Source organism: Culex quinquefasciatus, chromosome 2 (assembly GCF_015732765.1).
Source record: "Culex quinquefasciatus strain JHB chromosome 2, VPISU_Cqui_1.0_pri_paternal, whole genome shotgun sequence".
NCBI classification, from domain to species: Eukaryota; Metazoa; Arthropoda; class Insecta; order Diptera; family Culicidae; genus Culex; species Culex quinquefasciatus.
In genome coordinates this window covers 121,205,023-121,326,918 of record NC_051862.1, presented here as the reverse complement: position 1 = coordinate 121,326,918, position 121,896 = coordinate 121,205,023, and the positions used below count along the sequence as shown (strand labels likewise).

At 39.1% G+C, this 121,896-nt stretch overlaps 9 protein-coding genes, 3 long non-coding RNA genes and 1 pseudogene across 22 annotated transcripts; 7 read left to right on the top strand and 6 right to left on the bottom strand.

The window, feature by feature from the left end:
• The first annotated feature begins 936 nt into the window (after nucleotides 1–936).
• Nucleotides 937–4,124, top strand: LOC6034121 (protein croquemort). Its single transcript, XM_038256829.1, has 6 exons — nucleotides 937–1,081; nucleotides 2,200–2,419; nucleotides 2,482–2,787; nucleotides 2,844–3,691; nucleotides 3,749–3,839; nucleotides 3,904–4,124. Exons 2-6 carry the CDS (start codon nucleotides 2,288–2,290, stop codon nucleotides 4,015–4,017), a joined length of 1,491 nt encoding a protein of 496 aa, XP_038112757.1. The 5' UTR covers nucleotides 937–1,081; nucleotides 2,200–2,287; the 3' UTR covers nucleotides 4,018–4,124.
• A 4,735-nt stretch (nucleotides 4,125–8,859) lies between these two features.
• Nucleotides 8,860–18,202, top strand: LOC6034120 (protein croquemort). The gene is made up of 6 exons (XM_001844436.2): nucleotides 8,860–8,976; nucleotides 15,961–16,274; nucleotides 16,336–16,641; nucleotides 16,710–17,506; nucleotides 17,566–17,656; nucleotides 17,720–18,202. Exons 2-6 carry the CDS (start codon nucleotides 16,149–16,151, stop codon nucleotides 17,858–17,860), a joined length of 1,461 nt encoding a protein of 486 aa, XP_001844488.2. The 5' UTR covers nucleotides 8,860–8,976; nucleotides 15,961–16,148; the 3' UTR covers nucleotides 17,861–18,202.
• LOC119767145 lies at nucleotides 9,467–9,888 on the bottom strand. The gene is made up of 2 exons (XR_005277355.1): nucleotides 9,749–9,888; nucleotides 9,467–9,686 (listed from the first exon to the last, which is right to left on the bottom strand). It is a non-coding gene; the product is annotated as an uncharacterized LOC119767145 (long non-coding RNA).
• Nucleotides 11,762–12,568, top strand: LOC119767144 (annotated as a pseudogene).
• Nucleotides 18,203–19,558: 1,356 nt separating the features above from the next.
• LOC119766295 lies at nucleotides 19,559–24,559 on the bottom strand. The gene is made up of 3 exons (XM_038250755.1): nucleotides 23,636–24,559; nucleotides 20,026–23,520; nucleotides 19,559–19,969 (listed from the first exon to the last, which is right to left on the bottom strand). The coding sequence occupies exons 1-3, from the start codon at nucleotides 24,557–24,559 to the stop codon at nucleotides 19,559–19,561; spliced, it is 4,830 nt and encodes a 1,609-aa protein (XP_038106683.1).
• Nucleotides 24,560–45,633: 21,074 nt separating this feature from the next.
• On the top strand, nucleotides 45,634–50,670 carry LOC6034119 (arrestin homolog). Its single transcript, XM_038255199.1, has 4 exons — nucleotides 45,634–45,931; nucleotides 49,226–50,036; nucleotides 50,094–50,223; nucleotides 50,289–50,670. Exons 1-4 carry the CDS (start codon nucleotides 45,823–45,825, stop codon nucleotides 50,391–50,393), a joined length of 1,155 nt encoding a protein of 384 aa, XP_038111127.1. The 5' UTR covers nucleotides 45,634–45,822; the 3' UTR covers nucleotides 50,394–50,670.
• Nucleotides 50,671–51,055: 385 nt separating this feature from the next.
• Nucleotides 51,056–51,492, top strand: LOC119767417. The gene is made up of 2 exons (XR_005277504.1): nucleotides 51,056–51,393; nucleotides 51,463–51,492. It is a non-coding gene; the product is annotated as an uncharacterized LOC119767417 (long non-coding RNA).
• Nucleotides 51,493–58,950: 7,458 nt separating this feature from the next.
• Nucleotides 58,951–72,547, bottom strand: LOC6034118 (cytoplasmic protein NCK1). 5 transcript variants are annotated; one of them, XM_038257475.1, is made up of 7 exons: nucleotides 72,054–72,547; nucleotides 62,576–62,859; nucleotides 62,188–62,511; nucleotides 61,779–62,115; nucleotides 61,384–61,714; nucleotides 59,632–59,855; nucleotides 58,951–59,425 (listed from the first exon to the last, which is right to left on the bottom strand). In XM_038257475.1, the coding sequence occupies exons 2-6, from the start codon at nucleotides 62,595–62,597 to the stop codon at nucleotides 59,646–59,648; spliced, it is 1,224 nt and encodes a 407-aa protein (XP_038113403.1). In that variant the 5' UTR covers nucleotides 62,598–62,859; nucleotides 72,054–72,547; the 3' UTR covers nucleotides 58,951–59,425; nucleotides 59,632–59,645. The 5 variants fall into 5 exon arrangements, with proteins under 5 accessions (XP_038113403.1, XP_038113399.1, XP_038113400.1 ...); XM_038257471.1 differs by having other exon boundaries at nucleotides 58,951–59,855; XM_038257472.1 differs by having other exon boundaries at nucleotides 58,951–59,855; nucleotides 72,156–72,547.
• A 7,662-nt stretch (nucleotides 72,548–80,209) lies between these two features.
• On the bottom strand, nucleotides 80,210–83,572 carry LOC6034117 (ubiquitin-40S ribosomal protein S27a). Its single transcript, XM_001844433.2, has 3 exons — nucleotides 83,484–83,572; nucleotides 80,561–80,890; nucleotides 80,210–80,494 (listed from the first exon to the last, which is right to left on the bottom strand). Exons 2-3 carry the CDS (start codon nucleotides 80,879–80,881, stop codon nucleotides 80,345–80,347), a joined length of 471 nt encoding a protein of 156 aa, XP_001844485.1. The 5' UTR covers nucleotides 80,882–80,890; nucleotides 83,484–83,572; the 3' UTR covers nucleotides 80,210–80,344.
• LOC6034116 (ribosome biogenesis protein NSA2 homolog) lies at nucleotides 81,024–83,556 on the bottom strand. 4 transcript variants are annotated; one of them, XM_038257467.1, is made up of 2 exons: nucleotides 83,484–83,556; nucleotides 81,024–81,938 (listed from the first exon to the last, which is right to left on the bottom strand). In XM_038257467.1, the coding sequence occupies exon 2, from the start codon at nucleotides 81,903–81,905 to the stop codon at nucleotides 81,126–81,128; it is 780 nt and encodes a 259-aa protein (XP_038113395.1). In that variant the 5' UTR covers nucleotides 81,906–81,938; nucleotides 83,484–83,556; the 3' UTR covers nucleotides 81,024–81,125. The 4 variants fall into 4 exon arrangements, with proteins under 4 accessions (XP_038113395.1, XP_001844484.1, XP_038113396.1 ...); XM_001844432.2 differs by having other exon boundaries at nucleotides 83,070–83,494; XM_038257468.1 differs by lacking the exon at nucleotides 83,484–83,556 and adding an exon at nucleotides 83,383–83,406.
• Nucleotides 83,573–85,711: 2,139 nt separating the features above from the next.
• LOC119766687 lies at nucleotides 85,712–86,113 on the bottom strand. Its single transcript, XR_005277062.1, has 3 exons — nucleotides 86,092–86,113; nucleotides 85,953–86,001; nucleotides 85,712–85,834 (listed from the first exon to the last, which is right to left on the bottom strand). It is a non-coding gene; the product is annotated as an uncharacterized LOC119766687 (long non-coding RNA).
• A 1,547-nt stretch (nucleotides 86,114–87,660) lies between these two features.
• Nucleotides 87,661–89,018, top strand: LOC6034115 (cyclin-K). Its single transcript, XM_001844431.2, has 2 exons — nucleotides 87,661–88,589; nucleotides 88,649–89,018. Exons 1-2 carry the CDS (start codon nucleotides 87,735–87,737, stop codon nucleotides 88,928–88,930), a joined length of 1,137 nt encoding a protein of 378 aa, XP_001844483.1. The 5' UTR covers nucleotides 87,661–87,734; the 3' UTR covers nucleotides 88,931–89,018.
• A 3,304-nt stretch (nucleotides 89,019–92,322) lies between these two features.
• LOC6034113 (WD repeat-containing protein 7) lies at nucleotides 92,323–108,662 on the top strand. 4 transcript variants are annotated; one of them, XM_038252701.1, is made up of 15 exons: nucleotides 92,323–92,428; nucleotides 92,590–92,835; nucleotides 92,916–93,892; nucleotides 93,946–94,191; nucleotides 94,256–94,476; nucleotides 94,534–94,753; nucleotides 94,822–95,097; nucleotides 96,875–96,969; nucleotides 97,032–97,098; nucleotides 97,343–97,411; nucleotides 97,992–98,084; nucleotides 98,386–98,540; nucleotides 98,626–100,017; nucleotides 106,977–107,103; nucleotides 107,170–108,662. In XM_038252701.1, exons 2-15 carry the CDS (start codon nucleotides 92,699–92,701, stop codon nucleotides 107,511–107,513), a joined length of 4,419 nt encoding a protein of 1,472 aa, XP_038108629.1. In that variant the 5' UTR covers nucleotides 92,323–92,428; nucleotides 92,590–92,698; the 3' UTR covers nucleotides 107,514–108,662. The 4 variants fall into 4 exon arrangements, with proteins under 4 accessions (XP_038108629.1, XP_038108628.1, XP_038108630.1 ...); XM_038252700.1 differs by having other exon boundaries at nucleotides 97,992–98,090; XM_038252702.1 differs by lacking the exon at nucleotides 97,992–98,084.
• The last annotated feature ends 13,234 nt before the right edge of the window (nucleotides 108,663–121,896 follow it).

The window sequence follows — 121,896 nt, the reverse complement described above, 5'->3', positions numbered from 1 at the left end:
AAAGTAACACAAAGATGAGGAGCATTGAGGAATACCACATGACATGTAAAAAGAAATCTGGATTTCTTTTTTAAAAAGGTTTAATAAACCAAATTTTCAGTTTTTGCTTTTTGGGTGTTTTTAATTTCCTCTTGACTCAAGGCGGTTTCAAAAACACCCAAAAAGCAAAAAAAAAAAAAACTGGAGATTTCGTTATTCGACCTTTAAAAAAATCCAGAAATGTAATTATTATGAGTAAGTTCAATAAAGATATACAGTCAAACCCCGATGGTTTGACACCAACTGTTCTCAAACGAACGGGGTCACTTTTTAGTTTAACACCCCTTTTACACGGAGTTCACACACGCTACCAAACGTTTGTTTTGATAGAGTGCGTGAGCGCCGCGTAAAAAGTGACAGTTCGTCACTTTTGAGTTTGACTTTGACCAACCAACGGGGTACAAACTAAAAAAAGTGTCAAACGAAAAAGTGACCAACCAATTGTGCCAAATTGAGTTGAGAACATTATTTTGTGCAGCTGAGCCTCAACTTTTGACCTTCTAAGATACCCAAAATTTGATTTCAATCAAATATGTCGAGATGAAAATTGTTGTTTTATTTAGTACACAATTTTGAAAACTATGTGGTTATGCGAGATAATAATAAATTTCTAATTCAGAAACATTAGCCAACTGCAGTACATTCGATGAGATACTGGTTCAGTTAGACTACTTAACTGCTATTACACATTGATGGAACGAGGCCAGGAAAATGCCACAACGCTGCCGTCTGATCTACAAAAATAAATATTTTCTACGCGGGGGCCTGAGTTCGTGATAACTTATCACAAGACGATCTAAATGCCTCCTGTTCTATCGATACCCGATAGATAAGATCTGATATGGGATTTTGTTTTATTGTATTTACCCCTGGACAACGGAGACGCGGGAGTTAAAAGCGATTACCACTGGTCAAAGCTAATTCAGTGCTAAAACGCCCATGCGTGTCAGCAGCCGTGTCCACTCCAAGTTTTCGGACTATAGCATTATTCGACTAAACGAATGGAACGGATTTCTTCAACGAACCCCCAACGGTGATACAGGTATGACGTGACAATTTCGATAATTATTTAGAATGTATCCAGGTGAAGATCATTGCACCCTAAGTATCTCATTTTTTTATATTTGTGGTGTTGAAATTGTGCTAACTACGGACCTTAAGGAGGTAGGGGAACGGCATGCATTTTCATCGTGCACCTAATGTTGGCATATCAGTACTTTGGCGTTCGATTATAGCTTCTAAACATATTTTTTCAAAACATGTTTTTTTTTTAAATAATCAGATTTGGTGGCATTCACTCTTCGATAAATTATGGCTCGAAATACAGAATAGAAAATTATATTTATGAAAAATCGACCTTCGTCATGCACACAGGACTGGTTTAACGAGTCTTCACCAATATTTTGAGATATCGTAGCACCCGTTTTTTTTTTGAAACTGCTAACTTAAAATAAATATATCTCGGCAATGGTACACCCAAATGTCTTCATATTTATTTTGCTAATAGATGAAATTGTATATTTTATTGTCCTGCAAAAAGATTTAAAAAAGTTTAAATGTGCGCTCACAGCAACATGATTTACATGTATGTAACCCCTTAAAGAACCGATCAAGGGAAATGTTGATAGACATGAAAACAAAGTGCAGAGTGGTGTACATATCTAAATCACCTAATTTACGATTTGAAGAACAATGGTTCTGTATTTAGATTACCACAATATTTTTTATGCCAACCAAAAAATCTTATCAGTTTGGTTATTTCCAAATAATCCAGCTTCCCGCGATATGTACTCGCTACGTTAGCTAACACGGGCTAGGTACAGGTTCACAGTTCAAGGCTTACGGTCTTAAGCAATCACCAATTTCACAAATGCATCATCTCTGTATACAGAATCTTAATTGATTTATAGTCAATCGGTAAAACGCGCTATAAATGTACCAGCAGTTTGATTAGCAACCTCTGTGGGGCCCCAACCGAGATAAGCTCCACCCAGATTACGGTCTGAGTTACCCCCCCTTCATCGATAACCGCAATTTCCCGCCATATCTCTGTACGGCCATTGTAAGGAGACGACGGTTGGTGACCGAAGCAAGAAAAATTTGACTGCCGTATCTCGGCTGGATTTCGGCACGGGATTAACCTTCGAATTGGTATTTCAGGAAAAAGTGCGACTCGTCGTTTCGACTTGACTCACTTAAGGTCAGACGTCTGAGGCGTGTTGACGACGGACTACAAACAATCAACAGGATGTGCTGCTGCTGTAACTGTTCCAACACCGCGAAGAAAGTATGGTCCTGGGTGGGTGTGGTCGGAATCTTCGCCTTGGCCGCATTCTTCGGGTTCGGATGGCCGGCGATTGTGAATTCGGTGGCGAGAAGTGTAATATGAGAACTGAGGTACTTGACTGTTCATGGTCATGCTTAAGCCGTTGTTTCTTGCAGGAATTTGTGATGCAGCCTGGTTCAGAAGTGTACGAAAACTGGCGAAAGCCCGAAGTGCCAATGTATTTCGACATTTACTTTTGGGATTGGACAAACCCGGAGGCTATTACGGATCCCAACGATCGGCCAAACTTTGTCCAGCGTGGCCCGTACGTCTTCCTGGAGACTCACGACAGGGCTAACGTCAACTTCAACACCGATGACACGATAACCTTCCAGCAGAAGCGCACTTGGCACTACATTGCGGAGCAGTCAACTGGAGATTTCTACACCGACAGGGTGACCACTCCTCATACGATTCTCATGGTAATGATCTAAGAAGGGTTTAATAGAATAGTAACTAATAGCTCAATTTCTTACAGACGGTCGGCAAGTTGGTAAAAGAGATGAACGACCCAATGTTGACAGGACTGCTCGACATTATAATCAATGCCAACAACTTGGTTGATGGCATTGCTTATCAGAACGTTCTCGTGAAGGACATTCTCTTTGACGGTGTCGAAGATAGGCTTTTGGCGGCACTTCAAGCACTCCTCGCTGAGGTGCCCGATTTGGCCGGAGAGATTGAGCTTCCCGATTGGGACGGTTTCGGATACTTTATCGAGCGAAACACCAGCGTAGAGTACGACGGAATCTTCCGAATGCGAACCGGAACGGACTCGTGGACAGCTACCGGCCAAATGGTCACCTGGAACAACGCACCTACGGTTCCACACTACCGTGGAGTCTGCGGCCAAGTCCGTGGCTCAACCGGCCAGGTGAACCCTCCAATGACCAGCTCCCAAATCAACAACCCCGGAGACTTTATCCTCTTCATTACCGATCTGTGCAGCGCCATCACCCTGAAGTACGACGGCGATTTCGTGCTGAACGATCTGGAAGGCAAGGTTTGGGTCGGCGATAACCGTGTCTTCGACAACGGACACACCTTCCCGGAAACGGAGTGCCAATGCACGGCCCCGGTGGACCAGTGTCCGGCCCTTAAACCCGGCATGTTCGACGTATCCGGATGTAACTTCGGAGCTCCGCTGTTGGTCAGCTTCCCACACTTCTATCTGGCCGACCCGAGCTACCTGAACCGAGTATCCGGATTGAGCCCGATGCGCAATGCCCACGAGTTCCGCTACGCACTGCATCCGTTCTCTGGAATCCCAATGACCGTCAACGGCCGCCTGCAGTACAACGTTGACGTTAAGGATTACGGCCTAGCGTAAGTGTTCAGCTTCATTTCTCTTTAAAAAGCAGCCCTAAAACTACATCCTTTCAGGGTAACGAACGGAGTTCCGGACGTTGTGATGCCGGCGTTCTGGGTTGAGCAACGGGTCGTACTCACGCAAGATGTCATTGACGACTTAGTGGTAAGCCAAACAAAAATATCAAATTATAAGCAATCAATTAATAAATTTTTTGCTCTCGCAACAGCAAATCGATACCCTGCGGAATGCTGGAATTTATACCGCGTATGCGTTGCTCGGTGTGGGAGTTCTAGCCTTTGCCGTGGCACTCTACTTTACGCTGGCCGTATGGAAGGACTGAATGGTGTAACAGCGGGACCGATCAACACTAATTTATAGATTTTATGCTGTTTTTTTGCTAAGTGAATAAAGTTTTGTTTTAAGAATTACACAACAGTTTCCGATTTATCTCCCTTTTTAATTTGTTTTACTTTTGCAACCCATCGAAATGCCATCTAAGCTACAATGCTAAGCAGAAAGTGGTAAACAAACAAACATTTTCCATATCTCACCTTCTATCATTGCTCATAGTGTAATGAAATTCCGATTTATTAGATGGCATTCACAAATGACGGAAATTTTTCTGGCACTTTTGAAATTGTTAACTTTTTCCTCACATTTTTATTGCTACAAGATATGAGCATATATAATATTGAAGAGCCTCGATCCCTGGGTTGTTTCTCGTTAGTTAGGTTCTGACTTGTGCTAAAACTCAAAAATTTACAAAAATACAAAAAGACGATCAAATCCTCACTCTCGTTTGCTTATTTTGTCTAGAATATAGGGGAGAGTGGGGAGACTTGATCCACGGGGAAACCCCTCTCTTTAGCAAGTGAGTAAAAAAATTAGCTCTTTTCTAGAAAGTTAAATAAAAAAATGTTTGGATTGAGTTTCACAAATTTTTCTCATAAGTGTTGCAAAAAACCTCTAAGAGATCCTTTTTCTTTTCGATATGTATAGAAAACACTTTAAAAAAATCTAAAAAATATTTTTTTTGCATCAATTATTTAATAAACTTATCAACTACAAAACTTTCGCATAAATGTATCGTCATATTATTTTTACAATCAACCTCAAGCTTAATTAATTGGTTTAGTTATTCGTACATAGATTCCTTTAAAGTTACTAATTAGTATAGTTGTACATGACTTACTGCAGTTTGAAATATTTTTGAAATGTTTTGTAAACATAAATTACCAGCTTATGTAAACATGCTCAATTTTTGTCTCAAAAAAAAAAAAATAAAATATTGATCCTTGCACTGTAACTTGGATTTGATCCGCACATTTATCTCGCAGTTTTGACAACAAAATGTCCAAAAACTAGGCAACCGGCAGTTGTTTATTTACATTTCCAGTCGCAGTTTCCACCAAACTGGACATTCGCACTTTAAAATTGCGATTGACAGGTGAGCAACACTGGCTCGCTTTGATCATTTTTTGAGAAAATTAAAATTTCCCAAGCCATCTTGACAAGTCGCAATAGTGCGATCAATAGCAATAATTTAATGCGAAGTCCAAGTTAGTGAGAATTGCGCAATATTTTAGGTTTTTAAATATTTTACATACTGAACTTGTTCTATTTTGAACACAAACGTACAGGTATTATGTGAAATTGCTGTAACCTATAGCAAATCAAAAGTTTGTATGAATAAGAAACATTTTGTTTAAGATTCCTTCAAAATGTTTAAAGAGGGATCAAGTTACGCCTAACATTTTGAAAATTCCGATTTTTTTTATTCTTTGTCCTCTATCTTAACCTATACCCTAACTGGCTCAATCGGCCTTGCCATCACGGAGCCGTGCGTCTATTTATAGATCTCGAGATCTATTGTTCTTGTTCATGATGGATGATGATGATCTCCAGGGGGTCTTCTTGGAAGAGTCTTCCTTCCTTCCTTCACGCGTTGTGGTGTGGTTGGTTGGTCATCTTCCCGTCCTGTTTGCACTCAACCACCACTATCTGGTTCTAGCGGGGGGAGCGGCGTGCGTGTGTGTTTTGGTAATTAATTACCGGGGTTCTGGTGCTCCCAGAGGGAGCAAGGGGGTCTAGTTGCCACCGAAAAATCGGTGACGAGGTGACCGGGCGGGATTCGATCCCTGCTCGTCTGCTTGGAAGGCAGATCGCTTAACCATCAGGCTAAGTACCCGGACTGAAAATTCCGATATAAAATATTGTTTTCAAACGCTTGACATGATTCGAAGAATTTATCTGATTAAATACTCCTAACATAGTTGAATGTTTAAGCTTTCATTTCATGCAAAACGTTCATAGTTTTGTGAGAAACAAAGAAAAAACAAAAAAAGGGATCAACTCCCCCCACTCTCCCCTAAATATGCACAAAAAAATCAAAAGACTAAAGTTTACTAAGTAAAGGACATTTTTGCTGCTCAAGATGGTGCACAACCTGGATCCGTGGTACCCGACCGACGATCTACACGAGCTGGCCGGCGTCGACACCATCGACGCAAGCATCGAAAAGGCAACGAGAACCTTCAGGACTTCCTGTGGGATGTCAACGAATCCGCTCATCGAAGCACTCCTCCGTCAACAACTGTGATATTAGTCTTAAGCCAAACATAGATCTAGGGTTTTTTCTCAAAATTTATTTTCCCGACAAGAGCACGCAGCTAGCAAAATCTAAACTTAGAAACATGTACCCTTCCTGTAAAGGCTTATGAATTGATCTCAGTTGAAAGGTTCTCCAAATCTCTGAATTGCAAATGTAACATCCTGGAGCAGAACTGCTAAATTCTAATAAACACCAATTGAATTGAATTGAATTGGGTACTAAAACCCTATGTAAATTTTTATGTACAACGGTAAAAAACACGATTAAAAACTATTTCTGATCACTTTTTTTTTTATTTTTATGCAAAAAAAGTTATTGACAAGACAACATTTTTTCGATGGATTAACTATGGTCCCCTTGGAACGAACTGTCAAGTAGGACCTTTTCTGTCAAGAAGGACCGCGAGGTTAATTTTTCAAAATTGATTTAAAAATCCATTTTAAACTCTTTGTAGTCGTACAAAGGGTTATTTTACTCAGAAAAATAAGCTTTATCGTTGTAAAGAATAATATCAGCAATCTAAGCTTCATTTTAGGACCCAATTGAAAAGGACATTTGCTTTAAAAAAATAAACAAAAAAATCAAATCGCACAATGATAATCATTCCAGTACTATCGTAGATGATTTAAAATCGAGAATGAATAGTTCAAATAAAAGTGAGTAGGGGAAAGTGGGGCAAGACGACCATATGGGGCAAGAGGAACAATCGCTCGTATGGCTTTAATTTTTACACTTTTGATTATTTCCAGCATGAGGAATTGTAACTAGCAATGCAATTAGCTGATTTTACTACCACATAACCGCCAAAACGACGTAAACGCCACGGGGCATATGATTAAATGAAGTTTTTGTCAAAACTTTAGTTTTCTTATAACATTTGGAAAGTACAAAATAAGGCTTAGGGTTCGTTTTAAGGCTCATTTTATCAAAATGCTATTTTTCCTAGATTAGTAGTGTCCTTATCAATAACTTGCACCTTTTATAAAGTATGATTTAACTTTTGGATATTTTTGTTGAGAGCTTTTAAAAAATCTTGTTCAGGTGGTGGCAAGTGATTTTTAGTATGGAAAAAAATACGAATTGCTGTAACAACATATTTTATTGAGGAACAAATACATAAAGTACTTAAAAACTGATAAACAGTTGGTAAAAAAATTGTCCACACAAAATATAGTGATATTATGAAAATTTACTATTTATTATCTAAGTAATTATATTTTTCGTAAAAACGATCAAATTTATAGTAAAATATTTTTTTTAATCTAAAAATGAAAGAAACATTTCAAATACATTCCAATCTGATGTATCTAAGTGATAACAGTTCAATTGTTAGCAAATTAACATGTTGTTTCATGCATTGTTCCTCTTGCCCCAAACGGGTTGTTCGTCTTGTCCCAGGGCCCCGGCGATGGCCTGATATGAGCTACCGAACAACATTGGCAATATGGCGTCGTTTGTTTACAAACATGGGATTGTTTGTGGACGAACCGAAAAATTTACTTTTTTGTAAAAAATATCAATAACCATTGTGCAATAACATTAAGTCTTCCAAAACAGACAAAATTTCGTGAAATTCCAGACCAGAATGTGTTTTATCATTATTTTTCAATTTAAACCTCTTTTATCGTGATCCTGATTAAGATTGCACATCAAATCATCGTGCCTTTAATGTATCTTTAGTTTTCACATCGATTCGCTGTAGATTCGTGTTTAAATTTTGAAATTTAGCATAAATTAAAATAAGTTGCAAAATTCCCAACTTCAACCATGTGCAACAATTTCCACGTCACCCATGTGGGAAACCGATAATGGGGTAATTCATGCGTTCCAAACTGTTAAAATTCCAAAACGTCATTGCCAATTTTCGGTTCGCTGCTTTTGTTCGTGTTTGAAGTTTCGAGCCGAGACTCTGTCTTGTCCCACTAATTGAGTAGGACGCACGGAAAATCAAAAAATTTAAAATCATTTTTTTACATTTAAAAACAGGATTTTTTTCAAAACTTGTTCTATCAAAGTCTCAGTCAAGACCTGGAATAAGATGATTATAAAAAAATCCGACTGATTTTTTAACGTTTTTAATGGGTAATAACGAGCATTTCCTTAGCTTGTTACACTTGCTCCACTTTCCCCTAAGCCACTTTTCATTATGAATTTAAAAAAAAAACCAGCAAAAGTGTATAATGTCACTAAGCTTAATAACTGATAAATTGTTTTGAAGTTGTGTTTATCTGAATTTCAAAAGTCTTCTTTCGACTTTTTGAGGAATCATTATGTTGCTTTCTGCAATCGGGAGAGTTTCACATACATTTGTATAATTCTATTTGCGTAGGGTATTTATAAGATTTCAGGTATTGGAACCTGATGGTTCAAAAAAAAAAAAAAAAACAAATTATGAAATTCAAATCAAACGATGAAAATCAGCCATTTCAAATCACTAAAAAGAAACAGCGCCACTCCTTGGTGGGTTATTGCAATACACTTTCGACGAGGAACAAAAAATGATTATCATGACAGTCTTCGAACTAAAGGAGGTACTAGAATAAGAAAATAAAGCAAAACCTGCGTTGATGTTTCGAACCCAGACTTCATTCAGTGCCAGTGAGCAGAGTGCAACAGACGAGTTTTTGCGTGCAATCGTTTATGGTTGTGGCAACATCATTTAAAGCAAGATTAGCAATAACAAAATAGGTAAATTGCCTAATAGAACAAGTGCATTATTTTGGTTGTGATACATCCTACAGCTTTAGTGAAGTAGTGAATTGTTCGAAGACTGAAATTTAAGGTTTTAGAGCTGTGCGTAAATTGCAAAACATCATTGTGTATGAAACCGAGACGACTGCGAAATCGTTGTGTATACAGAGTAACTGATGCGATAAATGAAATTCGATGTTGTTGAGATTTCGTTGGTCATCTCGTGGAGAACAGCTCATAATGCTGCAAAGAATGAGAAGGAGGAAAATCTTTTCATTCGAGTCGAAGGTCACTTAGAACTCATTATAGCTGAGCTTATACACCCTTGGACGATGCATTGAACTTGATTTGTTGTGTTCTGGATGGTAACTTTTATGAACAAGTACGCAAACAGAATACAAACGCATATATCAATATTGAATGTAAACACAACAGTTCAGTCTGTCTTATCCTTGGATCAGTAGAGTAAAGTGATAAGATAGACAAATCTATTTTGGATCGAAAGTTTATTATTTTTAAAGGTTACTGCACAATGCACATACTGATGCTAAGTGTTTTCACTTCTCTCTTGCAAATGTTGTTATCACCAGTGAACGTCGCAGTATGAAACCCTATCCGATGCATATCCCAAAAAAAAAGAACTTGAAAGTCCCGTCACATGTCGTTGCAGGTCGCCTCCAGGCAGGTATCTTTCACAGCGACGAAACCTGTAAAATGAAACTGGACGTACTGTAGTTACGAAAAACAACCGCGACGTAACACCAATTACAGCGTAAAGTGTACATTGTGCTCAGGTTAGCGTTGTATCGTGCAGTATTGTGACCTGCCTAGCTGCTTCATCGGCCAAGGTCGCGATTAGCAATTTCACTAAAGGAGAACTGGAAACTAACTGTCATTGCTGGGTTTCTTGTTCGTATTGATCTGACTCAGTGTTCAAACACAAACGATGAGACATCTCACTCTGCGTTACAGCAGCAAGTAACGAATCATCTATTATAATGGATTATCTTGTCTACATTGAGTAGCAAACTGATACATTCTCTTGTTTCATATTTTGGAAAGCAGTTTACCTTTGGGCTGTTTGTCTGTTTCAATAATCGATAAGGCGCGGTAATTACCATTACAAGATAATCGTTTGTTGTGTTTTATTTGGACAAGCAAAACAAAACATTTGCCAGCCCAACGCATCGCGTGACGACAAGCGAGCAGGAGTGGTGACTGTTAACTTGTAACAGATTATTGATTACGTTACGTGTCAACGTACAAAATGATCGAATGAATCTCAACTTGAGGGTGACGATTTTCGAAAGTTCCAATTTCCTGGGAATCGAGAGTTGAATTTTGTTAATTTTCAATGCAAATATTTTGATATACATTCCACACTCGATTACACAACTCGACATTTTTGAAGTTCGACGGCAACATTTCAATAGACGTCATGTACATTTTGACACATTTTGGGTTCTGAAGTACTCCTAATAAGCTACCTCCCACTAAAAATCAGCAAAAGTTACTTCAGCAAAGTCTGTTTAATCATGATTTTCAATAAAGTAACATAAACAAAATCTCTAGCATCAGCAGTGCCTGTCAACCTGCCAAATAAAAAACTACATGAACCTCGTAACGAAAAAAAGCATCATGAAAAAGACGCCATGTACGTTTGCCGACGAAAAACGAATCATAACAGCAGGGTGATATAGACGTTTGTGATTTCAAATGAAGTTATGTTTGTTTTTCTTAAATATAATGATGGAAATAATGTTATATTGAATATGAAGTCTTCTTTTGCTTAATACAAATTGAATTGAAAAATGATGCTCAACATTCAAATGCGTTTTTCTCAAAACGCACGGTTTGTACATGATGCTTTTTGAAATGTTGGCGTTGAGTTGATGTCAGTTCGGTTTCAATTAAATTTTACAAATTTTCGAATGCTGAACAATTCAGTAAATAATGGAATATAATATTCGTTATAAAGCTTCCTAGTTAAAAATTAACCAACACATTAAGGTGTAACGTGCCATCATCAAATATGGCGAAAAAACATGGTTGAAAATCTATCCCGTTCCACCTTATAAATGATGTTTTTTTTGTTCCACATTAAACAGTAGAAATTTACAACGTTTTCGTAATATTGTAAATTCTTTCCTCAAAAGACACGCAGCATGCAACACAAAATAATCACTATGCACATTACATTTCCGAGAATCCAAACAGATAATTTAACAGGCCAACAAATTCAAATTTTCCATAAATTTAGCCTCTTTTCCTGCACTTTGTTTTCACCATACCAATATTTCACCACCGAAAATCAGCTCCAAAATGCTGTTTAATTGGCCTTACCTCAAAAAAAGGTAATCCCTATACGTGCTGCAGCCAGGAGAATCTGCTGATTACCACCAATGTCACAACACCCGCGAAATTCGCGAAACTCGTCGTTCAAAACTTGCGAATCGAGCATTTCCGCGAGAAAATTTTCGTTTTATTTTACACGAATTAACACCAGCATCAGTGACATTAGTATTGGTAATCATCAAGATTCGATTCGTGGGTGTTGCCAGAAATTTAGTTCATGCACTTAGGCATTTCTTATTTTAATGTGAGCATTTTCGTCCTAAATATCGTAAAAAAGTATTTAAAAACGTTCAACAGTTGTTATTATTTATCAAAAATACTATAAACAGGAATAAAACTATGATAATAATTAATTATCGATTGAAAAAAACTCATAACAAAAGTTTTTTCTCAAAATTCCAACGTTCTTGGCCACACTTTTCTTTGACACACCACGCAAAGCATCTGACAGTTCGATTTGTTTTCATTCTGTCAGCCGGCGTGCAAAAAAAAATCCATCACGATGAATTTACGGTTCACGACGGATTACCACCGGAAGAAACCCGGCCAGAGCGGATTCCTGGCAAAATGCACGAACGGGACTGCACCCGGGACGCGTTCCGGCTGCTGACAAGTAGGTAGCCGACGATCTATACGGGAAGGCGGGCGAATCTCCGCCCAAGGAACAACCTGCTGAAGAAGGCGCGGAAGAGAAGGAGGAGGACATTTCGGTTTAGGTGCAAAAGCAGGCCGAAACGGAGAAGAAAAAGTTCAGTTCCGGTTCGAATCGGTGGACACCGGCGCGAAGAACATCTGCTACATCACGACGGTGCTGCAAGATCCGACCGAACTGGCGCTCAAGATCCTGCGGGACGCGGCCGAAACCAAGGATCAAAAAAGCCGCTACATTATGAAGACAGTGCCGATCGAAGTGGTCAACAAGGCCAACCTAAAGGACATCATGGACGGCGCCGGCAAGCTGTTCGATCGGGACTTTCTGAAGGAACCGAAAATGTTCGCGATAATCTACAACCGGCGGTTCAAGCATCCGGAGCTAGCGGTGATCGTCGAAGTAATCAAAGGGCTGACGCTGATAAGCGTCGTGCCAGAGTATTCCGAGCTGCGAAAGTACAACCAGATGTAGATTTGCACCCGGAAAGACGAGGACGCCAAGGTGCTGGAATCGTCCGAGTCGGCAGTAACACAGATAAGTATTCCAGGACACTTCGAAACTGGTCAAATGATGTCAGATTAAAATATTTACAAAATAAAATCTAGGTGGCCACTTTAGTCGCCAAATTGGACGGTGAAAGCGATTCTTTTCATGAATTATGCTACAATTTTATATTTTTTTTATCTATTTTAGAACAAAGTTTATATTTAGCAAACAGTTTAATGCCCTCAATACAGATTAAAAAAAAAAATTTGAGTGTGGCAACCTCTGGCATTTTTGCCGGTTTACAAGTATGTGACCCCTTAATTTTAGACACGAATTAAGTTCATAAAAACTACCTTTTGATTGTTTTCGTCTGAGGTAAAATCATTTTGCATTGCGATTGGCTTAAATTATTTTTGGGGATGATGCACTCACTAGGGAAAAAATCTCATTGGCATGGCGTTTTTCATTTGAACAAAAAAAACGAAGTTGACTTTATAGCTGTCGGCCACCATTGCTAGTACCAACCACTAGTGTCTTCCTTTTATCTACAAGGACTTCGCCGCCCTGGGCTCCTAAGTGTATGAAAGTATGGCACGGAGCGACGGCGCCGAATACCCATATTTACACAAAGAATTTTAGAGCGCCCGCCGCGGGATTCGAACCGGCGACCTCTGGATTGTGAGTCCAGTGCGCGGTCCGATTGATCCACACGGGCGGGACAGATTTAAGACACAAATGTCCACAGACATTTGAACAGATTTAAGAAAAATAAAGAAATTAAAATATTGAAGTGATATTTTGTTTTCAAATGATAATTAAGGATTAGATAGGCATTTTTCAAATGTTTTGCAAGGATGGCTGTCAATACCACCACTACTACACGGTGTCACTAATACATGTACATCGATGACGTCAACAATGATGGTCATCAAACCAACACCACTGCATCGCACTAATACATTAGCACTCAGATTGCCTTCACGTTTCACCTTAAAACCTTTGAGTGCCACAGAAGTTGGTTTGTTTGCATCAGATTTGCTTTCTCTTTATAGCAAATGTTTTTTAGCCATGCGACTTATAGCTGGTTTTTAAAGGCCTACCCGATGACAGCTAAAAGGGACAGTGACAGCTCGTGCTCGATCTTTACATCAGGACACGGTTCGAGGAGTTAAATTAAATATTTTTTGGATTGAAAACCACGTTGTATGGGCAAAATAATGTTCTTGGCAAAATTGGTTAAAATTTGCCTATAGTCCTGCCCATAATTATCGAAATAAAACATTAAAACACTGCAGTTTTCGATTTTTTATGAAAGTTTACACACCTAGTTTACACACCTAGTTACACACTTAATTTTTTTTACCGAATTCAGTAGTTAAAAAATCGATATATGTAGTTTAGATCGGCAAACCATCTGTCAAAATGAACAAAATTTTACCAAATTTTGGTTGTGCAATGAACAATATCGAACTTCATTACTGAATTTCGGTAGGTTTTACAGTTGATTATGACCAAAATAATGTTCTTGCCAAAGTTGGTCTAAATTTTTCCATAATTCTAGCCAAGTTTATCGAAAGAAAAAATAATAACAAAGCGGGTTATCAACAATTAGGCAATTTAGTAAAATTCCGAAAATAAGAAATTATAACATATTTGGTTATGACTGATGATAATTATTTTTTAACTACCAAGCGCGCGTAAATCTCGTTTTTTATGGAACCAACCTTCTTTTCCACGCAATAATTATGATAACGCGATCAATGATTGAATGATTTTACCATGATTTAATGGTAAAAATTGGATTGGATGGATTTTAAATTTTCTCATATGATGACATGATTTTCTAAAAATTGTATCGGATATTTCTGCAGATTTTATTTTTTTGATTTTTTTAAATGAACTCCGTTTTGTTAATCCCACCTCACACACCCTTACCAAAAATCATGATTTTTTGAGTTCCAATCCCACTTTTCATACGATTTTTTGAGTTCAGGTACTAAAACCATAAAAATGGTTATATGAGTTGAACTGAAAAAAATCGTATGAAAAGTGGGATTTGGAACTCAAAAAATCATGATTTTTGGTAAGGGTGCAAAAAAGAATCAATTCTCGTAATCGTGAATTAAGTTCACGAATGTGAGAACCACGAAGGAATTTATTCATGAGTATGGTGCATTTGCACTATAAACATGCATATATTCCTTCTTGGTTCTCGCATTCGTAAATTTAATTCACGATTTCGAGAATTTATTTTTTTCCGTGCTGCCCGGGTTTTAACCTTCGGATGATCAAAATAAAAAAGTTTGATGGGGGACAATTGCAAAATTTAAAGGCAAAACTATCACATAACACGGAAAAAATCAATTCTCAAAATCGTGAATTAAATTCAAAAATACGAGAACCACGAAGGAACTAATGAATAAATTCCTTCGTGGTTCTCACATTTGTGAACTTAATTCACGATTACGAGAATAGATTTTTTTTTTTTTTTTTTTTGATTAGTGCGCTGACCACGCGGGCGCGCTGTCTTGTTTTTGCATGCTTATTTTCATTTCTTTTGTGTCGCTGTTTGTGTGCTTGGGTGAGTGGTTATTATAACTTATTGGACATCATAAGTGCAGTGCTTCTGGGGACGCGCAGTCCTGTTTTTTCGCGATAATTGTCATCGTTAATGATCGTAAAAATTTATTCTAACTGGCATCGATCGATTTTATGAAGAGTAAAGCGTCATTTATTTACTGTTTTTGAAATTTGCTCGCGTTATCTAAATTGAAAATAGTAAAAATATACTTATAAGTCCAGCCCATAGCACTACTGCTCGGCTGGCACGCGTTCGATAAAAAAAAAACTTTTTAAATGATCAATTATTTATCTTTCCGCAGCCGGCTGCCTAAGATTTAAAATTTTCAACCGATAAACAAAATGCTCATGGTCACATCACTGCCACTCGTGAATCCTGACCTCATACCCATCTACTAACCCCTCAAAACTCATGTGATACTTTGTCGGAGATGCAGTCGATTGGGCGGTCTCTATCACTCAAGTATCGGACTAACATTCCCATCCACTTCCCCGTGACCCTACCACTGGTCGTGGCCGGCGCCGGTATTGATCAGCATGATAGGGGCCTTTGAGAAGTTGCGAAGCGAGGAAAGATAGCTCCCACTTATCTTCCACGGCTCGTGGATGTAACTTCTGGAGGTCCTGGTCAATAACGGAGTAGCAACTGCGGGTGGGCACCTATGCTTATGCTTATGCTTATGCCTGTGAATGCTTCATACATGACCGTTGTAAACCGGCTTGTAAAGCTTTTTTTACTCTTTTATTATAAGATTTTGAAGCAACATTAAACGAATATGAAAAAGGTTTTTTGCAAAAGTTTTTGCATTTACTAACAATTTTCACCTTATTAAGTCTGTACTAGAATGATGATCATAAAAAGATATTATACAACTTCGCATAACTTCAATTTTAATTATACATTCCAGCTTTCGGCATTACAGAATGGCATAACAAAGACAAACCCTACAAACTGCTAATGTGATAACAAGAACAACGCTTGACCCAGGTTCTGGCTGCGATAAAACTCAGCAGCTGCGAGGCAAGAGTCATTCATCCCTGAGACTTTAGTCATTTTCAACCGAGTACCGAATAGGAAAAAACAAATCAGGTCAAAATGTGTTCCTGCTGTACGGATTTCCAAAAGAAGATGGTATCGTTTGGCTGCTCAGCCTTTCTGGTGCTGTTTGCGATTGTTTTGGGCACGCTGTGGCCAACCATGTCCTCCAAGCTGTTGCACGATGTGAGTGTTACGGACTTTCGATTTTTGAATTTTGACTAAAGTTGAGGTTTCACTTTTTCAGAAATTAGTGCTCAAAAATGGCTCCGTCAACTATCAGAACTGGATCAAGACGCCAATCCCGATGTTTTTGGAGGTGTATCTGTTCAACTGGACCAATGCGGACGATTTGCATAAATTTCCCACGGTCAAGCCCCACTTCCAGGAGTTGGGACCGTACGTGTTCCACGAAGTTCACGAGCGGAAGAATTTGGTGTGGAACGATAACAACACGGTGACGTTCAACCAGCGACGAACCTGGCACTTTGACCCAGATCGATCGAACGGCACGATGGACGACCAAGTGACTAATCTGAACGTTATCTCGCTGGTGTGTGATTCATTTTGTGTGGCGGATGTTGAACAGATTTATTTATTGATTTGTTGTTTTATTTGCAGAATGTGGCGTACTTTATGCGGGATTCTAATTATTTTTTGAAAAAGGCAGCAGATATGGTTGTCGAAGTGGACGGTACCTTTTTGTGGCGCGGGAAAACAGTTCGAGAGTTGCTGTTTGACGGTTTTGAAGATCCTCTGCTGGACTTGTTGAAGACCCTCAACGACACCATCAAGGTTCCGTTCAATAAGTTTGGTTGGTTCGTGGATCGTAATGAAAGTGACACCTACGATGGAACATTCACCATGAAGACGGGTGCGGACTCGTTGGAGAATACGGGCATGCTTACGCTGTGGAATGGCGCCAGTGACACCGGAATGTATCGAGGCAAGTGTGGACAGGTTCAGGGAACATCCGGAGAACTATGGCCTGTAAGTCACAGCAACAAAACCAATGTGACAATCTTCCCATCGGACGTTTGTCGCACTTTGACTCTTCAGTATGGAGAAAAAATTTCGATCCACGACGTCGAGGGTACCAAATACGTCGGAGATGAACAGGTCTTTGACAATGGCGTCAAGTATCCGGAAGCTGCCTGTTGGTGCAACGGTGCTCACTGTCCCGACGTTAAACCAGGAGTGTTCAATGCCTCAGCTTGTAAGTTTGGTTCACCCACTTTCATTTCATATCCACATTTCTACCTCGCTGACAAATCATACCGAGAAGACATTGATGGAATGAGTCCGAACAGGTCGAAGCACGAGTTCTACATTGCTATGGAACCGCACACGGGAATTCCGTTGGATGTCCGTGCTCAGCTGCAAATCAACATGCTACTCCAGCCAATTAGTGGATTCTCGTAAGATTTAAATTCATTTTCATAACATTCCCCGCGACTTACATCACCCTACCCCACAGAATGTTCGAAAAAGTTCCTAAGCTGATGGTTCCAATGCTGTGGTTCACCCAAAGGGCAACACTAACCCCAGAACTGGCCAACCAAGCCAAGGTAAGGCAGCTTTATCCCCATTTCAACCATGCCCTAATCCTACCCTCTTTTTCATATACGCAGTTGGCACTGATGCTACCCGGGCTCGGAATTTACATTGCGATCTTCTTAGGCACGATCGGCATCATCCTGACTGGCGCGTTTGGGTACATTTACGTGCGCAAGTGGAGCAGCCAGGTGCCGTACGAGGAGCTGTTGCGGTGAGATTTGGACGAAGTCGACGCGACAGAAGCCGAGTAAAGTGCCTTCCCGTGACGATAACCAAGTATCGAAGCGCGGAGATAATTGGAAGGAAATTATTATTTTTTGCTCACGATGTAGATAGTCAGTTTTACTTGAAAACTTGTTGATATTTGTTTAAGCGAAATCATTTCCACGCAGTGACGAAAACGGGATAATCTAAATAGCTTATAGCGGTAAAGTGCCAACTAAAAAAAAATGAATCAATAGTTGTAATTCAATCCTAGATAGTCGAAACTTGCCACATGATGTGTAACTATTTTTAATGAAATAAAAAGATTCTATAAATTTCAAATTGCCCACAAATAGCATTGGGATTTTTTAATTTCCATATCACATAACAAAGTCGGTACTGATGCAATTCGATAGAAAGCGATTTTGCATCATTAGGTCACCCAAACAATTTTAAAAAATAAATAAATTTAAAATGGATTTCCTCATCGATTTGGTTTGCAACTGAGTAATTCTCTACGTTTTCTTTGTATTTTTATTTATTTGACTGTCCATTCATTTTCTTTGGCAATAAAAAAAATGCCATTTTGCTTCATTAGTTTTTTTTTTCATACAAGTCTCGATACATTTTTTTTTGTATCTTGAGAAGGGATTGATCGACTTGGTGTCTTCGGCAAAGTCATGCTTAAGACTTTAGAATAGTATAACATAGCAATAATTTCTACCTGTAATTGCTACTTCGTTATTGATCAGGACCTCCAAAATTGCTCAATGGACCAAAGATGAAGTAAGAACCAATCATAACCACTTCACATTACTCTTCAAGGCCCCTATCATGCTGATCAATCACGGCGCCGGCCACGACCGGTGGTAAGATCACGGGAAAGTGGATGGGAATGTTAGTCCGATACTCGCATGGTAGAGACCGCTGAATTGACTGAATCTCTGGCAAAGTATCGCGTGGTTTTGAGGGGTTAGTAAGATGGGTATGAGGTCAGAATTCATCATGGTAATGCGACCATAAGCAATGTGCTGTAGATTGATTTTTTAGGCAACCGATTGCTATAAGATACAATGCTTATTATTTAAAAAGTCTAGTTGTTTGCGGTCGAAACGAAAATAAAAGAAAGTCGCGACGAACTCTAAAAAACGTGTTTCTCTTTATTTGGCTTGTTCGAGAATGATCGCTCCTAACGGAAGTTTTTGGGGATTTGACGTTTACTGGGCCTTTTTCTGTGTCAGTGTGTGTGTGTGTGTGTGTGTGATGTTGTGTTGGGAAGTGGACTGTACACGGTTAAGGGGTTTAAGTCAAATTCTACACACTGCGTTGGTTCTACCCAAACATCCTCCCCACCTTGAGGCAGTAGCCTCAATCAGTCGGTAGTGGAACCAACTTCTGGATCGGTCTCTGGTACTCCGTTGTTCCTCTGCGCAGCGTGACGGTCCGCACGATGCCATTGCGATCCGGGTGTGTCGCAACTACTCTGGCCAACTCCCACTGGGCCGGCGGGGTGTTCTCGTTCTTGACCAGCACCAAGCGGTTGACCTGCAAGTTGTCGATCTCCGATTGCCACTTGCTGCGCGGTTGCAGCGACGTCACGTACTCGTTGCGCCAACGCGTCCAGATTTCTTCCACCTTCTGCTGGACGAGCTGCCAGTTGTCCAGTCGGTTACGCGGTACGTCCGAAACGCTGGGTTCCGGCAGGAGGTTCATCGGCTGTTGGATGATGAAGTGTCCGGGGTGAGAGCCTCGCAGCTATCGGGAGAGTTGGAGAGGGCGCAAAGTGGGCGCGAGTTGAGGCAGGCCTCGATTTGCGTCAGGATGGTGTAGAGCTCTTCGTAGGTGGCCGACTCGTTTCCCAGGACCTTGCGCAGGTGGGTCTTCGCACTTTTGACCGCTGCTTCCCACAATCCTCCCATGTGGGGTGCGGAAGGCGGAATGAAGGTCCACTTGATCCCAATGTTGGCAGCGAAGTGGGCGGCTTGTTGCTTGAACTCGTCGGTTTCAAAAAACTCCTGCATCTGCCGATCGGCTCCGACGAAGTTCGTCCCGTTGTCGGACCATATCTCGGTGCACAGTCCCCTTCTGGCGATGAACCGTTTGAGTGCACCGAAGAAGGCCTTCGTAGACAGGTCACCGGCGACTTCAAGTGCACAGCTTTCGTACAGAGACATACGAACACTGCGATGTAGCCCTTTGTCACGTGTGGTTTCCTTGGGTTGCCGCTCTTGACGAGGATTGGCCCTGCGTAGTCGACTCCGACGTGGACGAATGCTCTGGCCGGTGTTGTTCGTACCGCCGGAAGACTTCCCATCAGCTGCTGAGCGGTTCTGGCTTTCATTCGGCAGCAGCGAACGCACTTTTGCAGTTGCTGTCGCACGACCGTTTGGCATCCCATCACCCAAAAGCGCTGGTTGAGGGTTGAGATCACCAAGGTAGGCCCTGCGTGTAGGTTGTCCAGGTGAAGGTCTTGAATGACAAGTGTTGTCAGTCGGTGCTGCTGCGGCAGAATGGGCGGGTGTCTCATGTCGTAGGGGATGTCGGCGTTCTGCAGCCTTCCTCCGACACGAAGTGTTCCGTCTCGGTCGATGAACGGAAAGAGCGGGCGCAGCTTGCTCTTGTTGGAAACCTCGGTCGATTTGCGCAGGCAGGCAATCTCCTTCGCAAATGCTTCGTGTTGTGCTAGTCGCACGAGTTGTAGACCAGCTACCTTGAGTTCCGCCGGTGTCAGCGGTCCGGTTAAGCGTTCCACCTTCGGTCGCGCCAGGTTGAACAGGAACCGTCGGATCGTCGCCAGCGTCCGAGTGCAGCGGCGTAGCGAGGAGAACCGATCGAGAAGGTAGCGCTCCAGGGTGAAGTTGCTACGCGGGAGCCAATCTCCAGACAGAATGTGCGAATTTGTCGTTCTTCGAGGGGTGGTGCCTTCGGTGCTGGTGCTGCGCAGTGTTCCAAGAACGACTGCTCGCTGTGAGCCCAGTAGGGGAGTCCCACCACAGCGGATGGTTGAGCAGCTCGAGCGGCGAGATCCTCGCGACGCACAGTCGGCCGGGTTGTCCTTCGATGACACGTGGTGCCACATGCTCCTGGGCAGGAAGTCCAGGATCGCTGACGTTCGATTGGCGACGAAAGTCTTCCACTTGCGAGGGTGTGCCGACAACCATTCCAGTACGATTGCCGAGTCCGTGAAGGCAAAGTGTTGCAGCTCGAGGTGGCACAAAGCGAGGGAGACTCGCTTCATCAGGGCGGCCAGCAGCCAGGAACCGTTGAGTTCGAGCTTTGGGACGCAGATCTGCTGAATTGGCGCAACCTTGGTTTTAGCGCAAATCAGCACGATGTGGATTTTCCCGTTGCGGTCCGCAGACCGACCGTAGACGACTGCTGAGTACGCCGACTCCGAGGCGTCCGAGAATCCGAGCAGCTGCAACTTGCCGTTGAAGGCTGGAATTCGGCGAGGCACGCGAATCTGCTCCAGCAGGTGAAGCGTTTGCTTGATGGTGTTCCAATCTGCTTCGGGAAGGGGTGGCAGCGGGTCGTCCCACAGCAAGTCGTACAGCCACAGCAGTTGGAAGATGATTTTGATCTTGACGATCACTGGAGCGAGCCATCCGAACGGGTCGAATAGCCTGGATGCGTCGGAGAGGAGTTGACGCTTCGTGTTCGGGCTATTGATGTCCAGGTTGACTTTGAACTCGAACCAGTCACTAGTTGGAGACCAGTGAATCCCAAGTGCCTTGACCGACGCTGTCACGTTCGTGAACTCAACAGGGACTGGTCCCTGTCGGCTGTCTGCGATGTTCTCCAGCAGCTCGGGTGCGTTGGAGGACCACTTTCGGAGGACGAATCCAGCTTCGCCCAGGATGGTTGTGATCTGGCCAGCTAGCTCTTGAGCTTCTTCGACCGTGTCGGCACCGGACATCAGGTCGTCCACGTAGAACCCTTTGAGGATCCTGTCAGCTGCTGCGGGGTGCTTCTCAGCGTTGTCTCGGGCCGCTTGTCGAAGAGACTCGGTCGCTAAGTAGGCTGCGCTTGAAGTACCGTACGTCACCGTCGTCAGACGATAGTGTTGCACCGGTTGGTCGGGATCATCGCGCCAGACGATCCGCTGGAAGTCCGTGTCCTGCTTGTTCACCCGTACTTGCCTGTACATATTCTCGATGTCGCTCACGAAGACCACGGGGTAGGTGCGGAAGCGGCAGTAGACGTCGTACAGGTCTTCGTTGTTGTTTGGACCAATCAGCAATCGGTCGTTCAACGACACGCCAGAACTGGTTCTGCACGAGCCATCGAAGACGACACGCAACTTCGTTGTTGAACTGTCCTCCTTCTGGACTGCGTGGTGAGGCAAATAGAAGCACTCGCTGGGGTGCTTGTCGACTTCGGATTGCGGGATGAGCTCCATGTGTCCCAGTTGCTGGTACTCGGACATGAAGTTGCGGTAGGCTTGCTTGAACGGCGGATTCGAGAGGAACTTCCGCTCCATCGCATGCAGCCTTCTGAGTGCCGCACCGAGCGAGTCGCCCAATGCCGGCTTGGAGTCGTCGAAGGGGAGCCGAACCACGAATCGGCCCTCGTCGTTGCGCCTGGTGGTCATGTTGAAGATGTCAACAGCGCTCTTCTCGTCGGCAGTGAGTATCTTGACCGCAGGCACTTCTTCGGTTTCCCAAAACTTGCGCAGCGTCTGGTCGATGTTGACATCCAGCTGCACCGTGAAGGACACCAGATTTGTTTGCAGCACTGTTTCACCGCCGAACTTGCCGGCGACGAGCCAGCCGAGCGATGACTTCTGGGCCACGGGTAGACCGTGCTCGTCTGTAACCTGGCCCGCTTGTAGAATCGGCAGGAACAGCTCGGCGCCTAGGATGACGTCTACCGGTCCCGCTTTGTAGTACTCCGGATCGGCTAGCTGGAGCCCACGGAGTAGTTCCAATTGCTTGGGCTTGAAGCTTTGGCACGGTGTGGGGGGAGCCAACACTTCGAGCACGTACGCCTGCGTCTTCATCACCACTTCGTCGCTGAAACGGGGTGCAATCTCCAGCAGCGCCATTCCCCGGGTGGTTCCTGCTTGTGTCCCGGCAACTCCGGTTACAGGAAACCGCGCGTTGCTCCGGCTGATCCCGAGTCGCGTCATGCAGGCCTCGCTTATCAGCGACGCGCCAGAGCACGAGTCTATCATCGCCCTAGCAGTGTGGAAGACACCATTCTTACCGCGCAGCTTGACGAGCGCAGTGGGTAGAACGGTGATCTTGACAGCTGGATCACTGGTGACCTCCGCCTTGAAACTCGGAACCGTGGGTTGAGCTTCCATGGCCGGTTGCTGGACCGGCATCGCTGCTATCTGTTGACCCGGAAGCCCTGCGGTAGCTGCCTGTCTGCCGCCGTGTTGACAGAGGAGCGTATGATGACGCTGGTTGCATCCATCAGTCTTGCAGGTGTGCTTCGAGGAACAGGTTTTTGCCGTGTGCGACGTCCTCAGGCAGTTGAAGCAAAGTCTGGACTTCTGCACCAACTCCCGACGGTCGGCGACGCTGGACGCCTTGAACGCTTCGCACAGGAACAGCAAGTGCTCTTTGGAACACTTTGGGCAGGGCTGCGGTGTTGCGACGTAGCTCTGCACCTTCTTCTCAGCTGGCTTGGCCGGCTGCTTTCGTATCTCCTTCTTCGCCCCGCTCCACTCAAGGTGCACTTTCGTGTGAATGATGAGCAGGTTTCGATGGCGTCGCACCGGTCCTCAAGGAACTTCAGGAAGTCCGTGAGGCTCGGGTTCTCCAAGGTGACGAGTTTTGCGCCCAGAGCGCCTGCGTCTCCTCGTCAATCTTCTCCAGGAGCAGCTGGATCAGCCAGGGGTCCCGTGACTGGTACTGCTCGCCCAAGACGTCGAGCTGCCGAACTACCTCGTCCGAGGTCGTGACCAGCTTCTGGAGGTTGCCAGCGGTTGCGTCTGACACGACAGGTTGGTCCAGGAACTCCTTCACAAGCGCGAACACGGTGTACTTCTTCTGGTCGTACTTCCTCAGCAGCTTGTCCCACGCCAGCGGGTAGTTGTCATCCGAGATGCCGAATGAGCTGATTTGGGATGCTGCGTCTCCCTCCAGCAGCGACTTCAAGTACTGCAGCTTCTGTGATGGCCGCAGCGACTCCTTGCTGTGGATGGTGCTGACGAACAAGTCCTTGAACGAAAGCCATTCTTTCCGGACTCCCGCGTACTTCGGGATGTTGATTGGAGGAAGCCGGACGTTGATGAAGGGATCCGGTTGTGCTTGAGCTGGTTGTCCTGCTGGAGGTTGGTTTCCCTGCTGAATCTGGTTCAGCTGGGCTGCGTGGGCCGCTTGGTTGGACAGGAGCGCTCGTTGCGTTTCCAACAGCGCCGCTACCGCAGTCTTTAGGTTGTTCGCCGGCTCAGCGAACGATCGATCGCTGGCGCCGGAACCTTCGTCGAGGGCAGCGTAGATCGCCTTCGCTGCATAGTACCGATCTTCAAACTCCTTCCGGTAGTCGAAGACCGAGACTAGGTTTTCCAAGGTGGTCGCTGAGGTTCCGTCCTCGAACTGGTCCTGGACGTCGAAGAAACTGTTCCCCAGCGCCTCGAGGCGCACCAGACGCTCCCGGACCTCAGAGAGTGAGGGGTTTTGCGTCTTCACTCGTTCCGCGGTTTCGAGTTCGCGTTTCACTTTCGCAAAGAGAGAATTCCGTTTCGCGGTAATCGATTCCATCGGGAAATCGCACGGTTCTACTATTCGGTTCGCGAAGGACCATAAATGTTTGCGGTCGAAACGAAAATAAAAGAAAGTCGCGACGAACTCTAAAAAACGTGTTTCTCTTTATTTGGCTTGTTCGAGAATGATCGCTCCTAACGGAAGTTTTTGACAAACACTAGTTGTTTAATCGAACACGTGCCAACCGAGCAGTAGTGCAATGGGAAGGACTTAAAAGTATGTTTTTACATTTTTGGATCACACGAAATCGGGAAAAGTTGCCCCGAAAAAAAAGTTTTGAAAATGTTGGTCGTCGTTGATCATGGTCTTTCATGGTCACCCGCGACAGACACGGACGACGAAACAAAGAGAAACGCAAAAAGTAACCTTTTCAAAACTATTTTTCAAAAAACCGCGATAACTCGTGATGTTTATATATCAAAATTTTTGTAGTTGTCTGCTCTACAACTTTGTTGAACATTGTTACGATCTAAAAAATGACCCTGCAAAGTAAGAAAAAAAACACGAAATTTTAAAATGAAAAGTTTTGTTCTAAATCAAAAAATTACCCTTCTGGGTCAATGTAGATTCGAAAAGTACATTAAATTTCCCATCAAATGACATATTCTAAAAAAATAATACAGTCAAGTAACGGAAAATGGCAGAGTTCAAAAAAAATTTATGTTTTTTCGATGAAAAATATGTTTTTTCGGAATTCTGAGCACACCATCAAATCGGGCATCTAATTTTACATAAAAGTCTCTTTGACACCAAATTTCTATCTCATCACCGTTTCAGGCTGCAAATTATTGAAAAACACCTCTTTTTTCGCATGTTCAAAAATGGAAGGGGTCGTACCGCCCCTCCGTCACGAGATATCAAAAAACGGACCTCGGATTTGTGATCAGGGACAAAAGTTACCCCTAAGGACAAAGTTTCACGCAAATCAAAGAGGGGTCGGGGCAACTGCTGTGTGAGTTGGCGGAGAATTACCCATAGCATAGCATAGCATAGCATTACGGGTCTGCACCACGCTGTAGGGGTTGCCACAATGGTCAATTCAATATTCTTAGACAATTTGATTGCTGCCCGGTACAACCAAAAATATCTAAGAACGTTCCACACTGTGCTCCAAGGCTACGCCCATACAGTCCCGAATTTTTTTGTGGGGATGAGTTGGCGGAGAACTACCCATATGCTGAAATAAACAAATAACATAGACGAACTAAAGCGGCGGCGTGCTTTCCGATCAACGATGATAAAAGAAGGACTCATTTTATCACTGCTATCAAGACAAAAAAGAACGCCGAAAAAACACGATCGAAATCGCAGAGCAACCCCGCGGCCCCGTTGCCCGCAATCGACTCCGAATAGCGATACAAATGAATAGTGCGTCCATCCCGGGAATTCCCGGGACAAAAATCCCGGGATTTTTCCAGAACCGGGAATTCCCGAATCCCGGGATTATTTATAATTTGTCCCGGGAATTCCCGAAATTGAAAAAAAAAACAAATTTTGGTCCGGAATTATATTTTTTTGTAGAAATACATAAATAGTTGAGTATATAATAATCGATAAGAATTTAATAGCATTAAAATTTGTATTCGGCATATATCAGCAATAATTTGGCTTATTAGTGAAAATTGTTAAATTTGAGTTTACAATATTGTTTTGATCACCGGAAGTCAATTGTAATTATTTGCTTATATTGGCAATTTGCGGCGAGAAATATTAAGCTAACCTAGGACAGAAAGAGGAGAGACAGAATTGAAGATCGCGACAACAGTTTTTTCAAACCTTTTGTCACATGGAGGATAGATCCAGACAGGGCGCTGGCAGTTATAAGGGGAAAGGAGGTGAAGAAGCTAAGGGCCATTCATTCTAAGTGTAATATTTGGTTGAACTAGCTTTTAGGGTCTTCCATTAACCGACACAGAAGGTGTCGGAGAATGTCCCACATAGTTGACACACGATAATTTCTTTTCGTGTTTCGTCATCTATGGGACGACCCCTAAAAAGCTAGCTCAACCAAATTCGCTATATACTCTTAGTGGCGCACTTCGATTCTACCGATGGATTTCTTTTTTCAGATATTATCTACCGAAATGTTGCTGCTAGAGAGCACTCTGTACCGATAGTTCAACCAAATATTACACTTAGAATGAATGGCCCTTAGCTTCTTCCAGTGTTGCGTTCCTCACGCGCTCATGCGCTCGTGAGCGCTCACTTTTCGCTCATTCGTGAGGAGGAGCGCTGCGCGAGCTAGCTCACGTTTGCCCGCGCTCACGTTTGCTCCGATTTTTTCAGCTCGCGTTTGCTCCACGCTCGCGCTCGCGCTCATATTTCGCTCACGGAGCGCTCATTTTGGACGTGTCGCTAATCAATTAACGCTTTTGAGAAAGTTTTTTTTTTCAATTCTTGATGGATTTTTTGCTTAAGGTGCAGTAGGACTGTGAAAATATGCCTTTGTGAACAAATTTTTATGATATATGAATTGAAATAGCTTATTTTCATCAACCATGTTTTTAAATAAAAGGTTGGATTCGCAAGGGTTAAATAATTTTTTATACATGCAGTTGAATGTATAAATATTTTAGAATTTAAAGGCCTAATTGTATTAGAGAGGTGCGGGCGGAGGGGTATAGACGGCTAAGTAAAAAGGCCTGTAAACCTTAGAAAAAAAAACGAAAAAAACCATGAAATAATTCAAGAATATTTGTGCTGGGATAAGTTCGATTCAATGTTAAATGCTTGGTTGATAAAAATATAACATTAAACTGTTTTATGTACCTAAACAGTGTTTTGATTACATTTCCAGATTGATGGTCAGAATTAGCTACCATTAAAAAAAATCCGTTTATTAAATCTTTCAATGATTCAGTGATTAGAAACGGCTGATCATTTCTATAAGGTTAGTCTCCATTTGGCAAACATTTTAGAAAATAAGGTAACATTTTTGAAACGGTTTTATTTTTAAATATAAGCCTCAAAATTCCTAAGGGTTGAAATAACTCTTTTGACTCAAGTCAAATAAATTGTCAATATTTTTCACCACGATAAGGGCGGCTCTTCTTCCAACAAGTGGATTTTATTCAACACTTTCGCAACCAAACCTCTGAAAATATTCAATTACAAGTTATTTTTGATTTTTTGAACATGGATGATTGTAATTGTTTAAAAGAGTTCAATTTGTTGGGTGGTGACGCGCGGTCAATTATGTGGCATTGTGTGTGAAAAGAAAGGATTTTATTTCGTGTTTCATCCTGATTGGCATGCTCAAGTCCTTCCTACATCATCGTTGATCGGGAGGCACGACGTCGTGTGAATTGTTGCATTAAAATAAGTTTAAGTATTACTGTAAATGACTGTAAAAAAGTCCTTCCTATATCATCAATGTCGTTTGGGTAATCGTGATGAAAAATTACATTTATTCAGTATTTAAATACCTGTGCGTGAGTGTTTTGGTGTGCTAATTAGAAAGACCTTCCCATAGCATCGTTGCTCCGAAGGGCTCGTCGACGGGTTTGTTATGAAAGTCCTCCCCATAGCATCGTAGCTCGGGAGGCATCGAAAAGCCAATACCTTATCCTACTAACCCAAAAAAATAATCACGTGATGCTTGAAGGAGATGCTGTGGATTCAACGGTCTCAAGCGGTATCAACAAGTATATAGCGAAAAACTATGTGCTTGATGAGTCTGCAACTTCAACTATCGGACTAACATTCCTCCTTTTGTTGAACTGCAGGCTTCTTGGGAGGGCGCCGGTATTGTCTAATAAAGTCGGGGTCTTCAGGGGTTAAACAGTGAACGGATGGTTGGCTCCCACTGATCATTTTTGATTCATTGTTTAACTTCAGCTGATCTGTCAATAACGGAGTAGCAGCTCATTGGCAGTCAACCATGCTCATGCTCATGGATGATTGTTACTGTTTAAAAGATTATTTAAAAATCAATAAAATATACATAAATTGTCATTTTTTTTTGTTGTACATAACAACAATACAATATGGATTTGATTTGTGAACAAACAATGCATCTCTTCACGTCAATGAATTTTTACATTATGAATTTAGTTTTTTGTTCCTTGTTCGAAAAAAGTCTAGATTTTAAATAGAACATAGATTTCGGTTCGCTGACCAAATCCATTTCATTGCTTTGCTTTGTTTGTTCGACCACTTTCTTGTTTGTTTTTGCTGCCTGTGCTGAGATAGTTCTGGAAACTTCGTTCCAAACAGACAGATGCTTCAACAGAAAAAAACAACTACCTACTTTGGCTCACCAGCTCACGTGAGCGCAAAACGCTCCGGTGAGCGTGAGCGAGCACGAGCTACCTGATAAAAACTCACGCTCCCGCTGGAGCGAGCAAGCTTTCCGTGAGCGCTCGCTCATTCGCAACCCTGGCTTCTTCACCTCCTTTCCCTTATAACTGCCAGCGCCCTGTCTGGATCTATCCTCCATGTGACAAAAGGTTTGAAAAACTGTTGTCGCGATCTTCAATTCTGTCTCTCCTCTTTCTGTCCTAGGTTAGCTTAATATTTCTCGCCGCAAATTGCCAATATAAGCAAATAATTACAATTGACTTCCGGTGATCAAAACAATATTGTAAAGCAAAAATAAGTTGGTTAAAAGAAAAACAATAAACTCATCTATCGGTATTTGTTCGAAAGTAGGAACTATCGGTACAGAGTGCTCTCTAGCAGCAACATTTCGGTAGATAATATCTGAAAAAAGAAATCCATCAGTAGAATCGAAGTGCGCCACTAAGAGTATATAGCGAGTTTGGTTGAGCTAGCTTTTTAGGGGTCGTCCCATAGATGACGAAACACGAAAAGAAATTATCGTGTGTCAACTATGTGGGACATTCTCCGACACCTTCTGTGTCGGTTAATGGAAGACCCCTAAAAAGCTAGTTCAACCAAATATTACACTTAGAATGAATGGCCCTTAGCTTCTTCACCTCCTTTCCCCTTATAACTGCCAGCGCCCTGTCTGGATCTATCCTCCATGTGACAAAAGGTTTGAAAAAACTGTTGTCGCGATCTTCAATTCTGTCTCTCCTCTTTCTGTCCTAGGTTAGCTTAATATTTCTCGCCGCAAATTGCCAATATAAGCAAATAATTTAAATTTGAGTTTACAGATTCACAAAATTCCTAGTGATTTAAATATTTTTTATTTATTTCTCTATATTTTTAAAGGACTGGTTATTACATTAATGAAAATTAGTTTTTAAAACAAATGGAAAAAATAGATTAAACTATTCAGACTTTAGTCCCGGTTTTCCCCAGTTGGCCAAAGCAAAATAATTTACAGAAAATTTATTAAATCCACTTGAAAGGTGATAAAAAAAATAATTTCTAAGATTTTCAAAATTTTAATGAAAAAAGAAGTCAAATCAACTTAAAACAATCTTAAACGTATTTTTCTGCATTTATTATCATTTCTAGCATGTTTAGGCTTGATTAAAAGTATTTTGATTTTTTATAAAATTTCAATGTACAGCACCGCAAAAACTTTTTTTTGCTAAAAAAATAAATTTTCGTCAATACTTAGATATTGTGGAAACTAATGATTACAAAACACCTGGGCAGGTGTATAATGCATTTTTGAACACTTTGTTCATTCAAATGTTTATACCATGGCTCGTAAATTCAATGTTTAAACTTTGTTATTTTTTTGCCCCCCCTTCGACTTTGGTCAGATTCAAGGGACATAAACTTCAAAAAATATTTAAAAATAAACTTTTTTGAATATCGGCCTTCGTCAGGCACACGAAACCAGTTTAACGAGTGTTCACCAAAATTATGAGCCGATTTGGTCAAAGCAGTGTTGAGATATCGTAGCTCCCATTTTTTAAACTGCCAACTTCAAATTGTTTTGTCTCGGCAATGGTACAACCAAAAGTTTTTATTTTTTTTGTTGATGGATGAAAATATATATTTAAATGTCTGGAAAATAGATTTAAAAAAGTTTAAATGTCTGACCTCTGACATTTATGCCAATTAACATTTATGTAACCCCTTAAGCTATTTATAAGCTGTCGTCTATGTTTAGATAGAAGTGTTGATTATCAACAATTAATATAATTGAACTGTTTGTTTGATTTTAAGCTTGAAAACATAACGAATATAATGAAAATATAGAATTTATGACTGTTTAAAAAAATCCCGGGATCCCGGGAATTCCCGGGATTTCAAAAATATTTTTCCCGTTTCCCGGGAAATTCAAAACCCGGGAAAATTGGACGCCCTACAAATGAAATAAAAAAAAAACCTGGAAAAACAAGACTGCGCGTAGGGCGTCCGATTTTCCCGGGTTTTGAATTTCCCGGGAAACGGGAAAAATATTTTTTGAATCCCGGGAATTCCCGGGATCCCGGGAAATTTTTGCAGCAGTCATAAAATCTATGTTTTCATTATATTTGTTACGTTTTTCTAGCTTAAATCATAGAATTAGCTCAAAACTGTTAATGGTGATAAGCTACACTTCAATCTGAACATGGACAGCAGTCTTTAGATAGTGTAAAACACAATTTAAAAAGTGTGTTCTTTGATGTGCTTTGGAATTTAATTGAACCAGAATTTTGAATATATTTCTTTTATTTTTTATTTATATAATATAACTACAAAAGCTTATACAATTTCATTGAAAGTGTCTAAAACAACAAGAAATAAAATCACTCCCTTGTGGAACACCGATCAGTGAGGTACTCCTGGATATTAGCTCCTGAAAAGTGCTTTAAAAGTGCAAAAAATGCCTCACGGCAAGAAAAAGAGGCGGTCCTCACCAGCAGGATCGGCAGATTTGAAGAAGCTAAAGAATGCCGAAGCGCTACCTGCAAAGCCAGGCAGTTTGAGCAAGGACGCTCAAAATTCGTCTGGAAACCAGTTCGCTACCCTCCCTGTGGACGTGAGCGAGAAGGAAGAATTTGAACGACGGGAAAAGTTGCCACCCATTTTTGTGAAAACATCGTCATCGGATTCAGTGTCTTGCGAACCTTCGTGGTGAACGGACACTAGAGCTGCGGTATTTTTTACTACCTAAGCTCAGAGTTATTTCAAAACAAAATTCACAGTCTTTTTAAAGACTACCTGAGTTATTTTCCAAAATTCTAAACAGTCTTTTCAAGACTAACACCACCTGAAATTTTGTTGTATTTTACAAACGAAGCCATCTTTTAAGAGAACTTTGCTTGCAAAATGCGTCAAAACAAAGGTAAACGCAAATCTTCTGAAGATTTGGTCGTTACGTCGGTGAAGCGTTTGAACGCTAAACCGGCTAACGGAAACAGAAAAAGAAAACAGCCTCTTCTGAGGTCTGATTCTGATTCTGAATGTGAGGTCAATCCTCCAATTCCATTGACAAACAGTTTCGGTGTTTTATCCGAAACTGATGACAAGGAACCTTCTCCTCGTACTGAGCTTTCTGCCGTCGAGAAACGAGTAAAGGCTCCGCCAATTGTAGTGACTTCCGTCTCCGATTTGGCCAGCTTTCGAACGCAACTGAAGAATTGCAAGGAAACTTGCAATTTGAAAGTTTCGTTCCAGCTTAGTCGAAGAGGAGAATGTCGCTTGTTGACGGAATCTTTACAAGATCACCAAACTTTTGTTGGTTATTTAAAAAACCACAAACACAATTTCTACACGTATGAGACCAAGAATGCTCGTCCATTCAAGGCGGTCCTGAAAGGTCTCTCCAACGACTTGTCGGTGGATGAGATCAAAAACGAACTTAAGGTGTTGCTTGGCTTTGCCCCATCCCAAGTAATACCGATGAAGAAAAATCAAACGGGAATATTTCTCGCTTTGGTTTGACTTCACAATTTTATCTGATTCATTTCAACAGAAATGAAATCAACAATTTGAAACTTTTGGACAAAGTTCAGTTTTTGTTCCATGTACGGGTAAAGTGGGAGCATTTTAAGAAACATGGCGGTAATGGCCAGAATCTGACCCAGTGCCGGCGTTGCCAGGCATTCGGTCACGGTACTGATCATTGCGCCATGGTTCCAAAATGCATGGTTTGCGGGGATTCTTCTCACGACAAGGACAATTGTCCCGTGAAAGAAGTCACCCAATTTAAATGTGCAAATTGTGGTGGAAATCACAAATCAAATTTCTGGGATTGCCCCATCAGAAAAAGGTTTTGGATTCTCGTGCTAAGCATCAGCCGAAATCCAAACCGAAATTTTCTCAAAGTCAGGTTGTACCTGCATCTTTAAATCAAACGTTCGTGCTGTCTCACTCGAACAATTCTAGAAATTCCCTACCGTGGAAAAGTTAGGTAACAACAATGGCATTTCTTATGCTAACGTCGTTTCGGGTTCATCCACGAATTTTAAATCCTCTACCAATCTTTCTGAAATTGGGCAGGTACCTCAAATCTCATTTGAAAATTTTCTGCTGGCAACGCTTTGGGATCTTCTGATCTCGGCGATGTTACGTTTGAAAAATGACTTTTTGCAAAACTCACTGTTTGGTTTGATTCAAACAATGAGTAATGCTACATCCATGATGGAAGCAATCCAGATTGGATTAAAATTTGCGAATGATGTTGTTCTTACCCTGAAGTTTAATCATGGATCTAAGTAATTCCATCAATATTATGAATTTTAATGCTCGCTCTTTAAAAGCGAAAGAAAATGATTTTTCAACTTTTACGAGTTCATAACGTGCATGTTGCTGTTATAACCGAAACATTTTTAAAAACTGGCACTTATTTGAAAAGTGATCCAGATTATAAAGTTATAACTAATAACCGAATTAATCGAAATGGCGGTGGAGTTGCAATAGTTATCCACCGTAGTATGACTTATAGCACGTTACGTGACTTTAAGTTAAAAGTTATTGAAAGTTTGGGCATTGAACTTGAAACTTCTTTTGGGAAAATTATGATTGCAGCTGCATATTTGCCATTTCAATGCACTGGGGAAAATAAAAATTATTTCAAAGGGGATTTGAATAAACTTACTCGGCATAGATCTCGATTTTTGATTATCGGTGATTTTAATGCCAAACACCAATCTTGGAATAATTCAAAAGTAAATTCCAATGGTAAAATTCTGTTCAGAGATTGCACTTCTGGTCTTTATTCGGTTTTATACCCGAATGGGCCAACTTGCTTTTCTTCTGTTAGAAATCCATCAACAATTGATTTGGTTTTGACAAATCAAAGTCAGTATTGTGGTCCTTTAGTGACTCATGCTGATTTTGATTCTGATCACCTTCCAGTAACTTTTTCACTTTCTCATGAAGCAGTTACCAGACCCAATAGTTCTGTGTTTAATTACCACAAAGCTAATTGGGACAGGTATCAGCATCATATTGAGAATAATTTAAATCATGATTTTGTTTTAGAAACCAAAGCTGATATTGATTCAGCCTTGGAATCTTTAACTAATGCAATTTTGGATGCTAGGAATATTGCTATTCCTAAAGTCCAAGTCAAATTTGATTCTCCCATTATTGATGACGATCTTCAGCTTCTGATTCGTCTGAAAAATGTTCGCCGAAGACAGTATCAACGTTCTCGTGATCCTGCACTGAAGCGAATTCAAAAAGATTTGCAAAAGGTTATTGACCACAGATTCACTCTCCTGCGAAATGAAAAGTTCGCAAGAGATGTCGAACAAATTAAACCTTATTCCAAACCTTTTAGGAAACCTTCAAAGGTTCTTAAGAAACCTCAAAAACCCATCCCTTCTTTAAAAGATGGTGATAATATTCTATTAACTAATGGGGAAAAAGCTCAAAAACTTGCTCAGCAGTTTGAGAGTGCTCATAATTTCAACTTGAATGTTTTGAGTCCTATTGAAAATCAAATTTCAATAGAATTTCAGAATATTGTTGAACAAGAATTTTCATCAGATGAAGTTTTTAATACGGATCTGAATGAAATAAAATCTATTATCAAAAATTTAAAAATATGAAAGCCCCTGGTGAGGATGGCATTTTTACATTTTAATTAAAAATTACCAGAAGCAACTTTAAGTTGCTTGGTCAAAATTTTCAACAAATGTTTTGATTTGGCATATTTTCCCAGTAGTTGGAAAAATGCCAAAGTAATTCCGATTTTGAAACCGGATAAAAATCCTGCTGAAGCCTCAAGCTATCGGCCCATTAGTTTGCTTTCATCTATTAGTAAATTATTCGAAAGAATAATTCTTAATAGAATGATGACGCACATTAATGAAAATTCAATTTTCGCTGATGAGCAGTTTGGATTTCGCCTTGGGCATTCAACTACTCATCAGTTGTTGAGAGTTTCAAATTTAATTCGAAGCAACAAATCTGAGGGCTATTCTACTGGCGCTGCTCTTCTAGACATAGAAAAAGCATTTGACAGTGTTTGGCATAAAGGTTTGATTGCGAAATTGAAAAGGTTTAATTTTCCGATTTATATCGTGAAAATTATTCAAAATTATTTGACGGATCGTACTCTGCAGGTATGTTATCAGAATAGCAAATCTGATCAACTACCTGTACGTGCTGGCGTCCCTCAAGGAAGTATTTTGGGTCCAATTTTATACAATATTTTTACTTCTGACTTGCCTGATTTGCCCCCAGGATGTCAGAAACCACTTTTTGCTGATGACACAAGCATCTCCGCCAAAGGCAGAAGCCTTCGTGTCATCACAAGAAGATTACAAAAAAGCTTGGATATTTTCAATTCTTATTTGAAAGAATGGAAAATTACTCCAAATGCTGCAAAACTCAACTTATTATTTTCCCTCACAAACCAAGGGCTGATTTTCTTAAACCAAAAGTCATCACATTATAAAGATGAATGAGGTAAATTTAAAGTGGGAGGATCAAGTGAAATATCTTGGACTTGGTTTTGACAAAAACCTTACTTACAAGGATCACATTGAAAGTATCCAGGTTAAATGTAACAAATATATTAAATGTTTGTATCCACTTATAAACAGGAATTCTAGACTTTGTCTCAAGAATAAACTGTTAATTTATAAACAAATTTTCAGACCTGCCATGCTTTATGCTGTGCCGATCTGGACAAGCTGTTGCTTAACCAGGAAGAAAAACTTCAGAGGATTCAGAACAAAATTTTGAAAATGATTCTGAAACTTCCTCCCTGGTTCAGCACCAGTGAACTTCATCAATTAGCCGAAGTTGACACTTTGGATGTTATGTCCAATAAGATAATTGATGCATTTCGACAAAAATCATTGCAGTCTTCAGCTGCATTGATCCGCTCTTTATATAGTTTATAAGTTAGTTTTAAGGTATCCCTTTTCCCTTTTGTACATGTAGGACCTCCTACATTTGAAATCACTGAATAGCGAAAGCTACAATATTTCATGAATAAATGAAAGTTGCTAGTATTTAAAATTGAGGTGAAAAGTCATCGTTTGTGATTGGACACTCAATAATATTTTAACTGAATGAATGTACATTAGGGTGGTCCAAATCCGGACTTTTTTGGGGCTACTCCCTGAAATCAAAGATTGACCCATCACTAGGCTAAATTCCAAATTTGAGCTCATTCTGACCACGGGAACCCCTCCCTCCAATCGCTTAAAGTTTGTATGGGAAAAATCGTCAAAATGTATGGAGAAAAGCAACTGTTTTACTTTTTTACCTGTGGAAGGCGACATAATTATCCGATTCTTACCATTTCTCAAATGTAGAACCTTCATTAAATTTAGAACAACTTTCCCGAAGACACCATATTTTTAGGATTTTTTCCCGCGAAGTTATTAGCGCCCAAAACTGACCCTTTTTGCGCGGCCAGCTGTAAGGGGCTACCTAACAACGATGTTTATTTCCAATTCGTACACGCACGTGCTCTCTCTCAGGTTCAAACTCTCTCACGAGCTTGCTCGCCTGCCTGCCTGCCTGCCCGCCCTACCAACAAGCGCGCGCTGTTTATCTGCTTGGACTTTTGTCGTCGTCGTCGTTTTCGTTTGCTATTCGCTGCGATGTGTTCTTGACATGTTTATTATGATTTTGAACTAAAATACCAGGTTTGTTTTGAGATATATTTAGCATATAATTTCTTAAATTATGTCAAAAATAAAAAACTGCGCTGAAAAAAATAGTTTAAAGAAAAGACAGCTTAAGCTCAATTAAAAAATACAAATGTCATGAGAACAGGGTTTGTTTGTTTTTCCAAGCACTACACGCAGTTTTTCGTATATGCTAAAGAAACATGATAATGATTCAATTATTTGAAAAAAAAAAAAATCTTCAGGTATTACAAATGTTGTTCCTTTAGGTAGTTTACTTTAACAAAAATATACTTTAGTACAAATCAGAACAAATCAAGGCAATTTTACAATTATTGCTGCAAATTTTCATTCATACTCTCTAAAATTATTGTTTTATTCTTTCTGGAAATTTCTTTCTGTGTTCCTAGACCACCTGCAACAAATATTGCAACTGTTTATAATTTTTTGTCAGTTTACCTGTAAATTTTTCGTTTCAGGAAACATCTCTTTCTGCACAATCGTTAACAACCTTCAGATCTTGCAGTTGCGGCCTTCCTTTAAGATACTCTTTTGGATTCAGTTTTTAAAAAATCTAAAGAAAATTCCTTCCTTTTTTATCTAAAAAACTGCATGGTATTTCTTGTAAAAAAAGCAAAGCAATCCACTTTAACGACCCCCGGGTCTTTTGTGGGCTCTGTTGCTAGTTTCTGCTCATTTCTAGGCGTCCGAGCGTGATTGCCTCTCATCCAGTCGGCCTGGGTTCGATCCCAGAAGGTCCCGGAGGCAAATTTTGAGACGAGATTTGTCTGATCACGCCTTCCGTCGGATGGGGAAGTAAATGTTGGCCCCGGTCTAACCAGGAGGTTAGGTCGATAGCTCAGTCCAGGTGTAGGAGTCGTCTCCCTGGGTCCTGTCCCGGTGGAGTCGCTGGTAGGCAGTTGGACTCACAATCCAAAGGTCGTCAGTTCGAATCCCGGGGTGGATGGAAGCTTAGGTGTAAAAAGAGGTTTGCAATTGCCTCAACAATCAAGCCTTCGGACACCTAGTTTCGAGTAGGAATCCCGTAATCGGGAACGCCAAGGCAATGCTGTAGAGCGAATAATTTGATTTTTTGATGCCAGGAACGCAGCGTAGCGGATATCAAACGAAAACGACGACGACGACAAAAGTCCAAGCAGATAAACAGCGCGCGCTTGTTGGTAGGGCGGGCAGGCAGGCAGGCAGGCGAGCAAGCTCGTGAGAGAGTTTGAACCTGAGAGAGAGCACGTGCGTGTACGAATTGGAAATAAACATCGTTGTTAGGTAGCCCCTTACAGCTGGCCGCGCAAAAAGGGTCAGTTTTGGGCGCTAATAACTTCGCGGGAAAAAATCCTAAAAATATTGTGTCTTCGGGAAAGTTGTTCTAAATTTAATGAAGGTTCTACATTTGAGAAATGGTAAGAATCGGATAATTATGGCGCCTTCCATAGGTAAAAAAGTAAAACAGTTGCTTTTCTCCATACATTTTGACGATTTTTCCCATACAAACTTTAAGCGATTGGAGGGAGGGGTTCCCGTGGTCAGAATGAGCTCAAATTTGGAATTTAGCCTAGTGATGGGTCAATCTTTGATTGCAGGGGGTAGCCCCAAAAAAGTCCGGATTTGGACCACCCTAATGTACATGGAAAAGAAAATTTGAATAAATATAAATTAAAAAAAAAAAAAAAATCGTCATCGGATTCAGTGCGAAAGTGGCTGACCGGATTTATCAAATCTGGTGCTTTACGAGCTTCCATTCGCTTGTGTGCTGATGGACTCAAAATTCTGCTACCTACCAGAAAGGATTACAACTACGTTCGGGAATTCCTGAACAACACCAAGATTGAATACTACAGCCATGACGATCCAGGTAAACGCCCCATGAAACAGGTCCTCCGTGGCCTGTACGATATGGATGTGAGTGTGCTGAAAGAAGAGCTCAAAACTCTGAAGTTGAACGTAATCGAAGTCTTCAAGATGACGAGACACAACAAGGACATCAAGTATCGTGATCAACTGTACCTGGTTCATCTCGAGAAAGGATCGACATCGCCGTCTGAGCTGAAGGCAGTTCGGGCAATTTTCAACATCATCGTGACTTGGGAACGTTATCGTCCAGTGCACCGTGACGTGATACAGTGTTTGAACTGCTTGCAGTTTGGACATGGTGGAAGGAACTGTTTCATCAAGAGTCGTTGTGCAACCTGCGGAGGTGAGCACAAAACTCAAGCATGCGAAACAATCAACGAGAACATCGAAGCTAAATGCTTCAATTGCGGCGGCGACCATTCTACCAAGAATCGAAGCTGCCCAAAACGAGCTGAGTTTGTAAAAATTCGGCAGCAAGCGACGACGAGGCACCAACCAAATCGTCGCAAAACACCACCAGCATACACGGACGTGGATTTTCCTGCTTTGGCGTTACCTGGAGCAGGATCTGTTCGAGTTGTTCCAAATCTGCAGCCATTGCCGTTGAATCAGCGGCAAAGAGTTGCAGAGAATACAACACCTCCAGGCTTCAGTCAGCAACTGGGGGAAAACCAACCAGCATCAACGGGTGAAGGCAGTAGTGACCTGTTTTCACCACAAGAACTTCTGAACATTTTCATCGAGATGACAACAACACTGCGTGGTTGCAAAACTCGCCAGGAACAAGTAAGAACGCTTGGAGCATTCATCTTAAAATACAGTTTACAGTTTACTCGTTCTAATGATTTTAAATATTTCAATGAATTTATTTTTTTAGTTTTAAGTTAGGATTAGTTGTTCAAGTGATTTTTTTCCTTTTTACCCAAATGTATTCGATTAAATGCAATAATGTAAAACAATTTGAAGTAAATAAAATAAATGTTATCAGTTAATAATAAAACGAAAAATACAACAAAGATGAAGAGCATTAGGCCATACCACTTAGCATGTAAAAGAAATGTAATTATTATAAGAAAGTTCAATAAAGACATATTTAACTTCAAAAAAAAAAAAAAAAAAAAAAAAGAAATAAAATTATACCAGACAATGCAACACTTTGGATACGTTTCGAATTTTATGTTTTATATTTAAAAACATATTTTAAAAATTATCTTTAAGTCACTACCAATCAACTACCAACTGGGGATAATCGGGACTACAGTCTGAATAGGTACAGGAGATTTTAGAGCAATAAATTTGGAAATTTGTGTACTAATTGTTTTGATCTGTTCCTGTTGTAATCGAAATCAATCAAAACAATCAGAACATTATTCAAAAACAAATAAGCTTAAACAGCTGTCTTAATTCGTTACTTTTTCCTGATTTGCTCCAGATGCCGGTTTATGATGAAAAGTTAAATAATTTTTAAAATATTATGCTTTTTTCAAGTTTAAAGTCATAAATGAACGTGAATATCATAATAAGTCTTTTTTTAAATAAATAAAATTTAGTAGAAAATATCTAAGGCGCAAAGCATTTTGCGGATCTGTAAACAAAAATTTTAACAATTTTCCCTGCCAAATTAATGTTGTCATATGCCGAATAAAAATTTTAATGCTTTAAAATGCTTATCGATTACTAATTTCCACAACCTAATCTGAATTTCTAGACCAAAATTTGATATGTTTTCAATTTCGGGAATTCCCGGGACAAAATATGAAAAATCCCGGGATTCGGGAATTCCCGGTTTTGGAAAAATCCCGGGATTTTTGTCCCGGGAATTCCCGGGATGGACGCACTAACTGCGCGTTCTCACTGCAAGCGCACTAACGATGTTGACTTTATAGCTGTCTGCCACTATTGTTAGTACCAACCACAAGTATCTTCATTTCAACTAAAAGGAATTCGCCGCCCTGGGCTCTGTACAAGAGTATGTCACGGAGCGACGGCACCGAATAATTTAAACTTAGAATTTTAGGGCGCCCACCGCGGGAGTCGAACCAGCAACCTCTGGGTTGTGAGTACAGTGCACGGTCCGATTGATCCGAGTGGGACAAATTATCAAAATAAGTTTTTTTTATTTCATTTTTTTGTGTTTAAAGGGACTGAAAAGGCATCTTTTGCGTCAGAGTTAGGATAGTGTAAAATCTGGTACCGAAGATATTATTTATACTTATTTTTTGACATTAAAATTTAAACCAACATCTGCAAAAAAAAATCTAGTTAACTTTAATTCTATCAAATCGATAGTTTCCGTAATTTTGAGGATACTAAAATGTCTGTAACAAAAATCTTGGTGCAAAAGCTCTAGTTGATGTGTACCGTTAAAGCAAATTTAATATGCTTTTTAGTGGGCGTCCTAATAGAATAGTACTACCGTAATCATAAAGAGAAGAGTTGTTCCTTTAAATTCGCGACTTTATTGATATCTTGACAGTTACGGATTTCGTCTACGGCTTGCAGACTTCATTAAGTAGAAATTAAGTAGCACAACGATGATTGAAGAGATCTGGACGTATACGATCAAATACTTTTAGATCTTAACTTCAAGCCGTCCTTAAATTTGCATAAAGAAAAGTTATATTTCACCTACTGGGTGTTTAACCCAATTTGATGACCGCGACGTGAAACAACGGAATATGTTCTGGAATTTGCACCATGATAAATAGTCACGTGGATCAAAATGCAACAGTAAAATGCGTCATAGAAAGATAGTTTCTGCTTGTATCATTCTTTTTTCTGCAGTTACGAAACAGAATTTACAAAAAAGTTTAAAGTTTAAGCATTTCAAATATGACGAATGCATTGTCAACAAGTGTCAGAGAAAATTACATGATTGATCGCTGGTTGGGTTGGTCTGGCGTTGAAGGTAGATGCACCTTATTTTAATCTTGATTAAATTTAAACTGAATTTGTTGGAAAGCAGTAAATTTTTACATTCAAGAATATATTTTTCAAACTTATTAGACTTTTTTTTTCTAAAAAAAAGGCAAAACCACTTTTACATACACAGAAAAAAAAGTGTAAAATTACTCGTCATGTAAACCTTGTTTCCGATGTAAATATGATTCATGTAATAATGAAATCTGATGTATAAGACTGAATTTCATGTAATTAGCGCTTGTGTAAATTCTAATATGATGTAAACGATGAATTTGATGTAAATGTTTTAGTTTTTGTGAAAGTTTGACAAAACGAAATCATGTAAAGATTGAAACTGATGTAAATTAAGCAATACGTAAATTATGAAAACATGTAAAATTCAATAACGTTTTCTGTTTTGGTGACAGCTGACCAAAACAAAACAGTCAAGTTTGGTAGTACGAAGCTGCGTTGCGCGGAGTTCTCGTCAAATTGGAGATAAAAATGGGTTCAAAAACAGTAATTTCAAGATGTTTACAACTGCACTCGATGTGTGTACGAGCAGTGCATCAAATTGAAGGACGCTTAACTGTATTGTCATTTTTCCTCTTGCTGGGAAAAAGGACAGGACAACGAATCATGACGTTTTTTCTGTTTACAGGCAAAATTGGACCCCTGAGACTGAAAATGTGCAACCACAGCAGAACGGCAGAAATGCGTAAAATCATGAATACCCAAGATTAAGTCCTACAGTGTTCTGCAGCTGCTTGAATAAAAAACAATTTATAAATTTTAGCTATGGAGCTCCAGCATTCCCAGTCACGATGTTCTAGTAGAGTTCTAATAGAGCTGGATACTCTTACAGCATTTTAGCACAAATGTTGCACCTTTCAGCAGGATTCTGGCAGAACCAACTCTGCTAGAATATTTCGTGACTGGGTTGCATGTTGCATCGTTCAAATTAGCGCTCAAATAACCCCTCGTCGTTGGTCACACCGTCAAAGGCGGCGCTGCCGGCACCGCCGCAGTTTAAATTGAAAAAATGTCAATAATCAAAACAAATTCACAGTCACAACAAAACAATTTTTATTTTCCTTTGGGCTGAAAGGCTAAGACCGCGGTTGGTCCATCTCGCCCAAAACAATTCAGTAACAACATTTCAAAAGGGCGAAACCTACGATCCTGCCGTTTCGAGAAAATCAACATTCAAAATTTTGCAACTCCGATCAATTCCTATTTTCACAAAAAAGCATGAAAACCATAATTTTTTTCAAAACGTAATAGAAAATAGCAATAATTTCATCACAGAGAGCAATTTGAAATTAATTAAGGTGTTTTTGCTATTAAAAATTGAGAAAAACAAATTACGCCTTTTTGAAGAGCGTGCCTCCATTTTCGCCCCACCGTATTCGCCACCCACTCAACCAAAACAACGGTTTAGCCCGTCAGGTTACGCCACAAAGCAAAAGTAAACAACAGATTCGCCCTTTTGTTTTTTGTTCATTTTTCGGGTTTTTAAAGAAAAAAGTGGTGAAACAACTATTTTATCATTGTGAAACGTTACAGTCAGTGATAATACAGTGATATTTGCAACCTCAGTGATAAAAAATTGGACTAGAAAGCCTTCATAAGGAGTCCGATTCAGGCCAAGACTCGTTGAGCTAGGATACACCGTAAGTAGCAAGTTGGTTTGACGATGTGGTCTATATTGAAGTGACGTTCCTTGGGGTGTCCCCGCCGGAAGTGGGAGACACCATCCGGCCTTCTCAATCTTTGCATAGCTTCGATGGTTACGGAGGCGATGATTTTGTACGGCATTCCTCCTTAACCTCCCTACACTAACTTTTTGTCCTGCAACTGCTCGACCTAGAATCCCCGGATGTCCCAAGAACCGGTAAATTATGGACCTTCACATCTAGATTGTGAATCCAGACCAGATCCGATACTACAATAATTGAAATTAAAAGTTATGTATTTAGGATCATACAAATCTGTGTTTTTGTGGAATTGTGGTCAGAGACATCAAAAACATACATTTTGATCCATTTTGAGGATTGTCAGGTTAAAATTCACTAAATTATAACGAAAAATTAGTGTTTCTAAATATACGTCGGAACTTGCAGAAAACACTACATTCGCCCTCGTGATTGGATGAAAACACAAGGGCGGAAACTCAATTTGGTTTGTTTTGATTGATGTTGTTGATTAGCCCTTTTGTTTTTTGCTTGTAAAACTACGTATTTTCGGAATTTTGTGATGATGGAGGGTGTTTTAGAATCAGTTTTGTTCGCTTTATATGATTCTGACAAAAACTCAGTTTGTTTACATCTGAGGGTTTCGCCCTATTGAAAAGTTGTTACAGAATTTTGTGTGAGGATGGATTTTGGAGGCATTTTTTCATGTAAGTAGGTAAGTTTGTTTTCTAATTTATGTTAAATTGTGAATCTAAATGTTAATTATTTAATAAAAAAAATAAATTTTAGGACATTCCAGCCTTGTGGCGCAAATTCGGCAAATCTGGGCGTGATTTTTCGTTGCTTGTTTAGGATTCGCGCAGATTGTCAAACCTGCTGTGAACTTTTCTGAGGTTTGTGATCATGTAGTGCCCTAGTCAGAGCTCTTCCCGAAACAGACGTTCCTAGGCCGTGACTGAGAAGAAAAATAATGAGGCGTAGAAGGCCAACGAAGACCACGGAGTACCGGTTGAGCTGCTGACCAAGTCGAAGGATTGAAACCGTTTACCAAGTTTGCTGCCGCTACTCTCGTCAATTTTGGGACCTTACCGTAAGTATTTTTGATTTATTCCTCATGTTTACAATGACTTTGTAACAATATTCCCGGAAAATACGCTTTTCAATGTAGACATCATCGGAACAATCGGATTCTGCAAGTTCGTTTCCTGAAACTGCTCGTGGATGACTTGAATCCGCGCACCGGCCAGGTCAAGCTTTTTCTTCAGAGCTCGTTTAACCTGAAAGTTAGGTGGTCAGTGCCTCTCGAACTAAGTCATCGGGGCCATCAATGTATTGAAAAGAGATTTGCAGCCGGTTGAGGTCAGATTTTCAACTCAAACTATTTTACATGCTGTTATTAGATCATGTTTCTTTACAGCTGCAATCGAATGTGGCCAAGAAAGCTCCTTAACATTGTACAACATGCTCAGCCAAAAGTGAGAGTGTCGTTGGGACTCGACGTGTTTATCTTGGCACTTCCTCATGATCACCTGCATCAGTGAGTATACTGAAACGACATGATTTTCACAGTTGAATCTGAAACATTTTCTTATTTTTTTAGATTGCGACAGGTCAAAGGTCTACTTCTGTCTCGAATGATCATTCTCTTCAAACTGTTCTTCTGTTGGAGAACAATCTGTTGATGATTAAGTACATCCAGATCAAGCAAATGGACAAGGAAGGCTTGATACCGAAAGAACGGCGCATCACTAAGTTGTCAGCCGGAGTATATGAAGCTGCTGAAACACGAAGTGTTCTTCAGTCGTCTGAACCACACGCTGGAATTGGTGAGTTGTTGACGCAGTGCATCAACCCTTATAAGTTTGTTCTGCATTGTTAGTATCACTTTAAACAAGGCGATTTAGAGTTGAACTTTGGCTTGAATTGCTCCGTTGAATCATGAATCTGATTATCGATGGTTGTGTGCTCACTTGTATTTTCAAGATAGGAATCTTTGCAAGCTTAGTACAAGAGAGCACACATGCAACGATATTTCACCAGGTTCTGGATTCAACGGAGCAAAAAAAATTTTTTTGTTCGGGTAAATTTACATTAGATTCATTGGAAATTTACACGATTTTCAAACATTTCAGAATGAAATATTTACAATGAAAGTCATGTAAATTTCCAATGAATTTGATGTAAATATACATCATTTATCATGATACCTTTTGGTACATGATAAATAATGTAAATTTACAGGAATATTTTTTTCTGTGTACACAGATGCAGTGCAGACTAAAAATGAGTATGTCTAGAACCTAAAATGCAGTTGGGGTGGTTACGAATACTATACAACTTAATGTACCAAGAAGTTCAAATATTTAAATAATAGCACCAGATTTGGCAACATATTTAAGCGATATAAAATTGAAACAAGAAAAAAAATAAAAAAAAAAACCATCCAAAACGAAATTTGTACCAACCCTAAGGATGTACCGCAAGAGGAAACATTTCCAGGTTACGCCGAAGTTCTAAATAGAACAAGAAAAAAAAGAAAGGTAAAGGACGCGTGAATCACTAATTGGATCAGTCAAATTCCTCGCAGTGTCGAAGAAAACAAGCGACGTGTGGTTTTCGGAAAATCCAGGAAAAGGAAAATTGTATAAAGGTAAGCACAACTCTGGTCCAAAGCTTAGTTTGCGTTCAACGACGGTTGCGATCTTCTTACACTACCAACAGTACCAAGCAGGCAAATCGTGAAAAAAAAATCATAAATTAAACGAACTTTTTTCCTAACAAAGTGCAACATCGGTGAATAAAGTGATAAATTTTAATTTCGTCAATTGATTAATTACCTACCACAAACTTCAAAATGGTTTACAACTTCAAGGTCTTCAAGAAGTGCTCCCCAAATGGCAAGGTCACCATCTACATGGGAAAACGTGACTTTGTCGACCACGTGTCCGGAGTGGAGCCAATCGGTGTGTATTCGACGGTCAGGAAGTGTGGTGAACTTGTTGCCAAAGTGGATTAGTTTAGTGGATTTTCTTGTTTTAATTGAATTACCGGGTCCTTGGACTGTAAAGGAGGAGGTCTTCACGTGCCGCGAAGATGAGAGCTATTCAAATTCTGCAGTTGTAATTGGATTATGTTCAAAGTTAGGAAAAATATTAAATTTAGAATGGTATAAAGTAATATTCCATCAAAAAAAATATATAACAAACGCAGTTGTCACAGTTAGCTTAAAATGCTTTCTATAACTGATAGTAGAAACAAACTTGAATAATTTCCTGACATTCAACATTAGCAGATAGTTGAGCAATTCTCTACGAAATCGGTCTTTTTTCTTAAATTTTATTTTTTGTGTTTTTTAATTCGGCTGAAACTTTTTTGGTGCCTTCGGTATGCCCAAAGAAGCCATTTTGCATCATTAGTTTGTCCATATAATTTTCCATACAAATTTGGCAGCTGTCCATACAAAAATGATGTATCAAAATTCAAAAATCTGTATCTTTTGAAGAAATTTTTGATCGATTTGGTGTCTTCGGCAAAGTTGCCAGAGAGTCCACTGTATTGTTTTCTGAAAGATCGGAAAATTTCACGAATGTTTCATATTTTAACATTGAAAATCGGACCATTAGTTGCTGAGATATCGACGTTAGAAAATTGTGGGTTGTTTGAGTGAAACTTAGAAAACACCAATTTTCCTGCTTTTTAAACCTTTACATGGCAATATCTCAGCAACTAAAGGCCGTATCAAAAAAGTTCAAAACGCAAATTATAGAGAGCTTTCTTAGCTTTTCAAAAATATTTTTTTCAAAGGTGGGCAAACATGTGCATTAATTTAAAAAAATGAAAAAGCTGCGACTATTTTCAAAAAAGTCACCTAAAAATGATGCACTTAATTAAAATTTCACTAAAGTACTTTTTGATTGCAAATTTGATTTTACATCGAAAAATGAAGTTGAAAAATTTTTGCGACCAATATTTCGATTTTTTGAACAAAATAGTGTTGATTCGAAAATTCATAACTCGGTCAAAGATTTTTTGCACGACCTGGAAATTTCTGAAAAGTTAGCATTTTATGTCCCCCAAAACATATAAAAAAATTAAAAAAAAAATAAAAATGGTGTTTTTTTGCAAATCAAGTTTTAGTGACAAAAAAATAAATCAAAAATCACCAAATTTTTATTACCGTGTATGATTTTTTTTCAGTGTAGTCCTTATTCATACCTACAACTTAGCCGAAGACACCAAATCGATCAAAAATTCCTACTAAAGATACAGATTTTTGAATTTTCATGCATCATTTTTGTATGGACAGCTGCCAAATTTGTATGGAAAATTATATGAACGAACTAATGATGCAAAATGGCTTTTTTGGGCATACCGAAGTCACCAAAAAAGTTTCAGCTGGATTAAAAAATACAAAAATAAAATTCAAAAAAAAAGATCGATTTCGTAGAGAACTGCTCTATTGCGAAATAGACAATAAAATCAATTATTTTGACCAACCAATGCTCCAAACAAGAAAATCGGAACAATTGCTTTCAGTCCTGCTGATTTGACTTGTAATCGGTGCTTTAAATTCAAAGCAGGGACAAAATTAAATAATTAAAAATATGTTATTACAGTCATCCCACATATTCGGAACACTTTTGTGATAATTTGTCTATTTGTGATAATTTGTCTATATATCATTATCTTGCTATTTTACTAGCAAAAGTAGTTCTTTTGGAACAAAAAACTGCATTTCGCGACAATTTTGTTCAGAGCAGCAAAACACTGCCTCCAAATTGCCCGTTACATAATTGTGGGATGTTATTGTGCCTCCCACAATTGTGGAACATCTGAACTATTTTCACAAAAAAAGTTACTGTTAGTAATGTTTTATGAATGGTCTAAACATTACTAATCTTGAGTTTCATTGATTCCAGTGTGTGAAGTCATTATTTTTTAGAATATACAAGCCTTACCCGACAAACTTCGTTCTGCCTTTTTTCGTTTGTTGACGTTTTTAACTTTTTTGCTTATTCAGCCTCCTGTGATCAAAATTTGATTTTACGTAACTTTTCCCATTCAATCAGCAAATTTTCCGGATCGGTTCCAGAGTGGCCAAAGTTCTAACTTTTTGGCGTAAGAACCTTCCTTGGACTTAAACGAACCCAACGCAACAAAGAGCACCTCGATCCGACGTTCCGTGTTGAATTGATTCGCGTTCGAACAAAACCGTCGATTTTTTTATATATATACTGCCCATGTTCGCATAAATGTCCCATATGCAAAAACAGCAAGCTGAGGAAAACGCATTTGAAGTTTGTCCCATACATAAGGCTACGTGTTAAGTTTTCGCGAAAAAATGGATTTCCTCCTGATTTCTAGAATAAAGTACTGGATGTTATAGGCTCTTTCGAAAGAGCACACAAATTTGAATCAAACTGCATCAATAACTCGAAATCGATGAAAATGCATATGGGACATTTATGCGATCAGGGACAGTATAGAATATAGATAAAGAAGAAGATGTACTCCTAAAGAGATGCAAAGTTTGTTTACATCCGTATGAAAAAAGTGTTCCGAATTTGTGGATTTCAAGGGTCAATATTTTTCTTTGAAAACTTGATATAAAACGTAAAAAATACAGTCGGTCAGTACACCAATCGAAAGATCACAAAAAAAGAGTTCACATAAAGGTATAATAATATCATTAGGTTCGATTGTCGATTTGCTATTATTTGTTGAACATTGGTCGATCTTCAAACTGTTCCGAATATGAGGGATGACTGTACGGCAATTCCCGTGGTATTTACAAAAAACACCGGGATCCAAGAAACATTTATGAACGAAAATTACCAAGATGGAAATTTGCCAGTCCTTGAAAAAATATTTAAAATAAGTGAGAACTTTGCTTAGTTGGTTCAAAGCAGGAACATTTGCTCTTTCAAAAGAAATGTAAAACTTCGAAGAAATCCCGAATGTTAATCAATCCACTGATTCCATACAAACAATAGGGAAACGAAACTATTGGCACTACGCCCCCCGGGGCATGGCCTTCCTCTAACGTGGGATTTCTGCTCCAGCGCCTCTGACGAGACAGGAGAAACCGGGACCGACGTTTTACTTCACCATCCGATAGAAGCTCAGTGGATAAGGCGGGAATCGAACCCGCGTCTCATAGCATCATCGGGATCGGCAGCCGAAGCCGCTACCCCTGCGCCACGAGACCCAAACAATAGGGACAAAACTTAAATCTTAACCTTCTCTTCCCTCACCAGATGGCATTGTCGTGCTCGACGATGAGTACATCCGGGACCACCGTAAGGTCTTTGGCCAGATTGTCTGCAGCTTCCGCTATGGACGCGAGGAGGATGAGGTAATGGGTCTTAACTTCCAGAAGGAGCTGTACCTGGCATCCGAGCAGGTCTACCCTCAGCCGGAAAAGTCCAACAAGGAGCAGACCAAGCTGCAGGAGCGTCTGCTGAAGAAGCTCGGACCGAACGCTTTCCCGTTCACTTTCAACATTTCTCCGAACGCACCATCCTCGATCACTCTGCAGCAGGGCGAGAACGATCAGGGTGAACCGTGCGGAGTTTCGTACTTTGTCAAGATCTTTGCCGGCGAGTCGGAAACCGATCGCACTCATCGCCGTAGCACGGTTTCGCTGGGAATCCGTAAGATCCAGTACGCTCCGACCAAGCCGGGCCAGCAGCCGTGTACCGTTGTCCGCAAGGACTTTATGCTGAGCCCTGGAGAGCTGGAGCTGGAGGTCACTCTGGACAAGCAGCTGTACCTGCACGACGAACGGATTGGCGTCAACCTGTGCATCCGTAACAACTCCAACAAGGTCGTCAAGAAGATAAAGGCCATGATCCAGCAGGGCGTTGACGTAGTTTTGTTCCAGAACGGAAGCTATCGCAATACCGTCGCTTCGCTCGAAACCAGCGAAGGATGTCCGATTCAGCCGGGATCGAGCCTGCAGAAGGTCATGTACCTGACTCCGCTGCTGTCTTCGAACAAGCAAAAACGCGGAATCGCTCTGGACGGACAGATCAAGCGCCACGATCAGTGTCTGGCTTCAACGACTTTGTAAGTCCTTACTCCAAACTATCGAGATAAGATTAATTAATTTCAATTTTAAACCAGGTTGGCTCAACCGGACCAGCGTGACGCCTTCGGAATCATCGTGTCGTACGCCGTCAAGGTCAAGCTGTTCCTGGGCGCCCTCGGGGGCGAAGTGTCCGCCGAGCTGCCGTTCGTGCTGATGCACCCCAAGGTAAACTGGCTGATATAATTTCTAGTGCAACTTTTCATTGAAACTAACATCACTAATTTACGCAGCCGGGAAGCAAGGCCAAGGTCCTGTACCATGCCGACAGCCAGGCCGACGTGGAAACCTTCCGACAGGACACCATCGACCAGCAGCAGTCGGTTGACTTTGACTAGAGCGCTGTGCAGCCACGCGACGAGCGTTGAAATATCTTTGCTTTGCTGACAAAAAATACCGCCAAAAAACGCAAAAAAAAACAATAAAATACACGAACGAACGAAAATTTCAGCCACTTTGAATCAGTTTGAACTTGTTGTGCTTCTCTTTTTAGTTTTAATTTATTGTCAAAAGTCGCTTCAATTATTATTAACAGTAACAAAAGAAACATAAAACAACTTTTGGGAAAAATTAAAACAATAAAAACAATTAATTGGAATGATGGCCATCGAAAAACTTATTTCATTTATGTTTAAAAATAAACATCCCGATTTCCTATCAGACACTTCCGACGAGGACATCTTATCCACTTCAAGGTTTCCAGCTTTTCATTGCATTGAAGTCTCCCACTAAATCAGACTGATTCAGTTCGCACTTGGGGCCAACACGGGGGGATGGCAACCCTATTCCGACCAAAGCAAACTGACAACAGTCGACGGTTGTCAAATGAGAGCCCACACTGAAAGAAACCAACATAGCAAAATCATATGCTTTTTCCCGTGAGCTAGTCCAAAAACCAACACGATGACTTCACATGCTTTTCCTTTGGCTCTCACATGCTTTTCATGTCAAATGATTGTGGAAATCACTTAGCACCAGCTGATCGTTGGGAAAAACAAAATTCAATCTCATTTCGCACGGTGTTCATGTGAGATGCAGATGAATTGCACATCGATTGGCCCCAATCGACTTATCCTTCTATTTTGAAGTGAAAGTCACGTGAGATCCAAATTATTTGCACTTTGATTTGCCCCAATCAACATATCCTTTGGGTTTGAAGTGGAAGTCACGTTAGATTCATAGGTTGATGTTTGGAAAGCTGAATGTCGAAAAAGTCGGTGATTTCGTAAAGTAAGATGGTGGCAAAGCGAATGCTCGGTCTTTGAGCTCTAAATTAAAACTAAGTTTTTACTATAAAATCCCATCTGTATCGAAAATTTATAGAAAAAAAAAATCATGGTAAGCACTAACAAACTCTTATTTATAGTAACAGTAATTAATATAATACATATTTCATCACTTTTGCAGGGAATCACGATCCGGAATTGTATTCTTAGAAAAAAAATACGGTCAGCCGAGGAAAAATGATTTTCTGGGAGCAGTTTTTGCCAATGCTACTGCTGATTCCCGCGATGGCCACAAGATACACAACTATCCTGGCGTGGGCGGAAGGTGCTGCTATTCCTATGCGGATTCAAAAGATTCCACACCGTCGACATCGTCATTAAAAATAAGACCAGTGGCGTGATTTTTTGTTCTGTTTTATTGTATTTTTGAGCTGAAGGATGTACAAATAAAATTAAAAAATAATAATACATTATTTTATTATATTTTATTACGACCGAAAAATCACTCGAAGTCCAATACAATTTCATTTAAAATTCACAAGAACATCATTGCAAATTCAAATGTATCGCCACGTTAAGTTAACGTGATTTTCTTTTGAATTTACCGCGTCGCGGGATGAATTTTTTTCAAGTGATTTACACGTGACATTCACATGCTAAGTCGTATGGGGCAGAATCATGTGTGAAACATGTGATATTACGATGTGCCTTTCTTTCAGTGCACAACAAAAGCACTAGCTGTCAAATGGTAGCCCATAACAAATCATTGTTTGGGTTTTTGATTTTCAAATTTCCCGCAATTCAAACGATAAATACCTGAAAAAACACATGAATTGTGTTGCTGATGACAAATTCTATCATATCCTTGGAGATTCCATCCCAATATTGGCTGAAAATTCATATCGAAAAAAGTGATTTTTCTGTTTACCTTTTTTTGCTTTTTTTTTCTTTTGGTCGATCAAACAGTGCGCCCGTACACTGTGAATCGGCATTACACATTTTTTCAGTTTGGTTTTACACATTTGCATGGGATTTTTGAGTTTAACCAGGATAACACACTTCGTGTTACCAAAGTAATATGAATAATACTGATTCTGAGTGTTTGTTATCTGAACTTCCAAGATGGCGGCTTCTTCGCTACCCCCTGGGCCGAATCTATGACATTTCCCCGAAACCCTTATTACCGAAGGGACATTTCCCCGAATGCCACTTCCCCGAAAAGACACTTCCCCTAATAGTCATTTCCCCGAATTCCATTTACCCGAATTTCCCATTTCCCCTAATCGTCCACATCCCCGAATGCCATTTTCCCGAATGGGCCACAATCCCGAATGCCACTTACCCGATTAGTCATATCCCTGAATAGTCATTTCCCTGAATGCCATTTCCCCGAACGCGGTCAAGCGAAAATGCCCGGTGCCCCGGAGCGCGCGCGCTCCTGGGCACCGAGCATTTCCGCTTGACCACGTTCGGGGAAATAGCATTTTAAAAGAAAAAAATTGATGACAATTTGTATCACATCAAACAACATATTTAAAGGTACGCCTTGAATGATCAACTTTCTTTTTGGCTTCATTCAGAACAGACGTAGCATTTTAGGGGGATTCAATACAAATTCAAATACAATGAATATTGTTACAGACTTTTTTTATACATATATTCTCAAAAAAATATCTTTAAATAAAATTTGTACCAGCCTTATGTACCTATTTGTCCGATTTTTGGGTTCTTTGACAAAATTCGAAAAAAGACAAATTTCCTTGCAAATTTCTCAAAAACAACATCTAATTATGCGGTTGAATACAAATGTTAATTGAACAAAAAAAATCTAGTACAGTCCCGACTTGATTATCCGAAGCCTTCGGAAAAATTTCACTTCGGATAATCGAAACTTCGGATAATCGAATCACGAAAAAAAAATTTTTTTGATGCCTATTTTTTTATCATCGAGCGTATGTCCCCTAAACTACGTTAAAGTGATTTAGAACTTTTAAATCCAAGGCCAATATGGCGGTGTTGAAATATTGAAAAAAAAAAAAGCATTTTATTATTTAATAGGCAATCAACTATTCAAATTTGACTAAAATGGGGTTGCAGTGCTCAAATTTGATGTTTAAAACAAGAAAAAGAAAAAAAAAACGAAAACAAAATTTTGTTCTTGATTCAATTATTCGAAGTCCCATACAAACCTTCGGATAATCGAAACTTCGGACAATCGAGGCTTCAGATAATCGAGTCTGGACTGTAATTGGGTCCTAAAATTAAGCTTAAATTTGTGATATTATTGTTCAAAACGATAAGGCTTATTTTTCCAAGTACAATGACCCTTTGAACGACCGCAAAGGATTTAAAATGGATTTTTAATTCATTTTTTTAAAATTCAGTTCACGGCCCTTCTTGTCAGAAAAGCTTCTACTTGACAGCTCGTTCCAAGGGGACCATAGTTGATTCATCGAAAAAATGTTGTCTTGTCAATAACTTTTTATTTGCATAAAAATGAAAAAACGTTATCAGAAATGGTTTTTAATCATGTTTCTTACCGTTGTTCATAAAAATTGACAAAGGGCTTTACTACCCAATTGGCGTAAGTGTCACTTCGGGGAAATGGCATTCGGCAAAATGGCCGATTAGGGGAAATGGCATTCGGGGATATAGCCGATTAGGGGAAATGATATTCGGGGAAATGGCATTCGGGGATGTGGCTGATTAGGGGAAGTGGTATTCGGGGATGTGGCCAATTAGGGGAAATGATTTTCGGGGAAATGGCATTCGGGGAAATGAGCTAGACCCCCTGGGCCAACACCACAGCTTCAAAGGAAAAGTGTCAAAAAAACAGCTTTACGAACAGCATAACAAAGGAGAGGGAGCGATTCTTGGGGCTTTTCTTCACCCTCTTTGGCTTGTTTTCGCTGCCGCTGCTGTTTTTTGAAATTTTCCTTGACCGGTTCCTTACCAAGTACGTACACCGCTTTGGTAAAAAAACTGCCACTTTTCGGTAAACCGAAGTGTTCAGCGGTTGAAAATTTGGAAACCTTTACCGAATTCGGAAAAGAATCAAAGTGTGTGTGAACAAAATGACGAAAAACATTGCGCTAAGGTGGAGTAATTCTCACTTTTCCGCCGACGTGCCTTTCAAGTGGCGATGCTATGAAAGGGACTTATTCTATCGCATTTGCTTTTTTCCAAACGGTACCCGGTGACAAAAAAGACCAAACTCTTTGTGATATTTGAAGGCTTTCGGTACATTTCAGACTCTGTATCAACACAGCCGCCCGGGTTTTCCAATAAAAACGCATAAAAGCTATACTTTTAATTTTTGTTTTAATTCACAAATCGCTTTATCCGTCATAGGTCTATGTTTAATTTATTACTTGATTAGAAGCTCTCGCGCTCTCTTTCTCTCTTTTTCTTCTTTTTTTATAATTTCATCCATTTTGTCTCCTCCTTCTTCATCGTCTTTCTTGCATTTCCTTCAAAGAGGCAAGAAAAGGAAGAAAATGTTTTCCGTTTTCCTTGTTTTCACTACATGCCCACCTACAAAAAATCCCCCCCAATTTGCAATCTTTCCGGTTCGACTTCGTTCTTGTTTGCTGCCTTTTTCTTGGTTTAATTTCTGTCACTCGGAATAGGTATAACCGAATATCGATCGTACACGTCTCGTTTGACTGAATAGTTTTATATTGTTTTGGAGATAAGTTGCGTTCTTTCATTCTTTTTTTTTTTTTTCATTTCAGAGCATATAGCTAATTTCTATATATTCATGCGTTTTGATTACCCCAGCCTTTCTTTCGTCGGGATTGACTGTGTGTATAACGAATGCATCTTGTTCGGAGTGTTTTTGTCTTGCATGTTACATACTTTTTATGTTGGATTTTTTTTTTTTTTCATGAACACGGAATGATGAGCTAGTGTTCGTCCAGCCTATGGTATGATTACGTGGATGTTTTTTTTGTTGTATTTTGCTTTTTTATGTATTCAATTTTACGTGAGAGTATGTTCTTTTTTAATTGATATTTTACTTAGTTACAGTCGCTCTTTTCTGATTTGACTTTTTACATGCTAATTTTACGATTTGGTATAGGTTCACTCACTTTCCTAACAATTCATACAGTATTTTTATATACGGCTCGTTAGGTCAACCATCATACAATGATTAATTTCTTTAGTACTTCACAATAAGAATGTGGATAATAAAATGTGTGTGTGTTTGTGGTTTTGAGTTTTAATGTCGTTAAAGAATGTGTGCACCACTGGCGGGCAATGCAAACATAGATACTGGAGTAAACCACGGTAGCAGGTAGGTTCTGTACAGGAGTGTGGTTTTGAAGATTTTGTTTTAAACGATTCACATGACACGATGATGACGTTCGGAATAAGATGATTTTCAAAAAAGTAATTATCAAAAACGGTTTCGCAAAAATGCATTGTTTAATACCAACATTAGAACTATTTAAACGCAAAGATGTTTTCCATGCATACGAAATGACGCTCGTGTCGTTCGTTGATTCAAGTCCAAACTGAGGAAAAAAGATGGACATGAATCAGACTTATTGTAACTCCATTTACTCATGCTCGCTACAATTGAATTAGATTCCACTCCGCATACAAAAGAAGGCGTTCACGGAACAAAAGCAAACCCATCTCGCCCACGCACGTTTGCTTCCCTGTATTTTGGATCTACCAATAAAGTACACAATTCATTTCGCTTTCATGTATTGGAATTGATTCTTCCACGCTCTACGACTACGTGCATTCTCTAGTTCCACTTATTGTATTTGTTTTGCAATAATTTCGATCCAATGTTTTTTTTGTGTCGTTTTAACAGTCTAGGGCCGATTAATTGTTGTTGTTATTCTGTTGCTGGAAAACTCCGTTTCCGTTTTGTGCTGTTGATTTTTTTTTTCACGTAAACCTTTTTTATCGTTGAGGATTTTTTTTTTTTGCAAAAAGAGAAAATCATAAAATACTCTCTCCGGCAGAGTCGCATTTCCGTACATCCCAATCTCTTCTCTCCCATAGACTGAAACTCAAGGTGTTTGCAAACAGAGTTTGTACAGTTTCCGCACTGGTTTCCCACAAACTAAAGTTCACGAAAAAACTATAGCAGCTGTCAAAACTAAGTTTTTGAAATTCCGTCGTAAAACTACTTACTTTTCCTGTCATTCTAGAACGACGAAAAAGCCTACTATCTGTACCAAAACTAACAGGATCGAAAAGTAACCCTTTTCAAAACACTGAAATGGATGCTGAAAATTTGAACTTTTCAACACATGTTAGGAAAAGTTATACTTTTCAACATTTTTTTGATTTAAACGATTCATTGACTCAATGCATGGACATTTGTCCTATAATTCTGTCCAAAGGGTGTTTTTCGGAATTGCAAAAAAACGTTGTATGGAACTCGTTGCAAAACTTGATTTTATTTATTTACGTATTTATCCAAGTACGACTCGTGCTGAAAAAATCCATCTTTTTGCAACTTGTTGCATAACCTACTATTTAATTTTGCATGCAATGACAGAACCAAACTTTTCGGCATACTAAGCAAACGTCAAACCAGTACAAATAAGGCGGAAAATTTGTCTGATCTCTCCAAAGGAGATCTGGAAAGAAACCCGGTAGCAAGTTTGTACTGGTTTGATGTTTGCTTAGTATGCCGAAAAGTTTAATTATTTCTCCGGTGGTAAATGGAAATTCTAGAGTTTTATTCGACAGGTCCTATAAACATAGGGAATCCCATTGCTTATATAAGACCTTTTCAAAAAAAAAATCTCTAGAATTGATCTTTTGCATTCGAACAGAAGAGAAGATTAGCTTGGAGGTTTACAAATCCCTTAAGACAAGCTTATTAGAACGTCCGAATTCAAACAAAACCCTCTCCAGTCTTAATAACTTTGAGTGAGTCATATTGATGCTAGAGCAGAGATAAATATAATAAACTTTGTTCACCCACGAAAGTGAGACTAGGTGAAAAACGACAAAGAAAATATCTTCCGAATTTCCAGAAGAACATGAATTAGTAAACTTTTAAAATCAGTTTTAATAATTTCTTTCGTTTCGTTTACAAACATTGTTCTTGTGCGAAAATGACAGGTCACTCATCGACCTGCAAGTGTAGTTATGAACTGAAAGATCTGCCCGATCATCCAGAATTTTAAAATATAAGTTTTTTTTTTCACCGGTATTTTTCGCATGAGAGAGGAGAGTCTTTAGAAGTACTCTCTCAGTGAGTGTCAAACGTAAAGAAACTCACTTTTTATTGTGATTTAATAAAATGGTTTTAAATGTGTTTAAAAAACTTTAAATTTCTAATGCCATATTCAAAAACATCATTTAGAAAAGTGCAAGTAAGCTGTCAGATATTTGTTTTTAGAATCCATGGTTCGTTAAACAAATTTATTTCATATTTTTCAAATTTGTTTTTAATATAAAATCCAATTTGTAAAATTTTCAAATTTTTGTGTTAATATTTTTTTTTTTGCTTCATTAGACGCAAGTTTTAAGCTTGACGTCATAAGGTTTGCTGGTAGCAGGCCTGGGATGTACCTGCGATATTCCGCGAAGTGGAACCAAAAATGAAATTCCAGTATTCCCTCCGTGTTACTCTGAAGTCAAATGTATTTTGTTTTTCAAATAAGTGCTATATAGTGCATTAAAGCACTTTTATTGTTGTTGATGATAAGTAGGCTATTTTTTGATTTTTTTTTTTTAAAGGTCAAATTTCAATTTTTTGATTTTTGGGTGTTTTTGAAACCGCCTTGAGTCAGGGGTATTAAAAAACACCCAAAAAGCAAAAACTGAAAATTCGGTTTATTGGACCTTATCAAAAAAAATTCCAGATTTGTATTTCGTCACTTTAGAATAACAGGAAAAGTAAATACTTTCAAAAAGGAATTGAAAAAAATATATTTATTTCTTTTAGAAAATCCATGCAATTTATGGATTTGTCTTACACGCAATTTGATAATTTTGAGAAGTAGTTTTTTCTAAATCGAATAGAAATCGAAACCCTAATTTATAATACATAAATTTAGTAAAAGTTTTTAATTGAACCAATTTCTTTCTAAATATTTATGTTAGTCATTATGAAAATTATTGAAGATTATCCAAATGCCGATGAAAGATACAATTACATCAATAATATTATAGTTTTCGTCGTCAATTTTGGTGATAATTTAATTGATTACAAAACTTGCAATCTGGAGAGAATATTTAACGTCTCTTTTAGGAAAATTCAGCATGTCAATTAAAACGTAAGTTAAAAATTGCACTAGTTATCAGTTTCCAAAAGCCAAATAAAAATACACTGCAGATACTCAAAATTTCTGCACTTTCAAATGAGTTTGATGCAGTTGTGAATGCAGTACAGTTAGTCGGTGGTAAATATCAATGTGTTACGCTGAAACAAAAGGCGAAACTCGAACAAAACCGACACCAATAGGTTTCTAGTAAGTTTGTATGTAGAGAGAAAATGTATGACATTTGGTTACATTTGCTTTAAACTGCACTCGCACTGCAGTTTTACTTCTTCAAAATAAGAGAATTGCATTAATAACAAGCATGCAATTTAAAAATGTTTCATTTTGCTAAAATTGCTGGCCGGATTACGAGATTTGCTTTGTATCCACCACATACCACATTACTACAGTTACACTGCTCTCTGCTTTGCTTTTTTTTATTCTTTTGTTAAACCATTCATGTACTATTTTGAACGCCTAGAAGCTGCACCATTGTATTTTGAGTTGTTTGTTTTTTTATGTAATGTAATCTGTGTAAGTGCTTCTTTTTCCTCTATTTCAAAGCGGGAGTTTAATATATTTGATATATTTTTATGCCTTTTTAAGAAAAGCATGATTGGGATTTTTGTTCTATTTGCGATACATGTTTTGTTTTTTGTTGTGAGGAATAGATGTATGTAATAGGTTGCCTTGCTGAGTAGGATGAATATTTTCTCACGATTTATTATAAAGAGCGCTCTCTCACACTCATGGTGTTCGAAAAGAGCTGTCTTTCCCATTAGAACACCATCGGATAAAACAATTAAAATTTCTCTTTTGTTTAGCTTAGAAAACAGAAAATATGTAACTCTGGACAATCGCTGACTGTCTTCCCCGAAGGCTTGGCAAGACGCGATCCGTGTCGTCCTTCGGTCGATTGATGAATAAATAAATATATCAAACAAGGGACATTTAGCTTGCAACAGTATTTCGAGGGTTGTTCAAAAAATGGTTCTGCCTTAATTAGTCTTTTTCTTTTGTCTAGCTTAATGTTACATACGCCCCCGGTCGTGAGTGTATGTTGCCTTTTTTGCGTTATAAATAAAAATGATAAAAAAAACGCACACGCTTACCTAACAGCAACAGCTTAGGTTCCGTTGGCCTTCGGCAGGGGCCGCACCAAGTACAGCTTCTCGCCCTGCTTGTTGGTGTAGATGGGTGCTCTTTGGTAGTGGTCCACCAGCTGGTCCAGCGTGTGGAACTTTCGCTGTCCGATGCAGTACATGTTACCCTCGACGTGGACGCGGAAGTGCTTGTTGCGGCCGGGCGCTTTCAGCGACACGGAGTAGTCACCGAGCTAAAAAGGGACAAGGGAAACGGAACATTCAAATAACGAGCTCGGTATGTGCTTCTGACATAGGACTACGAAGGATAGCATTGCACTGGATCAGGTTTCAGGGTTTCCGGTTATCCAAACTATGACTAATTTCTAGTCTGGATTACTGATAGGTTTTGTAGTCGGCATCGTAATCAACAGCACTGATTTCTTGGTGGAAGCTTACACGTGTGATCACCAACTTTATGTTCGAGTTTAAGATCCGTAGTTTAGCACGTAAGCTGATTTGGTTTAATCGCCACAAGGCCACGCCACGCCACGATGACCTGCAAAGGCACCTTTGACTTTCTTGATCCGCGTGGATATGTCAAGGTTGGTACCACCACCAGGTGCAATCTGGCTACCAAGATACTGGAAAGTGTCGACCTTCTTAACTTATGAACCAGGTACTATGGAGCTTGAAGTAGCCCGGTAGCCTGATTCCTGCCGTCGAAGAGACTCGTCGATCTTAGATATGATCCTGACAAGACAACATTGCAGAGAACTTTCAAAGTTATGCACAGTTGGTTTATGCCACGCCCGTTGTTGGTGCGATCCCTCTTGTAGGGAACCTTCAATAAAATTTCCTGCATACAGTGTTCCAGATTTTGCTGAACAGTCGATCAAACATCCGAGTTGAGTACTGGACGACATATTTGAGCATTTCTGTGGAGATCTGAACTATTTTTGGCACTTTTACAGACTTCATACGCTTAAGGACCCCTTCAATCTCGCTAAAGGTAGGGAGACTGCCACTATCCAACACAATGCCTTTGCTTATGGGCATATTGTCCTTAGCGTCCTGATACGTGTAGGCATAATTTTTGGAGATTAGCCAGAGACCAAACTATTTCAGTTGAGCATTTGCAATAAAATGAACTCCGCAAGATCTGCAACGGCTTCGTAAGAATATCTGCCAACATCTTCTCAGTCAGACTGTCGGACAGTACTGCAGATCGATCATCTTCATCTTCTTGTTGCTCTTGTTGCCGTCCACGAGCTTGATGCAGCTTTGATTGTCATCGTAGATCGGCACAGCTCTGCATCCACGTACATCTCCAGTCCTGCACCGGTAGATCCCAAATGCAGTTCGTGGTCGCTCGTCCCCAGCAGGTAGCGTAGCATTCGCTTTGCCTCTTGCCAATTCAGCTGCGTCGGACGACTCTACTTTTGAGCAAGAATCGATGTGCTAACTGTGCAGACCTCCGATCAAGCTCAGATAATCGGTGTTGTTAGGTAGCTGATAGTTCTCGCTCAGAGACCGAACTACTGCTGTTGAGTGTTTGCAATAGAATGAACTTCATGTTGGACTGTTACAGCTCCGACTCCCCTATACGTAGTCTACTATGATCAGATCTTCGTCGACTTTCATTACATAACCGTACCCATCGAAACGTAGCGATCTGCAGTTCCATGTTCCGAGTTTCCAATCGGTGTCCCTTTCGAGCCCATGTCTGTGCCGTAGTCCTAAGCCGTCCATTGCTGCAAAAAGTAAAGAACCAATACTCACATTTGTTTCACTATCCCGAATGAGATAGTCGCCGTCGTGGCCGTGCGTGTTCAGCACCGTGTCGCACTGACTCCGCGTGATGGCACCGTAATACCAGCTCTTGCCGGTAAGCGGCGGCCGGTCCAGCTGCTGGGAGTTGTTGTTGTTGCTGTTGGCCGAGCTCGAGTTGTTGTTGTTGGTGGCCTGGGACGGGTCGTTCGGCCGCCGGTCCAGCGAGTCGGGCCCGCTGCCGTTGTTGCTGCGGTACGGCTGGGCCAGATACTCGGACAGCTCCTGGAGATAGTTGCGCGGCACCAGGCCGATCTGACCGTTGTTGTTCCGGGCCTTGTACCTGCAAAGGGGGGTATTGTGGGTTGAGCGGGGGATTTGCTGGTTGTACGGGAGGGGATACTTACCACTCGGGATCTGTGACGGGTCGATCCAGGATCTCCAGGCGATCGCCCTTCTCGAAGGACAGCTCCGTGTCGTTGTTTGAGTTGAAAGAGTACAGCGCGACCACAATGTCCAGCACGTTTTCCGCCATGGCGTACGTGTGGACCGTGTCGTCTTCGGTTTCTTCCGTAGTGTAGTTGCTGGGGAACCAGCCGGTCGCGGAACCGCTCTGGCCACGCCACCAGCCGTCGTTGGACTTTTCCAGAATCAGTATTCGCGTTCCCTTGATCAGCGAGAGCTCGTCCTGCTGTTGCGCTTGGTAGTTATACTTTACTATGGCAGTTCCTATGGGTGTGGAAGCTGGAAGGAGGAACGGCCGTTAGATATTCGTCAAGAACATGCGCCGGAGAGAGAGAGATGAGGCAATCTTACCAACGGCTTCGGAAGGATCCGGCGGCAGTCGCCTGCTCATGGTCGGGCTGTCCACCTGCCGCGAGGGGGAACAGTTTGGAAGAGTTTTGCTGCCGGAGGAGCCCTTCTTCACTTTCTTCTTGAAGCTATCGAACAGCGAAACCGACTTCTTCTCCTTCTTAACGTAATTGCTCGGGACGTATCCCGACTGGTTGTGGGAGTTCTGGACGCGCCACCAGTGTTTGCTGTCGTCCAGCAGCAGATAGCGTTCGTTTTTCCTAAGATCCAACTCCTGGGCACCTTGTGCGGCGTAATCGTACTTGGCTACCACGTAGCACACATCCTCTGTGGAAAAATTACCAAAGAGTAAGTCATGTGAATAAACCGGTAACATCTCCAACACACTTACCTTGCTTGATGCTGCCTGCCATTTCGAGATTTTTAATGTAATGACAGAGCTTTGTTCGTAGAAAACCACTTTCTCTTCAGATCCAACTATTCACTTACAAGCTAATGACTAAGATTCTGTGTCTGGTTATCAAAATTGATCAGTGTTTGCAGTTTTACATCTATGTTCTAGCTACTTTTCCAAGACCGAAGGAATCCGGCTCATTCTACAATTCGGTCGTGATCTGCTGCGTACGATCATTGTTTCAACATTGTTCTAGTTGTGATGCGTTGTTTCGTAATGGTCTGAAAAAGAATATAAAAAAAACAATAATTAAAGAGATTGAATCAAATAAGCTCAAGTCCGGAATGGGTTGTAATGACATCATGTGTGCAGACCCGACTGTCCAAATAAACGTAGAAAGGTCAAGAGAAGTACCACATTCGTAGCCGAAACAGCTTGAACGTGACAAAACAATAACAAAATGAAGCTCACTTGTGATAATGATGTGTTCCATTCTTGAGCACATTAAACGAGACCACCTCCTGATATCTCCAACTACTTGTTTTACAAGCCCCAATCTAAAACAATCATTACTCCCAACCCTTTTCCTACGAACCCACACTTGAAGCACTACTCAAGGGATCAATACTGGTGACAACAACCTCTTCCACGAATTAGCAAAAAGAGGAAGACGAAAGAATAAAAATCATCACAACAGCCCAGGCCGCTCAGTAACACAGTAAAAGGACGAAAAAATATCCACCCCAAGTTTTACACAGCAAATAAACAGCAAACTAGCCTCCCGCCGCTCACACACATACCATGAAGGAAGCAGACACGCGACACACAAGACACGGGGGCGCGTTAAAGTGCAACGCCGCCAACCCCGGCAGGACAATATATTTACCTCTTCTCTCTGATGCTTCTAAAAGGGTAGCAGCAGTACTAGAGCCATAGAGACGGGTGCACTTCAGCTAACCTGCTCAAACGGAGATGGCCGGTGAATGGGCAGTGTTGCCAGCGTTGCATGGTTTATTTAGTGAATGGATAATGAAGCAGCGATCATTAGCAGGTTTTAGAAAAAATAGTCTAAAAAGTTTAATGAATCGCATAACCCTTAATTTTAACATATAAACAGCTGTGTACAAATAATAACCATTAGAAGTCCTTCCTACAAAATCGCTTCTCGGCAATCTGATCAGCATAGCATTGGTGTGTCTACCTGTAGTTGTTACTCCGTTATTGACCAGGGCCTCCGAAAATTACTCCATGGACCACAGATGAAAAGTAGGAACCACTTTGCAACTTTCAAAGGACACTATCATGCTGATCAATCACGGTGCCGTCCACGACCAGTAGTAAGATCACGGGGAAGTGGATAGGAATGTTTGTCCGATACTTGGGTGATGAAGATTGTTAAATCGGCTGCGTCTTTGACAATATACAGGGTTGTTACGGAAAAGTCGAGAAAAAATCCGCGCCAGATCCGCGCCGACCCCAAAACCCAATCCGCGCGAAATCCGCGCCATATAAAAAAATCGCGACAAACATAGAAGAGAGTAACATAATGAATGAAATTTTAAACGAAAAAAGAATAATACAGAAGGCATTTGGATCAGTACCGTTGATCAGTTGTGGATTCATATCGCACCTGTACCAAATGGAATCTTTTTTGCCATTTCTGAAACAATATTAGCATTTTTTACAACACTTTAAATATCGTTGCTTTAAAAACAAATTCAGAAAAATAATTAAATTCGAAAATTTTTAAAAATTAAAGCCATAAAATAAATCACCAAATTATAAAATCTAGGTATTTAGTGCTTGATAATTCTCGCCAAAACTTTACTCTGGAAAATCGAAACACGAAATTTCTATTATTTTCTTCTCTAAATTTCTCTAAACTAAAATATGAATCCGAAAATGATCCAAACTAAGAAAATGGCAAAAAAATAATTTATTAATTAAATAATTTGATAATTTAATAATTTAATAATTTAATAATTTTAAAATTTAATAATTTAATAATTTAATAATTTAATAATTTAATAATTTAATAATTTAATAATTTAATAATTTAATAATTTAATAATTTAATAATTTAATAATTTAATAATTTAATAATTTAATAATTTAATAATTTAATAATTTAATAATTTAATAATTTAATAATTTAATAATTTAATAATTTAATAATTTAATAATTTAATAATTTAATAATTTAATAATTTAATAATTTAATAATTTAATAATTTAATAATTTAATAATTTAATAATTTAATAATTTAATAATTTAATAATTTAATAATTTAATAATTTAATAATTTAATAATTTAATAATTTAATAATTTAATAATTTAATAATTTAATAATTTAATAATTTAATAATTTAATAATTTAATAATTTAATAATTTAATAATTTAATAATTTAATAGCAGGCCAAGTGCGAATGATGCTGATGATACCTCTTCAGTTGACGCTCAGGCGAGGAACATCCTGGAAGGAGCGTCACTGACTACGTCCGTAGTCCTGTTAGATCATACTTGATCAAGACAGTATAGCTCTGGTTCCTTGCAAGTGTCCTATTTTCTTACCTCCACGTTGGCTTGGTTTTCATGATGACCTAGCTGGTGGCCTGTGGAAACGGATCGTAAACCTTTGACCACCGCGGGTCAAAGTCGAGACGGCTAAAAGAAAGGGGTGCGACAATGTGGGAAAGGGAAGTAATTTGTGATTGTAGACGGTATTGTTTTGATTCGCAGTATGTTGAGTCAACTGCTGTGGATGTACCTGAAACATCGCACAACGGGGTTTCTCTTCTCTTCATTCTCAGCTACCACCTATCTTCTGTTTATTTTGTTTCACTGATTTTCTAACGCGGCTTCTGTTTACTATCCTCCATTTGATTTCGATTCTACTCATTTGATTCTCTTATTTCTCAACTCTTTTTCTGCTTTTCCCTTAATTTGGCAGCGATGTCAATTTTGTTTATCATGTGCCTTTTCTTAATTTATCTATTTGAATAATTTTTCATCTGCCCTATAAATTGCCCTCAATACAATCTAACCTTGTTTGTTTCTCTATTTATTAATTATTGTTAATTTCTTTATCTACTTCATAAATTACTACCTTTCTTTTACTATTGATTCTTCAAATAGTATATTTCATTCACTGTCCATTGTTTTCAATCTTCACCCTTTTCTTCAAACAAATGAGGTTCGAGCCCTTACTCAATTTTTAGAGTGATCAAAGAATTAACACAAATATTACTATTGTACTTTTGAAAAACTTTTATAAAATGCTTAAGACCAAAAATTGTAACAAAACATCGCGACAAAAGAAATAGCAACATAAAAACACGACTCAACACTAGGAAAGATTTCAGGAGAAAACAAAACACAGTAAAATAACAACTAGTTTTTGAATTCAAACTAAAAATAAAACAGTTTTTGCTTTAATGAAAGTTGTTAGGCACACTTTAAATGGTTAGGCGCTTATACTTACATCAAACCCTACGTAATGTACCACCCCCGGCCGAGTTAAAATGCGTAACCGGAAAAGAAGGTGTGCATGCCTGGCACGAACACTCAAAGCGTGTTCTAGCGTGCTGCTCGTACTGACTCAGAGCAAGGGTGAGATGTAGGTGTAAGGGCAGTGTGTGTTCGTCGGGAACCTAGTGCATAAGATCGGTCAAGGCCCGTTCTTACACTGAAAATTGCGAATTGCGAATTTATAATTTAATAATTTAATAATTTAATAATTTAATAATTTAATAATTTAATAATTTAATAATTTAATAATTTATTAATTTAATAATTTAATAATTTAATAATTTAATAATTTAATAATTTAATAATTTAATAATTAAGAAAATTAATAATTTAATAATTAAGAAAATTAATAATTTAATAATTTGATAATATAATAATATAATAATCAAATAATTTAAAAATTTAACAATTTTATAATCAAATAATTTAATTATCTAATAATTTAAAAAATTTATAATTTGATAACTTAAGAACTTTCCTTAAAAATTAAAAAATAACAAAAATCAATTGTAGCATTTTCGTAATTTTTCAATTTAATAATTCGTACTTTTTTACGTTTTTTAAGTCTGTAAGTTTTGACAATTTCAAATTATGAATTCTAATTTTTTTATTATTTGAATATGTAAATTCTGAAATTTCAAATGGGGAAATGTTCCATTCGAGCAGTTTTTGCTTTTTACTACAATGTATTTTTTATGGAGCGAAATGTCAAAAACTGCTCGACTGTGGGTGCTCCATTGGGAGTAGAATCAATTCTACCTAAATCAGAGTGGCAACAGAATTTTTGTTTTTTTTTTTTTAATAAACCAAAAATTTAAATTTTTATATTGAAAAACATAGAAAATCTAAAAAGTTTCACAGCTTCAAATTTTTAAAATTCTGTAATTTTTCGAATTTTGTTCTTTTGATTTTAATAAAATTTGATATTTATTTGAATTGTAAGGCAGATGTTTTAAAAATAATGAGTTGTAATGTTATGTTGAATTTATATAACAAATCTCAATACATTAAAAAAATCGCTTCTTGAAGATTATTTCGAAGTTTCATATTAAGAAAAAAAAACAATCAATAATTTTTAGAACAAAATTTTCTTCATTAACAACTTCTTAGAAACTGATATTTTCGCACTCAACGAAAAAGAATTAATTTATTTAATTCCTAATAATATTTTTCTTTGTAATTTGAAAGAAATTCTATCGTTCTCAATTATTTTGTTTATCAAATTGATATCCGCGCGAAATCCGCGCCTGAGCAAAATTAGCCAGCAAATCCGCGCCAGATCCGCGCGATACGCGCCATCCGCGCCATCCGCGCGATCCGCGCCGTCCGTAACAACCCTGAATATAGTACCAAAGGATATACTTAAAAAGGCTTGAATAAAAAGAGCTTTGCTCGTCATAGAACGGATAGTTTGATGAGTTATTACTGAAACAGCTAGTTAGAATAGTTGCAAGAAATGATTGCCTCTATCGAACTTGAAAGAAATGGGACACCGCATAAACTTATGTGATGTTATTGAAAACAATAACATAGACGAACGAAACCTTCCAATCAACGATGATTAAATAAGGACTGATTTTATCACTGCTAGCAAGAAAAAAAGGCTCCAAAATAAAAACACGATGCAGATGAACATGCAAAAACAAGACTGGGCGTCTCCACGAACACAGCACAAAGAGAACACCACAAAAAATTAACTTCCCGGCACTGCTGCTTGCACGATACTCAATCACTTCTCGGCAATCTGATTGTAGAGAAAGATTACAGGGATTAGAAAACCAAGTTGTGATGGTTTGAGAGATTTTCCAAAAGTGCAAGTTTTTTTTTAGCGGAGGGAGATGGGACAGCTAGGGTCAAGTTAGTGCAAGTCCGGTTGTGTCGCCTTGGCGATCCCCAAGTTGAAGTTTCAATCGCTTACGGCCGCATCTTCTCATCGTCCTTTTATTGTTCGTCTTCCTTCCTTGTGGTGTAAGCTGCTTTCTTTGGTTGTTCTTGTTTTATTTCTTGACCCTTGATCTGGAACTGGTTCGAAAAGAACAGAAAAAAGACAGCAGTATCTTCCGAAAATAGACAACCATAAAAATGACAACAATAAAATTTCGTCGCTCATCGTACACAGCAACTTTCTTTCACTGAATTTCAGTAAAAATTTACTGAAATCTGCACTACTGAATCTTCAGCAAGTTTTTTAGTAAATAGTAAATTTCCGAGATTATTTCTCATCCATGTTTTCGCGAGGAAAAAGAAGTGGGAAAGTGAAAAAAAGAGAAATGGTCTGCCAGTTCAGCAAAAGATCGCGTTGCAGAAATTCCTAAGAACAATAAAAATGCCTTTATGTATCACTATATACGATTGCCAAACACAAAAAATAACAGGAATCTACTTCCGGCCGCAGCGAAACTGAGATCCGATTTGTTCGGACAAGGATAAAAACTCGACTTCCAACGGCACGCTTCGAGAACAAACTAAAATGGCGACCAAATAGACTGGCAGAGAAAATGTCAGAAACATAAATAGACTGACAGAAATGTTATCCCTTTATCCTCCATCCGCCACCCGGAGGCACGCGCCGTAGGGCTGCCAAAGTCCTGACGACCCACAGGACCTGGGAAAACCAATCTTATCGTCCCTAGCTTTCATCATCAAAGCCCACGGCAAAACTGCAAGTTTTTTTTTTTTAATGAAATGCTCAAGTTAAGATCAAGTTGGGTGGGATAGCAAATGATCTCAACACCCTAAATGGAAGCTGCAATCTGAGTGATAGACAAAATGACTCTACACAGGATTTTGTAAGAGCGCCTTGACATGAAGTAAGAGAGGAACGCATGGGATCGAAAGATATCTGCTCGTAATCCTTCCATGCTACAAAAACTGTGCATGGGTGGGCCATCCAAGGAAAAAGTTGATTAAAGTATTTTTTCTATATCGATGTCTTGAGGGAAGAGCCCGATTTTCTTTTCATCCGCATTGATCATTTCATAATCCTGATTTCCTGAACTTCTTTTGCTTTTCCTACCATCTGTCTCTTTTATGTCCTTGTAAAAAGATTTATTTATCCATCTGCGTTAACATACTGCCTTCTAATTTTCCTTCTTGTTTTCCACATTTTTTTCTACACTTAATGCCTGTATTTGTGAGGAGATATTGCTTGCTCTCCATCCGCATTGACCTTTTCTCATCAAATTGTTCGCTCTACAGCATTGCCATTGGCGCTTTCTAATGCAAGATTCCTACTCAAAACTAGGTATCCGATCCGGAGGCTTGATGGGTGAGGCAATCCAATTTTTACACGACCAGCAAATCTACCGAGGCTGGGTCTTTACCAGGGAGACGCATACCAAGCTTGCCATTAACTACCGACCCCGATAACATTATCAATTGCGCCAATTATTGTGCAGGATCAAGTCCGTAAAATTTTAATCGATCAGTTCGATGATGCATGAAGTAAAAATCGGCGGGAAATACGAGCTACGAGACAGTTGAAGAAGATCCAGCAGACATGAAAGGGACACTTTTTGAAATTTTTTTTTTGAAATTAAATATCTTTATTGAACTTTCTTATAATAATTACATTTCTTTTACATGCTAAGTGGTATGGCCTAATGCTCTTCATCTTTGTTGTATTTTTCGTTTTATTATTAACTGATCACATTTATATTATTTATTTCAAATTGTTTTACATTTTTGCATTGAATTGAATACATTTGGGTAAAAAAATCACTTAAACAACTAATCCTAACCTAAAACTAAAAAAATAAATCCATTGAAATATTCAAAATCACTAGAACGAGTAAACTACGAACTGTATTTTAAGATGAATGCTCCAAGAGTTCTTACTTGTTCCTGGCGAGTTTTGCACCCACGCAGAGTTGTTGTCATCTCGATGAAAATGTTCAGAAGTTCTTGTGGTGAAAACAGGTCACTACTGCCTTCACCCGTTGATGTTGGTTGGTTTTCCCTCGGTTGCTGACTGAAGCCAGGAGGTGTTGTATTCTCTGCAACTTTTGGCCGCTGATTCAACGGCAATGGCTGCAGATTTGGAACCACACGAGTAGATCCTGCTCCTGGTGACGCCAAAGCAGGAAAATCCACGTCCGTGTATGCTGGTGGTGTTTTGCGACGATTTGGTTGGTGCCTCGTCGTCGCTTGCTGCCGAATTTTTACAAACTCAGCACGTTTTGGGCAGCTTCGATTCTTGGTAGAATGGTCGCCGCCGCAATTGAAGCATTTCGCTTCGATGTTCTCGTTGATTGTTTCGCAAGCTTGAGTTTTGTGCTCACCTCCGCAGGTTGCACAACGACTCTTGATGAAACAGTTCCTTCCACCATGTCCAAACTGCAAGCAGTTCGAACATTGCGTCACGTCACGGTGCACTGGACGATAACGTTCCCAAGTCACGATGATGTTGAAAATTGCCCGAACTGCTTTCAGCTCAGACGGCGTTGTCGATCCTTTCTCGAAATGAACCAGGTACAGTTGATCACGATACTTGATGTCCTTGTTGTGTCTCGTCATCTTGAAGACTTCAATCACGTTCAACTTCAGAGATTTGAGCTCTTCTTTCAACACATTCACATCCATGTCGTACAGGCCTCTGAGGACCTGTTTCATAGGGCGTTTACCTGGATCGTCATGGCTGTAGTATTCAATCTTTGTGTTGTTCAGGAAATCCCGAACGTAGTTGTAATCCTTTCTGGTAGGTAGCAGAATTTTGAGTCCATCAGCACACAAGCGAATGGAAGCTCGTAAAGCACCAGATTTGATAAACCCGGTCAGCCACTTTCGCACCGAGTCCGATGACGATGTTTTCACGAAAATGGGTGGCAACTTTTCCCGTCGTTCAAATTCTTCCTTCTCGCTCACATCCACAGGGAGGGTAGCAAACTGGTTTCCAGACGAATTTTGAGCGTCCTTGCTCAAACTGCCTGGCTTTGCAGGTAGCGCTTCGGCATTCTTTAGCTTCTTCAAATCTGCCGATCCTGCTGGTGAGGACCGCCTCTTTTTCTTGCCGTGAGGCATTTTTGCACTTTTTAAGCACTTTTCAGGAGCTAATATCCAGGAGTACCTCACTGATCGGTGGTCCACAAGGGAATGAAAGGGACACTTTTCCAGTCTTTCTACCTTTTACATCTTTCATTTTCCAATCAATTTGAATAGAGTTCAGGCGAAATGATCGGGTTGTCGCAAATAAAGGGTTTCAAGATGTTCCTGGATTCTGGGTTTCTGGACAACGTGGATTTTTTAAAGAATGTCGGATCGTGAGCGAGTGAGCATAATCGATTAAGTTCCAAAAGACGATATGGCTGGATCGAGAAATATAAATTGAAGAAAATCACAGGTCCTAAAGGTGCTTACCGTTACATTACGAATGCAGTGACTATATTTTACTTAAAACCTGACGGAAAGGGATCCATTTTTTTCTGGTAATCTAACTTCCCTATTTGGACGAGCCGTATCCTAAAATCGATCACTAGGGGAACAGCATCTAATTCCAGCGGTCCTCTAATGTTGGCAGGTCAGAACTTTGACATTCAATTAATGCTTATCAAAACGTTTCCAACTGAACTCGAGTGATAAATAGCTCAATAAGAAGTGAGCAAGCAAATCTATTAAAAGTTTTGCAAAATTAGTTGTTTAAATAGTGAAAATCGGCAAATTGAATGGAGTTAGGAGCGAGTGCATAACCTGCCAAACATACGACAATTTCTCTTAGTTCGGTTTACAAAAGTCAGGGAATAAACTCTGTAATTAGCTCGTGAGGCGGAAGCGTTTCCATAGGGTCTAGGGTCGCTTGGTTCGGTCATTTGCCACCCAAGCAAGTTTCATAACATTATTATAAGAACAACCCCCTAATACCTCTCTTGTAAATTTCTGAATACAAACGAAAAGGTACTAAATTTAGCAGGGAACATTGTGTCCAGTGTGAATATTCAATTATCCTTACCGTGTACCAAATCTGGTATCTTCATTAGGCAACTTTTTACAGCATATCGTTTTTTTCTTTTTCGCAAACACCCAACTTTTCGACAAAAACAACAACACTCACTTTTATGTTTATGCACCCCTTCGCGTGATGATCCGGTGCGTCCGCACCGCTGGCTGTGTGCGTGTGCGCTCTCTCCCCCTTTCACTCACACTAACGCAGCCCGCGTACACCGCCCCGTCTGCTAAAAGCTGAAAGCTGTCCGAACCTTTTTTTTCCTTCCTCCTTTCTCTCTTGAAGGGGGGTTTGGCTAAAAATAAAATCCACTTTTCCGGCTCGAATTTCACTCCCCGTCCACGGTGGACCACTTCCGGCCGTAGTTGCACTCCCGTTCCGCCGAGCGATGCACCTGTCGCGACCCGACGCGCCCCGATTCAGTCGGAAAAAATCGAATTTGGTAGCAGGCCTCGAAAAATCACTTTCGCGACGGCTATCGTGGAAAAAGTTCTGGCTGTCAAGTCAAGGTAGGTGAGCGAACAAGGTCGGGCGGAGTGGTTGATGTGTTGGTGCAGGGAGTGACGTCGTAACGGTGTGAACCGACCAAGTTTTGACAAAGTGGCGTATGTCTGGTTGGATTATTTTGGTATTTTTTGTTACACCATATTTACAAAGCGGATTCGTTAATTCGAATGGAACTGCATTCGAATGAGCGAATCTAGATTCGCTAATTGGAACGACTGACAGCTGTCAACCACGTCTGCACGTGCTGGGAAATCTTCGAACAACGAAATTGAAATGTCAATATCAGTTTGACATCTGATACACTCAACCCCGATGGTTTGACACCAACTGTTGTCAAACGAACGGGGTCACTTTTTAGTTTGAAACCTCTTTTACACGGAGTTCACACACACTACCAAACGTTTGTTTTGAAATTGTGCGTGAGTTTTTAGTTTGACTTTGACCAACCAACGGGGTACAAACTGAAAAAGTGTCAAACGAAAAAGTGACCGACATTCGAATCAGCGGACATTCTAGGTAGCGAAACTCGGTATAACGAATCCGCTCTGTAGTCTCATTTCTTCGGCAAAAAATCTCATATTACGTATCGCAAAAAAAAAAAATCGGATTTAAGACACCCTGTCCCCCTCGTAATAAAATTTCCATACACATTCTAAAAAATTCATATGGAGCGTAACACGGCCTCCGAACCCTCCCCCCAACTACGTTTCGTAATAAAAGAACGCTCCCTATGTTCCACGATTTTATCAGAAACCAAAGCCGTATATGGTCGTGCGTATATGTAATATATTGGTTCACTTGATCGTGGTATTTAGATTTTCTTGAAATATTTCGTTTGCATCGTACAGTAAAAAAAAAATCTTACTGATACTTATCTTACTGAAACTCAACCAAGATTATCAGTGTAACAAGCATGCTCGGTTTTTAGAGTTTTGATTACTCTTTCTTAATTTTACTAAAACCGAAAACACCAAGGAAAACACCTCTAAGAACCATACCCCTTGATCTTTGCAGCTGACACAGCATGCACTACCCCACGAATAAATTTATCTTGATGGGCAAGTGACATTTTGGCTGCGTACCGTGACGACCAAAGTGAAAAGCTTGCTGACGGAAAAGCTTTTGAGGAAGCTCACCGGCTAAATGCACGTTGATGTGATTTTATCCAGAATAGGAGTTAGAAATTGAATTTTGCCTCTATTTTTAGGTAATTTAAAGCGAACTTGTGGACAAGGGGTTGGAAACTCTTAGAGCTATAATTATTATGTTACCCAGTATATCAAAATATATGTTAGTATACTTATTATTTCCTTTACATATTTCCAGTATACTTACCAATATACTGAGAGTATCTTAATATACTAACCGTTTATTGCTTTTCGGTTAGTATACTAACAAGTATACTGGAATATCGTTAGTATACTCAGTTTTCCTAAGTAATATTAGAGTTTCCAGCCCCTTGCTTGTGGATTGTTTTGAATTACACTGATAATCAACATTACACACTGTTCAGTTCACTTTTACACACTTGTATGGGATTTTTCAGTTCAAGTATGATTACACGAAAGTGTGTAATCATACTTGAACTGAAAAATCCCATACAAGTGTGTAAAAGTGAACTGAAAAAAAGTGTAATGCTGTTTACCAGTGTAAATTCACGCTTACCCACTCTAACGTTAGGGGGGCTGCGGGCGAGAATCGGGCATCACCAGTGCCAGTTAAGACGCTTAGTCTAGACACAATCCTTAAAAAAATGTATATTTGTTCTGCACACACACACCAACATATTTGCTCTTTGCCGCTCTCACACACACAGTCCCATTTCGTAACGCGACCAGCAACTGTCAAAAATTTTCATTTACACGTGTTGAGTGCATCACCAGATTCAACAACAAAAGCTCGCGAACGTTCCGGGACGCGTTCCGAAGTTCCCCCAGTCGCGTTTCCCCGGTTTCCTCGAACCAGAAGTCGTCCACCCAACGACAAAAGAACCCGGGCCCGCGGGGTTTGTAACAAGTCCGGCGCCGAAGACCCGATCCGATCGAAATTCCAGCGGTTAACGCCGCGAAAAAGCAATCAGTCAACCAGTTTGATTTTCCGGGAATCCCGTGCCCGGAACCATCGTAGATGACGTGATCACACATCTTGAACGGTAAGATCCCCACAAAATCACAAATCGACCACCACCTAACCTCACTTTCCCCGCATCTTTCTCACAGCAACGACTTCTACCTGATTTCCAAGAACGTCCGCCAGGGAACCGTTTCGCCCACCTCATGCAACTGGACGCGGACAAGCTGCAACAGTACTCGTTGCCCGTGTTGTCGGAATGAAGCAACAATCGGAAACTGAAGGGGGGGCAGACCGGCAAGAAAATTCAGTTAAGAAAAAGCCACGGCTGGGGAGCTCAATTCTGTCTCGCGGGAAGCGGGTTATGCCGGTGAAAAAGACGTCGCTGACGTTTGCCATTTTCGGCACCATGAACCGGATTGGTGTGCAGAAGATTTGGGGGAGGACCGGAGAAGCAGCAGCTGAGGCGATGGTGAGTTACAGATTTTCATAAGTTAAACCCTAGATTACTGACTATTTCACTTTTTTCAGCAAAACGTCAACCGCAACCCGCTGTCAAACGTCTCCCGACGACAATGACCGCACCGAGGAACCCGCAAACGTGAAACCCCTCATCATTTCGTCCTCAATACCGCGTCCGCCCAACAAAGTGAATCTACTCTTCAAGTGTGTCATTCAATTCGACGTCCCAGACCGTACCAAGCTGCCCAACGTGATCCTAGGGTTCTCCTCCCTGGGGGCGTCCTCGCCGTGGCGAGTTCAAAACGAAAACGTTCTGCCGCGAACGTTCTATTTTCCCGATCGAAGGACCTGCTGCCATGGTTTGAGAGAGACGTCATCATTCGGGACCAAAATGTGCGGCCAAAGTCTCCGGTTGTGGAGCAGCCGGTTTCGCCGGCCAAGCGACAACCTTCAAGTACTAGTTTGACCGGAACGATACTGCGGTGCCGAATTCCTAGCAACATCCTCCATCAGCACCAGTTGTTCCAGAGATTCTGCACAGCGGGGTTCAGTGTGTGGTTCCCTTTCCTTCTTAACTGGGCTCTCGAATAACCCAAATCCGGTCATCAACAGTCAAGTGAAACAAAAAAATAACAAAAGCTACACAGTATGAAAGTAAAAAACAGAAATTTATGAATACATAAACACAAAAAGAAGGAAAACATAAAATCTAAAACCACAAAAGAAAATATAAAAATACACAACTACAATACAAAACACATAACAAAAATAAAAAACGCAAAGAACACATAAAAAATCTAAAACGAATACAAATACGAAAACACAAAATACTAACATACAAAAATTCAGAATACAAAAATACGAGAATTACTAAACTAAACAAATACAAAAAAAACCGTAGATACACAAACTAGATTTTACAATTTTTTTTCATAATTTACCTAATTTAACTAAATTAATTTAAACTGATCTTAACTCAACAAAATTTAACTGAATTTTATAAAATTTAACTTAATTAAGCTTAATTTATCTAAATTGAACTTGATTCATCTAAATTTATCTGAATTTTATCTAATTTAACTAAATTGAACTTAATTCATATTTTTTTTTTAAGTATATCCAAATTGAACTTCATTCATCAAAATTTTACTAAATTTAACTTTGTTGGACTTAATTCAACTGAATTTTACAAAATTTTACTAAATTTAGCTAAATTATACAAAATGAAACATAATTGAATTTTCAAATTGAACTTGATTCAACCAAATTTAACTTTATACAACAAAAATAAACATAACTCAGCGAAATTCAACTGAATTTTACTAAATTCAAATGAATTGTACTTATTTTGTTTAATTTAACTAAATTTAAATATTTTAAGTTAATTAAATTTACATAATTTAACTAAATTTACATAATTCAACTAAATCTACACAATTTAACTAAATTTAACTTAATTTAAATAAACTAAACAAAATTCAAATAATTTCAACTTAATTTACTTAATTGAAATATATTTTTTTTAAATATATCGATATTGAACTTAATTTGTCTAAATTTATCTAAATTTAACTTTGTTGAACTTAATTCAGCAAAATTATATTAAATATTTATTAATTTAATTTAACTAAATTTATCTAAACAGAACTTAATTCGACTAAATTTAACTAAATTGAACTTAATTCAACTAAATTTAGTTATATTTAGTTAAACTTAGTTATATTTAGTTAAACTTAGTTGAATTTAGTTAAATTTATTTAGATTTAGTAAAAATTAGTTAAGTACAGTTGTATTTAGTAAGATTTATTTAAATTTAGTAAGATTTATTTAAATTTAGTTAGATTTAGTCAAATTTAGTAAAATTTAGGTTGATTTGATTAAATTTTGTTGAATTTAGTTATATTTAGTCAAAATAAGTAAAAACTAGTTAGATTATTAATATTACTTTATAAACCTAATTTAGCTTACTTTCACTTAGTAAAACTGAATTTGACTCAATAATTACTGAATTAAAACAAATGTTGATCAATTAAGCTAAATTCAAATTAATTTTGTTGAAAAAACTTTATTATATTCTACTAAATTTAACTAAATTTAAATAAATTTAACTTAATTTAACTATATTAATTTCACTGCATTCAACAAAAATTTAACTAAATTGAACTCAGTTTAAATAAATATAATTAAATTTAACTAAGTGTATCTAAATATAACTCAATTGAACTAAATTTATCTTAATTTAACTAATTTTAACTTAATTTAGCCAAAATTAACAAAATTCGAATAAATTGAAATAAATTATGCGAAGTTTTACGAAACTTAATTGAAATTTACTTAATCTAACTAAATTTTACTTATTTTGGCTAAATGTAACTGAATTCAACTAAATTTAATTAAACCTTGCTAAATTTAACTAAGTTTAACTAAACCTAACTAAATTTCACTAAATCTAACTAATTTCAACTGAATTTATCTAAACTCAACTAAATTTAACTAAGTTTAACTAAATATAACTCAATTGAACTTAACTTAACTAAATTTTACTAAATTTAACTAAATTAAAATAAGTTTAGTGAAATTTTGCGTAACTTAAATAAATTTTACTTATTTTTACTAAATGTAATTAAAATCAACTAAATTCAATTAAGTCCACATGAATTTAACTAAACTTTAAGTAAATTTTACTAAATCTAACTAAAATCAACTAAATTTTACTAATTTTAATTAAATCTTACTAAATCTAAACCAATTTGACTTACATTTATTTTAACTAAATATTACTCAATTTAACTTAAAAAACTGATTTTAACTTAATGTAACTTAATTTAACCAAAGTTAACTAAATTGAAATTAATTAAGTGAAAATTTACGACACTTTATTAAATTTGTCTTGATCTTACTAATTTTTAATTTTTTCGACTAAATGTAACTAAATTCAACTAAATATAATAAAATCTAACTAAATTTTACTAAATCTAACTAAATCTTGCTAAATTCGACTGAATTTAACTAAATTCAATTAAATTAAACTAAATTCAACTAAATATAACTAAATTTACCTAAATTCAACTAAATTTAACAAAATATAACTCAATTTAACTCAATTCAACTAAATTTTACTTAATTTTACTAAAAACCAAAATTTTACCAAACGGAACTATTGAACTAAATTTAATTATATTTTTCTGAATTTAACTAAAATTAACTAAATTTGACATAATTTAACTATGTTCATTTATATTTAAATAAATCAAACTTAATTTAACTAAATTTAACAATTTACTTTAATTCAACTTATCTAAAATTATCTAAATTTAACCAAAATTAACAAAACTTAGCTAAAATTAACAGAATTTAACTAAATTTAACTGATTTAAATTAAATTTAACTGAATTAAACTAAATTTTACTACATTTGACTAAATTCAAACGAAACTTAACCAAATTTTAATAAATTTAATTATTTTTTTCAAAATTTTACTTAATTTAACTTATTTTAACTCAATTTTTCTTAAATTTACTAAATTCATCTGAATTTATATAACTCTATTTATCTTCATTTAACTTTATTTAGCTCTATTTAACTTAATTTATCTAAATTAAACTTGATTTAACTTGAGTTAACTTAATTCAACTAAATTTAACTAAATTATTGTTAATGTAACTAATTTTAAATAAATTTAAATAAGTTTAACTAAATTTAATCAAATTTAACTAGATTTTAATTAATTTACTTCAATTTAACTCAATTCAACTTAATTAAATTAAATTTAACTAAAATATACTAAATTCAACTGTATTTATTTACACTAAACTAAACTTGACATTTAACTTAATTAATCTAAATTTACCTTAATATAACAAAATTTACCTAAATTCAACTAAATTTTAATAATTACTACTAATTTAAAGTTATTTAAACTATTTTGGTTAGTTTAGTAAAATAATTTTATCAAATTCAGTTATTTAAACCAATAGGACCATTTTAAATTAAGTTAAACATATTAATTCAACTTTTATTTATATAGGCTAGTTTTAAATTGGTTAAGTGGCTTTTATTGTAATTTTAGAAACTCTTTGAATAAACTTTTTGATCTGTTTTGTTTTTTTGTCACCCTATTTGTATTGATCACCCTAACCGCTCTAAACTGAATCCGGAAATACTAAAGAAGAAGAAGCACCCCCAAAATGCGCCCCGTTTTGCCATCGTTTTTTGCCCGTTATCGTGGTCAAATTGTGCCCAGAAGCGTGCCACAGACGGGCGTAACAGCTCGGCCAAAATGCGTAACGCCCGCCTAAATGTTGCATTCTGGCACGCAATGGGCCACAACGAGGGGAAAAAGCGTGCTGAAAATCGGGCCCGCTTTCAGGCAAAACGTCCCCGCTTTTTGGCCGTTTTCCGCCCATTTTTCTATGTGGGTAATAGAGTTATCTACGTGTGCATGTGCATGCAATACATTCGCACGTAGATAACTCTATGGTCGCTAATTCGAATTATTTCGACGCCAACATTTCAAAAAGCATCATGTACAAACCATGCGTTTTGAGAAAAACGCATTTGAATGTTGAGCATCATTTTTCAATTCCCATTTTAATATAAAAGCAAAAGAAGGTTTTCATATGATAATAAACGATGAAAAACGTTGTTTTAATTGATACTTGATCGTCCATATTCGATAAAACATTGATTCCGTCATTATATTTAAGAAAAACAAAAATAACTTCTTTTGAAATCACCAATGTTTATATCACCTTGCTGTCATTGGAGGGGAAGCTTTGTTATGATTCGTTTTTCGTCGGCAAATGTACATGGCGTCTTTTTCATGATGCTTTTTTTCGTCACGAGGTTCATGTTATCTTTTATCTGACAGGTTGAAAGGGCTATATAAACAGACACTGCTGATGGCAGAGATTTTGTTTATGTTACTTAATATAAAACCATTATTAAACAGACTTAACTGAAGTAACTTTTGCTCGTTTTTGCTGGAGAGGTAGCTGATTAGGAGTACTTTCAGAACATGCAATACATGTACATGATGCCTTTTGAAATGTTGCCGTCGAAATAGAATAACAGCTGATTGAGTCGGATCTGTGACATTACAACAACTAATTCCGCGCAAGATGTTTTGGTGCAAATTCAATACGAAGGAGCCGTATTGAATTTTTTATTTTTTCCACGTTACATTTTTTGTATTTTATTTAAACCATAGTTGAAGAAGGAATCCACGGAAACCCGAGGAAATGCGCTCTCTCTCTCTTTTACTTTTCCTCCTGCTTGGAATAGACGAGTGTCAGATGGCACTTGCCGCAGTAGTGACGATCTTCGTGGGCAGCCATAAAGACGCCGGCACCACAGGTTTCGCTGGTGCACTCACGACGCAGACGGTGGATCTTGCCGTTTTCGTCGACCTGTTGAACGTTGGAAATACGGGTTAGAGTTGCAGTCACAATCAGGATTTTTGAGATTAAGCTTACCTTGTAGTACTTGAGGACGGCGAGTTTGACCTTCTTCCTCTTGTGCTTGATCTTCTTGGGGGTGGAGTAATTCTTCTTCTTGCGCTTCTTGGCGCCACCACGCAGGCGCAGCACCAGATGCAGGGTGGACTCCTTCTGGATGTTGTAGTCCGACAGGGTGCGGCCATCCTCCAGCTGCTTGCCGGCGAAGATCAGACGCTGTTGATCCGGGGGGATTCCCTCCTTGTCCTGGATCTTGGCCTTGACATTCTCGATCGTATCGGACGGCTCGACCTCGAGAGTGATGGTCTTACCCGTGAGGGTTTTGACGAAGATCTGCATCCTGGATGTCTGGGGGGAAGAATTTTGAGAAAATTTGATTAAACACGGTTCAGTTTGTTGTTTTGACGGCGAAATCAGTTTTTACCTTTACACAATAAGTTGATTTCTGTAAGTTAAATTGACAGATTGACAACAAAACGAGTTTTGATACAAAAAAATACCATTCGGCCAGGTCTATATTTGCTCCAGTTTACAAAGCAACGCAACTTACAAACTAAAACGGACTTAAATAGCACAGAGAGAGTTAAACTAACAACACAGCGTTGATACAACCGTCGTTCTCGGGGTTGTTGGTGACTTGGGCGTACTTTCCCCAGACGACCTTGCCGGATTGCGTCACCAGACCGAGCTCGGAGATGTTAACCTCGATAACGGTACCCTTGGTGATGACCCCCAGGCTGGTGTACATCGGTGACGACGGGTTCTTCTTGACGCCGATGATGGGCAGGTGGAATGTGGCCTTGAGTTCGGGGTGTGTGACGTGTGCCTTGTTGAAGCGCAGTGCCATCGGCCGGATGAACCGTTCGAACTTGGGCGGTTTTCGGGTAAAATTCTCCCCGACGTAGGTGACTTTGGTGACCATTCGCTTCCACGCTTTCCGTTTGGTTTTGCCACTGCGGATGACTTTGAACACTTCGGCGTCGGACTGGGCGCGCACCTTCGGAATTGGGACGTCCCATTTGCCGGCCTTTTCCTTTCGCTTCTGCTTGATCATGTTGGACAGAACTTTGGCGCTCGATTGGACGCCACGGTCCATCAGATAGGCCGGAATGGCACCGTCCTCGACCTTTTCCGTGGTCTTCTTGACCTTCTTCTCTTCGTGGGCCTGGATCTTCTTTTTCATCTGAATCTTTTCGTTGCGTCGCTCCTTCTGGAACAGTTTGGCCTTGATGCCGCGCAGCTTGCGGGCCATGGCGGCACGCTTCTTCGGCTCGCGGGCCTCGCGTTTCCGCTTGCGCTCCTCATAATCGAGCCGCCGGCCGTGCAGCTTGATGTGGCGCTCAATGTACTCGTTCTGCGGCATTTTGGTGGCGTTGTTGTGTTGGCGTGATCAGAGCTAGAAGAAAGAAGTTGGTTAGACTTTTGCTCCGGGACAACTCGCTGAGTAAATTGAGGAGTTTTCATCGACACAAAACAGATCTTGAGGTGGGTTTGTAGCTCATCAATAATGTTATTGTTGCACCACAGGGAAGGGATGCACAATGACCGTCGACAAGCGATTTATTCTTGGCCACGTAATTGACTGGGGAACTGTCTATGTTTGCAGAACCCAGCTTCGATCAGGCCGAATCTTAATTGATTCAACAGGACTGTTTTTTCTCTAATGCAAAGATGGAAGCATTTCAAACATGACTACAGTAAAACTTGAACTACAAAAAAAACAAGTAGCTTTTTTCTTCAAACTTTCTTCAAAGAACAAAATTCAAATGGATATTTTGAAGGAATATCTTCATCTTAGGGCTTTATACGGGGTAGCAAACCAAAATTTCTCGTAACACTTGTCTCGTGTCGTGCTATTCAAGTATCTAAAGTTCTTCGTCATGATAGTTATCCTTGTAGCATTAACACTGTACCTTTTCTGGTACGAACTTCACTGTCTTTTCAGCACACAAGCTTTAAACTACACAATGTTATGGTAAAATCGATCAAAACCTCACATTTCTAAACAACTTCTAAACAACGTGTTCTCTTCTTTCAAGATGTTTTGAAACCTGCAAGGAAACAAAATGGTTATCAAAGCAGGCATGGTGTGCTGCTCTGCTGCCAACTGTCAAATCAGAACGCATGACTTCCTCAAAGTTCTGTTTTGTGTCGAAGCTGTGTGGGAGGAAAATGGCTTGATCCAAGGAAAGCAAGCATTCTTATTTTTTTGAATAAACAAACTGTATTTTAGCGCAACAAAGTGAAGCAATCGAATGCACAGATGCAGAAGATCACCGCGAAAAAAACTAAAACCAAAAGTGTCAAGTCGCCGCCTTCTTCGAATCGATGGTACACACGCACGAGCTTCAAGCGGAAAGAATGTTCCGATTTTCAAAAAAGGTCACACAACATCAACACTGAAAGATTTTAGTTTTTTTGGGGATCTGCATCTGAATATTCGACGTGTTTCACTTAATAAAAAAGATTATTCTTTTTGAATGCTTTCTTTGGTCAAGCAAGGAAAAAAAACGATTACAATACTCACCACGAGAGAGTGGAGCAACTAAGCAACCGATGGAATACCGAAAACGTGATGGAAGTTAGAATTTAGAACAAATCTCGAAACTCTAAAATCTTTTTTATAAAAGATCCCCAACACATCAACAATATTCTTCACAGAGCCCCAAAAAAGCTTCACTATTTTATGCACTTTTTGTTCCTCAAACTTAGAGATTGGATCCAAGCAAGCCTGGCAAGATTTCTACATGTGCCGCCACGAGAATCGCCGGGGCATCGGAAATCTTGCAAATTTCCACTTATTTCAGCTCGCTTTTCCAATTTTAACGCCACGCACTTACGGAACGGCTCCCCGCGCTGAAATCAACTTATTGCAGCAGGTAAAAACTTGCAGAAATACCGTATTTTCAGGAAATTTCACGAGCAGCTCCACGAAACCTACCTTTCTCTGACACCATACACAAAGTAAAAGACGGCGGAAATGCTCGCTGCCAACCTTTTAGCATTCGGCCCATGCAGCATACCGGGCAGTGACAACCGTTGACAGAAGTAGCTGCCCATGCAGCAGCAAAAAATATTTGGTTCTTCGAATGCGCCTAGATGTGGACCGCCTGAAGTCTAACCTTTAGAAAAGGAGAAAATAGGTCTATTCCACGATTATTTCGATTGGGGAAAAAATCCCGATGATTCAGCCCGAGCGCTTCAGCATGCTGGCATATCGCGTTCCGCTGGCTGTTGATGATTCCTTCAAGGGAATCAATAACAGTTGTATCATCAAGTTTTGTGATCAAAACACTTGCAGCGATTTTTTGATATTTCAAGTCATTTGTCAGGTGCTGTTGTACATCACCGGCCTCTTGGATGATTTGGTTCCAAAAATAATCTTTGCGGGTTATGGCCTATCTACAATCACTTAAGTTGCAGACTTTCCTAAGTAACTACTTTACTTAGATGTTCTAAGCTAAGTGATTGTAGATAGGCCATTACTTAGAAAATTGTACTTAGCGTAGGAATTTGAATCCATGCAAAGGAATCTGATCTTCCACAATGATAAAGTAAGCAAATTGGTGACATGACGTATGGTTTGGAAAATTTCAAAACCTACGGCAAGTTGACGTTTCTATATCAAAGGTAAACAAACAACTGCATAGTAACGTATAACAGCCCAGCAAGTTAGCTAAGTTGATTGTAGATGACGACAGTAAGTTACGTACTATTTCTAAGCAATTTATCTGTTCTACGCAACTTAACTATTCTAAGTAAAGTGATTGTAGATAGGCCATTATCTACGATAAAAGTAATATTTTTAGTTCTTAGTTATTTCGTTTGTATTCCTTACTTACTGATTCATTGGCGTCGTTCATTTTTCGCTTGCAGCCTTACGGAATCCTCCGGTGACAATCCGATTCCGATTCGGGAATGACCATTCAGCTCAGAACACTTTTCTCACTCGCTGTCAGGTTAGAAGAACAGGCAGATTTTATTTGACAGCCATCACAAAAACGCAAACGAGTTTAACTTGATGGCAAAATAACATTTTACAAATCTGGAGTTTTTTCTAAAAGGTCCTATAAACCAAATTTTCAATTTTTGCTTTTAGGGTGTTTTTAGAACGGCCTTGAGTCAAACAACAAACAAACCATCCACATTAACGACCCCCGGGTCTTTTGTTGTTTCTATTGCAAGTTTCTGCTCGAACCTAGGAGTCCGAAGGCTTGAATGGGGAGAGCACCCAAACCTCTTTTTACTCCAAGGAACCTTCCACCCCAGTGTTTGAACTGACGATCTTTGGATTGCGAGTCCAACCGCCGCCAGCGATTCCACCGGAGTAGGCTTGGTTTGGTGTGTTGTTTGTACTTATGGCATGGAGACGACTCCTACACCTGGAATGATTTAACGGCCTAACAACCAAGGCCGGGACCGACATTTTACTTCCTCATCCGATGGAAGGTTGCAGCAGATGGGAATCGAACCCAGAATCATCCGCTTACAAAGCGGATAGCGTAACCATTCGGCCACGCACGCCTTGAGTCAGGAGTATTCAAAAACACCCAAAAAGCAAAAACTGAAAATTTGATTTATAGGACCTTTTAAAAAAACTCTAGAAATCTGTTTTTGGCAAAAGAAGCAAAACATTGTTATCTGTTTCGTGAGTAATTCATTTAATAAAAAAATCATCGAATAACATGGCAAAACAATACGCTTGAGCATTGAGCCTGAGCCTAGGCCTGAGCTCGAAAATCTTCAAATGTGGCATCCCTGGCCTTGTCCCTGGCTACACGTTTATAAGGAGATGCTCAAAAGAACACAAGGTGGTTAAAGTAGAGTGGGAAAACATAAATTAGTATACACGCAGAAAAATCCGATTGTAAACCTAGCAAAATGTTGGGTGTACTCCACAAACATGATAGTCATCTCAGGGCCTGCAAACATGTTTGTCCAAATCAAACCAACCTTTTTTTGTCGATCCAGCAAACATGTTTGTTATGGCCTAAAATGACATTTTCAATCTATCAACTATCATGAGGGATGGTTCAACAAACATGTTTATCGAATGAATAAACTATTTTATGAAACTGATAATCTGGTTTAACATGTTTTTCTTCTTCTTGTCTTATTATTCTTTATTTAAAAAACAGTGTTGTTTGTTTATGTTCAATTTATTTATTTCGCACAGTAAGCACTTTACGTTAAAATTTAACTAAAATAATCACTCAATATTCCACTAATAACACTGTTGTCCAGCAACTGCAGCCAAGAAAATCCTCCACTGACGTCATGGTGTCACGTCATCTAATGTGGGAAAAATAATGAAAAAATATGCAAATATTTTAGAATAAACATCTTTGAGCATAGTTCAATGTGACATTATTTGATCAAAGTAACATTTTGTTAAAATAAAAAAAAAGACCTCTAACAGCAGGAAACCAGGAACCTTCGCCGGAACTGGACCAGTAATCCTATATTTGATTCGCGACAATCACAAATTGGTAAAAGAAGAAAAACACATTAATTATCAATATTCAATGCTGAAGATAATAAATACTTACGACCTTGCCACATTCTTCACCATTATTTTTTTTAAATGCCGTACAAAGAAAACATTTCGTGTCCTTTTCACTTCGGCCATCTTATAATTCAGTGAGGGTGAAAAATATACACTCAAAATTTTGAGTACACGTTGAGAAAAATCAAATCAAAGGCAACAAACATGTTTGCCAAACTGACAAAATGTTTGTGGAGTGAATAATATGCGATTGTTAATTTTATTAAATTGGTTTGTTGTTTTCATAAACCAAGATATGTATTTCTAACAAACAGGTTTGTTGATTCAAAATAACGTAATTTCCGTGCGTGTACTAATATAATTTAAGTATACTTATTATTATAGGCTAGTCTGCAGATCGGAAGGAAAGGGGTCAAGAAACAGCTTTACGAACGGCAGGACAAAAGAGAGCACGCAGAAAAATCTGATTGTGAACTTGGCAAAATGTTGGGTACAGCTGCTAAACACGATTGTCATCTCGAGGCCGGCAAACATGTTTGCCAAATTCAACCTAACATGTTTGTGGTTGCAACAAACATGTTTGTCATTGCCATGGCCTGACATGTTTGTAAATATAATAATCATTTGGGATGATTTAACAAACATGATTGTTAATTCAAAGATCAGTTTTATGACGATGAAAAAATCTGGATAGCCTTTTCTTCTTCTTTTTTTATCTTAATATGTAAAAACAAATGTTAGGTTTATTGAAAAGATTTATTTCACTATTTTCACTTATAATTGCAACACATTCTGGAGAATTCCGGTCACACTTATTTCACAATCATTTTCCTTTGACGCTGACAAGAAATATCAGCTGCTGGAGACATGGTGCACGTTACTTAAAAAAGGAACTTCTGAAAAAATCGAAACCCTTAGGAAGACAAAATTACATGGCTTTTACCTCATTATATCCGGACATAGTTTCCTCCAGCCTAGTTTTATGACACAAACAATGACTGGAACAGAACAATATAAGGTTTATTTATTAATTAAATACCTGATACAATACACACTTACCTATTTCGTAAAAATCCCCAGAATTCCACATTTTTCACTTCGGCCATCTTGTTGGATTGAAAACGTACACTGTTAATTTTCCTAACACGTTTAAATGAGATTAGCTTCAAACAACAAACGTGTTAGTCAAAACGGCAAAATGTTGGTCGAACCGAAAAACGGTGATTTTCGAAATGATAAAATGTGTTTGTGACGCCTACAAACCGTGATAGTTGTTTTTAATAAACTGTTTTGTTCATTCAAACTTACACAATTTTTGTGCGTGAGGGAACGTTTTCTTGGGGCTTTTCTTCACCCTCTTGCTTTCGCTACCGCTGCTGACAATTGGAATTTTTTCTTGACCGGTTTCTTCCGAAGTGCATACCTTACATATACTTAGTTAAATACTTAGAGTTTCCGAGGCTGGTTTGCCGCGTGTCTTATTCGGGAATACGCGCAATAAAAAACGAAACCATTCAGGAAAAATTGTACGGCCTACATCTAGGCGCATTCTATTCGATTTTTGCTACATGGGCAACATCTTCCTTCAACTGTCAAAGTTATGTTTATAAACTGTTCAAAAAGTTCACTTTTGATGTTGTGATTTGTTTTGGGACTTCTCACTGCAAGTTTTACCAAAAATTGAGCATGCCAAACTGGTACTACGAAAAAAAGGACCTCCGGAATACTCCGTCGATCCGGGATGGAATTGATTTCGAGACGGAGCGGCGTTATCGCAAGGAGGGAGCTCGCTTCATCATGCAAACCGGAACATCGATGGGCCTGGGGCACAACACGGTGGCCACCGGCGTTGTTTACTTCCACCGGTTCTACATGTTTCACTCGTTCAAAACGTTCCCGCGGTACGTGACCTCGTGCTGTTGCTTGTTCCTGGCAGGGAAGGTTGAGGAAACACCGAAAAAGTGCAAAGACATAATCAAAACGGCTCGCGGGCTGCTCACGGATCAAAAGTTTGTCTCGTTTGGCGAAGATCCGAAGGAAGAAGTGATGACGCTAGAGCGGATTCTGCTGCAAACCATCAAGTTTGACCTACAGGTCGAACACCCGTACTCGTTCCTGGTCAAGTACGCCAAGTGCCTCAAGGGAGACAGCGCCAAGCTGCAGAAAATGGTCCAAATGGCTTGGAACTTTGTCAACGATTCGCTGAGCACGACCGTGTCCCTGCAGTGGGAACCAGAAATCATTGCCGTGGCGCTGATCTACTTGGCCAGCAAGCTCAGCAAATTCACCGTGGTCGACTGGGTTGGCAAACAGCCAGAACATCTCAAGTGGTGGGACATGTTTGTGCAGGACGTGACGATGGAAATCTTGGAGGACATCTGCCATCAGGTGCTGGATCTGTACCAGCAGCCAAACAACGAATCCCCGCCGGACAGTCCGCCCCAGTTGCCACCCAGTAAGGCTTCGCCGCCGATGAAGCGCGCCAACATCTCACCCGGAGCGAACAAAAACTCGCCCACCGTAAACAACCCTCCGCTGAAGGTGACCTAACGTCGTTCCCGCTTTGATCGACCTCTAACCAATTTCCTTTCAACCCACAGACTTCGGCCCCGCCACCGCCCCTCCCGCCCATCGAGATGGAGGTGAACCACATTCCGAAGCACATCACGGACGCCCCACCCGGTTCCGGTGGTGGTCCCCCAGGTGGTGGATACGGCGGCTATCCGATCTACCCGATGCACCAGAGTCAGCCGCCGCCGTTGCCGCATGGTAATTCGTACGGAGCGCCACCGCCGGGGCCACCACCGCAGCAACAGCAGCAGCAGCAGTGGCAACAGCAGCATTATTCGCACCCGTATTCGAATAATTACTATAATCGCTGATTGCGAGCTGGGGGAAAATGGAGCAAACAGATATGAATAAATTGTAAGTATGATAGAATGGAAGAATAAAAGATTTAATATCTTTCAATACATGTTGTGTGCTGAGGTCATTCAGCATTTTTCAGAAAGAAAAGTTCTTTAAAATTCTTTTGATGAAGATTAGTTTGTCTCGTCCACTTTTCCCAAAAAAAATGGGAAAATAAATATTTTCAATTAGTGTTTTCGTTAGAATTAGCTATTTTTTATCACGTAACGTAAAAAATAGGGTTTTGGACCACTCCTTTCTCTCGTAACAAAATTTCCATACAAATTTTAAAATGTTTTTCTGGAGCGTAATGCAGCCTTCGACCCTCCCCCAAACTGCGTTACGTTATAAGAACGCTCCCTTTGCAATTGGGTCCTAAAATTAAGCTTAATTTTTTGCATTATCGAGAAATTAAAAAGATGTTGAATTGTGTTGCCTGCTTGAGTTGAATTTGGATGGTGGGGCAACGCGCAAGCCTTGCAGGATTATTCGTGTTTCGAGCGTCCTTTTTTTCAGTGATTGGTGTTTTTTGTGCTTTAATTAAGATTACATTGATTGTTTTGTGACTTTAAAAGCCCTTCCTATATTATCGTCGATCAGAAGGCATGGCGTCGGGAAAACTGTGCAATTATTTTTAAATAATGTGTTAAATTTTCACGGTGAAAAAGTAATTTCTAAAGAATCGTTTATCGAAAGACACTCTGACATTTAGGATAGACCATTAGCGCGCGTTTTTGATTTTTTGTATTCTATTGTGTGTAGCGGGACCTCGCGGTTACTTTGCAACGTGTTGTCGGAGCCTTTTATTTGATATTTTAAAGTCCTTCTTTTATCATCGTTGATTGGAAGGCACGCTGCCGGTTAACGATTTACTACAATCGGTTACGTGGTGTCCTGTTTTCTTTTCGTTTGAATTCGTTGATCGTAATAATTTATTCAAACTGGCATTTTTAGTATTAACTCATCAAACTATTGATTTTATGAAGAATAAAGCGTCTTTTATTTACTATTATTGAAATTTGCTCGCGCTAGGGACCATCCATAAACCACGTGGACACGCATCAAAAAACGAAAAAAGTGATCAGAAATGGTTTTCAATCATGTTTTAACCGACGACTTTTAACCGTTGTCAATGAAAATTGACATAGGGCTTTAGGACCCTATTCAGAGATTTGGAGAACCCTGGAGTGGCCGTAGCTGACTGGTTACGGTGTTCGCTTTGTAAGCGAATGGATCTGGGTTCGATTCCCATCTGCTCCCAACGAGAAAGTTAAGAACATAAAAATTTGAAATGATGAATAAGAACGAAAAATAAAGTCGCTCGATGCGGGGTTCGATCCCCCGTCCTTTGGATTGGTAAGCAAAAATGCTAACCACACGGCTTGGTAAGCGTGGACTGGAATTAGGAATACTGTTACAGAGAGCGAGTTGTGGCGCTATAACTACGGCAAATAGTGTCCAGGACATTCGTGGAAATACAATGTCCCATCCCAGAGGGCCCCGGAGTACCAAACCTTCTTAGCATGGTGCTCCCAATGAATACAACCAAATCTCGGAGCGTATGGTGGTGTGTTCCCACGCTTCTTCCTCCCCTGTCGATTCAGAATTGTGTTGTTGTTCGAACACTCAGTGCTCAAACTCAACCCACTTCAAACGAATCATGTCTCTGCGATACGGCTTTACGCAGTAGGCCTGGCCGCTTTAACGCTTGTAATGTTTCAATGCATTTTGATGCAATGACGCACTACAAATGTCAATAAATGACAAGAAGAGTGCTAGGCGTCATCTAACCTAAGGCACTCTCCAGGATCCCTTCGAAAGATTGGCTGCGCTAGGGTCTGATTAGATTAGATTAGACTATACAGAGATTTGGAGAACCTTCAACTGAGATGCAAAGTCTTTGCAGGGAGGGTACATATTTCTAAGTTTGTTTAGATTTTGCTAGCTGAGTGCTCTTTTAGAGAAAAAAAAAGCAAGCTTCCCTGCACCGTGCGGTACACGCGGTTCACTTGCACCTCGGGTTTGCTTTGCGCCTGCTTTGTTCGGTTTACACCCGTACCCGACTCACACGAACCGAGGGTATTTTGGTTCATCGTACCAGCGCACCACGACACTCTCGGTTTGCCGCGTCGGTTTTGTGTCTGGCACTCACCCATGGCATGAACCCGGTATATGAGCCAAGATGCTTCACTCGTCACGAGCCGAGGTACGTGCCGTGGTACGCGCTGGCGGTACAAAACGGGTTCAATACCACGACACGTACCACGGCACGCTGTGTTCATGCCATGGGTGAGTGCCAGACACAAAACCGATGGGGCGAGCCGAGAGTGTCGTGGTGCGCTGGTACGATGTACCAAGATACCAATACAAAAATGGGTTCAGGCACGTACCGAAGCTAGAAAACCAAACCCGCGGTGTGCGTTGGCACTGGCGCATGGGAAGCTTGAAAAAAAGGTTTGGGAAAAAACCCTAGATCTATAGGCAGAATGCAGTTACGCGCGTTCTTTTATTACGTAACGCAATTTGGGGGGGGGCTTGGAGGTCGTTTTACTCTCCATACATTTTTTTTAAATTTGATGGATTGTTACGAGGGGGTCTAAAATTCCTATTTATTGCGTTACGTAATTAAAGAACGCTCCCTTACACTTTTTTGTGTTTTTTTTTAAATGATATGTTAAAATATTTAATTCAAATTGTTTAAATTTACATTTAAAATGTCTGACTTCCCATAAAAAAAATATCAAAAAAAAAATCAAACCATCCACATTAAAGACCCCCGGGTCTTTTGTGGTCTCTATTGCAAGATTCTGCTCGAACCTAGGAGTCCGAAGGCTTGAATGGGGAGAGCACCCAAACCTCTTTCTACTCCAAGGAACCTTCCACTCCACTGTTTGAACTGACGACCTTCGGATTGCGAGTCCAACCGCCGCCAGCGATTCCACCGGAGTAGGTTTGGTTTGGTGTGTTGTTTGTACTTATGGCATGGAGACGACTCCTACACCTGGAATGACTTAACGGCCTAACAACCAAGGCCGGGACCGACATTTTACTTCCTCATCCGATGTAAGGTTGCAGCAGATGGGAATCGAACCCAGAATCATCCGCTTACAAAGCGAACAGCGTAACCATTCGGCCACGCACTGCCACAAAAAAAAAAGAAAAAAAATATCAAGAGGTATTTAAAAAAGGCCTGTAAACATATGAAACACAATAGCCTATAGGACAAAAAAAAACTCTAGATATGTTTTATTTATGTTCAAAAGTTAAAATTTTACGCGTCAGTGTACTTTAAAACTCAAACTGGGCCCACATTCACTTCAGCGTGTATGTTTGAGCCATTCTGCCTATGTTTTCTTGAACGTGTTCTCACTTTGCAGTCAGCTGTCAAAGTGAAAATTTCTTATCAGTGACGGACCCAAAAATATTGCAGTTTACATTTTTTCGCAAAAAATACGTTTTAAAAGGATTAAAAGGTTTGTAAAATTAAAAAACTGCTGGAGTACATCGAGTGTAACATTAGAAACATGACATTTTTCACGAACATATAAAATTCAGCGCAAAAATCCATGCTGAAAATTCCCGATCGATACAACTTCGTCATTGTTTTGCTTTTTTTCTCTTCTCTTCCCAAAAGGACAAAAACAAGATCGTGCCAAAAATAATGATTCTCTAGGTGCTTTTCGAAGCGGAAAATTTGCTAAAAAATCTTCGAATCATCTTTTTTCGCAACAAATTAAGTCACCATGCTGAACACGAACCTGGTCGTGCCCGTCGTGCTGTGGGGCCCAAACACCCCAACCCACTGCGTGTCGAGCGTTTTCCTGTCACGGGACCAGAAAATTCTTGCCACGGGCTGCTACGATGGGCAGATTTGCTTGTGGTGAGTGTTGTTGTCTACCTTGCGGTGGGGGTGTGAGTTTGATGTTTTGATTTTTTGTTTTTTTTTGTTTTGTTTTGCAGGCAAGTTGATCCGGATACGCTACAGATGACGCCGCGATGTTTGCTGGTGGGCCACACGGCTCCGGTGCTCTGTTTGACGCGGGCTTCTATTATTCAGGATAATAACTTCTTGGTTAGTTCGTCGGAAAATGGGGAGATGTGCACCTGGGACTTGGTTGATGGAAAGTGTACCGAGAGTATAAAGATGGCCCAGGTCCACACGAACATTCAGGCTTATCACATGGCTGGGTGTGACGATATCCGGCTGTTTTGTAACGGGTACTATGCCGAGATTATGGTGATGGACCCGTTCAGCTTGGAGGTGTTGTTCTGTTTGAGTTCCAAGGTGAATCCGGATTGGATTTCGGCGCTGCACGTGTTGAGACCGTCGAAGCGTAAGGATGACGTGGTGTTGGCCATAACGACTACGGGAACGGTCAAGGTTTGGACGTTGATTGGGAACGAGAACAAATATTCGGAGCCGATTTACGAGAACGAATCGAAGCAGATTCGTTGCTTGAATGCCATTACGATGAACTGTTGCTCGCAGAACCAGCGGACGGTGCTGATTGTGTGCGCCAAATATTGGCAGATTTACGACGCAGGGGATTTCACCGTTTTATGCAGCGTGATTTCTCCGTCTGGGGAGCGCTGGATGGGTGGAGACTTTCTGGCGAATGATCGCGTCATTTTGTGGTCTGACGAGGGCAAAGGTTACATGTACCGGCTGCCGGCCAACAGCATTCCGGACAATAAGGATTTCCATGGTCCGTCGGTTGGGAAGGATTCCCCGTTCTTGTACTGCGTGTTGTCGCAGACTGGAGAGAAACCGCTGTCGTGTCCTCCGACTATGAAGTTGGTGACGTCCAATCGCAACGGTAAAACGCAGAAATATCTGCTGCGCGGCGATTCCGAAGGATTTATCAATATTTGGGCCGTGCCGGACATTACCATGGAGCAGATCAAGGTGATTCAGAACGAGAAACGGCTGCCGTCGAGTAAGATTCAAATTTTGTAGACCTTTTCAACCTTCTAATCGATTAAATTTCAGCTCTAGAGTCAACGATTTGCACCAGCTTGGAGGAAGCCTGGAACAAGATGAACCCCCTGCCGGTGGGAATCCTGGACCAGCTGTATCGCAACAGCAGCGAACCCATGATCAAACTGACGGCCAGCATCTACTTGCCGCTGCAAAGTCGTCTCGTTGTGGGTCGCGAGGACGGTTCCATCGTAATCGTGCCCGCCACCCAAACCGTGATGTTGCATCTGCTCTACGGACAGCACCAGGAGTACATCGGTAAAATTGCACAATTTTGAATTTCTGCCGTAAAAATATCCAGTTAAATTCTTCCTCTTTCCAGACTGGCCTCGTCATCAAGTGCTGAACGGGCACAGCGGTCGCGTCAACTGCCTGCTGTGTCCGTCGTTGGCGCATCCGCGCTACGACAAGGCACATCTCGTGTCCGGCGGAGTGGACTTTGCCGTCTGTCTGTGGGATCTGTACAGCGGCCAGCTGATTCATCGGTTCTGCGTTCACGCCGGGGAAATCACCCAGCTGTTGGTGCCACCGTCGACGTGCAGCGTAAGGAATTGTGTCCTCTAAGTCGACTCAAAAACTTAAATTCTTTCCAATTTCCAGCCACGAATCCTAAAATGCATCTGCTCGGTCGCCTCCGACCACTCGGTCACGCTGCTCAGCCTGCAGGAGCGCAAGTGCGTCACCCTAGCCAGTCGGCACCTGTTCCCGGTGGTTTCGATCAAGTGGCGCCCGCTGGATGACTTCCTAATCGTAGGCTGCTCCGACGGAACAATTTACGTTTGGCAGATGGAGACGGGACACCTGGATCGGGTGCTTCACGGCAAGAGTTCCATAAAACAAATCTCCCTAGAACTCATCATAAACGCTGCCCCCACTTTTCGTTCGTAGGAATCCTCGCGGAAGAGGTGATGAACGCGTGTGACGAGCACGCCGGCGAGACGGGTGGCAGCTCGGGCTCGACCTCGGATATGGGGCTCGCGAATCCAGCGGTGCACTTTTTCCGCGGCCTGCGGCATCGCAACTTTAACGCGATTCGGCACGCCACCCAGCGGGGCATTCATCAGCTGCAGCAGCTGCACGCGCACAACAACCAGCACGGGGACTTTCTGATGAAGAACCGGAGCAGCCCGCTGATCATCCAGGGACTGCGGACGAACCCGAAAGGTGAGGGTTTGAAATGCTTCTTATTTCTTTTCTTTACAGTTGAAGGATGATGCACAATATCCGTGGGAACGTATAAACAGTCGTGAAGTCAGCAAACTTGAAGATTCTTAATGCCAGGACATGGAACAGTTATATCGCTCTAACGAAACGCTTAAATTCTATAAGAAACTCAGAGAATCCTGGAAAGGTCTCTTGCCGCGAGCCGAAATGTGATGGGATGAAGAAGGGAGAATCTTGACGGACAAAGCATATTATACTTGACAAAAGTCTTGGTATGTGGAAGGGATGTCCATGAGCATGACACTAGAGAAGCTGACGATCTCAGATTGCAGAACTGCAAAAAATCATGCACGCAGAATTCGCTGTTTTACAAAGGAATTAAGCTCTACAACAAGCTTCCACTTTCGACATTCCGTTGAGCTAAAGTGAGTTTCACCTAATCACGCTAAGCAAGCTTAAGGGAACGGTACGATCGCTGAAGGATTGTGCTGGTGGTGGAATCGTCACGAAATGGGCCTGACGTGGTTGCAGTGCATTGTCAACAAATCACCATCACGAGATGAGTTTCCGGACGTGTGAAAGAAGACGGTGTTAGTTCCAATCCCAAATGTTCCGAAATCCAAGAATCCCGAAGACCACAGACCAATCAACATGCGGCCGTTAGTCGAAGAGGTCATGCCGACGACACAGTTTTGTTCGTGGTTGGTAACAGCTTCAATGAATGCTTTGATTCCATGAACGAAGAACTAGTCTGGTTGACGTCGAAAAAGTTAACGCGGAATATTGCGAAAACAAAGTGCATAGTAGTGCAAACACGACAGACCAACGAGTGCAGAAGCGTGTAGCGGGTAACGACAATGGCATATCCGGGGTCATGCTGGAAGAAAAGCTGAATTTCAACGAGCCCCTTGATTACACCATTCGGAAAGCAGCACGAGAGTTTCGCGTCTTGTGTAGGATTAAACGTTACTTGACAGCAGAAACCAAGGGTCAGTTGTACAACTCGCTCATCGCCCCGCACTTCGATTACTGTTCATCAGTCTTGTTCTTGGAAACACAATGGCAATTTAAAAGGCTGCAAGTTCGCCAGAGCAAAATCATTCGGTTTACTCTAAGATGTGAACGACTGAAGCCACGAAGAAGCATGCTCGAATGTTTGCAGAGAATAGGTCTATTCCCGTACTTCGAGAATACCCGTACTTTTCTACAGCAGGTGAAGCAACGATCGAGTACAACATCTTTGTTTTTTTTTTGTTTTTCGTGTGAAGGAAAGTATGGCACCACAATACTTGACGAAAGTCATGGTATGCGGAAGGGATATCTATGAGCATGGCACTAGAGGAACTGACGATCTCAGATTGCAGAACTGGGAAAAATTATGCACGCAGATTTCGCTGTTTTTATGAAGGATTCAAGTTCTACAACCAGCTTTCACAAACTGCAACTGCGCATATGATAAATGTGATCAAAATTAACGCGAATCTGGACGGAGTTTAACCCTATGTGCTCATATACTCATATATAGTGGAGTAGGCCATCGAAATCAAACAAATCTAGATTAAATTTTCAAAAGGTCCTATCTCAATAGGAAATCCATGACTCATAGGTTGTTTTGAAAATTTACTCTAGAAATAACAAATTACCAGATGATAATCACTGAAGTCACTTGAAGGATTACTTTAGTCAAGTGAAAAAAATAAAAATAATCCTACTTCTTTTTTTTTTTTTGGAACGAGCTTCAACTGTAACGAAAATTGAATTTTTATTCGTGTTTCAGACGCCGAGAGTCACATCTTGTTCTTTGATATTGAGGGATTGATCTTCGAGCTGCACGCTGAAGAGTACGCTGCCATGAGTCCGAGCACTTTGGAGGTACGAAGATCCAGATTCCGGTGCAACTACTTCTACTAACTCTATTTTCATCCTGCTTTTAGGCTGAGGGACTTCTCATACCAGCTGGAACGGAAACTCACTCTTCTGATGCCGGCAAAAAGATTTCAGGTAAATAACTAGCTAAACATTCGGCGTTTTGTTCCTCTCCCTCTAATCTAGATTTGAATAACAACCTTGTGGTGCGATGAGACTCTTTCTTCTGCAAGCAGCGTGTCGCAAAGTTTTTCAAATAATAATGTTTTCTGGTACTTTTTTTCTCTTCTTTCATGCTGTGTAACTAAACATACTCCTCCTAACTTTGTATACAATTCTCCTAAATGCTTCAAAACAAACACGACACACATGACTACAGATTTCTTTGGTCGCGTTAAGAACAAGGCCGGGGACATGGAGAAAATTTTAAAAGAAAAAGATAAACATGGTTTGTGAACTGAAAATCTTACCTAGTAGTTGCACCTTAGTCCGAGTAGATTGCTGTAAAAGTAGAATATGTGGTTGCATTTTTAACGGCATTTAAACCCATTCAAACGCGATACATCAACTAACAAACTAGTTGGAAATACCATAAATTTAACAATGCTTCAACAAGTAGATGTCGCCTCGATAACAAACAAGAAAATGCTTTTAGGTTAAGATGCTATTGCTTCAGCGTTGGATTTACGTATAATAGGTGTATTTTTTCTAATGTTTACTGTTTAGCACTTAAGTTATTCATCCAATTGCGTCCAAAATTGTTGGTTATACCTACTTATTCATATTTTTTTTCTTTATTAGAAATAGTAGTTTAATTGTAATTTCTTAACGCCAACTTGAATTGAATTGTTTTTTTTAATGTTTTTAAAATATTTTTAAGCATGCAAAACTTTTTGAAAATTTAGCAAGCACGCAAATGCTTTATAGTTAAGTTTGAATGTGCTCTTGTTTAGAAAAAAATCGGCTCAAACAATAGTTAGCTTTAAACTCTTCAAAATTTACTAAACCAAAACCAAAATTCCATTCAGGCATACTCGCAAAAATGAAGGAAGGGGCAGAGAATGTACAGACAAAGGTTCAGGCAAAGTTGGATAGTGTAGTCAAGAACGTTGGTGACACGGGTAAGGGTAAGTTTGGTAATTGCACCTAATACTTTCTACTAGCCCCGCTACTGCACCTTACTCGTAGTAATTTTTTAGTTGAGTAAATTTTCGCTTCTAGTTGACGGCTGTTCTGAATTTGTACGATACTTTGTGTGAAAAAGGGGCTGATGCAAGGGTTACTTTAAAAAGGATAAAACCTTATTAACAAACCAACAACTAACCGTTCAATTCAGAAACAACTGCATTATTTGATTTGTCCTTGCATGTATCGTTGTCTTATATAAAAAAAATCTCACAAAAACTGAATCCATTTTTGTAGATGGCTCCGACATCAGCAAGAAGATCGCCCCCCGAATGGAGGCAACCCACGTGATGGAAGTGGCCCAGCTTCTTCTGTCGTTGCTGCACTCGTGGGGCCTCGATCCCCACCTGGACAAGGTCTGCGAGAGTCAGCTGGGCTTGCTGAAGCCGATGGTAAGTGCCGGCAAAATTTGCCGCTAGATGTCGTCTCGATAGCAAAAGAGGAATGCTAACGCATTGTTCTCTTCCACGTTTGCAGATTCCCGTTTCGTTTGGCGTTCTCTCTAAGGGAGGTTACATGTCGCTACTGTTGCCAACTTGGCAAAACAACGTAGAGATGAAGTTGACTCCGGAGGAGATTAGGGCCGCGTCCTCGACGGCGGAACAGATGAGGCAGGACCATTTAACCAGCATATTTACGGCTCGCTTGCACTGGGAGCTTAGCACAACCCTAACTTCAAACCATCTCTTGGCGTTGATTTCCATGTCCAACACGCTGATGTCGATGAACATGGCGACGTTCATTCCGGAGCAGGAACGCAACCGGAAGCTCCACCGCCAATCCACCCGCGCCTCGTGGACCAACGACGAAGAGCAGGAAGAGTTGTACACCCAGCAGCAGGCCCAGATCAAGCAAGGTTGGAGTCTCCTCTCGACCCACCATTGCTTCCTACTGCCGGAGAAGATCGACGCACTGGATGCGAACACCTTCAAACGGCCCCAAGTGGAGATGATGGCTCGCCGTTGGCAGCATCACTGTCTGGAGATACGCGAAGCTGCGCAGCAGTTGCTTCTCGGTGAGCTCGGACGTATGGGCAAGAAAGGTCGCAAACAGCTCGTCGAGAGTTGGGCTCAGTATCTGCCGATGTACACCCACACGGAACCCATCGTACCGCAGGCACAACCCACCGGTCAACCCAACACAGGTTCGCCGGTTCAAACCCCAAGTGGACAAGCGTTGGAAGCCCAAGAGGAAGAATCTGAAGAAGAGGAAGAAGTAGTTCGCAAGCCGTCCAGTTTGGCCGAACTCAAGCGCAAGCAAACAACGGCCGTCGTCCTGCTCGGTGTGATTGGAGCCGAATTCGGACAGGACATCTCCTCGTCCGACGGCAAGCGAAACAACGAAAACCGTCGCAAGAGCTCCGTCGTCGAAGGATTCGGCATCGGAAACAACAACCTCGCACGATCCACTTCAATGGCTCTCACCCATCTTCTGCTAGCTCCATCAACCCCGAAACTCCCCGCTTACACACCTCTCCGAAGGGCAGCTATCGACCTCATCGGGCGCGGATTCACCGTTTGGGAGCCGTACATTGACGTCAGCCGAGTTCTGATGGGACTGCTCGAGATGTGCTGCGACTCGAATCGACTCATCCCAAGCCTCAACTACAAACTACCCCTTACGCCACAAGCCGACGCCTGTCGGACGGCACGCCACGCTCTCAGACTCATCGCGACGGCACGACCGGCGGCGTTCATCACGACGATGGCCCGTGAAGTGGCGCGCTACAATACGATGCAGCAGAACGCGCAAGCGATTAGCGTTCCGATTACGCAGTCCGTGCTGCATCGGGCCAAGCGGGAGATTCTGCAGTGCGTCGAGATGTTGATCGACAAGATGCAGACCGAGATTGCGAATCTGCTGGTGGAGGTGAGTCAAACATGCTTAGTTTACAGTATCCACACGAGTTTTATTTGAATCGATCCCTCTGTACTCTCCTTAACTATGTTTGCTGAAATTCCGATCTATTGTGTTGCTGTTAGAGAGGAAATTTTATTTGAATGAATAATATCCAGTTTTTGTATGAATAGCTTTCAAATAAGGCAGGCCAAGGATTGATACCTAAGAGCATGCAATGGTACAGACCTTGCTGCGTGCTCTTCGGTTGACATCCAAGTAAGGAACATCCTGGAAGGAGCGCAACTATCTACATCCGTAGTTCTGTTAGATCATTCGATTTATTTTGATCAGAACAGTACAGCTATTGTTCCTTGCAAGCAAGGGTCCTGATTGCTCAAAATCAACCACTCCATTCGCGAACACAAATAGCAGGCGACGCGATACTGCCCTGAAGAATTCCTACCGTTTGTCACTTTCACACAATTCGCTCCCGAACACTCTCTCTTCTACTCTCCTTCTCTCTCTGATCGGCTCAGTCTCCGAACGGCTCAGGCAGGCCGATCGTTACCGATCACTCTGAACTGAAAACATTTTTTCTCTGATGCGCTGCGTTAGACTCATTGATTTGGGTTGCCTAAAATCAATGTTATCAATTAAATTGTGCATTTATTTTGATTTCATAACATTATTGACACCATTCAAAGAAACTTCCACCAAGAAAAAATCAAATTGATGGCAAACTGAGGGCGTGAAGACAAAAAGACTGCCGCGCTGGCATTTTGTGAGAATGGCTCTTCGCTGAGCATGTTAGTGTATAAGTGTCGTCGAGCGACGGAGTGGGCCATGATGACAAGTTGTAACCTAGCTAATGGCCTGTGGAAACGGCTCGTAAACCTTTGACCACCGCGGGTCAGAGTCTCGAGACAGCTAAAAGAAAGGCGCGCGACAATGTGGGAAAAGGAAGTAATTTGTGGTTGTTTTGAATCGCAGTATGTTGAGTCAACTGCTGTGGATGTACCTGAAACATTACAGAACGGAGTTTATCTTCTTTCCATTTTTATCTACCATCTATTTTAATTTTGTTTTACTGATTTTCTTAAACGGCATCTGATTATTATCCACCATTTTATTTTGATTTTATCAACCTTTGGTTATCTTATGTATAAAAAAAAGACAAAAAATTTATAATTCCAGCTGTCAAACTGAAAATTTCTATCTATTTTTGTTTCAAGAGATAAGTTCGGTTGATTCAAAAAAAAAAAAAAAAAAACTCCGGTTTATTTGCATTAAAAAACAATTCGTTTAAATCAACAGCAAAATGTGTTTATACTAAACAATGTTTCGAGTTTATGTTTACAAAATATTAAAATTGTTTCGCCTTTTGAAAACACACGAAATTAAGTTTGTGATTATTGCAATTTTTCGTTTCAACCTGAAAGAATCTTCTTTTAAATTTAATGATGCATTTCTATTTCCACCTAACGACTAGAGCTGCTGTTTCAAATATCTTGATTTTTCTGCGTGTATCTCTCACTCTTTTTCCACTCTATTTAACCAATTAATGCTGTTGCAACTATGTGTTTGCTAAACAAATATAGCTTCTTTTATGTTTGTAGCAATGTCAATTCTGTTTATCATTTGGCTAATCTTTGTTGATTTCTTTATTTATTCATCTATTTTAATAATTTCTGGCAGGCCAAGGGTGCATGATACTGATGATACTCGTCGGTTGACAACACCCAGGCGAGGAACATCCCGGGAGGAGCCCAACTACATCCGTAGTGCTGTTTGGACAAAACAGCATGGCTCTGGTTCTTTGCAAGTGTCCTATTTTCTTACCTCCACGTTGGCTTGGTTTAGTCATCATGATGACAAGGTGTAACCTAGCTGGTGGCCTGTGGAAACGACTCGTAAACCTTTGACCAGCGAGGGTCAGAGTAGAGACGGCTAGAAGAAAGGGGCGCGACAATGTGGGAAAGGAAAGTAATTTGTGATTGTAGACGGTATTGTTTTGATTCGCAGTATGTTGAGTCAACTGCTGTGGATGTACCTGAAACATCGCACAACGGGGTTTCTGTTCTCTTCATTCTCAGCTACCACCTATCTTCTGTTTATTTTGTTTCACTGATTTGCTAACGCGGCTTCTGTTTAATATGCTCCATTTGATTTCGATTTTACTTATTTGATTCTCTTATTTCTCAACGCTTTTTCACTCTATTTTACAAATTGATGCTGCTGTAACAAACTATCTTCTTTCCCTTAATTTGGCAGCGATGTCAATTTTGTGCCTTTCTTTATTTATCTATTTGAATAATTTCTCATCTTCCCTGTAAGTTGCCCTCAATAAATCTAAGCTTGTTTGTTACCTCTATTTATTAACTATTGTTAATTTCTTTATCTACTTCATAAATTATTATCTTTCTTTTATTATTGATTCGTTACATAGTATATTTCCTTCACTGTCCATTGTTTTGAAACTTCACCTTTTTCTTAAGCAAGTGAGGTTCGAGCCCTTACTCAATTTATGGAATGATTAAAGGATTAATACAAATATTACTATTATACTTTTGAAAAACTTTTTTAAAATGCTTAGGACCAAAATATTGTAACAAAACACCGCGACAGAAGAAATAGCAACATATTAACACGACTCAACAATAGGGAAGATTTCAGGAGAAAACAATACACAGTAAATAACAATTAGTTTTTGAATTCAAACTAAAAATATAACAGTTTTTGCTTTAATGAAAGTTGTTAGGCACACTTTAAATGGTTAGGCGCTTATACTTACATCAAACCCTACGTAATGTACCACCCCCGGCCGAGTTAAAATGCGTAACCGGAAAAGAAGGTGTGCATGCCTGGCACGAACACTCAAAGCGTGTTCTAGCGTGCTGCTCGTACTGACTCAGAGCAAGGGTGAGATGTAGGTGTAAGGGCAGTGCGTGTTCGTCGGGAACCTAGTGCATAAGATCGGTCAAGGCCCGTTCTTACACTGAAAATTGCGAATTGCGAATATTTTAATAATTTCTGATCTGCTCTACAAGTTGTCACTTTTATAATCTAAGTTTGTTTATTATCTATATCTTTTAAACTACTGTCTATTTATACATCTACTTACTACATAAAGCTTTTACTTGTTATTCTCCAACATACAATTATTATCTTTCTTTTACTATTGATTCTTTATGCAGTTCATTTTCCTTTACTATCTACAATTTTTACCCTTTTCTTCAAAAAATAGGAAAATAGCAAAACTTTTGGACGGTGCCAAAAAAGAACGGGTGGTTCATTTTGGTTCAAAATCGGGATTATGACATGTTTTGATAGTATCAATAGCTCCACCAAATTTGAGCTTAATCAGAGAAAGTCCATTTCAAGGTGTGCAAGTTGGCGCGACATTACTTGTGACATTATTTCACCACTACGTATTAATTCATTCTTCGAGTACAAACTCCTCGTTGGCAGAGTGGTTAGAGCATCTGACTACCATACAAAGGTGTAAGTTCGAATCCCACCTGATACGTTTTTTTTGTGCATATTCAAAGTTCAGTTACAGTCGAAAAAATTCAAAGAGACTCGTCGGGAATCGTACCCTGAACCTTCCACTTATGAGGCGGGGCCGTAGCCGTTAAGCCACGGGCCGGTTGCGTAAAAATTGTCATTTTGTGAAGCTAATGACTTCTTAGCAAAAAAAACATTAAAATACGGTGTCTCTGGGAAAGTTTTTCCAAATTCAATGAAGATCGTAGTTCCGAGAATTTGTAAGAATTGGATAGTTTCTCAGTCCCCCCCTCCCGTTGTGGACAATTTTCATACAAAACGAATATTTTTTTGTATGGAGCGTGGACAATCGCTGACCCCCCTTTGATTTTTTGTCATTTTCAGTTTTTTAATTGTATAAATGGAGGCGCACGGTACTTTTGGTTACTTTGCGGCTGCACAACTCCTCCCAAATGCTTTTAAATGCAATGGATACTGATCAAAGGGGTCGTCCATTAAATATTTCACAATATGACGAGTTTTAGGTAGTGCGATTCTACTGCAAAATAAGTTCAATGTGTTTTTACTGGATAAGGTACAAAAAAAGCATTATTAATATAAAACATTTGAAAAATTAGGCTCAAATAAAAAAAATCGCTCTACAGTATTGCCTTGGCGTTCTCGATTGCGAGATTCCTACTAGAAACTAGGTGTCGGGAGGCTTGATTGTTGAGGCAATTGCAAACCTCTTTTTACACCTTAGCTTCCATCCACCCCAGGATTCAAACTGACGACCTACACACAAAAAAAATATTTCCGAATGTTACATCATTTATGATGTAACACTTTTGCACGTCATTAAACATTTAAATTCAAATGCAATTTGATGTAAATTTGCAACAAATTATACGTTAAAACATGATTTTACGTGTGATTCAACCATTCACGTCGAATCTCATGTTTACATCAACTGAGTTTACATGTGATTCATTTTTTCCGTGTCGAGTAAATTAACATATTTTTTTCTGTGTAGATTGTTAGTCCAACTGCCTACCAGCGACTCCACCGAGGCAGGACCCAGGGAGACGACTCCTACACCTGGACTGAGCTATCGACCTAACCTCTAGGTTAGACCGGGTGTTGTAAGTGTGGTTGGAGCCTTAGATATTTAATGGACGACCCCTTTGATCAGTATCCATTGCATTTAAAAGCATTTGGGAGGAGTTGTGCAGCCGCAAAGTAACTAAAAGTACCGTGCGCCTCAATTTATACAGTTAAAAAACTGAAAATGACAAAAAATCGAAAATCCCTTGGTAAAATATTTTCTAGGTCACAGATATCGAAAAGGGACCACCACCTTAGCTACCTTTCCACGAAAAAATATTTCAGGTACATTCAATTTCAATCATAATTGCCTTCCACCATGGCGTGTGTCGTACCGTTCCTTTCAAATGTTGCTCCAGATTTCTACTTTTGTTGACCTGTAGGGTCCTTCGGAAGGCGCCGGTATTGACGAATAAGGATGATTGGCTCTCACTAATCATTATTGAGTCATTGTTAAACTTCAACTGATGCGTCAATAACGGGGTAGTAACTAATTTGAATTGTCAGAATTGTTTTTCAAATTTGTTTTGAAATTTTGAAAACTTTAAAAATGCTTCTAAGTTTTTGTAGCTTTTTTATATTTCAAAATTTTATAATATTAAAAAATTAAAAAATTTAACTTTTTGAATTTTAGATATTTGTTTATCAAATCTTAATTTTTATGTTTTGAAATTGTTGAAATTTTTTTAAAGCTTCAACATTTTAATGTTATTTTTTAATTTTTGGAAGTTTATTGAAGGGTTCATGCAGGCCAAGGGTGCACATGATACTGATGATACTCGTCGGTTGACACACCTAGGCGAGGAACATCCCGAAAAGAGCCCAACTACATCCGTAGTGCTGTTTGGACAAAACAGCATGGCTCTGGTTCCTTGCAAGTGTCCTATTTTCTTACCTCCACGTTGGCTTGGTTTAGTCATCATGATGACAAGGTGTAACCTAGCTGGTGGCCTGTGGAAACGACTCGTAAACCTTTGACCAGCGAGGGTCAGAGTAGAGACGGCTAGAAGAAAGGGGCGCGACAATGTGGGAAAGGAAAGTAATTTGTGATTGTAGACGGTATTGTTTTGATTCGCAGTATGTTGAGTCAACTGCTGTGGATGTACCTGAAACATCGCACAACGGGGTTTCTCTTCTCTTCATTCTCAGCTACCACCAATCTTCTGTTTATTTTGTTTCACTGATTTTCTAACGCGGCTTCTGTTTACTATCCTCCATTTGATTTCGATTTTCCTCATTTGATTCTTTTATTTCTCAACGCTTTCCACTCTATTTTACCAATTGATGCTGCTGTAACAAACTTTCTGCTTTCCCTTAATTTGGCAGCGATGTCAATTTGGTTTATCATGTGCCTTTTCTTTATTTATCTATTTGAATAATTTCTCATCTTCCCTGTAAATTGCCCTGAGTACAATCTAAGCTTGTTTGTTACCTCATTTTATTAACTATTGTTAATTTCTATATCTACTTCATAAATTACTATCTTCCTTTTACTATTGATTCTTTACATAGTATATTTCCTTCACTGTCCATTGTTTTGAAACTTCACCTTTTTCATAAGCAAGTGAGGTTCGAGCCCTTACTCAATTTTTGGAATGATTAAAGAATTAACACAAATATTACTATTGTACTTTTGAAAAACGTTTATAAAATGCTTAGGACCAAAAATTGTAACAAAACACCGCGACAAAAGAAATAGCAACAAATAAACACGACTCAACACTAGGAAAGATTTCAGGAGAAAACAAAACACAGTAAATAACAATTAGTTTTTGAATTCAAACTAAAAATAAAACAGTTTTTGCTTTAATGAAAGTTGATAGGCACACTTTAAACGGTTAGGCGCTTATACTTACATCAAACCCTACGTAATGTACCACCCCCGGCCGAGTTAAAATGCGTAACCGGAAAGAAGGTGTGCATGCCTGGCACGAACACTCAAAGCGTGTTCTAGCGTGCTGCTCGTACTGACTCAGAGCAAGGGTGAGATGTAGGTGTAAGGGCAGTGCGTGTTCGTCGGGAACCTAGTGCATAAGATCGGTCAAGGCCCGTTCTTACACTGAAAATTGCGAATTGCGAATTGCGAATTTATTGAAGGGTTCATTTATTTTAATTTTTGGAAAGTTGTTGAACGCTTTATTTATTTAGCGCTTTGTAAGAGAGAAATATGAAACTGATGGTTTGATTACGATCGGTGTTAAACCACCGGGGTTTTAGAGTATTAGTATTTTTTAACAACATTTCAAAATAGTTTTTTGAAATTAGTATTAGAAAATACCAGTTTTTTAAAATGGAAAATTAGTCGTCTAACGCCCATGGTTGCTCCTAATTGCTATTTAATTTGGACCTCTTAACAAAACATCTTGGATAAACCATCTTAAAATATTTGTTTCGCTCCTCAGGTAATGGACATCACGCTGCATTGTGTTGATGCCGGTGACCTGAAGAACAAGGGCCTCGCCGAAGTGAGCCCTTCGATGTGCAAGTTTAACCAGGTGTCCCATTGTGCCGCATCGCGACGAATTGCCGGTAAGAATTTAATAGCTCAAAATTGTATGATTTCTGTTTATGGCATCATTATGGTTTCATTTCCAGTCGGCGCAAGCAACGGCCACCTGGCGATCTACGAGCTGCGCCAGAACAAGTGCCAGATGATTCCGGCCCACACGAAACCGGTCACGGCGCTGGCCTTCAGCCCGGACGGGAAGTTTTTGGTGAGCTACTCGTGCGCCGAGAACCGACTGTCGTTCTGGCAGACGAGCACCGGCATGTTCGGCCTGGGTCAGTCGCAGACACGCTGCATCAAGGGCTACTCGACGGCACCGATTCCGGACGTGGCCCGGCTCAACCCGATGCGGCTGGCAAAGTTGATTTGGATCAACAACCGAACCGTGACGCTGATGCTGGCCGACGGTTCCGAGACGCGGTTCAACGTTTAAGCGCGGTTGGCTTAAGGCTTAAGTAAGTAGCTCTATTCAACGGCGTGATCCCAATTTGTTGCAATTTTGACCACCGAAAGACAAAGTTCGCGTGATCGTGAAGCCGGTGCCCAATTTATATATATATTTATCACTCATTTTCCTAACTGTCATTTGCGGCGCTCTCGGCTTAGTCGCGTGCGAAGAAACGCGAACGCGCAAAGCAAAATCAAAAAGAAAAGATTAACCATCTCTCGCGCAACGCGTGTGAGAGATTCGAGAGAAAGGAAGAAAGAAATCAATGCATTCTCGGCTGGCCCCACCACTGACTTATATAATTATGCAAATTTCGCGTGATTTGGTGGAGCGCTGGTTCTTTCGCCTATCTTATCTCCCAAACCGATCGAACTGCTTTCACAAAAAAAAACGTGTACTAGCTGCTGCGAGCAGATCGAGATCGCCGCCGGGGAGGATGTCCGAATTAAACGGATTGGGATTGGAAGGGGACGACGATTTATGATTTGACCCATTTTTCTGTGCATGTTTGCGGGCCAACTTGCTGACTTGCTTCTTTTTTGTTTTGTTTTATTTGGTTTCGCCCGAATGACTCTGGACAGGTGAAGTGACCTGAATTAGTGATGTGATTGTTATTTTTTGTGTGTTGGCAAAAAATAAATAAAATAAAACCAAGCTATCGTTTCCGGCGAAGCAAAGCGGATAAAAATGATAATAATTAGGTGTCCAAAGGAAACATAAATTTTAACATTCGGTGTAATCTTCATGATTAGAGAAATATAATTTATTAAAGCTATCAATAATGTGGAATTGATGTCCCGTTATAAATGTAATATATTGTTTTGAAATACCTATTCTGAATACGTTTTACAATTGATTGAAAAAGTCTCAAGCATAAAAATATACAAATGATATGCACTCAAAATAGATGACTAATAGAACTGTTGAGTACGATAACAGTTTGACATTTATGGGTGTAATAAAGCTACATTAGATTAGTGATCCTCTTGTCCTTCATATACATTATTCATCTATCCATTACAATCAAAGTATTAAATATTAGAAAGAAAACAAGCTATTATATAACTGTTGCATTGTAGAACAATATGTCGTTATTCGTTGAACAATAAATTATAACTTAATCACTATCATCCAGCAGAAGTTTTTCCTTGCAAGTTCAATATCACAAGCCCAAACATGCTAAATATCTGGAGCAACACGAGAAAAGGGCGCATAAGCATTTTGATAGCCGCAACTATTTTGGTAATTACGAGACAACAGGTTACTTTTCCACAAAACACGAAGTGGCAAACAATAGCTGGCCTTCCCAGCTGAGCAACTCTCTACAAAATCGGCCGATTTCGACCATTTTTATTTTTTGTATTTTTTTATTTGACTCAAACTTTGTGGGGGCCTTCCCTATGACCAAATAAGCTTTTTTGCGTCATTGGTTCACCCATACAAGTCTCCATACAATTTTGGCTGCTGTCCATACAAAAATGGTATGTAAATATTCAAACAGCTGTAACTTTTGAGTGAATTTTCTGATCAATTTGGTGTCTTCGGCAAAGTTGTAGGTATTGTTGAGGACTTTTGAGAAAAAATAGGTACACGGAAAAAAATTTGGAGATTTTTTATCAACTTTTTTCACTAAAACTCAATTTCCCAAAATACGTATTTTTGATTTTCGAGATTTTTTATATGTTTTGGGGACAAAATCCGCAACTTTTGAGCCATAGAGAAACATGGTCAAAATCTGCCGCCGAGTTATGAATTTTGAAAAAATAGTGATTTTGGAAAAAAATCGAAGTTTTATGCAAAAACAAGTTTGACATTATTTTTAATGCAAAATTGAATTTGCAATCGAAAAGTACTCTACAGATTTTTGATAAAGGGCTCCGTTTTCAAGATATAGCCACCGAAAGTTTGATTTTAGCGAAATATTTGCAGTTTTCAATTTTAAAAATAGTGACCATGAGTGACCATTTCTAAAAATATTTTTAGAAAAGTTCAGAAAATTTGCTATAAAATTGTCTAAGAGACATTGAAGATTGGACCTCGGGTTGCTGAGATAGAGCCGCTTTAAGAAAAAGAAACACGAAAATTGAAGTTTTCTAAATCTCACCAAAACAACCCACCATTTTCTAATGACGATATCTCAGCAACTAATGATCCGATTTTAAATGTTAAAATATGAAACATTCGTGAAATTTTTCGATCCTTTCGAAAAAAATATTTTGTAAATTTTTAAATCAAGACTGACATTTTAAAAGGGCCAAACATTGAATATTACGCCCATTTAAAATGCTAGTCCTAATTTAAAAAATTTCAAAATATTTTTTTCGAAGAGATCGGAAAATTTCACGAATGTTTCATATTTTAACATTGAAAATTGGACCATTAGTTGCTGAGATATCGTCATTAGAAAATGGTGGGTTGTTTTGGTGAGATTTAGAAAACTTCAATTTTCGTGTTTCTTTTTCTTAAAGCGGCTCTATCTCAGGAACCCGATGTCCAATCTTCAATGTCTCTTAGACAATTTTATAGAAAATTTTCTGAACTTTTCAAAAAATATTTTGGAAATGGTCACTCATGGTCACTATTTTAAAAATCGAAAACTGCAAATATTTCGCTAAAATCAAACTTTCGGTGGCTATATCTTGAAAACGGAGCACTTTATCAAAAAATCTGTAAAGTACTTTTCGATTGCAAATTCAATTTTGCATTAAAAAATAATGTCAAACTTGTTTTTGCATGAAATTTCGATTTTTTCCAAAAATCACTATTTTTTCAAAAAATCATAACTCGGCGGCAGATTTTTTGACCATGTTTCTCTATAGCTCAAAAGTTGCGGATTTTTGTCCTCTAAAACATATCAAAAAATCTCGAAAATCAAAAAATACGTATTTTGGGAAATTGAGTTTTAGTGAAAAAAAAGTTGATTAAAAAATCTGCAAATTTTTTTTCCGTGTACCTATTTTTTTCTCAAAAGTCCTCAACAATACCTACAACTATGCCGAAGACACCAAATTGATCAGAAAATTCACTCAAAAGTTACAGCTGTTTGAATATTTACATACCATTTTTGTATGGACAGCTGCCAACATTGTATGGAGACTTGTATGGGTGAACCAATGACGCAAAAAAGCTTATTTGGTCATAGGGAAGGCCCCCACAAAGCTGGAGCCAAATAAAAAAATACAAAAAATAAAAATGGTCGAAATCGGCCGATTTCGTAGAGAGTTGCTCACTAGTCACCTATCCAACTATCAGTTTTATTTATTTTTTCTAATTTTGAGAGTTTAATTTCACCGAAAAATACCGATAAGAGCCCGTAATTTGAACAACAATTGAACTAGTGTAAAATGTATTTTAAAACACTTTCTGTATTCAAATGATGAGACTATGCTTGGCCTGTTTTTAGCATTCATTTATATAACGAGTCTGATGATGCAGTTTTTTTTCCGATTCGAACACAATTACGATTATTTCATCAGTAGTGCGGTGCCTGTGGGGACGCGTAGTCCTGTTTTATCGTGTTATTTTCCGTCTCTTTTGTGTCGCTGTTCGAGTGCATGGGGTGATTGGTTTTCTTCTTCTTCTTTTTTCATTTTTTTTAGTTCGCGCGTTCGTTGGCCGATGAGTTTTTTTGTTCCCTTTATATAGTTATCGATGGAAACGATTCGAATTCTTTTTTTTTAGACAAGCAAGTCGTATTGTGGATTAAGTCCTTTCCATATCATCGGGGATCGGAAAGCACGTCGACGAAGAATTTCTGGAGAATCGCGGTCGAATTAATACTATAACGTCATGATTCGAAATCCGGACACTTAGTACCATATTATTTTTGTTATAGCTGGCAAAAAATCATGTAATATGTTGGAAATGTAGAAATATCATCAAGATTTAGTATAAACAGTCAGTTTCAAGAGAGCTCTAACCCAAGTAACAATTTAAGTTTTAAAACGATCTAGAAGAGATTATTAAGAGTCGTTGGCCAAAAATGGTTATAAAACATTTTAGTCCTACATGCTGTATTAAACACGAGTTAAAGCTGAGTTAAGTGCAAAGTGGACTATTTTAGGAGGTTATGAAGATCAATTTTCAAGGAAGTTTTAAAACGATATAATCTAGCAGATAAGTTTTAGCAATGTCTTCAAAGACTCTTGCTGAATTAAATAAATCTTGTGTAAATGATAAATGGTTTTGGAGTATCCTGGAAGACTTCTTAGCGACTGAAATAAATCAAGATATAAATGGAACAGCTCTTGAAGAAAACCAAACGTGCCTTAACTAGATCTTATTGAATTCAAAATATTATCATCAAAACCATTCTGTTTTATAGTGTACCCTACTTGATAAACAAGTATTAGAAAATTATACAAGACAAAAATTTACAAGGAAAATGCTATATTGAAAAATAAAACATGCATAATTTAGTGAACATATCCAAAAGTTCATGCCATTAAAAATGATCGAATAATTTTTCAAGATGCCTCGAAAAATACTGCTCGCCTTGTTGAATCTTTAAATAACCTACAAGATTTTCATGCCAAAATACGTTTAATTTCTGATATCTCTCAAATATTCAACATGGCTGCGATTTTTGCCCAATTTCTTGCCTCTCAATATGGCGAAAATCGTTAAACCATTCTTTTCTTGATTAAAACCATGTTAAATGTAATTATTCTAAGCATGCTCTTGGTGGGGACTTCTGAAGAACTGTAGGACTTGTGAAAGACTTGATATTGCTTTAACCAAGGCTAAATCACACGTTGCACTGGCCGTAGCGCATGCTTGTATCGATGGTGGAAAATAGATCCGGGTAGTGAAAATTTCTGGACCAACACGGGAAAAGGGTGGACAAAAATTTCGACTGTGTAGCTAATTTTCAGGTTCACATTACTCGGACACTCAAACAACAGCAATCCTCTCCAGCTTTCTTCCGCAAAGGGGATTTAGATGAGTAGTTACCTGTTGTCTAAGAACTTTAATAATAATTGTTCCAAATTTGCATGCGCCCTTTTTGATTGTTGCTGTAGATTTGATCATAATTTTCTCTCTAAATAAATAAACACAATAATAGCTCTGTTTTTTATTCATATAACATTAACAATACTGCGGAAAAACATACTACATGACAAAACGTATTCCAAAGTGTCAATTATTTGGTTTGGCTTTATTTCGTCACATATTCTATATTTCACTTTATCATGAACATGATCATGGTTTTCGTCACTTTTTCTTTATTTCACATACACATTTACAACGTTTGTCATAGGTTTCATCCGCCACAGAAAAAATAATCACAAATAACACTTTTTATTCTCTTATTAATCGATCACCTAACCTCTAAACTGCACTGAACAAACTGAGCGTAGCAATACATGCAACAAAATATTCATGGTTTTAATTAAGCCATTTCTAAAACTGAAGAGTTTTAATCTTATCTTCAGGAAGCCGTTGTGAATTTAAAACATTCTTGAACAAATCAACTTATTCTTGGACAAGAAAATGCCGTTTTGGAAGTTGAAATAGTTAATTTGAACGCTAGTCAAGTTAAAAATTAAAAAAAAAACACATTTGCTGCCTCGTTAGTTTTCATCCAATGATGGATTACGAATCAGCATAGACATTGCACAACACTAATTTTCTTCAAATCCTCAGAAAAAATCACAAACTAGGGACGGCATGGTTCGACTGCTCCTTGAATAATTTTAACCGCAAACAAATCACTTTTCGCTTTAAATGGTTTTCACAGAGATAGCAACAATAATGGTAACGGAATTTTTATTTCATAATCTGTAAATTCACACAAAATGTCTCCTGCAACTGCGCTGCTGCTGCTGCTCCATGATTGAAATGTTGCTTTTGACAGCTAAAGTCCTACGGTTTTGGAACATGCAACTACTAGCACAATTGGTTTTAAGATGGTTTTATTTGAGTCACTAAAAGAATGCTTGAAAATCTTATTTAAACTAATAAATAAAACTGTTTCGACAGTCTTGAAAACCTACTAGAAAAGTTTTCAAGATATCTTGAAAGAAAAGCGAGGATAGAACTTGATAGGATAATTCAAAGTTGTTATGAAACTTGGTAACATTTTCCAAAGCTTTAATAAAACTTGTGAAGAGTATTAGGCAAATCGTTTGTTACTTGGGAGTGCATGCAAAATATGTCTTTTCTAACAATTTTTCATCAGAATTTGAAAATTAAAACGACTTGTTGTGCTTCGAATCCCGGACACTGTTAAAAGCTGATTCGAAATCCGGACACTTTTGCTTCGAATTCCGGACACTCGGTTTTGCTTATGAATCGCACAAATTTGGACTGAAATGTTAGTGAATTGCATTCTTTAGGTCTCAAATAAGCTGTTAACATCAAAACAATCGATAGTTTATATAAAAATTTGCTAGAATTTAAGGAAATCAAAAACATAAATTTCTGCTTTACCTTCCCGGTGCTTCGGACGCGTATGAAATATTTCAGTTGAAATGTTTCGCAATTTTTGGTAAACTTATAATTTTATTTTATTTAATTGTTTTTTCATTAACTACAGCGTCCAAACGAACATTAAATGAAAGTTGATGTTAGAATTCATCAAATAACACCGTTTTGACATTCATAATGCGAACTTATATCCAAATAATTGATAAAACAAGTTGAAGTGTCCGGGTTTCGAAGCGTCCGGGAATTCGAATCATGACGTTATTTAAATCTCTAGATAGCAATCTTTCCGCAGCCGGCTGCCTAAGATTTTTAAAATTTCAACCGATAAACAAATTGCTTATGGTCGCATCACCTACCACAGTGAATCCTGACCTCATACCCATCTTACTAACCCCTCAAAACTCATGTGATACTTTGTCGGAGACGCAGCCGAGTTAGCGGTCCCTTCACTCAAGTATCGGACTAACATTCCCATCCACTTCCCCGTGTATTACCACTGGTCGTGGCCGGCGTCGGTATTGATCAGCACGATAGGGACCTTTGAAAATTGCGAAGGGGTGATGATTAGTTCCTACTTTTTTATCTGTGGTCCACGGAGCAATTTTTGGGGGTCCTGGTCAATAACGAAGTAGCAGCTACGGGTAGACACATATGCTATGCTATGATTCGTTAATGTTTTCATAGTTAACTAACATTTAAAACATTTCAAAATTGGTTGAAAAGCACCTTTTTAGGTTCTTAGTATGGTTTCGTATTTATTAATTTGTATTTTCATTTTGCGTAAAATAAAAATGGAAACATTTTTTTCCACTGAATTATCTCAAGTCAAAATAATTACCATGCAACGAATTTAGCTTAGTTGTAAACAAATATTTTCAAATCAAAACTAATTTGCTTCATTATCTTCCTCATTCTATACCGAAAGACAACTTTTCCGGTTCGTTGAATGCACAAACCCGGAGGTTAGTGCCTCGTTCCAGCATAGAAATCTTTCACTTTCATTGATGCATTTTGTACTGCTGCATCTACAGCTCTGCAGCAGCGCAGTCACCAAACCAGTTTCTCTTCGATTTATTTATTACGTTGGGCTGAAAGTACCATTTGCATCCTGCATTTAGATTTATGACTATGAGCGTAAGTTCATCATGGTTCATGTGGTCTTGTGGTTAAAAAAGAACTAATCTAAAACACACAAATTGTGACCTCAAATGACGACCCAATCCGGCTTCAAATTAATACCAAACAACAAAAAAAAACTCTAAAAATTAAGGCAACAGTTTGGAGATGGAATTATTCACGCGTTGACCTGATAGAAGCGGGCAGCAGGAGAGCAAAGTCAGGAAAGAAAGGAAAGAAAAGATTGAATTAAATTGGGTGGAAAGCGTGCAGGTCACTACTTTCGATGCCCCCGCGGCGTCCCACTTGTCCAAATGTGCAGACTCGAACATTCTCCCGTGAACTTGAGCTTGAACTGAGCTCGGGCAGATCAACTCTCTTCTTGACGATGATGGATACTTTGAGCTCCAGATAAAGAGAGGAGAAGGAGGAGGACCAATCGCCTGCAGTATGGAATGGCCTACAATCACGACCATAGTCAATCGCAGCAGGCAATGCAACTAAACTTAAACTAAGCTTAGGCCAAGTCAACCGGTCAATTTGATGAGGATAGAGGGTATTTTGGTGTAGAAATCTGGTCAAAATACTTTTTTTTTCTCTTATTTTTGTTATGAGTTTAGAGGTTGAATTATAACAATCTTAAGAGTGTTATTATAATAACTGCAACAAATTCAATAATATTTCTGGCAGAGTTCTTACAAGGCCGCATTTCTAGCAGGGTTTTGGCATAATCAGCTGCGTTGGCATTTGACGTGACTTGGTTATATTTTATTATCAACCTTGTTTAACGACAATTTTATCGTCAGACAATAACTCAATTAAATCGAATTCATCATTTGTAAATTTTGACACTTTCTGGGTTTTTGCATATTCTTAAAGTACTCCTAATAAGCTGAATCTCCACCAAAAATGAGCAAAAGTTACTTCAGTTAAGTCAGTTTAATAATGATTTTAAATAAAGTAACATAAACAAAATCTCTGGCTTCTGCAGTGTCTGTTTATATAGCCCTGTCAACCGGTCAAATAAAAGAATAGGGGAGAGTGGGGAGACTTGATCCCCTTTTTTTGTATCGCACATAACTCTGTCAATTACTCACAAAACTATGATCTTTTTGCATGAATTGAAAGCTTAAACATTCATGTATGTTTGCCTAATAAGAATATATCATCAGATAAACTCTTCGAATCTAGCCAAGCGTTTTAAAAAAATATTTTAAACCGGCATTTTTAAAATGTTAGGGGTAACTTGATCCCCCTTTCAACATTTTGAAGAAATCTTAAGCAAAATGTTTCTTATTCATGCAAACTTTAAATTTTCTATTAATTACAGCAATTTCACATAAAACCTGTACGTTTTTGTTCAAAATTTAACAAGTTTAGTATGTAAAATATTTAAAAACTTAAAATATTATTTTTTAGATCAAAATTAAGCATGTTTACAAAAGCTGGAAATTTTTGTTTACAAAACTTTTGAAAAAAGGTTCAAACTGCAGTGAGTTATGTACAACTATACTAAAGGAAACTAAGTATGAAATCCCAGCCCAATTAATTAATCTTGAGGCTGATTCCAGTGACTGCAAAAATGCAGGGATCAAGTCTCCTAAACGCACTTTTTAAACAATTGATTGTAAAAATAGTATGACGATAAATTTAACATCAAATGCGTAAGGGTTTTGAAGTTGATAAGTTTATCAAACAATTCATATACAAAAAATATTTTTTTGAATATTTTTTTAGTGTTTTTATGCATATCAGAAAAAGAAAAAAAGATCTCTTGGAAGTTTGTTACAGCTCGTTTTAGAAAAATGTGTGTAACTCAATCTAAACATTTTTTAATTTTTTTCTTTGTTTTCTACAATGAGTTTTAGTTAATTTCGCACAACTTTCTAGAACAAAGCTAATTGTTTTACCCACATGCTGACGAGATACAGGCTTGGGATCAAGTGTCCCCGGGGATCAAGTCTCCCCACTCTCCCCTACATGAAAAAGGCGCAATGTACTTTCGGCGAAGAAAAACGAATCATAACAAAGCTTCCCCTCCAATGACAGCAGGGTGATAAAGACGTTTGTGATTTCAAAAGAAGTTATGTTTGTTTTTCTTGAATATAATGACGGAAACTTGGACGGAAATAATGTTTTATTGAATATGGATGATCAAGTATCAATCAAAGCAACGTTTTTCATCCTTTGTTATCATTAGAACATCTTCTTTTGCTTTTATATTAAAATGGGAATTGAAAAATGATGCTAAAGATTAAAATGCATTTTTCTCAAAATGCACGGTTTGTACATGATGTTTTTTGAAATTTTGGCGTCGAATTTATTAATACCAACTTTTCAAACAAAATGTTGACAATTTTCGTTGTTTGGCTTTAAGTTACTGTGATACAGCCTTGCAAAGAATCAGAATTGATTAAATTAGGGTTTTCTAAGCGTCACCCGATAAGACCTTATTTTCAAAAGACGATAAGTCGAGAATCATTCGTTAGATTTTAAATGTTAATAAAATAGCAAATCTCTACGATATCGGTATTTTTATTTTATTTTAAGGAGCGTAATATTGAATGTTTGGCCCTTTTGAAATGTTAGTCTTGATTTAAGAACGTTGTTTTCTAAGAGATTGGAAAATTTCACGAATGTTTCATATTTAACATTGTAAATTGGACCATTAGTTGCTGAGATTTCGACATTAGAAAATGGTGGATTGTTTGGGTGAAACTTAGAAAACATCAATTTTCCTGTTTTTAGACCTTTGCATGGCAATATCGCAGCAACCAAGGGTCGTAACAACAAAGTCCAAAAAAAAAAAATGTTGAGGATTTTCTCAGCCTTTCAAAAATATTTGTTTGACTTTTTGATTGCAAATTTGATTTTAGATCGAAAAAAATGAAGTTGAAAAATTTTTGCGACCAATATTTCGATTTTTTTTTAAATCAGTTTTGATTCTCGGTCAAAGTTTTTTTCACAACCTGGAAATTTCTGAAAAGTTTTATTTTATGTCCCCTTAAACATATCAGGAGTTTCTTTTTTTTTTAAAAAAAAAAGGTCCGATAAACCAAATTTCCAGTTTTTGCTTTTTGGGTGTTTTTGAAACCGCCTTGAGTCAGGGGTATTAAAAAACAGCCAAAAAGCAAAAACTCAAAATATGGTTTATTGGACCTTTTTTTTTTAAAAAAAAAATCCAGATATCAAAAAAATAGTGTTTTTTTGCCAATCAAGTTATAGTGGCAAAATGTTAAACTAAAAATCACCATTTTTTTACCGTGGATCATTTTTTTTAGTGTAGTCTTTATCCATACCTACAACTTTTTCGAAGACACCAAGCCGATCAAAAAAATCCATCAAAAGATACAGATTTTTGAATTACTTTTTTCCATGCATCTTTTTGTCTGAATAGTCCTCATAAAACAGGGGTGCTCAAAGTTGTTGGAGACCGGGCCAGATTTGAAGCTCAAATGAGCTTGCGGGCCAAATTTACAAAATTAGATGTTTATAAAAATAAATTACGTTATTTTATTTTAAAAGATTAGAAAACACATCTATAACCTCAAGTTTTTTTTAAACTTTTATTATTTTTTCATCATCTTCGTTAATAAAAATTAATATAAAACACAAAATGGCAGTTTTCTACAGGTATTGTTGATTTTATTGTTTAAGGTCTTTGGAAAATGTTTTCAGCTAAATGTACTTTTATTTTACTTTTTTTATACTTAAAAGTTTTCAATACAATTGTTTTTTTTGCCGGGACCGTGGTGTAGGGGTAAGCGTGATTGCCTCTCACCCAGTCGACCTGGGTTCGATCCTAGAAGGTCCCGGTGGCAAATTTTGAGACGAGATTTGTCTGATCACGCCTTCCGTCGGATGGGGAAGTAAATGTTGGCCCCGGTCTAACCTAGAGGTTAGGTCGATAGCTCAGTCCAGGTGTAGGAGTCGTCTCCCTGGGTCCTGTCCCGGTGGAGTCGCTGGTAGGCAGTTGGACTCACAATCCAAAGGTCGTCAGTTCGGATCCCGGGGTGGATGGAAGCTAAGGTGTAAAAAGAGGTTTGCAATTGCCTCAACAATCAAGCCTTCGGACACCTAGTTTCGAGTAGGAATCCCGAAATCGGGAACGCCAAGGCAATGCTGTAGAGCGAATAATTTGATTTTGATTGGTTTTTTTTATGTTTCAAAAAATGGCCGACATGTAACCTGCATAATTTATGTAACGGTGTAATTTTATCAATAAACTAAGTGTGGCTAGTAAAAAATCGTTGAAAGTCAGAATTTCAACATTTCAACAAAAAAAAAAGTTAAAAAATGTGTTGAGCCCGTAAAGTTGGATTGCAATCGTTATTTTCAAAAAAAATGAAAGACTCGACGTTAAAAAAACATTTTAGCAGCAAAAAACAAAAAAAATCATCGAAAATTCTCTAAAATTCAAATTATTTTTGAATAAACCAGACCATGTCCAAAAATGATTGTAAACGCAAAGGAATTCATTTTTAAATAATTCAGCTGATTGCACAAAAATTTCCATACATTTTTCTAAGTTTTTGTTTTTTGAAAAAAAAAAATTTTTTTGTCCGTGATTTTTCGAGATAATGGGGAGGGGGAGGGGAGGTTTGTCGAGAAAAGCTTTGTTAAAAACTTGCAACAGCCTTATTCCTCCGGTTTCAACCTTTTTTCTGTCTAAGCTTGAATTTCCAAAAATGTTTGATGAAAGTTTTGACGATATTTACTAGTTTTACTCACATTGAAACGGTGTCCTAAAATGAAGATCAACATTTTAATAAATTTAGTTTTTAATCGACAAAAAATAAAAGAGAAAAGCATAAAAAAGTTTAAAGTAATAATTAATTTAAAAAAAAGAATAAAATGAACAACAAGCAATTTTACATAATTATTCAAAATGGATTTTTTTTTTCATAAAATTATTTTTATTAGGTCCTTTTCGGTACTGGGACCTGGTTAGGACCGAGTCGGCTTTTGTAATTACATTTGACTTAATAATTACAGAGGATCTTGTGTGTAAATGTTAGTGGGAGGGGAGCCGATTACCCGCGGCCTACTCGGGGTTATTAGGGAAGGGATTGATGTTAAGGACAAGGCGTGGGAAGGGAAGGGGGATTGTGTAGGGGTCTTGGTTGGCTCTGCTGGCCTTTGCGTTTTGTCCTCAGCCGCAACTCGGTGTCCAGCTGATTCAAAATGGATCTGCGGGCCACAAAACATCACCTCACCTCACCGCCATACTTTGGTCACACCTGTCATAAAAGCTCATAAATACCTACAGCTTTGCCGGAGACACCAAGCCGATCACAAAATTCCTTCAAGAGATACAGATTTTCGAATATTTACGTATCATTTTTGTATGAACAGCTCCCAAAATTGTATGGAGACTTGTATTGATGAACCAATGACGCAAAATAGTTTCTTTGGTCTTAGGGAAGGCCTTGATAAAACAAATAAAACAAATAAAATCCATTGTCGATTATCTATAGCCCACTGTCCAACGACGGGCCATTTCTTCGTGGCACGCGAGATAAACGCGTTCGTCCATTCGAATGTGAGGAGCTCTCTTTCTCTTTCGCGGGCGTATAAACACGGTGATTAAAATTTCACCTGGCACCGTTGAGTCATTCCCATTCAATCGGCCAAAATCAGTCCTGTTCCAGACGGTGCCCGAGTCGGTTCATCTTTTTGGCTTTCGGAGACGAAAGATATTTCCATTTTTTTTTTGTTGTTGTTTGATTTTGGGTGATAGCGAGATCGTAGTGCAGTGAATCTGTCTTATAAATTTGTGCAAAAATTTAAAACAAAGTTTAAATTCTATTTATTGTTTAAACCATAAGCTAACATAAGACAAAATGAAGAAGCTTGTGATCGCAGTTTTGCTAACCTACTTCTGCTCTATGGCGCTCTCGGCCAGCATTCTGGGTACGTATTTGAAATAAGTTAAGCTCTTTCTTTTTTTGTTATGCTGCAAGTTGTTTGCTCACATTTCACTTTTCAACGTATCCTGTCTTTTGGTGTGTCACATTTTATGGAATTCATCGTGCAAACAAATGTCGTTATTTATTTGCAAAAGTGGTACATTCATGAAGAGGGAAAGTTTATAATGAAAAAAATGCGGATCTCTTCAAAAATTGCAACAAATTTTGTAAAACAAAAATTAAATTCCAAAGTTTCATGAAAAACGGTATATTGATGAATAAACATAATGTTAAAATCAATCATTATAACATTATTAATTTCATGCTAATGAATTAAAACAAATTTAAAAAAGAGTTGGCTAGAAAAAATCTTTTTATTTATTATTTTATTCACTTTTCAAATTCTATAACGGGCAAGAAACACAAACAAATAAAATGTAAATAGCTCGCCAAATTTTATTTACAATTTACATTTCTGGAGAATTGTTTTCAGGAAAAAACTTCACTAGTTGAAGTTATTCAATTCTAAGCACATACATCGATTTCAACAGTCTCTGTTTTTATACTTTAAACAAGTTCTGTTGCAACGATAATGTTACTGCTGAATGTTTAAAAAATAACCTCCTACCGGCCAAATTTTTTTCCAACATTTTTATTTTTCCCTTGTTCAGGAGGTCATTTTGAGCAACTTTTGTTCTACGAAAAACTTTACTTCTCTTGTTTTATGTTTTTCTTGCACGAGTCGTACATTTACGAAGAGTGCTGAAAAAATCAAGTTTTGCAACGAGTTCCATACAACATTTTTTTGCAATTCCAAAAAACACACACTGAGTGAAATTTTATGTCAAATTTTCATGTATTTTGTCAATAAATCGTTTAAATCAAAAAAATGTTGAAAAGTGTTACTTTTCAGC

Excerpts from the sequence above, each read along its gene's own strand:
- LOC6034121 (XM_038256829.1), top strand. The coding sequence starts at position 2,288 with ATGTGCTGCTGCTGTAACTGTTCCAACACCGCGAAGAAAGTATGGTCC. Across the intron at positions 2,420-2,481 it reads TGAATTCGGTGGCGAGAAGT|GAATTTGTGATGCAGCCTGG; the intron begins GTAATATGAGAA and ends TGTTTCTTGCAG. Across the intron at positions 3,840-3,903 it reads ATGTCATTGACGACTTAGTG|CAAATCGATACCCTGCGGAA; the intron begins GTAAGCCAAACA and ends CTCTCGCAACAG.
- LOC6034120 (XM_001844436.2), top strand. The coding sequence starts at position 16,149 with ATGTGTTCCTGCTGTACGGATTTCCAAAAGAAGATGGTATCGTTTGGC. Across the intron at positions 16,275-16,335 it reads CCTCCAAGCTGTTGCACGAT|AAATTAGTGCTCAAAAATGG; the intron begins GTGAGTGTTACG and ends TCACTTTTTCAG. Across the intron at positions 16,642-16,709 it reads ATCTGAACGTTATCTCGCTG|AATGTGGCGTACTTTATGCG; the intron begins GTGTGTGATTCA and ends TTTTATTTGCAG.
- LOC119766295 (XM_038250755.1), bottom strand. The coding sequence starts at position 24,559 with ATGGAATCGATTACCGCGAAACGGAATTCTCTCTTTGCGAAAGTGAAA. Across the intron at positions 23,521-23,635 it reads AGGAGACGCAGGCGCTCTGG|TGGAGCGGGGCGAAGAAGGA; the intron begins GCGCAAAACTCG and ends GTGCACCTTGAG. Across the intron at positions 19,970-20,025 it reads AGGGCTACATCGCAGTGTTC|GCCTTCTTCGGTGCACTCAA; the intron begins GTATGTCTCTGT and ends CTGTCTACGAAG.
- LOC6034119 (XM_038255199.1), top strand. The coding sequence starts at position 45,823 with ATGGTTTACAACTTCAAGGTCTTCAAGAAGTGCTCCCCAAATGGCAAG. Across the intron at positions 45,932-49,225 it reads GTCCGGAGTGGAGCCAATCG|ATGGCATTGTCGTGCTCGAC; the intron begins GTGTGTATTCGA and ends TTCCCTCACCAG. Across the intron at positions 50,224-50,288 it reads TCGTGCTGATGCACCCCAAG|CCGGGAAGCAAGGCCAAGGT; the intron begins GTAAACTGGCTG and ends TAATTTACGCAG.
- LOC6034118 (XM_038257471.1), bottom strand. The coding sequence starts at position 62,597 with ATGGCAGGCAGCATCAAGCAAG. Across the intron at positions 62,512-62,575 it reads GGCAGGCAGCATCAAGCAAG|AGGATGTGTGCTACGTGGTA; the intron begins GTAAGTGTGTTG and ends ATTTTTCCACAG. Across the intron at positions 62,116-62,187 it reads GGATCCTTCCGAAGCCGTTG|CTTCCACACCCATAGGAACT; the intron begins GTAAGATTGCCT and ends TCCTCCTTCCAG.
- LOC6034117 (XM_001844433.2), bottom strand. The coding sequence starts at position 80,881 with ATGCAGATCTTCGTCAAAACCCTCACGGGTAAGACCATCACTCTCGAG. Across the intron at positions 80,495-80,560 it reads CCGTCCTCAAGTACTACAAG|GTCGACGAAAACGGCAAGAT; the intron begins GTAAGCTTAATC and ends AACGTTCAACAG.
- LOC6034116 (XM_038257467.1), bottom strand. The coding sequence starts at position 81,905 with ATGCCGCAGAACGAGTACATTGAGCGCCACATCAAGCTGCACGGCCGG.
- LOC6034115 (XM_001844431.2), top strand. The coding sequence starts at position 87,735 with ATGCCAAACTGGTACTACGAAAAAAAGGACCTCCGGAATACTCCGTCG. Across the intron at positions 88,590-88,648 it reads TAAACAACCCTCCGCTGAAG|ACTTCGGCCCCGCCACCGCC; the intron begins GTGACCTAACGT and ends TTCAACCCACAG.
- LOC6034113 (XM_038252700.1), top strand. The coding sequence starts at position 92,699 with ATGCTGAACACGAACCTGGTCGTGCCCGTCGTGCTGTGGGGCCCAAAC. Across the intron at positions 97,099-97,342 it reads TGCCGGCAAAAAGATTTCAG|ATTTCTTTGGTCGCGTTAAG; the intron begins GTAAATAACTAG and ends ACATGACTACAG. Across the intron at positions 98,541-98,625 it reads TGGGCTTGCTGAAGCCGATG|ATTCCCGTTTCGTTTGGCGT; the intron begins GTAAGTGCCGGC and ends CCACGTTTGCAG.